Source organism: Electrophorus electricus, chromosome 6 (genome assembly GCF_013358815.1).
Source record: "Electrophorus electricus isolate fEleEle1 chromosome 6, fEleEle1.pri, whole genome shotgun sequence".
NCBI lineage: Eukaryota > Metazoa > Chordata > Actinopteri > Gymnotiformes > Gymnotidae > Electrophorus > Electrophorus electricus.
The window spans coordinates 24,058,829-24,175,767 of NC_049540.1; the positions used below are offsets into that span (position 1 = coordinate 24,058,829).

Sequence of the window (116,939 nt, forward strand, 5' to 3'; positions counted from 1 at the left end):
AGTGTGTGTGTGTTGGAGGGAGGGAGGGAGTTTGGGAGTGTGTGTGTGTTGGAGGGAGGGAGGGAGTTTGGGAGTGTGTGTGTGTGTGTGTGTGTTGGGAGGAGGGAGGGAGTTTGGGAGTGTGTGTGTGTGTGTGTGTGTTGGAGGGAGGGAGGGAGTTTGGGAGTGTGTGTGTGTGTTGGAGGGAGGGGGGAGTTTGGGAGTGTGTGTGTGTGTTGGAGGGAGGGAGGGAGTTTGGGAGTGTGTGTGTGTGTGTTGGAGGGAGGGAGGGAGTTTGGGAGTGTGTGTGTGTGTGTGTGTGTTGGAGGGAGGGAGGGAGTTTGGGAGTGTGTGTGTGTGTTGGAGGGAGGGAGGGAGTTTGGGAGTGTGTGTGTGTGTTGGAGGGAGGGAGGGAGTTTGGGAGTGTGTGTGTGTGTGTTGGAGGGAGGGAGGGAGTTTGGGAGTGTGTGTGTGTGTTGGAGGGAGGGAGGGAGTTTGGGAGTGTGTGTGTGTGTTGGAGGGAGGGAGGGAGTTTGGGAGTGTGTGTGTGTGTGTTGGAGGGAGGGAGGGAGTTTGGGAGTGTGTGTGTGTGTGTTGGAGGGAGGGAGGGAGTTTGGGAGTGTGTGTGTGTGTGTTGGAGGGAGGGAGGGAGTTTGGGAGTGTGTGTGTGTTGGAGGGAGGGAGTTTGGGAGTGTGTGTGTGTTGGAGGGAGGGAGTTTGGGAGTGTGTGTGTGTTGGAGGGAGGGAGTTTGGGAGTGTGTGTGTGTTGGAGGGAGGGAGTTTGGGAGTGTGTGTGTGTGTTGGAGGGAGGGAGGGAGTTTGGGAGTGTGTGTGTGTGTGTGTGTTGGAGGGAGGGAGGGAGTTTGGGAGTGTGTGTGTGTGTTGGAGGGAGGGAGGGAGTTTGGGAGTGTGTGTGTGTTGGAGGGAGGGAGTTTGGGAGTGTGTGTGTGTGTTGGAGGGAGGGAGGGAGTTTGGGAGTGTGTGTGTGTGTGTGTTGGAGGGAGGGAGGTAGGGAGTTTGGGAGTGTGTGTGTGTGTGTTTTGGAGGGAGGGAGGGAGTTTGGGAGTGTGTGTGTGTGTGTGCTGGAGGGAGGGAGGGAGGGAGTTTGGGAGTGTGTGTGTGTGTGTGTGTGTGTGTGTTGGAGGGAGGGAGGGAGTTTGGGAGTGTGTGTGTGTGTGTGTGTGTGTGTGGGTGTGTGTGTGTGTGTGTTGGAGGGAGGGAGGGAGTTTGGGAGTGTGTGTGTGTGTTGGAGGGAGGGAGGGAGTTTGGGAGTGTGTGTGTGTGTGTGTGTTGGAGGGAGGGAGGGAGTTTGGGATGTGTGTGTGTGTGTGTGTTGGAGGGAGGGAGGGAGTTTGGGAGTGTGTGTGTGTGTGTGTGTTGGAGGGAGGGAGGGAGTTTGGGAGTGTGTGTGTGTGTGTGTTGGAGGGAGGGAGGGAGTTTGGGAGTGTGGTGTGTGTGTGTTGGAGGGAGGGAGGGAGTTTGGGAGTGTGTGTGTGTGTGTGTGGGAGGGAGGGAGGGAGTTTGGGAGTGTGTGTGTGTTGGAGGGAGGGAGGGAGTTTGGGAGTGTGTGTGTGTGTTGGGGGGAGGGAGTTTGGGAGTGTGTGTGTGTGTGTGTGTTGGAGGGAGGGAGGGAGTTTGGGAGTGTGTGTGTGTGTGTGTGTGTGTTGGAGGGAGGGGGGAGTTGGGAGTGTGTGTGTGTGTGTGTTGGAGGGAGGGAGGGAGTTTGGGAGTGTGTGTGTGTGTGGAGGGAGGGAGGGAGTTTGGGAGTGTGTGTGTGTGTGTTGGAGGGAGGGAGGGAGTTTGGGAGTGTGTGTGTGTGTGTGTGGAGGGAGGGAGGGAGTTTGGGAGTGTGTGTGTGTTGGAGGGAGGGAGGGAGTTTGGGAGTGTGTGTGTGTGTGTGTTGGAGGGAGGGAGGGAGTTTGGGAGTGTGTGTGTGTGTGTGTGTGGAGGGAGGGAGGGAGTTTGGGAGTGTGTGTGTGTGTGTGTTGGAGGGAGGTAGGGAGTTGGTGTGTGTGTGTGTTGGGAGGGAGTTTGGGAGTGTGTGTGTGTGTGTTGGAGGGAGGGAGTTTGGGAGTGTGTGTGTGTGTGTGTTGGAGGGAGGGAGGGAGTTTGGGAGTGTGTGTGTGTGTGTGTGTTGGAGGGAGGGAGGGAGTTTGGGAGTGTGTGTGTGTGTGTGTTGGAGGGAGGGAGGGAGTTTGGGAGTGTGTGTGTGTGTGTTGGAGGGAGGGAGGGAGTTTGGGAGTGTGTGTGTGTGTTGGAGGGAGGGAGGGAGTTTGGGAGTGTGTGTGTGTGTGTGTGTGTTGGAGGGAGGGAGGGAGTTTGGGAGTGTGTGTGTGTGTTGGAGGGAGGGAGGGAGTTTGGGAGTGTGTGTGTGTGTTGGAGGGAGGGAGGGAGTTTGGGAGTGTGTGTGTGTGTGTGTTGGAGGGAGGGAGGGAGTTTGGGAGTGTGTGTGTGTGTGTGTTGGAGGGAGGGAGGGAGTTTGGGAGTGTGTGTGTGTGTGTGTGTTGGAGGGAGGGAGGGAGTTTGGGAGTGTGTGTGTGTGTGTGTTGGAGGGAGGGAGGGAGTTTGGGAGTGTGTGTGTGTGTGTTGGAGGGAGGGAGGGAGTTTGGGAGTGTGTGTGTGTGTGTTGGAGGGAGGGAGGGAGTTTGGGAGTGTGTGTGTGTGTTGGAGGGAGGGAGGGAGTTTGGGAGTGTGTGTGTGTGTGTTGGAGGGAGGGAGGGAGTTTGGGAGTGTGTGTGTGTGTGTTGGAGGGAGGGAGGGAGTTTGGCAGTGTGTGTGTGTGTGTGTGTGTGTTGGAGGGAGGGAGGGAGTTTGGGAGTGTGTGTGTGTGTGTTGGCGGGAGGGAGGGAGTTTGGGAGTGTGTGTGTGTGTGTTGGCGGGAGGGAGGGAGTTTGGGAGTGTGTTTGTTGGAGGGAGGGAGGGAGTTTGGGAGTGTGTGTGTGTGTGTGTGTGTTGGAGGGAGGGAGGGAGGGAGTTTGGGAGTGTGTGTGTGTGTGTGTGTGTTGGAGGGAGGGAGGGAGTTTGGGAGTGTGTGTGTGTGTGTGTTGGAGGGAGGGAGGGAGTTTGGGAGTGTGTGTGTGTGTTGGAGGGAGGGAGGGAGTTTGGGAGTGTGTGTGTGTGTGTTGGAGGGAGGGAGGGAGTTTGGGAGTGTGTGTGTGTGTGTGTGTGTGTGTTGGAGGGAGGGAGGGAGTTTGGGAGTGTGTGTGTTGGAGGGAGGGAGGGAGTTTGGGAGTGTGTGTGTGTGTGTGTTGGAGGGAGGGAGGGAGTTTGGGAGTGTGTGTGTGTGTGTGTTGGAGGGAGGGAGGGAGTTTGGGAGTGTGTGTGTGTGTGTGTGTGTTGGAGGGAGGGAGGGAGTTTGGGAGTGTGTGTGTGTGTTGGAGGGAGGGAGGGAGTTTGGGAGTGTGTGTGTGTGTTGGAGGGAGGGAGGGAGTTTGGGAGTGTGTGTGTGTGTGTGTTGGAGGGAGTTTGGGAGTGTGTGTGTTGGAGGGAGTTTGGGAGTGTGTGTGTGTTGGAGGGAGTTTGGGAGTGTGTGTGTGTTGGAGGGAGTTTGGGAGTGTGTGTGTGTTGGAGGGAGTTTGGGAGTGTGTGTGTGTTGGAGGGAGTTTGGGAGTGTGTGTGTGTTGGAGGGAGTTTGGGAGTGTGTGTGTTGGAGGGAGTTTGGGAGTGTGTGTGTTGGAGGGAGTTTGGGAGTGTGTGTGTTGGAGGGAGTTTGGGAGTGTGTGTGTTGGAGGGAGTTTGGGAGTGTGTGTGTTGGAGGGAGTTTGGGAGTGTGTGTGTTGGAGGGAGTTTGGGAGTGTGTGTGTTGGAGGGAGTTTGGGAGTGTGTGTGTTGGAGGGAGTGTGTGTTGGAGGGAGGGAGGGAGTGTGTGTGTGGGAGGGAGGGAGTGTGTGTGTTGGAGGGAGGGAGGGAGTGTGTGTGTTGGAGGGAGGGAGGGAGTGTGTGTGGGTGTGTTGGAGGGAGGGAGGGAGTGTGTGTGGGTGTTTTGGGGGGGGGAGGGAGTGTGTGTGGGTGTTTTGGAGGGGGGGAGGGAGTGTGTGTGGGTGTTGGAGGGGGGGAGGGAGTGGGTGTTTTGGAGGGAGGGAGGGGGGGAGGGAGTGTGTGTTGGAGGGAGGGAGGGGGGGAGGGAGTGTGTGTTGGAGGGAGGGAGGGGGGAGGGAGTGTGTGTTGGAGGGAGGGAGGGGGGAGGGAGTGTGTGTTGGAGGGAGGGAGGGAGGGAGGGAGTGTGTGTGTGTGTGTGTGTGTGTGTTGGAGGGAGGGAGGGAGGGAGTTTGGGAGTGTGTGTGTGTGTGTGTTGGAGGGAGGGAGGGAGGGAGTTTGGGAGTGTGTGTGTGTGTGTGTGTTGGAGGGAGGGAGGGAGGGAGGGAGTTTGGGAGTGTGTGTGTGTGTTGGAGGGAGGGAGGGAGTGTGTGTGTGTGTGTGTGTGTGTTGGAGGGAGGGAGGGAGGGAGTTTGGGAGTGTGTGTGTGTGTGTGTGTGTTGGAGGGAGGGAGGGAGGGAGTTTGGGAGTGTGTGTGTGTGTGTGTGTGTTGGAGGGAGGGAGGGAGTTTGGGAGTGTGTGTGTGTGTTGGAGGGAGGGAGGGAGTTTGGGAGTGTGTGTGTGTGTGTTGGAGGGAGGGAGGGAGGGAGTTTGGGAGTGTGTGTGTGTGTGTGTTGGAGGGAGGGAGGGAGTTTGGGAGTGTGTGTGTGTGTGTGTGTTGGAGGGAGGGAGGGAGTTTGGGAGTGTGTGTGTGTGTGTGTGTGTTGGAGGGAGGGAGGGAGTTTGGGAGTGTGTGTGTGTGTGTGTTGGAGGGAGTTTGGGAGTGTGTGTGTGTGTGTTGGAGGGAGGGAGGGAGTTTGGGAGTGTGTGTGTGTGTGTTGGAGGGAGGGAGGGAGTTTGGGAGTGTGTGTGTGTGTGTGTGTGTTGGAGGGAGGGAGGGAGTTTGGGAGTGTGTGTGTGTGTGTGTGTGTGTGTGTGTGTGTGTGTGTGTTGGAGGGAGGGAGGGAGTTTGGGAGTGTGTGTGTGTGTGTGTTGGAGGGAGGGAGGGAGTTTGGGAGTGTGTGTGTGTGTTGGAGGGAGGGAGGGAGTTTGGGAGTGTGTGTGTGTGTTGGAGGGAGGGAGGGAGTGTGTGTGTTGGAGGGAGGGAGTTTGGGAGTGTGTGTGTGTGTTGGAGGGAGGGAGGGAGTTTGGGAGTGTGTGTGTGTGTTGGAGGGAGGGAGGGAGTTTGGGAGTGTGTGTGTGTGTTGGAGGGAGTTTGGGAGTGTGTGTGTTGGAGGGAGTTTGGGAGTGTGTGTGTTGGAGGGAGTTTGGGAGTGTGTGTGTTGGAGGGAGTTTGGGAGTGTGTGTGTTGGAGGGAGTTTGGGAGTGTGTGTGTTGGAGGGAGTTTGGGAGTGTGTGTGTTGGAGGGAGGGAGGGAGTGTGTGTGTTGGAGGGAGGGAGGGAGTGTGTGTGTTGGAGGGAGGGAGGGAGTGTGTGTGTTGGAGGGAGGGAGGGAGTGTGTGTGTTGGAGGGAGGGAGGGAGTGTGTGTGTGGGAGGGAGGGAGTGTGTGTGTGGGAGGGAGGGAGGGAGTGTGTGTGTGGGAGGGAGGGAGGGAGTGTGTGTGTTGGAGGGAGGGAGGGAGTGTGTGTGGGTGTTTTGGAGGGAGGGAGGGAGTGTGTGTGGGTGTTTTGGAGGGAGGGAGGGAGTGTGTGTGGGTGTTTTGGATGGAGGGAGGGAGTGTGTGTGGGTGTTTTGGAGGGGGGGAGGGAGTGTGTGTGGGTGTTTTGGAGGGGGGGAGGGAGTGGGTGTTTTGGAGGGAGGGGGGGGGAGGGAGTGGGTGTTTTGGAGGGAGGGAGGGGGGGAGGGAGTGTGTGTTGGAGGGAGGGAGGGGGGGAGGGAGTGTGTGTTGGAGGGAGGGAGGGGGGGAGGGAGTGTGTGTTGGAGGGAGGGAGGGAGGGAGGGAGTGTGTGTTGGAGGGAGGGAGGGGGGGAGGGAGTGTGTGTTGGAGGGGGGGAGGGAGTGTGTGTTGGAGGGAGGGAGGGAGGGAGGGAGTGTGTGTGTTGGAGGGAGGGTGGGAGTGTTGGAGGGAGGGAGGGAGGGAGGGAAGGAAGGAGTGTGTGTGTTGGAGGGAGGGAGGGAGTGTGTGTGTTGGAGGGAGGGAGGGAGGGAGTGTGTGTTTTGGAGGGAGGGAGGGAGGGAGTGTGTGTGTGTGTGTTGGAGGGAGGGAGGGAGGGAGTGTGTGTTGGAGGGAGGGAGGGAGTGTGTGTGTGTGGGAGGGAGGGTGTGTGTGGGAGGGAGGGAGGGAGGGAGGGAGTGTGTGGGAGGGAGGGAGTGTGTGTGTGTGTGTGTGTGTGTGTGCGCGTGTGTGTGTGTGTGTTGGAGGGAGGGAGACAGACAGGCAGACAGGAGTATTGCGTGCTCTGCACAGTTGGTCTATTTGCGCTTGTCTATGTTATGGATCACTGCTACTCTAATTTTGGACGTCGTTATCTTGTCTGTTATTGATGTTTTTGTTAATATTTTCATTTCTACTCAGAATTTATAATGCAATACCATTTGAATGTAATCTATTGCAACACTACATTCTGTGCTGAAATATAACAGCTATAACTACGGAGCCCATTAACAACAGCTTCAGTACAGACCGTGTAGTAGGAACATGTCTCTTGCAAGTACACTATTGAATCTGTGATGTAGATGTTCTTGACGAACATGCCAGTCGGTCTAGCGTGGCTTGGGCAGATGTATGTGGCATGTGACTTGTGATTTTTGCTCACTTTCATCTCTGCTTGGGTCTTGTTTTTTTTGCTCTTGGAAGGCCTTCTGCTATTTCTATGTACGCTTGTTTAGTTCATCCTTTTCAAGTTGAGTGTTCTGCGGCAGTGTCACGTAATGCTGTAAACAAGGTTAATGGCAAACCCTGCAGTACCTTATATGAGACTCCTAGTATGATGGCACAACTGCAAATTGTATACATCAGATAATTTCGTATTGCTGCAGATTTATGTGATTTTTAGTACCTGTACCAGGACACTGAAATTCCTCTGTATCTGTTCTTTTGTGTTTTTACTTTTCTCACTTTTACTTTTCTATGTAAATCTGAAAGCTCTGACTTTGTAGGTTGGTTTATTGTTGATGATGTCCATGAACTGCCATTGTTCTTTACATTAGAACCTGAAGGAATGCAGTCTGTGTGTGTTTCTGGGTCTCTCTCTGTGTTCACCTGTGTGTGGGAAAGTCGACTCTGAATTTAGCTGGCTGATAACAGCAGGACTGGTACTATTTTCTCACTATCCACTCTAGAGAAGCATACTGACCATTTTCCACTTTTCACCCAATCAAATGTCTTTAAAATTACTGACAAGACTTGATTGTCAAACATGGCAAAGCTTGCAGGATTTAACATGTGTGGTATGAAAATGGGTGCATATACAGCTGAATATGCCATCTGTATTCTGTAGTGATGTTGGCTTACATGTTTGAACATGCCAAGGAAATTCATACTCAAATGAGTGTCCTCTGTATGATGTGCAGTGAAACATGACAGAAATGACACCCTAAAGGCAAATGTTTCTTGCATGTACTCTTCAGAGTTTCTGAGAAAAGGGTGACCTTTTGCATTCGTCAAATACAAAATACCCCTGCATAAACCATAACTTTGGCTGTTGTAAAGAAAACTTCAAGACTGATTCCAGATATGTTAATATCAAATTGCTAAACTCTGCAGGCACCCGGATTATCTATGACCGAAAATTCCTGTTGGATTGTCGCAGCTCTCCGCTGGCTCACACCCCTCCATGCTGTCTCCCTGACATTCCAGGGGTGACCAGCCCTTCCACTACCAGCAATGAAAAGGCTCGTCCAAAAGATATCCTCAACATCATCAGCTCTCCAGTGGACAAGGGTGCAGGTATTACTCTTTTGTTGGACATGACCAAAAGTCTTTATGACCTTTCCAGCATTTCTTATGATATCAAGCAATATGTGATATTGGCCAAATACCAAATAATTGTCACAGATACTCAACAACTGCATGGTTCACTCAATTGTGCACATATTTGCCCCTTGTGAAACTGAAGTGAAGGCAAGTGTGTCATTGGAAGGTTACCAGAACAACTATCTATCTAATCTATCTAGGGATATATGAGATTGACCAGGCTTTGCAGGGTATAGTGGAGCCATGAAATCACTTGCTATAAGTAGATAAATAAAACTACATTAGAAAATTGGGGCTGGCATTTACTTTGCTGCATATAGTTTTGCTCTGCTTATCTTGTGTGTGAATGTTGTTGTGTCTTTATGTCCAGGGGAGGATGCCCAGTTTGAAATGGACATCTAGCTGCAAGGAGTGTCCATTATAGCAAAGACATATATTACTGTGATGTTGACTGTATCCTAAAAGGACAAATGGAACGTGAGATTTCTCTATCCTTGTCATCTTACGTTTTTCATTTTCAACTGCTTTTTTCCTGTATTAATGCTGTCATTCAAGACAAGCACAAGCCATTACATATCAGTCATAATATCAACATACACTGATGTGCCTAGAAGTGCCACTGTCTGAGTTGTCTGATAGTGCCACACAAGCACACTGCTGCAGGTATTCCTGTCTATTTATGTTTATGCTCAAAGGTTTGGCTAAATCTAGTACATGACTTTTATTTGATCCACCTTGTGTAGTTTGCTAAATGACCACTGGGGGGAGTAGGAGTTCGTTTGGATTGATTTAGTTTGAATCGTGCTGGAAGCCATCCAAACTGCTCTTGCGGACTAAGACCACGCTACATTCGCACTTGTTCGCAGTGTTACCTTTTGTACTGATAAAATTCAAGAATGTTTTTCTTCTGAAAAGTATTTTCACTTGGTGTGATTCAAATGAATGTAAATTGCCTTTTTATTTTGTTTATGCAGTGTAATTCTCTTCAATTTAAAAGGAATATATTATACCCCATTGTTCCTTAAGAGACATTAAAGCATGTCAAAAATGCTGCAAATGAGCAAATAAAAAGCATCTGAGAATTCATTTAGCTTTTGACACGTGTGTCTGACTGTCCAAAGAGGGTTAAATAAGATTCAGGGTTTACTAGATATAAATAAAATATACTTCGTTACATTTGTAAATTCACATTTGCTATCTACAAATTTTAAAACGTTCAAAATGTGGAAAGTGATGCACTGGGAGGGGGGGACTCAAGGAGTCCACAAAATTCAAATGAAAGCAGTTATATTGAACAGTTATTCAAGCAATGCAAAAATAATAGCGTAGGAAAGGGCTATTTCTCAAGTTTTGGTCCAGAGCTGCCATTTTGCATCTCTAAACAGAAGTCCCCTTGCTTGTAGTGCTGGGTCTGTCTGGCATTGTGGGACAGGCTTGTGTAGAGAAGCTGTAAGTGCTGAGGTTGTGTTGGCTCAGTGCTGGCGGGTTAACGGCAGCCGCACGCCTCTGCCACCATGCCCTCATGGTTCCGCATCACCATCTTGCCATTCTCGTAGTAGAGCATGGAGACAGGAGCCAGGAGTGTGGGTACGCAGGACGGGCAGGGGATACGGTCAGCATGGTGCAGCAGCAGAAGACTCTGATACACAGAGGGAAGCAGAGAAATGTTAATATCTCACATGGTAATTAGCGATGTATGAAAATGAATACACATTCATTTACAGTTCGACAACAGAGGTGTTCTCACCTGCATGTAGGCATGGTTTGTTGGGGAGAAGGACTCATTCAAAGGTGTTGGACAGCTACCCTCACAGCGATAAGCATTGTACCTCTTCGGATAAATGATCCACTTGCTCCAGCCAATCTGCTCGAAGTCCACCCACATGTCCACCTTTCTGCACAAAGGTTTTGTTGCACCCTCTGCATGTGAGGGACTTGGCAGCCTGCCAACCCCAGATCCTTCATGCAATCTCTTATGAGCTCTGTGGTTCCGCTTTTGCCGCCGGGCCACGGGCCCCTGACCTCCACTGCCCCGATCCACAGCTACATACTTTGAGTGTTCAGCTGTGTGGATGAGGGTTGATGTGTCTGCCTGGCTTTGCTTGGAGTAGACTACTATCATGACACTGTTTGCTGTGGTATGCTGAATAGTTTTAAGCCCATGACTGGTTCCTGTGTTGCTCTGGTCTTCCTGAATTGTTCCCTGGTGTGGTGGTGGTCCGCCCTGGTGCAACCAATACTTGAGCAAGACTGTGATATTGAGGACCCTCCAGGAGGAGTGTGATGCAGAGCTGCTTGGTGTTGCTCTCAGGCTGCCCAAGTGAAGACGTTCTTCAGTGCAGAAATTCTGATTACACTTGTCTTTCGGAGCATGGTAAATGTCCACCTTTGCGTTATCGGAGGTGGAAAACTCAGGCAGACCAATGCGTAGCTCTGCTCGCTGGACGTTATCAGTCGCTGAGATTGAGGACATATCAAATGTAATCACCCACTTGTCACCAACCTGGTAGCAGCCTAAAAACACAACATATAGTATAAGAACATGCAGCATTATATTTCTTAAACAGTCACTAAATGCAACCTCAGATAAGCAAAATATTTATCTTTGTGTAATTAAGGTTTGCATAATGACCTAGAAGTGTTCACACATTGGCAATCAAGCGATTAATAAAGCAAAAGGATTATATTGTCAGATTGTGTATTTCTGGCTACTTTTAGGCAGACATCTTGAAGCTAATACATAATCTAAAAAATAAATGACAAGCATACTGTGAAATTAATGTCAATCATTATTAAAATTGTTCCTTAATAATAGGAGTAAAAAGTGTACTTTAAAAATCTAAATCAAAGGAAAGACTACAATTTATGTCCCATAAACAATATAACCACAGATTCAATTAAATAAACTCACTTTTTGCGACCAAGCTTAGGACTGAATTGGAATTATGAAGAGACGGATTTTCATGACTGAGCCTGAAAGAGTTGACAGTTGATTTGCTGTCTCCAGATAGTAAAGTCCGGTAGAGATGCATCATGTACAGCGGATACTTGTTCGGATCGCGAGCACGAGAGCTTTGTCCTCTGCCGTTTTGGGGGGATCCGCCGATCCTGTTAATATATTTCTCGTGGAATCCAGTCAAAGCACCCGCGTATTCTGAATGGATCCAGCGCACGAAAATCGTGCAGAAGATCCCGCAGATCAATGGTCTCATAATCGAATTGAGAGGGGAACAGGCAGGTCCGCAGGTCTTTCTATCAGGTCGTCCCTTGCAGAATGACTTTGGTGTGATTATGTCGGACTCTGTAAGACTTATAGAAATATACAGCCCTTTGATGGCTTATGTCATCTGAAAGGTCTTTGAAGTTCTTCCGTGATTCCCAGATGCGCAGAGGGTGGGTAAATGGTTACATATGCCAAGATCATTGTGTATCGAAACCAACCGTCTTTAGTGTGCCAGAGGTGTGAAAACATTAATTCTTCTGCATTGATAACGCGCACTGAAGACCCTTTTCATAGTTGTCTCGAACAATAACATTAGTGGACCAGATTAGTTTATACACGTTACTTTGATTAATGGGAGAAAACCACTCCTGTGGCTGAATGAAATTGTCGTTTGAAAGAAAATAAATTAGAAGTTTTACAGTAATTATGATTCTGAGCGTCACATTAAGTCTACGTTGTTCATAGGCCTATTGCAGCTGTGGCGGTTAGGTCACATTTTCAACTACAGTTTTCCCAACTCGAACGATTCAAATATTTAAAGAACTAATTTTCTTCAGTCATTAACAAGACTAATAAGCACAATAAATCTTATTACCCCTTAGACTAATAACCTATCCAATAACAACCAAGTTTCAGCGCACGTCAAACTAATATACTTACAATCTAAGATATTTACAACCTATTAAGATAGTATTTAATATAATTGATTCTAGGATTAAATTAAGAGACGCTTACAGATGTAGAAAGCATGAATGGTCATTATAGTATGTATAGCAACAGATAAGAAAAAGGAAAGAAAAAGGGGAAAAAAGACTGCAGAAATGCAAAGTATACAACGGGTCCTGGATATATATATATATATATATATATATATATATATATATATATATATATATACACATACACTCACACACACACACACACCCCCCACAGTATCGCTTTCCGTGCGCAAGAGCACAAACTACTTTGGTATTTTAATTTTCGCAGTCGTATTTTGCCGTGTTCTGTTACTGTGACTGTTGTCCCATTTCTAACTCGAAGTTAAATCGTAGTCCGTGTAACTGTCATAAAGCAATTTTGCAGAAAATAAATTTAAGGATTTAAATATTGCCGTATACCTCTGTAGAGATGAGCTACATACGTGGCTTTGGCATGTCTTCTTATGCAACATATAAAGTAAGCCCATGACAAGGCAATCTGTTTTTACACAAATGACCAACAGGGGGCACGGCATCACAGTGCATGACGATTGTTTGCTGCATAAGTATTAGAGGAAGAATTCGGAATGTTTTTCATGCTCTTAGGAAGTACAATATCATTATACTTAAGGGGAAGTTGCTGGCTACATCACAACTCTGCAATGTTTTCTTACTGTTTTATGATATTCTGCTTTAATTTATTTTTGCAGGGCTTCAGAATGCTCAGCCAAAGCATTGTAATCTAAGACATTACAGCTCCAATCATTTAAATTGAGATGTTAGTTTCGCCCTAACTTTTGAAGATTAGGTGGTCTAATGGTATGTATGAGGCACCTTGATCTTATCTGAATCGACATAACGAGAGCTTGGCCAAGTCGAGTAGAACCTGGCAAATCTTACTGATGTAAATGAACAATGAGCTTGATTGATACATTAACTGATACAATGAGCTTGCCTGATACAAAACATGATGTAGTTTGATTTCATGTTTGAGAGATTGGAGACCTCCAGTATAAGATGACTCAAGGCCACAGTATGGAACAGCTTTCCACACCAAAGCAGTTTATTGTTGATGTTCAGGGAGTTGCTTCTACACATTCACTGGTGCCATATCGAAAGCATTCCCCTTCCTCTGGCTCCTAAAATCCATGCCTGCCGTAAAGTAGATTAGAATTAGTAATTATTTGACAGTTCAACTGGTAAAAGTAAAGAAAAAACCATTTTAATATGCTCAGCTATTTCCGATTTAATGAGAAGTCCATGCAAGCTGTGGGTACACTGAAGCTGACTTGCTATGAAATCTCAGACTTTATTAACCAGCAAAGATGCTGATTGCCATAAATCTGTTCGCAACACCATAGCCCGTAGGGCGGCTCCAGGAAAAAAATGAACAGTGGCAAAAGGAAAACAGAATTGGGCCTTTGTGTAGTGTTGGTAGAACCATTCGCTTGGGCTCCATGTGGCTGGAAAACAAAAAGGCCATGAAATATGAAAGGGCCGCTCAACCGCCTTTGCGTCATTTGAATAATGGGGATAATTACCCCTGCTGCAGAGAAGCACCTGCATTAAAAATAAGCCTTTGATACCACCTTAAATTCAGTGCCATTAAGATTCAGAACAGAGGCCCTTGCTTTTCTAAGGCCAGAGAGATTCGCTCAGTCAACATCTGATGTCCTGCCCACTTTTACAAACAGCTAAATTGTAGCACACTCAAGAAATGCAGACTTTGTTGTGCAGATTGTATGATCTACATAACATATTCATGCAACATCAGTAGGAAACGGTGAATATCTTCATTATTTAAACTGCATCTTGAGGAAGATCATAAATCATACCAAGGATACTTTTGTTCAATGCAGACAGAAGAGATCCTTTTTTTTCCCCCTCAGTTTTTTTATTCCATTTTCACAGTTAGTTGAAGGTGTGAGGCAAGATTTCAGTTAAAACCTAAGGTTTAAATTTCAGTTGTTTGACATATATACATATATATATGTGCTGATGAATCCAAGTGTTTGTTTTAAAATGTATGCATTTTTTATGAACCATCTTAAAACCTTTTTCTGTTACCTGCAACAAACCTACTGTTTTACTTTGTAGTTTAATGGCTGTGCTTTGTCTACCTTCTACATTTTAATTTTATTTTTTTGGTCCTTAACTCATGTAATCTGTGCAGTCTGCCAAGAAACACTATATACACGCACTTCATACAAAGCAGAAGTATGTCATGTAGTTTAAATCTAACTCTAGTGCTTCCAATTTTCCTTGGAGTGTATGCCAGCTTTTTAGTTAAGATAAATCACTTAAAATAATTATTTATATTTATAAGCCTTTGGGAAAACCATGGTATTAATCAGAGGAAAAGGCTGTTGTTTATTTGGCCAAAATCCACTAATGATATCATGCCATGAAGACCTTCAGTGCAAGTGCAGTGAAAAGCAATATTGAACTCTGGATAAATTACATAATTTAAAACAGTTTATTCATTCAGTATTACAATATATCTTTTTCCCCTTTGTGATCTTATGAAAATAGAAACCCGCAGTGTCATCTGTCATTGAAGTGCTATTTATATTACAGTGGCTAGCGCCATTATTGTTCTCTCACATCATCTCTGTTCAGTGATATAGGTCTTACTCCCAGTCCTGTGCTTCATCCAGTGTTGGATATTTATTTATTTATTTCACAGTGGTGTATTGTTAAAAAAAAAAAAAAGTCTACCTTGTGCCTTGGGTTTGTTCGGCTCGCTGGGTGAGAAATGATCTTGCTAGGAGACCATTTCGCGACTGAACAGTTTGCAATGTCTCATTTGAAGCAGCTTCACCAGGGCACTCATGTTGGTCTCAGTTATAAAAGATGGATTGTTTTGTCTACGTTGTGGGAGCACACTGACATACAGGAGACACCAACGCATTTTAGAAATTCACTAATTACTATGTTAAATCTGAGTATTTTTGCAACATTTTTCCAACCACTGTCCAAGTTTTAGTGATTGTGGTTGGTAGCATAACTGTTTGAAAATTGAAGATTGGAGTCCATTTTTCATAATTATTAATTAAATAGGTATAAAAGGATATTGTTGTATAGTAAGACTAAAAGTAATATTTAAAAACATGTTTAGTATCTTTGTATCTTTGACTACACTTATACAGTACAAACCAGAAAAAAGTTAAAAAGTTAAAAATATCTCATAAAACATGTTAGGAGTGGTTATGAAATATCTCAATTATTGGAACACTAACTTGTACCAGAATCTGGTCAGGTAACAGACTCCAGGCACTGAAACCACTGCTCTGAAAACAATAAATTGTTGAATTCAAATGTCGGGAGGCCATACAGAGCAGTGTTTGGTTTGTTGTAGCTCAGTGATTTCTAAACACTGAATGGTTAGATCATCTGCATTGAGCGCAGCAGCTGTTGTGGGCTTTGTGCCTCAGCTCTGGGTGATCTTTTAGACAATACCAAGGCTTCATTTTTAATTTGGTCTACCTTGGTGAAATCCACAGAGATACCAGGATTTCTAATTAAAACTCCACCTGCCTCAATACTGATGCAATATCTTTTTTTTTTTTCCATCAGTAAGAAAGAGGAGGTTCCATGACTTTGGGTATTAGTTTGGCTTCATCAGCAATGGCAGCAAAGGTGTATATATTTGGTAAAGCATTTTGGATGAAAGGACATGCTGCAAGACAATGTTAGACTTATTTAATTTCAGCATATATAATATCTTGCATGTATCCATGAACTCTACATATGCTTATACATGTTTGACATGATTTGGATTTACAACATTAAAATATTTTACTGCTTTACTGACTTATTCTGCAATGCCACATGTAATTCTCTCACCAGCTATCAGAGGTGGGTTGGCTTACCTAAATTAAATTTGAAACTATTTAAATGTCCATCCATATCCTACCTATTACACTGAAAACAATAAACACAAATCCATGATTACAGTGAGTATAGCTTATATTTTTACTGGTTACCATCTTAATGTAGTGAGTATGTGAAACACAGAAATGACTTTCTGTTTCCCACATTTGAATAAAAAGAATGTATAATGATTTCAGCATGTCATTAACTGACGTTATGTTTTGAAATGAAAGCGGGAAGTGATATTGAGAGATGTAATTTGTTCTACCAGGCGTTGATAATTGCACCTGCTGGTTTACTAGGAGGAATGGCAAAGTTTGTCTGAATGCCTTTTCATATATTTGCATCTCTTATTCGCTCCTTGTAATGATGATTGCATGATGGATGATCAATCTCTATTTTCAGGCCCTCAGCAACAACAGCAGTGAGTCAGTCATAGTAAAATGGCTTCATGTAGGGCAGTGAGTATTGACAAAATTGGAGAAGATTTGTTTAACATAGGATAAATGTTTTGCCACACCGATTCAACACTTTTGAGAAATGTATGTTTCATTTTTAATATTCATGTTTTGTCTTTTTGTTTGTGTTCATTTCTAATTATGCAGTGTCTCAAGCTTCAAATAATTACAATGAGTATATCCATTGTAATTAATGAACAGTTATGAATTATGGAATTTATCATTTATATAAGGTTGAATAACTATCAAAACCCAATAGAGGATTTTAAATGTAGTCCTTGACAGAATTAATCATTTCTAACTACACGCTGCATTAAATGTTCAGCTACATTAATTTTAGTACAAATTAAGACAAAAGAGTGTAGATCTGTGTTTAAACCTGGAACTAGTAGACATGAGTTTGACTGAGTGCCAAGATGTCAGATGCACAATACACTGACCTGGATAATTGATGTTTATTGTAAAAGCGTATCCTTTTGAAAGTTTCTACAAAAGAAAATATCTGCAGTATTTGCCTAAATTGTGCATCCCAGGGCAATAGCATTATTTTCATGATAGTATAAGCTTCATGACTAGAGGTAAGGAGTAAAAGAATACTCAACTACCATGAGTATTCACCCTCACCATTATTGAGAATTTATACTTTACTTGGTTATTTAGACTTTTGAAGATGTTTACTAGAATTACAAGGGATGCATTGTATTTCTAACTCTCTACTATATTTGTCAACATTGTATTTCTCTGGTGAGTATATTTTAAGTTTGAGTGAACTAAGGGAGATTATCTTGTAGGTTACATATAGCATTTTATATTTTACTTCTGATATTTAAGAAAGTGTTGGTCTTAGTGGGCCTACTTTTAATCTGTGTTTTCTCCTTTTGCTCAAGTAAATAATTTGGTTTGGCTGTCAAAGTGTGCTAAGCACATCTTAATAAATGTGTAATAAATGTTTTCCAGCAGCTCATCACTACAGATTAAAATATGTACTGATATATAATTTGTCCCAGTAACCAAACTAAATCAGTATGAGGTAAAAATGATTAGCATATTAATGATTAGGCATTTTATATTAATATATTAATTGAGAATCTGGTATTATGTACAGTTTGTATTTCAACAGGAAGCTAAGTAGATGGGGAAAATCAACAGCACTAATAGTTTAGCTGTGAAGCCTGCTAAACCAACATATAAAATACAAAGTTTTGGTTTGCTATCAGGGTCCAAAAATGAAATGACCTGGGTTATTCTTAAGATTGAAGGCACTTTCTTTCATTTAAAGGGCATACCTTTCCACAAATGTAAATGTCACACTTTTCACACATGCATGATAACAGTTTATTTGTTTTGATCTTCTGCAGGAGTGTGTTTTTCATGTAATGGAGAACATTATGTAATGCTGACTGTAGAGTAATTCTTAGATTCACAATCAAGAAATACAAAATAACACAGTCTTGTAAATAAAGTTCTAGTATTACTGATATATATGCAAAGTTTTCCTTTCCACTTTAAAGGAAAGAAAATATTGTTTACACAATCCTCCAGCTGAAATACTATGGTTTAAAAAGTCAAATAACAGAAAAAGCTGAATGCAACTGTTACTTGTATACTACTTGTACAGTCTGAAAGGTGAAGATGAGTGCAAATAGACTATGCGGTTTGCATTTTTACACTCCACATATCTGCCATTTTCAATTGCAATTGCACAGAAAATGGTACCGGTGTGCTGGGAAGTAGATTTTCTATTGATTTAAAGAAACGATTGCTTTGGGGTAAAAAAGAGCATCAAAGTGGATTTATTTTCCTTTTGCTATATTATATATTTGAGATCTTATCTGACTTCATCATCAGCCATCATCATGTTTTTTTAGATGACATCAATCAGCTGAGGGTCGTGGTAAGAGTATCTTCAGCTGCCTAAAATGACAGGTTTCCTCTCGCTGTGATTGCAGTCATTTCAGACAGACACAATAACAGCTGTGCATCTTATAGCCTTCATCATCACGTCTGATCCTTTGATAAAATAGTGTGTATTCAGTGCATGCAACTCCTGTCCTTCCCACATTATAGTCACTTTAAATGATTTAAATGAGCAAAATGTGCGAGGTTCATTTTCCACTTGAGAAGAATGGGCAGAGGATTTTCAATAGATTTATACTACACATTTTGAATTAAGAGAGTTATGGAAAGTTACGCATTATATGAAATACATCACTGTTTGAATGAAGCACTTAAAATATGATGCAGCATATTGGTACTCTCACACAAAGCATTCAAGAAGGGAATCAAGACTCCACACATGGCTGACTATTTTCATTTGGACTATATTTTATTTGTATATATATATATATATAGAGTGAGTGACAAACAAAGAGTGCCCTTTAAATAATTGGGAATCATGTGATATTGTGTTTGTTTCTTAGACCTTTTGACTCCCTGTGGACGATTCCGTACGGGAGAAAAGCAAGGAGGAAGAATAACATGGGTTATTCATCACGCCAAGACACATCAAACAAATAGCTGATGTGATGCCACAGAGGATTGCTGGAGGAAATAGGAGGCACTACAAAAGTGAGTTCAAAATGTGTGGAACAGGCTTTCTGACCAGAGGATATCATCTAGTTGAGCTGTTTGTCTAAAGCCTAGCTTTTTGATAAAAATGTACTACTGGAAAATTGGATTTCATGTAAATGTAATTAGAATTCATGTAATTTCATTGATAGTAACTTATGACAAAGCCTCTTCAACATTCAGTTTAATCAAAGTGTTATATGGTTTAAACTCAAATCATTTATCAATATTCTTTGTTCATTTTGTATAAACCCTGCAAGCTCATTATTTTAACTTGTTCTTTGCTGGTGATTATGTCTTTGATATGATTTAGACCCACACAGACCAAGGGTGAGCTTGTGAAAACACTGAGTTTTGCTGGAATATTTGTTATCTTATAGAGGACCTGACTTCTGCAGGGATGCAGACCTGTTGGATTTAAATATCTCTGCTTAGTTCCTGGCTATGCTGTTAACCAAATCAGTCAGTAAGGCTGGGAAAAAATATATGACAGGCCTAGTGGGGAGAGACACTTAGTCAAATCAGTCCTCACTGTGAAGGCAGGTCTAGTGCTTGGTTTCACTAGATGCCTATGACATACTATAGGTATCTCTCATGAATTTGTGTTTTATGATCATTTGAACATTTCTTAGTTCACTAATCAACAGATGTGTATTTTAAGTGTATATGTGTATGAGTGGATATATGTTTAGAGGCGCTTTGAAGAAGTAAGCTACGCTTGTTCTTTGAACTTCAATACTGACAACTTCATTATTTACTTGGATGACGTTACTGTTATAGTGGAAGAAAAATTATCTGACTTGACCTTACTGTTGTAGAGGAAGAAGACCTCTGATTAAGGCAAGTGGCACAGTAATCAATCATCAGTAAACAGGATAGATAGAGAGGAAAAGCACAGTGTCAGAGACTGTACAATATGTGACAGCTTTTCCAAGTAATAATTAAGCTCAGTGAAACTTCAAGGCTGAGGGTTGGGTGAGCTCAAAAACCACACCCCTGCACATCCTTGCATTTAAAATGACTTTCAATACTTTCAGTTTTATTCAGCTGGCAGTTTGTCAGCAAAACGACATACGTTTTTTAGCAATGTTCTAATTCCCACTTATGTTTCGCCAAATTAGAAGACTTCATTTCATTATTCAAGATGTGGGATTGTTGTTTCAGTGCAGCCGATTCTAACATTGGGTATGTTTCATGTCTATAATATGTGCTTCACTTCCCTGTGCACTCTTGAAGGCAGAAAGAATGAGTAAATTCTGTTACCTTTTTCCATGATGGAGTTGCAGACATCACGTCTCTCTGAGCTCACGGGGATTTAAATGTGTTTTTAGACTAGATGAACTCAGTGGTATTAGCCCAGGCACAGACTCAAATTAAAACATACTTAAAGTTGTGCAAGCTTGTTTCAGTTTTCTAGCTGTAAAAAATGTGGAACTATATGATAAGAAATGCTCCTGTGCTTTAAACACTTTGTGATTTTGTGATTTGTGAGGATGGCCATTGCGGTGATTGTTGATTTACTGGTATTTCCTAAAATAAGAATTACATATTGAAAAACAAATCTTGCATGAATTTTAAGATTTTTCAGTTATTCAGAATTACAAGAAGAAATGTGATTTGTGGCTGGTCAACAATACACTGACACTCTACAAAGTGCAAATATACTGCAAATTCGAAAATGTGATGTTAAAGGCTCTTATCATTAATATATTTCTAGCCTGTAAGAGAAACATTACCTGTTCTCATATGAGAGCACATGTTTTCTGTATTTGCAGCCTCTCCTGGGTAGGACCCTTTTCAGAGTCTCTGGGTCCCTTCTTTAATAAATTCTTCTGCTCACCCCTGGCTAGAGTAATGCCACACTTACTGGGCTCCTGCTACTTCAGACGTGTTTACAGAGAGACACTAGTCAAGAGGATAGAGGATACAGTGGAACTGTTGTAATGAGATTGTCACCCTCCTTAAAGCTATACTAAGCAATATTTTCACATTTTGGTCACATACTATTAATATTAATTAGGTATTAATTAATAATATTAATTAACTATTAATATTAGGCCAGTACAGATAGGTGCTAGGGGATTTGTAGTTGAATCTTTGCTTACAGAATTTGGTTTTAGAGATCGCAAGGTAAGGGCAGCTGAGTTGTCAGAAGTAGTTGACTGGATTGCCATGTCACTGTCATGTTAAGAATGAACATGCATTAACGGTGCCAATGGTGCTATGTACAACCAGAGTCACTGGGGAGGCCAGTAGTATGGATCTGTTAGGTTAGGAAGTGTTTGGTGGTATAGCAGGTAAAATCCATATGGAACTGGCAGCATTGAGTAGTCATTAAAGTTGCCAGTGGGGCTGGCTATGCCCTTAGGACAGTATGGATTTTATAGTTTAGGGAGTGGTTGGCTGTGTTCGTTTAAAAGTGAGCTTGGATGGGGGTGGGTCTGGGACAGCAGACCTCACTGATGAGCCTTCCAGAGTTGTTGTGGGCTGAATTCAGTGAAACCCAGATGAAGAGAGGTGTCTACCTGATGAGTCCTGCTACACTATCGAGTGCAAGCATGAGCAGTTCATCCTGTGTTTCTCATTTCTGCTTCAACACCAGTATGGGTTTTTGAATATTGGGTGCTTCCGTCACCTCATTAAGAAACTGCTCTTGCATCCACCTTCCTCACTCTTTGTTACATCAGTACCTTTAGTGCCCTTGTACTGCATAATATTATACATTGGTATGGATGTTTGACATAAAGCATGATGGGTAGATGTTTTGTCCTTGTTGTGAACATGTTTCATGTGATCCCATAGGTCAGGTTACTGTCACCTCCTTTTTAAAGCTCACACCTTTCATCTTCTCCTTTAGTGTCACTTTGTAGCTGTTGACTGACAGTTGATTAATCTGAAACTCACCAACCCCTATTATTAGCCAATCAGTGCAGCTAATTGCCTAGAAACTCTAGACAGCTGGAGTTATTTGTTGAACTTCAGCATATTGTGATTGAGTTTCCCTGTCCTAGACTGAATGCAACAGTAGAGAATGATTATGTATTAGATATAATCCTTTCTGTGACCACAGGCCAGGGTCGTTTGTAAAATCATGCCAGTGTATCAAAACCTGTTGTAGAGCTCTGAACGCGGACGCAATGTCTGCTGATCTTCCCTGTTTATATTTCTAATAAATTGTTTCCTTATTGAAATAGCAGATAATAATATAATTATTGTATTTTAAAAACATTTAGTTTATCACTCTGTAATGACAGTTAAAGCTATGTTAAATCTATTAATCAATGAACTTACTCAAGCATTTAGTTTGCCAATCACTGAGGTTATATTTTACACTCAAACTTTGAAGAGCCAATTAGTTTAGTTGCAAATTAGGTGCATAATAATCATCCAATCAAAATTTTGATGAATTTTAATGAGTTAAATCATTTCAAGCTCATCACCATTTTAAACTGATACCAAGAGTTTCTATTCTTTAAAACTGATCTTTTGCCCTGTATTGCCAGATTGACCAAACATTATTTTTTTGCATTATGAAAGTTGTACAGTAAAATAAAAAAGGATAGATCTTAAACATTAAAGGCAAACACTGGGTCAGTTTAGACAGTTTTCTTAGATAGTGGACACAAGTCAAAGACCTTTTAGAAAAGTTCTCCAGAGGAAGCAGCTTTCATTGGCTTTCCAAACACATGACACCAGCATTTCACTGGGTGTCAAGAAGGTGTGATTGTGTGTCTACGGTAAATAGAAAACGTTAGCCTGTCAGTTACATTCTCCATATATAGTAGATGTTTGTACTGTTATTATGGTGTGAATGCCAAGAATCATCATATAATAATGTCATAATGGTTTTCATTCCTTGGTTTGAACTATAACACCTGGGTTCAGACAGCTGTTATTCAAGGACATGCAGATCAATTTTTATGTTGACCTTGAGAGTTTTTGAATATGGAAATTGACTTCTTTTAAAGGAGATTATTAAATGGCCTTGCACACAGCATTCTATGCCTATTAGATATTTAATATTTGACTAATGAATAGCTCTTATTAAATGCCACTGATGGCTTCTCCACATCCGTAATAAATTGATATGACAGCCATAAGGCCAGGCTTAAATAATTTTTTTTCTTGGCTGAAATCCTGATGTTCTCTGTCAATTATATAATTTACTGTGTGCAGCTAAATTACCCTATACTAAAGCCAATGGCTCCTCATATTTTGATTTTTAGTGTTTCTTTCATAATTACTCTTTCAATCAGTTTATCTATACCCCTCTTTCACCACATGAAAAAAAAACAACAACTCACACATTCATCCTCCTCACACTCTTTTCCCTTTTGACTCACAAAGAACATAACTGTGGGGAGCATGGCCTTTTGTGTCTGATGAGATAAATATTTATGAGCAGTGGGCATGGAGGTGATTGAGCTGCTTCTGTGTGGATAGAGAGGGGCTTCATTATGCACCCAGTCAAATCACCGGGGTCAAGCAACACAGCAAGAGATACGGCCGCTCTGTGCCGACTGGGGTCTTTCAAGTGGCTATCGGCAGGCTGCCAGGCCAAAATGCAATACCCTTCCTCTATGCCCTTCCCCTTTCGTTCATATCAAAGACAACTTATTGCCACCAAATATTTCATATTACATTCTCTTCTGCTCCTCTTCACTGTCAAGAACCCTTTCACTCATCACTAATCCTTCTGAGCCTCCTTACTAAGCATGTCAGCCAAGGAGCTGGTATAGTGGCTCCGAAATGGTTTGTGTTGTGCTACACTGGAAAAAGGAGTTGTCAGTTCAACGTTGCATCTCTCTTAAATAGTTTTAGAGATATCTTGGAGACTGAATTTGAGACACTTGGTGAGGGATGTCTCTTGAAGTGTTCTTCAATGTCTAAAGCTTGTAAAGGTGTCTGGTCTTGTGTTGCAGAGACTGCAGTTGGTGGTGCAGACTGGGTGAGGATTCTTCTAGATAGCTGAGCCCTGTGGGTCATCCAATGAACAGAGGTGATGGCTGCATGACCTATGCAGCTCTCAGTGGAAAGCCAGTCTGACAGATGCCTCCCTTGGGCTTTATACCATGGGCTTCTTCAGACAACTGCAGCACAATCAGCATCCTATAACGCTGAGAACAGCCACATATTCTCCCAGAAGCAAGGAAGAGATTTTCGGACAACTGAACATTAAAAAATGCTTCATCTTAAATTATGTGTGATATAACATCTCAGCAGGGCAGATGCTACTACCAATTAGGCTAATTCTTTCTTCCTTAATTAAGATTTTTCATGTTCCATTTTTACTGTTTTTTTTTTTCCTCTGTCATTAATTAAAATGGAGAGAGACATAAAGCAATTTAGTGCTGAAAATAAACATACTTGAAAGTTAAAGAACATCACAATACATATCTGGGATTACCACTCATTATGTTTTGGGTAATGAGATAATTTGTTTTGCCTTTAATGTCAATCAGAGTAGATTTAATTTTGTCCCTCCATCCCCCAACAAATGATGTGCATTGGAATACTGATCTTATTTTTAAGTTTATTATTTCTGATAATAGTCAGTCTAATGGTAAACTTAAACACACACACACGTTAAATTTTGGTAACCGGAATCTATGACGAAAAATATTCATTGACGCCACTTTTTTCCACGGTGAAAACGAGACGAGAATTAAATAAAACAATAACTATGAAATATGGTACACTTTACATCAGAGAATATAAACTAAACGAGAACGTGAGATTATTTGTAATCAATTAATCTTTTTCCAATTATATTAACTTTTCAAACTAGCATCGAGGCACACAAGTGACATGGGTTTTTTGTTGGTATGACTAAGCACACGTCACAAAAATAACTGGAAAAAAAACACAGCAAACATCAAGCAACATTTGAGTACCCACCATACAGAAAGTTTTTTTTTTTTTTTTTTAATGTAAGTTAATATTACCTTAAGATCCGTGATCGCTTTTGAAAATATTCTATGTGGGGCTGTTTGTGACATTGTCAGTTTCAGTAAGCATCCCAATACAACCTAAAACAAACTACTAGTGCTCTGTGAATTAGCCAGTGATTATTTAACTGCCACTAAAATAAAAAATAATCATGAGTTATCATTAGTTGCAACTCTAACCTGCTCAGAAGGTACAGTATGCATAATTAAAAGTCTTGTTCATAAACATAACTACAATAAGATCACACCAACACAGCAATTAGGAAATTCTAGAGATGCAAATATTGCTGGAGGACGTTTTATTCTACAAAGAAAATGTATTACTATGCGACTTTATGTATGATGCGTGAATTAGTTTATGTGGCTTCCACACCTTTGCAAGAGCAACTTCTAAAAATCTGATTAAGATTTTAGCTTGTTTATTTAAAAACATCTGTATATTTGTAAAACATTTTAAAACAAATAGATAGCTTGCATTCTTAAAGTTAAGGCAGTGGTCTTATACAATCTAGCTATAAATCAGGTATGAAAATGAAAGCTCATATTCTCAACCTAAACGTCTAAGTCGTAAAACGAGCTGATTTTAGCTGTTCGCCAGAATCACCACTAAAACACAAAGATAGCTAACGTTAGCAATTCGCGAGAACCACTAAATTAGCTACACAACAAGCTGTTAGTTTAGCTAACGCTAGCTAGCGAAATAAGTTAAGACTAGCTAACAGTTAACACTGGTGCAAAAATATGTTTCTCTAGTTCACTGGTACTACAAATAAAAACTACCACAAAATACGCAATATACAGCTTGACTAGCTAGCTAACCTTCCATTTTAGCAAGCTACTCAGCAACGTGTACTTTTTCCATCAAAATTGTCTCAAATGGATTTTGGAGAAGAGATCTTAATGAATTTAGAGGCGCCTAAAATGCCGTACATTGAGTAACCGCGTTCATTATTATCAATAACGTTGGCTACATTTATGTAGTTATGTGCCTATTTTGCTACTGTCAGCTGCTCTGACTGGGCGATCGCACAATAAGAAAGGGAATAAACAAAAAAACTAATTTCCCCCAGTATATTTTATATATTACACATTATTGTGCATTGGTTGCACATCGATACTTAAATTAAGTAGTGATTATTTTAAATTATTTTTTAAATGTTTATTTAAAAAATAAAAATAACTTCCACCAGGGAGGGCGACGCTAGACGCCAGATTAAGATTTGTCAAAGCAGGTCGTGCACACAACGTACGTTAACAATGTTAACTTTGACTTTAGTTTAGCGGTTTGATGTCAATAAGGGGTATATGTAGCCTTTATCAGATGTTCATATTAAATTGGTTGTGTTTACATGCAAATATTTTCTCCCATCCTACTGAATTCATTCAATTACAGATTAGGAATGACCTGTTTATATGCATACTCTACCTAAAAATATGTTGGTACAGGCGCTACAAATGATAAAGTTCAAAATTACGCGCGTGCGTAGCGTGCAACTTGGTTTATAGGTTATGGAAAACCAAAGTGGTCAAAATTCGCCCCGAAAGAAACGCGTTTTATTTGTAAAGCGTTTTGGACGCTTTTACGCCGCAAAAACCATCAAAAACGCAGTATTTTACGCCGTTTATATCTCAGTTGAAACGGCCTAAGTACTCCAAAACTCCGTTTTACGACGTTTTGGCATTCTTACAACGGTGTTTTAAACGCCGTTTTATAGTATGATAAGCTCCACCTATTTGGTTTGACAGCCAATAGACTTGAATTTTCTTCACCCAATCACCCACGAACAAGGTCAGACCAGACCAGTTCACTACAGATCTTAATCGGCTGATGAACCAGTTCTCAAGTTTGTTTGTTTTTGGGTACAAAATAGGGATACTCCAAGACCAATAGCGCTGTTATCCATATTCGCTGTTTGACATCCCTCTTGAGTTTGTTGCGATAACCCCTTCCACTTTCATTGTTTTAACCAGAACAAAAGTCTGAAGTCAGCAGTTGCTATAATGACACTACCAACCCACACCTCTGACAGCTAGCTAGGCAACAAACTTGGCACAAACGTGCATTTGTTCCTGCAAGATAAACTTGCTTTCAGTCTAGCGCTAGAAACAACTAATAACTGGCCAACTACAGCTACCCTTGGGGGAGCTCTGTTTTGCAGCCAATTATCAGTTAGCTAGTTGTCTCTGGTTAGTATTTTACCAGTTTAACTCGTTTAAAATGGCCCTTACCTCGTTATTTTTTATTGTATTACATTGGGTCCTGGATTGTCGAGTGCTGTCATTCTGGGTCTGTGTAGAGGCAAAATGAAGTTCCTCCTCGCCATCTTCCAGCTGTAGGAAATGTTGCTAGCTAGTTAGCTAACTAGTTAGACAAGTGCCTATTTAAAGTACGATGTATCTAACCATGGTCACTACTGCGAGGTCTACTAAACTTCTAGCCAGCTAGCTAATAAGTGTATGAATAAATACATTTTTGAGTGAATTAACACATATGTAAATCCCAAAAACAAACGAACTTGAGCACTGGTTCATCAGCCGATTATGATCTGTAGTGAACTGGTCTGGTCTGACCTTGTTCGTGGGTGATTGGGTGAAGAAAATTCAAGTCTATTGGCTGTCAAACCAAATAGGTGGAAACGGCGTTTCCAAAATGGCGTAAAAACGTCGTTTTGGAGTACTTAAAGCCATGCTTTTTATGGAGTTTCAAGTGACATTTTATGGTTTTGCGGCGTTTTCAAATAAAACGCGTTTCGTTTGAGGCGAAATTTGACCACTTTGGCTTTCCATACACGTCAGCCCAGTCAGCGTGAGACGAGCAGCAGTATTTATCAAGAGTTTTTAGTTGGAGCACTAATGTTATTAATTACTTTAAAATTATGGCAGTCACAGGAAAATGTACTTCAGGTGTACTTATTAAAGAAGGGGTGAGACTGGATTTAGGAGTAAATACTGCTACAATTGACTGAAACTAGACTAAAATGTTTATTTTCCGTTTACTAAAACTAACAATATTTAAATGACTAAAATGTGACTAAAACATGTAGGCTAATATAGCTTAGATTTTAGTAAAATACTAAGACTAAAAGTAAATCAAACTCAGTTTCCAGAATTAACACTGAAACAAACACACACACACACACACACACCTACCTACCTGCGGTTGAAGCATCAGTTGGTAGAAAAAGACTGAAGGAGCTCTTCTTCAGTACTGAGACTGTTGATGAGAGAAGTGATGCAAGTTAATCAGGAAATAGAACCGTTAGTTCAAGCACCAGTTGCACCATAACAACTTCACAACAGTACAAATTCATCTGAATATCTTAAATTGAAAAACTCAAAGATAAGATATTTAATCTCCAATTGTCATTTACTTGTCAAAAGCTAGGAAATATGTGCTACTACACTTTAGATATAAATGTATTTATTTATATTGGATGTTTAACGCTTTCATACCTCTATATAATTATATTCTCATCAAAACACCAGATAACCACTTTACTGTCATTCTAAACAAACAAAGAGATTCATAGCAGCATCTTGAAGTAAAACAAAGATGTTCAAACACTTTTTACAAAATGATTTATATGCATTAAAGTCAGATACAAATAGAAATGGCAACCTTTTTTAGGGGAACCAGAAGTATCAAATGTTTTGTACTTTGTTAAAATCTTTTTTCTTTGTTAACCACATCCTATGTGCTAGAGTACAGATCCAAAACAACAAAAATTGTGTCACAGTCTATTTCCAGTAAATACATTTCATGGCATCAAATACTGAGTTACTTTGCCAGTTTCCTGTACCCTTAGGGTTGGACCGTTTGACCAATCACCAAGCTAGATTCTGTGAAAGGAAATACTGTGTTTCCTGAATTTCCTCTACTTACAAGAGTTCTCTGCCTCAGGACTGGAGTTTTGCATACTTTGTCTTTTTCTAAGAGGTGGGTGTATAGCAGTAACTTAGGTAAGTCTCAAATTGAGTTATTTATTTGGTAATTCATCCTAAAGGTTTAACAAAACAAAATCTACAGACTTTGCATGTGGACAGGTGAATCTCCAAGTGTTTGAGGACTGGGTTGAAAATCAGCAGGATGAGCAATATGCTGCATTGAATCCGATTCATATGAAGTTTCAACAGATTAACCTCTTAAATTCCAGGGTTATTGTTTTGCTATTAATCTTATAGTATACTGGATAGTTATTACTGAAACTACACTGAAACTGTTTGGAGTTTGGACTCTTGGCTCCTTGAAGTGTAAAGTGTTTTAACAGTTTTCATATTTTCTTCATTTTCCTAATGATTTTGCTCTGATGGTTGTGCTTTAATCATTGTTAGGACCCGACCATTGCCTTGATTCCTGGAATCATGACTATATCTACTGAAGTCCGACCGTGGTAACCTGTGTTGGCCTCTGCCTAGATGCATTTGAAAAATGGATTTGGAGAAGTCCATTTAAAAGTGGAAACAGCTATGCCAAATGAGTCCCTCACTGCAGAATCCCTCACACCCTTCAGAGAGGCATGAAAACCTGACAGGCTTGTGGACAGATGCGATCACATAACGAACCCTGGACGTCTACCACCTCAGAGCTGTAAGACCTCGGCTATGTCCCATTGCTGCTGGAATATGGAGGTGAACATAACTATACTGCTTCTTGTTCTGGCTGGGCTCCTAATCCTGGTCCTGTTCTACCGTGTCCTGCTTCTGCGCCACAAGTTGCGTGTGGTTCAGGCCAGGAACGCTCTGGAGTACTGCAGCTTCTACCACATGGCACACTATAGCCTCAAACACCCAGACCTGCCACCTACCTTACCTGTGGCGACTCATTTGGTTACACAGCCCCATCCTGCCCCACCTCCACCCACTGGTGTTCTTTCCCCAGCTCCACCTGTTGTTCCAGCTCCTCCTGTTGTTCTCAACCTGCCTCCTCCTCCACCCCCCCCACTGCTGTCTCTGGCTCCTCCCACTATCTACACCACCCCACCTAGCCCTCGCTCAGACATGGAAGTGTACTCCCATATTGGGGTGCTGCGGACATCCAGACTCTCATGTGTGAGTCAGACCCAAGTGGTTCTTTTTGAACACTCATCCCTGTGACCCTGTGGAGAAAAACACCATCACTTTTATCATGCATTTTGCTGAAAGGCTTGCTTACTTATTCTAGCGTATTATGCATTTTTGTCATGGTCACATTTCTTTCCATAACCTGTGTCTTCAGAGACAGATTGTGCAAACATTCTGAAACCAAATAATGGTTCAGTCTGTTGGTATTCATTGCAGAGGTTTTCAATGTATTTCAGATGTTTATAATCATATGTTGACCTCTTTTTTTTCTCTTTCAAATGTCAAGATGCCCGACCCATACCACATTTTGCAGTTTATTTTTGCATAAATTGTACTATTGTATATCATATCAAGCTGTGTTGTAGAGGTGTAGGGTTATAGTCTGGACTATTCTATGTATCTGTGTATTCTCTGTATAGTGTCTGTATTTGTGACTGAGAGAGGCTAGTTCCTCCGATTTCCTGAATAACACTGACTTCATTATTTCCTGAATAGGGTGGGTTTTCCTGAACAGCTCTGTAATGCAATTTTTTTTCCCATTTCCTTTGGTGAGTATTGGTCAGTGTCCTTTTTTTCTCTGCTCATTTTTTAATTTTAGTCTATGTTTGTGTTCAAATTATTGGCAAATTACTAATTTACTGAACCCTGGGCATTTTCAGCATATCCACTTACTATAAACTGAAACAAAAACAATTGTTTTTGTTAGTGCTGCAGCTTAAAGTAAGCAAGTGAAAAGGGGCTAAAAAATCAAAGAAATCTTGGACAAAAATGTAATTAAATACTTTTAGATGAAAAATAAGATCATTGTTTAGCACAAAGCTGCAGCAAGCAATAGATTATAAGAAGCATTTAGAGGAAGTTACTTAATTAAGTTCTAGTTAACTGGTTCTTGGGTACCAACCATATTTTCCCAGTCTCTCCATGTCCAGGTCACTGTCTACATAAAATAATCTACAAATAACAATGAAAATTAAACCTATACAATGCAACTTGTCTTTATTTACATATAGCAGTATGCAAAATTATTTCATAATCAAAGAATTATAGATTTGAGAGAGCAACTTTACACTCTCTTTTTAATTACTTATTTGCAAAGACTCTTTCAGGCTGCATGTTGTATCTGTCCAAGTTCATAAGCTTCTTCATCTCTTCTGCATAATGATTCTGTATTCACCTCTTTCATGGCCAAAAATATAGTCCATATAAATATTTCACTATTCTCCATCCTGTTCTCTATCTGATTATATATAACTCAACATTATTGTTAAAATGGCTGCCGTAAATATTTCGTAAATATTAGTGTTTGGATCAAAGATGATGCAGGCTTTAGTTTGGCTGGCAGGTTAATGCAAAGCACTGTGGGAGGAAACCTGGGAATTTATAAACCCTGGTGAGACTGGGGACAGGCATGTGTTATCAGTACTCAGGTGAAGTATTGCTGACGTGTGAAGGGAAAGAGGTGTGTTGCAAACAGGTGTGTTACTGTGATTGGTGCTCATGGGGTGTATGTGTACACTGCCTTGTGTGTGGCTGGATATCAGTTAGAACGTGACATCTAAAAGCATATTAGTGATTCTTGAATTGGTAAGTAATTCAGCTAATTATAAAAAATTGAATGGGGTGTATCTTTTCTTTATGTGAAATAATTAGACAATTTGAATTGTCTGTTGTTATTGCATGGCATGTTCAATTCTCCTAAATCTTTCACAAAGATGTAACAACATGTTAACGGAATAAATCAACTCTTTACAGCAGTTTGTTCATTAACTTATCAAAGTTGTAAAAGTGTTATTCCCCATGATTTTATATTGGTTAAATAAATGTAGCTGGTGTATAAACTGGTGGGGAGAAAAGTAACCTTACACATTCACAGTAAGTTTCAGTTTGTTTTACACTATCTAGGGCCTGCAAACTTTTTGTAAAATAGAGGCTACTCTAAAATAGCATTCTGCTCTATATGTGTTATGATGTGTAGCTCTCAATTTATCCTTAGATTATGAATTATATCGATACTGAGAAATTGCAAAATCTCAGAGAACACAATTCAACCTGTTCATGGATCATGGACACCTAAACTCTCCCATTAAGTGCCAGTTCTACTCTAAGTAACATTCAGCACTGAGTTGTTTGTCTTGGCTGATATGACAGCAATTAGGATTCTGTCAAATTAAAGCTGTTCCAGTTGGAGAAATTCTGAAGTGACAAGTGTAATTCCTGTTGACAGAGTAAGCCAAGAACCATCTGGATACTATCCAAAGAAGTGGTTTGCATGAGTGATATGTTGTGTGGAGTCATTGTGTGCAAGCATACAAAGCTTTTTTTATGGATAGAGTTTTGGATGTAGTTTTGGTCTTCAGATGTCTGGAATCTGCATTTTATTTTTTTTATTTATTTAAACAGAGCATAATGTTTTCTTTTTTCATGTAATTCAAGTTGGACCACGTTGCACTTCTGCCAGGGTCTCTATGTAACTCAGCAGAACATCTCTGTTTAGCATTACATGAGCGCTGTTTGCTTTGTATTGTTTTATGTATTTTGGTTGTGAACAGTTCTCTTTCATACCCTAGGAACAGAAGCTGTTTAGTCCTCACCTCCCACCCAGGAATCACTTTCATATCTTCTCTGGCATAATGACAGAATACATCAGAGTCCAAGAAAAAGTACATTTTTGAATTGAAAAACAGAAAAGTCTTGTGATTTTTAAATATGTGCTACAAACATGAAACACATAAAGCTAACTTATGTAGATTTGTTCTTGTTGATGATAATGTTTTTATGTTATTGTGTACACATGGTGCCATTGTTGTGAAAAGAACCTGCGTGGCAGGCATTTGGCTATGTTGGCCATCATCTGGCCAAACATTTCAGTAGATTATCAAATGTTGGTGTGGGCTAAATTCTATTCTTGGTGTAAACCCTGATGAGAGAACATAGCCTCACAAATTAACCAGTCCAGACAGTGTGATTAGATCAGGCCTTCCCAAATCCACTGTCTTTGCCTGCTCCCCAAGCACACTGCTGGATTCTAGATCTGTTGGCACGGTCTGTCTGCCTCGCATAATGCTGTATTTAAGTGGCTGAAGACTGTTCCATTTGATGACTGATGAGGTTTTTATTTTTTACTGAACAGCAGAGAAAAAGATTCCATCAGAATTTCCCTTTATCCTGCTGAATGCCTGCAAGTAACAATTTTGTCTCAGTTGTTTAAGTTGTGGGGATTTTGTGATGCGTTGTGACATTTTGGAGCAAAGGAGCGAGGCACGAGTGATAGAAAAAGGATTTTAATGAAGAAACAAAAGCAAGCCACAGTAAAAAATGTAACAGAAACAAGAAAGTGAATAGTTTGAAGTTCATAAGCTTGCAAGACATGTTTCCATACAGGAAACAGTCAAGACAAAGCACTGAAAGATGATCCAGTAGTCTTAAATAGGGAAGATGGAATGAGTTGCAGGTGTATGTGATAATTAATAAATAGGTGATTGTGAACGTGGAAATGGTTGTGTCGTGATTGGTGGGGGGACTGGCGTTTGAAAGGCTGAAGGTGTCTGATTGACCAGAGGTGGGTGAATGGGGCTGTGTGGATGATAGGATGTATATGTATGTTTGGTTACGTATGGGCCTGGACATTGCACGCGTGATATCTGCAGGTCCTGTGAAACACTGCTGTGAACTACTACAATTTAAACTCAATCTTACTTTACAATCTCAAGACTGAAATTGAGCTTCATACCATGCAATATAATCATAAATTCACCCTAGACTTATGTATGTTATGTAATGATATCATTAGAAGGTAGCACACAGGTTTAATAAAAAGATGAGAGGAAATTATATATTAATACTCTTTTGATGTTACAAAGATCTGAATATACTTATATCTGGATATGAGCTGAAGGATTATAGCAAGTGATTCTCCCCCTGAGCACAACTGTTCCTTCAGTGTTTAAGTTTAGTGATGAAAAGGATGTTTCAAGCCTCTTATCACCATCTCACCATCTGCAGGTCCTGAAAGTAATCACATGCTCCTCATTTTGGCTTATCTTGACAGCTCAAAGTCAACAGCGGCATTGAAATGCAGCATGTTACATAACTTGAGGTGAAAGAGCTGAGCTCTGATTGTCACTGCCTCCAGCATGGCACGCTTGCATCAGCTCCTACCAAGTCTGCCACCCAATGGCTCTTCATCTGTCTTCTGCTTGAGCAAGAGACAGGCATGTTTGGTGATAGGGCTGAGGCAAGGCTGGGACAAGCATCACACTAAAAACCAAACAGATTTTAGATCTCAGTTGATGAAAAATGGTTCCTGAAGGTTTTCTGTCTCATATCATTCAATAACTCGTTTTGCATAAATGTTTTCCTAATTAAAAAAAAAAAATGCAGTTAATGCTTTCTAAAAGCACAGGGACCAAATGTATAATTTTCCTGCAGTCCAAACTCGTGGTATTAGTAAAAAAAAATGTATAATTGATTGTTGGTCACACAAAAAGCAGTTGGGATATTCGATATTCTATTTAAGCAAAGTTCATAATTTGAGCAGGGCACAGTTTTGAGGCTGGGTCTTTACTATAGGCTGCCCGGTCTATCTAACTGCACATGGCCACTCTGTATTGTCCTAGGTCTTTGATCAGATAATTGCCCCTCAGACCTAGACTTTGCAACCCGTGAGTGTCACTATGGAGACCAGTGGTGTCAGTGGTGTGGGGTGGCTTTTAGTGGTTTCAGCTTGATTGGATTTTTTGACAGCTGAAGTGACTAGAGAATATAAAGTGTCCTGACCAACAAGAAGTCTTGTAAAAATGCAATTAACAAGATAATCATATAAATATAATGCAATTCAATACAATACAGTACATATGCGCAGTAGTAGTTTTATTTGCTAAGGTGATTAATTGGTTCTGGAAGTCACCACCAAATCATCTTTTTTGGAGTGCTACCATATTTATCTGTATTCATCTGCATTTCAATCTCTTATTAAGTAACAGAATCAAAAGTCTATAAAGTATTTCTATTCATTTTGAAAACATATCCCTTCTATGCATTCAGTGTTCTCACTTTTTTACATTGCTGAAAGGTGAAAAGGGGCTTTTTATTTTTACAAACTACAAAAGCAATACTAACCAACAGTGAAAATAAACAAACACCATCATTATTATTCTTGTGACACCCTATGTTCTAAAAACAATGATAATAGGGTTGAGATTTGAAAATACCACTCACTATGTACAGACTTAACAATAAATGATTGGGTCAGCTGTTTTTATATTACTATGTGATTTCAAATAAAGAAAATAAAAATATCCATGAATTAATTTTTCTTTATCAGGATACCTTTCTGCTTAAATTATCATGAATCTATCAAAGAGGCCACAAAAATCAATAACAAAAAGACATAAAGGCCCTTAAATATATTTACATCATATATTTTTCAAGATGTCCTGTAAAAAAAACTATAGACGAAACTGGTGTGGAGCTATTTTTTTTTCATCATTTCAAAAAATAAAAAATAAAAAGAATCTCAGGTGATAATGTCAGGTAAGAGAAATTATAGGTATAGTATGTACCTTTTCATGAAATCTGTATTCATTATTTTTGAGACTTGATTTATCTGGAAGTAGTTCGTTTGGAACATATTGGATATTTGCCTTCTAAACCATTAAGTATAAAGAACCAGAGCACAGAGTGGAGTCAGTGTAGAATCAGTTTATTTCACAGCATGAACACGTTCATGTTTAAATGGACATGAGTATTACACGTTCTTCCTCTGCATACACAGTATTATACACCTTTTCTGAAAATAGAAACAATGGGATTTATGCAATGACCCCGTCCAAAACCTGCCAAGCGTGATCATTCTTCCACTGAAGGAATGTTTTATACTGGATGTCTGTCACATCATTATCTCAATCCATCAAGGTCTATCTGAACAAACTGTTCGTAGCAAGTAAATGACGAAATTCTGTAATAACCGATTTACAAAGAAAACCCTGTATTCACGGTCTGCAAAAATGACATTTTATAATTTTTTTAAATGCACTCTGGAAGTCTTTGTTGAAGTAAGCGTATATGATGGGATTCAAAAGGGAGTTTGAGTACCCAAGCCAATTAATCACGTCTCTGAGCCACACGGGCATTTCACAAGATGAGCAAAAAGGCATTACCAGCGCTTTGATAAAGAAAGGTAGCCAGCAAAGAATGAAGGTGCCCATTATGATGCCCAATGTCTTCACTGTTTTGCGCTCCCGTGCCAGAGCAAGCTTTCTCTTGGCTTCGGAATTTTTTTCATGTCTGTTCTCGAAGAGAGGGAGAGTGTTTGTTGTGTTTGGGAGAGGAATATTGTTTTTCGAATTACCATGAACTTCAATAATCTCCAATGACTCGCCGTCGTCCGCATGCTTGATCGAGCCATTTATGCATGAAGCTGGTTGGGGTTCGACGGTGCTCTTCCAGTTTTTGCCAACCTCCACGTTTGTTTTCTTAGACAGAGCGGGTGATACAGTCAAGCATTTTACTTTCTTTTTCTCTGTTTTTCGCACCGTTTTGCGAATTCGGAATCGTGCGGCTTTGAATATACGTCCATACAGGACAAGCATAAGAATCAGTGGTATATAAAACGCACAAAAGGTTGAGTAAATCGTATACCATGGATCATGACTGATAGTGCACGCTTCGGGATTAGCCATATCTTCTGCTTTACTCTTGGGCTGTGACTTCATGATCAGCATGGGTGGAACTGATATTGAGAAGCCTACCAGCCACGTAACGCTGATTAAAACCGCGGCACGTTTGAGCGTTCTTTTTTTCATGTAATCTATAGGATCGGTTATAGCCCAGTATCTGTCCAAAGCTATTGCGCACAGATGCAGAATTGAAGATGTGCAGCACAGAACATCCAATGAGATAAAAATGTCACAAGTTACCTGTCCAAGTGTCCACTTGTCTAAAACTTGGTAAAGACATGCCATTGGCAGAACAAGCACAGATACCATAAGATCCGTAACAGCAAGTGATCCGATCAGATAGTTTGCCACATTCTGAAGAGACCTCTCCAAAGCTATAGCTGCAACGACGCACGCGTTCCCAAAAATGGAACAAAGAATAAGTGCACCAATTAGCAAAGATGTAGATATCTGATAACTCAACGGAACCTTCACAGGCAGCGTTACTTTGTTGTTTTGGTAATATAAATTACTATCATTGTGAAATAGTGAAGACAGGTTGGTTATTTCTTCCATGTCGTGATAACGTAGAGCGCAAAATTCGAAAAAAGCTTCAGTCACTTATATTACTCCTTTCATTGGAGTGCAGGCGAACGAGGCATGAACATTTTCACTGTCGGTTTGTGACGAGGCGAGACCATTTATACCAGCACTAGATAATACGTCAGTTACCTACGCAGGTGGATCAGAGTTCGTACTCGGTTCTTCCACTTAGCATTGTGATTCTGCAGGAAGACATGTTTTTCGCAAGACATTGTTTAAGCCACATTTCACCTGTACTCTTTGTTACACAAATTACTGTGAAGCCATGAATGCTAGTAATACGCATAGCGTACTGATAACTTTTGCATCCCTGTACTTTTCATGCTCAGGACCGCAGTCAGTGACATTTGTACAGCTGAACGTGCTGCTGCTGCCACCTGGTGTATCTACTTTCAGAATCATAACGAATAAGAAACATTTACATTTTGTGAAAAGTAGTTCGCTACCTAGCCAGAAGAAGAATAAGAATGGCATAGTATGGCATATATTTAAATGTACCCCAAGCATATGGTCTTCCACAGTAAGATTTCCTTCTATTCGTGGTGAGTGACGATCTCGCAGTCAAAAATAGTGGTGGCAGTCTGAGAAAAGAATGCGTGTGGCGATTTTAGAATCGCGTTTGGGGTCATGACGGACCCTGTAGCTTCACTCGCAGTAAACAAAAACGACTCAGCGTGGTGTTTGTTTTTAGCTAGTTAGCTAAGTTAGCTAAGTTAGCTGATCTGCCTATTTACGGTTTCGTCAAAGACCTTTAGCAACGAAATAATGTCCTGCTTTGATACGGTAACCAGCAGCTAGATAGCTGGCGTTACATATGTTATTATTTATTATATATTATTATACAAGTTCATATGTCTCTAGCTAACTAGGTAGCAAGTTAACAATAACTTTATCGAACATTTTAAATTAACCGGATAGACATTGTACGCAAATGTTCGCTTAACTTAATGTGAAACAGGAATATGGTAACGTTAGTTTGCTAGCTAGCACTTTATCTTAGCTAGGTTATGAAATTAGCCAAGTAGCTAGGTTGCTTGTTAGATTCTAGAATTGCGTAGTGTTAGATTGACTACTTGGCTAGTGAACTAGACATATTTCGAAGCATAGTGATCAGTGATAGATTATAAAATCGCCACACGCATTCCTTTTTCAGACTGCCACCACTAAATATTTTTGACTGCGTAATGGCAGGGGAAATGGCTAACTGAAAAGCAGGAACATGATTGTTAGCTAGCTGGCTGATTAAACCTTCATTACGGCTATGTGCAAAACTTGGCTGCAAATCCTGATTCAAAATATATAGCTACAATATAGTTCTAGAGGGTTCATAAGGGAGGATTTTCAGTTAGTTGGGTAAATTCTAAATAAATCGGACGAAACCACACTGGGCTTGCTCAGTAGGCCATAGGTCGGCAGATGGTTTTTGTAAAAGTGCTTCGTGACAATGTCAGACCTCAAAGAAATAAAACAGAATTTAGACAATGTAGCCTATATCCATTGCTTCTAATTCTGTGGGGTAATTTTAGGCTTAAGTCGTTTGGCTAACTGGGAAGTCTCAAGATCTAAAATATTCTGTCATTGTTTTATAACGGGATTCTGTCCTTTTGCTTGTGCTTGTTGGCAGCTAACCAGTCATTCATATTTTTCAATACAGGACAGAGTATCAAACATTCTAGGGATTGCAGAGGAACCCTTAATTCTTCGATGTAGAAAATGCAGAAGATGTGTTGCAGATTCAACATGCCTTTCAGTGGGTAACTTCTAATACCTAAAAGCCTATAGGACAACCATTATTATAGATAAATTATAGCTCATAATGCTAAAAAATGACACAAATGTTAGCCAGTGTCAGAATAGCTGTAACAACCTGATTACTGTTGAGTTAGATCAGCTGAGCTCCAGATTCCCTGTAAGTTCAGTTGGCAGTGGTAGCCTAGTGGTTAAGGTGCTTAACCAGTAATTGGAAGGTTGCCAGTTCAAGCCCCACCAAGTTGCCACTGTTGGATCCTTGAGCAAGGCCCTTAACCCTCAATTGCTCAAATTGTGTTCAGTCATAATCGTAAGTCACTTTGGATAAAAGTGTCAGCGAAATGTCATAAATGTAAGTTTGAACACCCAGTGTAAACTAGGTCTAGCATGAAATGGCATGATTAACAGACCATTAGTAGCTAACCTTATGCTCTGCATAAGGTTATGAATCTGTGTTGAAGAGTGTGGATTTTCAGAAATTCAGAAGATCCTGATTTTGCTTTTTTGCAGGCATCAAAAGAGCTCAAGATTACATGCAATGTGTGGCATGTAGATGTGAACACCTTGCCAGAGTGGATTCTGACAGTTGTTAATAAGGTACAATACATCCATACTACTGAAGTATTTTTTTTTTGTAGTTTTTATTAACTTATATATGATTATACATTCACATATATGTTGAACTGGTTGATTTATTATTGTGCCTAAATATGTATTTGAATTGCAGAGCTGTTATTGAAATAAATGAAATTAGATAGCACCTCAGGGGTAGGCTTCTGTTGCAGAACAGACAGCAGTTTGAAAATATATGTGGTACTTGGGTGTCTTAGAGGAAGCATATGCACACTGCACCCTGTACAGTTGGTAGTTGTTATATGCTAGAGGAGGGGCTAGGTAGTTGGAGGATGAAAATTGTCATAACCGCTGGATATACTGGGAGAAAAGATGGATAAAATTGGAGGAATATGTAAAAACAATAACATTTGTTAGGAAATTTTCATTGGCATCTTTATCTTTTTACAGGCTCAATGGACTGTTGGAAAACTGAACTGTCAATACTGCGGCGCTCGGTTGGGAGCTTTCAATTTCTTGAACTGTCCAAAATGTCCTTGTGGACACGATACAAGTGTTCACTTTAGCAAAAGCCGTGTCGATGAGGGCATTAAGCGTTTTGTCTACTTAAGCAGAGCAGGCAGAGCTGGAGGACAGGCAGAGGGATTAGCGTGTCTGGGAAGGTGTTTAGGTAACCAGAAAAGGCTGGAAGGGTTAGAACTCAGAGGTGGCTTTAATTCAAACCCAAACCCAAATGATGGTCTACATCTAGTCACCCAGACACTGAACTCAGAGATTGATCCTGCAACTATGCAGATACAAGCAGCCTGTTTTGGTCATGACCCCTCTGTCATCTCACCCGAGAGCATCCTTTCTTTGACCCACACCTCCCCTACAGATGAGTGCATAAATGAGCCAGTGGCTGCTTTAGAGTTAAATGAAGAACCTCAAAACCACAGGTCTGTTGATACAAATAATGAAGGTCACAGAGACATAGAGACATTTGGTTATCTGGAGGACACAGACAGTAGTGTCACTTTCGTCCCATCACTGGAAACACATACTCTAGACACAGTAGCACAGCATGAGCAAGAGGGTCTTGAAGTGACAGAGGAGGTTTTGTCCCATGCTACCTCCAGAACTGTGCAGTTGACCAAGAGGAAGAAGAATTGCTTTAAAAGCCTAAGGAGAAAACAGAGAAAGAGAGAGCGCTGGCTTCAGAGTCAACTAGAGGACAAGGAACTGGTGAGATATCCTCATAAGAGTTATTGTGTTTGTAAAATCACCACTACTCAAGGTCACCTGCTATTGATGTGGGAGTCTCTAGCATGAGATGTGATAAATCTTTTTATTTGTGAAAACTTTCATTGTTGAGTTGTTGAATCATCAAAATGACAACAATCAAAGGCAGAGGATGGCTACATTTAAAAGAACCAATATTTTAATAAGTTGTTTTTTTAACATTTGGACTTGACAGGCCAAGTAAGAGCAGTATTTAATAGGTATTATTAATAGTTTAATAAGAGATGAAAGAGCCTCTGCAGACTGTTGCAGACTCAGAAGTGTCATTTATTGTTTTTTAGATCAAATCTGTCTCAATATCTGTGGCAATATACAGTTTGATATAAATACCTTATTAACATCAGCAATTAACAAATATAAATCATATAAGAATAGGTACATTAAATACAGTTTGTGTATATCTGCTGTGTTGAAGTGTGTGAAGAACAATTTGATGAGCAGCGATGAAGAGAAAGAGGGCTACACTTGTGCTGTGTGTCTGGATGTGTACTACAACCCTTACATGTGCCAGCCCTGTAGTCATGTGTTCTGTGAGCCCTGCCTGAGGATGCTGGCAAGGAACCGACCCAGCAACACCCCTTGCCCCCTCTGTAGAACTCTCATATCCCAGGTGCTTTTCCAAACAGGTCAGTTCAACAAATGAATGCCATAGTGTCTCTTGGTACAATAGGATTTGGACTGAATATGCAACAGGGGCCAGTTTTACCAATATGGGTTAAGGCTGGTCTTGGGCTCAATTGCAGTCTCCTTTGTAATAAAACACACGAAACAGTCATGTAACCATTTGTTTTTATGCACCATTGATTTGGTACTTACTAACATTTCACATTTGATTAATCCAGGGACTGTTTAAAATGTTTTTAAAAAGCAAATTTTTCTTTTTAGCACATAGTATATTTTATATATAATACATATATAAAAAAATAAATAAATATATATATATATATATATATATATATATATATATATATATATATATATATATATATATATATAAAGTATATTACTAATTAGCATTTACTAAATACTAATTATTTACTAATTATTACCTTGATTTTAATGTTTCAGTTTTACAGGTAAATCATAACACATGAATGTCCTTGTGTTTTAGAGCTCCATCAGTCCATTAGGTCAAACTTCCAGAAAGAATACCTGTCAAGAAAAGAGGTTTTCCAAAAGAACAACTATTCCAAATGGCCTCTGCCCAACTGCCCAAAGCGGTTCCACATGTTATGGGGTTTGTCGTTTTGAACATGTGTTGATTCTTTTTAAAATAACATTCACAAGATTCTCACTCTGTTAGATTGTTTGGCACTTAGTTATTTCCATTTTGTTTCCAAAGGATTCCACAGACAAGGTGCCTCTCGGAGGCACAGGGCATTTGGACTTGATGGGCTGGATCTGGGAGAAATGCAGGGCTGGCCTTTTAACTCTGATGTGATGGTCATCATCATGTATTCATTTCATTGGGTGTTGGCTTTAATCACCTTTTGTGGCCTTTGCTATTTCTTTCTGTTCTGATGTTTTGTGATTTGTTGTATTCAAGGTAGACAATCTAGAGCTTTTGACAGCAGTCATCTTTTTGAAAGAGAGAGAGAGAGAGAGAGAGAGAGAGAGAATGAGAATGAGAATGTGGGTTTGTGCTAGTACATGGCACACTTTAACCTGACAAACAAATATACCTTCACCAGAGAAAATGACAACAATCAAAGGCAGAGGATGGCTACATTTCAAGGAACTAATATTTTAATAAGGTTATTTAAGTTTATTTGTCATGTCATTTGTATCTTGTCCTTTATGGCATTTAAAGCTGTTCGCCTGAAATTGGTTTTGTGTTTGCTATTGGTTCCAAGTTTGGCAATTTTCTTTGAAAAAGTAAATGATGTTTTAATGAAACACTTGTCCTCCCATAAAAAATCTTCAAGCTTTTGAAGTTGCATCTGTTTTTTAATATCACCCACTGCCTTGACACAATTGACACAAAGTTCTTTTGTTGTGAACTCTACAAGAACAAAAAATTTTTCAACCACTCTACCCAACAGCAGTGTAATTCTGAGATGCTGACTGAACACAGAAGCTTCCTGTGAATCATTTGTCCTGGGAATATCTACATTGAGAGATGGTTCTATCTGCCTGTCACTGGAGCTGGAGCTGCAGAGCTCTTAGCAGCACTTGGCCTGTGACGGGGAAGGGGAGGGGGGAGTGGGGTGTGTGTGTGTGTGTGTGAAGGTGACTTGTTTAGCCGAGAAGATGCAGAGGAATCAAGGATGTCTGTGCGGCTCCCTCTTACGCTGAAACGTCGACAGCCTAGAGAAACCAGGAGTCGACCTCTGCGTTGCTTGCAGTGAAACATCAAGGCGAACACAGTATATTTTCTTTTTGAGAGGGTTAAATTTGTGGATGCGTATGCATGTGTTCTGCACCGAATGGGCGAAAGAACCGCCCCAGGTCCACAGCCAACATATTCCAGATAGGCAAGCCAGCACAGAGAGACTCGGAGCGACGGGAGAGCACCGAAAGCACGCGCAAAGCCCAGCGCGCAGTGGATGACTGCAGAATGGTGGGTAGCCCATGGTGCTGTTCGTAACAACAAAGTGAGTTTACCGCATCGCGGGTCCTCTTGCTGTTTAAAGTCTGCAGTGTTTCACAAGAGACAGGTGATCTAATTTTACAGCGACAACATTTATAGAGACGCTGTTTTTAGGTTGACCGGAGACTGTCCTTTATATATGTAACGGAGCATTCATTGATAATAGCGTAGCCCTCTACATTACAGTATCATTGAGATATTTTATTAGTTAGGATAGCTGCTTTGAGTGTAATTACAACTGTAATAGCCTAGCTACTATGTATCGTGACTTCGATCACCGTATGCAGATATTTTCCCAGTTTCCTGCTAGGACAGTCATCTGTCTCATTATATATATATATATATATATATATATAAAGATTATTATCCTGCAAATTTGAAAGAGTAACATTTTTTAGACGGTCCAAGAGTTCAACACACTGGTGGCGCTCCACCGTGAGCAGGTCATTTCCATTGGAGAGATCACGGTGGACTGTCCTTCTCTAAGAGCACAGATGCATAAGACGCGCACTAAAGGATGCAGCGTGGCTCAGACTGCCTATCAGAACCTTACTGTCATCTCCGGGTAAGAATCTGCGTTTGAATAGTTGTACGAATAAATTATTTGTTGTAAAAACAATGCGGACCTCCCTAACAGCACAATTTAGTGTGAAAACGAGTTACTAATAGGCCTACAGGCTTATCACACATAACTGATGCACACTTTCTTTGTGTTTGCATGTTCATAGGCCAGAGGATGGGGAAATTCACCCAGAGATCTGTAGGCTCTTTATACAGTTGCAATGTTGTTTGGAGATGTACATCACTGAGATGCTTAAGTCAGTTTGTTTGCTGGGTGTGCTGCAGCTTCACAGGAAAGGTAATACAGCTTGTATCCATTAGAGGGCAACAAAGCCCTCAAATAAATTTGCTGGACTAAGTTTGTCTGTGTAGCTATGATGAAATGCTCAATTCTACGCATGTCAGGCAGGTGGCAATATATAAGACATCCTGCAGAAGGCATAACTGATTTTTTTAAAAATGACAACAGTAATCCTAGTTTAATTATGCTGCACTAATAAAACACATTATCGTCTCTGCATTGATATCCTGCAGGAAATGAACCCTGCCCTGAGCCAAACATAGATGGCAGAGTTGAAGAAAGCTCTGATGTCCCAATATTGGAGGACAGATCATCATCACCTGTTGACTTCCCCCAGGAATCCTGGCTGGTGTGCACAGACATTGAAAACATAGAGAGGTATGAACAGCTTTTACAAACTTATACCAACCACTTAAGAACTTTGATATCATTACAAAAAGTTCTCCTGAGCTTGTATTTGTCCTGCAATGTACTATGGCTTCTAGTGACATGAGAGACATGAGAAATCTGCTAAGCAAACTCAGGGAGACCATGCCATTGCCACTGAAGAACCAAGGTCTGTCATAAAAACTATTATAAATTCTAAATGTATTCATGCATTTATAATGAGAATGTAAATTCTTTGAGTATGCCCCAGTAATTTGGCTCTTTTTCCTCTTTTCCCTGTATAGATGACAGTAGTCTGCTGAACCTGACCTCCTACCCGCCAGTGAGGCAGAGAAAGAGGCGCTTCTCCGGCCTCTGCTGTCTCGTGTCAGGCTGAAGCATGCTGGCTCTGTGCTCCTCTCCAGCCAGTTAGAGTTCCCCTTGTACCTTTCATCCACTCACAGTGTGGAACAGCAACTCAGTAATCTAACTCTTTCATGACTATTTTATACAGACTTCATTAATCAATGCTGACTCCGAACTGATCTTCAGCACTCCCATCTCAGAATCAGTAGAGAGACTAAAATGTTACCCATGATTGTGTCTCTTTGTATGGCTTTTGCCAAAATATCCAACATGATGTGGGGATTTTGTTTTGGTAATTGTAAATTTTTAAAATAATTTCTTGCAGTGAATATATGATTCAATGTTAAAAAAAACAGCAAGAAGTTCACATACAAACACTACTGTTTCTTTCTTGTTTGGTTGCTTTTCCTTATCCTATTCAGTGATTGAAAAGTCTGTTTCCACAGAGAATGAACGCAAGGCATAAGAATTGGTTTTCAAAAGGTTCCATCATTTCTGTTTTGGTGGGTCACTGTGCAAAGCTCATTATTCAGTCTTCCATAAATGGGGAGGAACATGTGGGAAACTGTATTATTCATTTTGGGACACAAGAATACTCTGCACTAAAGCCATTACTTCTTCATTGTTAACATGAAGACAGTCAAAAATAGATTTGGTACATAATTCAGTTTAATGTAAACAGGTGCTCATGTTTCATGTTTCTGAATGTTTTACTCCAATTGTTTTCAGATCTGTGTGTGTTTTTTGGAGAGTCTACAGCATGGGTATTGCTTCTAGTGTCCAGTATCTTAGGTATGCCTAGTGTTCAAATCTTATTATGTAAAAGCCATTTTATAATAATAATAAACTTTTTTAAATTAGAATGTATGTCCATTTTTAATTGTTAGCTTAACAGCAAATGTTTTGTACATAATGTAGTCTTTTCTACACAATATAGTCTCAGTTTTTTCCAAAGTTATATTTAGAATGTCTTGACAGCCACCATAAGCTATCCTTTCCCCTTCTTTAGTTGATCTACTGTCTTTGGATAGTGTTATAGCTGTGAGCTTTTGCACCATTTTAGTTTAGTGCTTTTCTGTGCTTCCCCTTTACTTCTTTCCAAAATGATGTCAAAGAGTGTCAGATGTCAGAGGTCAGCCAGAGAACAGATGTGAGGAGGAATCCCAGCTGTTAGATTTACTGGAAGCTGGTTGGTGGTCTGATGGGTGAGGGGAAGGAAAAGAGAGGGGAGGGAGGGTTGGAAAACAAAGGAGATAAAGAGGGTGCAAAATTTCTCTCTGTAACTTGACTGCTTCTGAGTGGTGTTTAAGTATGCCTACATAGCCCAGACAAAAACAATTCACTTATCTTTCTGCACAGGAAGACAGGAATAAGGAGCATAAAAACAGTGTAAATAAACATTGCCCATCTGTTTATTTGGAAAACAGAAAGGCACATAACATTTCAATCCACAGTCCACTTTGGGTTAAAAAAACGACAAATCTACCGACCTTTTCTCTGGATTTCCCGAGGTCAAGAACAAGAGTTTTGTTGAGATCTGTACTATTTGGTGAGTGACTTATTTTGTGATTTGCATAGCTTTTAGTTGGCTTGTCTAGATCGTAGTTTGGCAGGTAGTTATTAGTTATAAGTGCTAAACTAATTGCTATTAGGATTTTAGAAGTGGTGATGTGTCTATTTGATGTCATAAGTGAAAGAAGCTCAAGACAATGTGCTTGTGGTACAGTGTTTTGGTTTTATAGACTATATTGCTTATATTTGACCAAAGATCACATCATAACTCATATAACTGTAATGAATTATGTATATATTGCTCCTTAACACTGATAATTATTTTACTGTATATTAAATATATGCACATCATGTTGCGATATTACATATGAGTATCAGAACAAGCACAGATTTACACAATATCAGTTAAGAGCAGTAAGAATGTCAGAGATGTGTAAATGATTAGTCTCTTGGTGTTTAATGTTACCTACTCAATTATAGTTTGGGGCTTCCTTACTAGAGTGCTATGAAAAGAAAATTAATAAATAGAAATGGAATAAGAAATACAAGTGTGCAAGTATCCTCTCCAAGATATAAAATTGTAATATTATAGAGTACAATATTTTAAAATATAAAGTGTCTGGCAGTGTATGGTAGTACAATGTTGTTGAAGTATAATGTTGTAAGTATTATACACTACAAAATTATAAATAAAGTGTTGGCAGTATTAAGTAGTCCAACTGCTTAATGTACAAAGTAGCAGCAAAAACAGAACAGTACAGAATGTGGACAGACCCATACTAAATAAGTAACATGGTGACATGAATGATGCCAATCCCTAGAAATGAGGAGGCGAGAATTAAATTGTAAGGTACATTGTCAAGGTTCTGTAGGCAGTGTAGATTACAGCAGTGTGTCTGTGTAAAAGTCAGTTGTGGCAGGCAGATAGTTTATACGGGACTCTTGGTTGGTTCAGGGCCATTATGGCTCTTGGAAGAAGCTATGCCCTTGTCTGGAGGTGCGATCGTAAATGGCGTTCTATCTGCCAGATGGAAGAAGTTCAAATAGATAATGGCATGCATGTATGGCCATTATATGGACCATTTTAGATCATCTGAGATGTGAATGCCCAGGAATCTGAAGCTAAGCACTCTCACCACTCTCTCACCATTGATGGAGATTAGAGCATATTCATCTTTTTGTGAGTTCCTAAAGTAGATGATTATCTCCTTGGTCTTTGCAGTATTGAGTGGCAGGTTGTTCTCTGAGCACCAGCTCATTAGGTTCTGCACCTCTGCTCTGTAGGTTGATTCATCAATTTTGGAGATCAAGCCAATCATGACTGTGTCATCTGCAAATTGATGATGGTGGTGGAGAATGGGGCACAATATATATTCTTGCGGTGTGCCAGTGCTCAGTGTAATGGTGGTGGACAGGTGGGGGCCCAGTCTCAGAGCTTGGGGTGCTCTGACAGAAAGTTCAAGATCCAGTTACATAGTTATGAGCTGAGGCCCAGCTGGTGGAGCTTAGAGATGAGCTTGTTGGGGATGACTATATTGAAAGCAAAACTATAGTCTATGAATAGCATTCTCAGGTATGTGCCCCGTTTTCTCAGGTGAGTCAGGACAGTGTGAAAGCCAGAGAGATTCCATACTCTGTGGATCTGTTAGTTCTATAGACAAACTGGCATGAGTCTAGACAGCCAGGGATAATGGCTTTGATGTGTTGGAGGAACAGTCTTTCAAAGCACTTCATTACGATTGGTGCGAGGGCAACTGGATGATAGCCATTCAGATTGCCAATGTTTGTTTTCTTTGGTACTGGCACTAAGGTGGTAGACTTCATGGACTTGGTGACCATTGCAAGAGACATGTTGAAGATTCCTGTATATACCTTTGCTAGCAGTTCCACACAGTCCTTAAATACCAGTCCTGGAACTCTGTCAGGGCCTGCAGCTTTCTGTGGATTGAAAACACTTGGCAGCATGCACTGTCTGTACTTCATGTGTGCTCAGTTTAAGTACCTCATAATTTCCTGTGTTTGAAATTCTTCTGTGCACCTTTTTCCTGTTTTAGCAACAGAAGAAAGAGTTGGGGTCGTGGGCTAGGGTGACATCATTGTGGGGGCAGTCAGGGCTGCTCTTAGTCACCAATACACTTGATGGCTTGGCACATGCTCCTAGTGTCAGCGCTGCAGAACAGGTCTTCAACACGTTGTCTATAAATGCCTGGGGCCTGTTTTATACCTTTTTTTCAGGTATTCCTAGGGTTCCCAGATTTAAAAGCATTATTGATTGCTTATAAAGGTTTTTGTTCCTCTTTGGTTACCCATGGTTTCTGGTTAGGAAACATCTTTTTCTTGTCCACTGTATCATTATCTACACAGCTGTTCATGTAGAAGAGCACGAAAGCTATATACTCCTCCAGGTCCATCTGCATACCGTAGATAGCCTGTTGTGCAAACATATCATAGTTTGTATGGCCATGCAGTCTTGTAGTTGTGAAGTGGTTCTATCAGGGTATATCTTGACCGTCTTTATTGCAGGTTTGATCTTTTGGATGAGATGTCTGTAAAATGGTGTCAGGAACAGACAGATGATCAGACAGTCCTACGCAGAAAACTTTGTATGAACCCCTGACTTTTATGTACACTTGTTCCAGAGTGTTTGAACCTCGGGTATACTGTATACTGTACTTGCTGATGAAATTTATGTATCACAGATCTTAAATCAACCTGGTTAAAATATCTTGCTACAACGGAAGCACCATCATGATGGACATCGTTTTGTTTACTGTTGGCCAAGTGCAGCTGTGCTAGTGCTATCTTAGCATTAGCTGTCAGAGGAATGTACATAGCCATGATGATAACAACAAAAATTTCCTAAGGCAGATATAATAATATAATAATTTAAACAGTAGATATTCCAAGTCTGATGAACAATAGCTCTCTACTGTTGACATAGATACAGAGCCCCCTGCCCCTGCTCTTACTGGAATCCATTGTTGGGTCTGTATGGTGTAGCGAACAGTGTAGTGACCAAGAGCTTTGAAAATCAGTGTGCAGCAATCCCCCAGAGATCTCTGTGTATTGAGTCTTACTTGATACATCTTGTTATTAAGCGACTAGACATTTGTGGAAAAAAAATGATCTCATGACATGGTAAGTGCCACAGATTTGTTGGTTGTAGGTCTGGTGTTACAATGGAAACACACTCTTCTCTTCTTCAGAATTTTGCCCCAGCAAGTATAGCCTCTCAATGGGTCACAGAAGGTTCCTTCTCATCTCAATCCTCATCTTGGCTTCTGTCACTGCCACCATGTGCTGTTTCTGTGACCACTACCCATGGAGCCCATGGTCTTATTGCACTAGGACCTGTGGTCAGGGGATTCAAGAACGTGCAAGGTAAACTTGATATAAAATAATGGCCATGTACACATCAGTGGGACATGCAGCTGTCTTTAGTTTGTTTGGGACTCCAGGGAGGAGGGAGATGCACTGCTAATTGGCTGATTCCCATGCCACAGAGTTTAGTTACATCAAGACACCAAGTAAAATATAATAAATGAGCATAAGCTAAATAACCTGAAAAAGCAGATTTGCTATTTTGCAGATATGTACAGTATGATGAGCACTGGAACAAGAATAACTGTGGCCAGCTGTGTGAAATTCATGAAAACAGAATGTGTCATGTTGAGGCTTGTCCTATACATTGCCAACTAACTGAGTTTGGACCCTGGTCAGACTGCTCACCATGTGTCAAAAAAATGGTGAGTAAAATGAACTGTGCATGCTTTCCCCCTCTCTCTCTCTCTCTCTCTCTCTCTCTCTCTCTCTCTCACACACACACACACACACAAACACACACACACACACTTTTTTCTAAATGCGTTATTCTCAGTTCCTAACACATTGTTTATGTTATAGTTCAGGACCCGGTCTGTCCTAAGGCCATCTCAGTTTGGAGGACAAGATTGTAGTGAATCTCTAACGGAAGAAAGGTCTTGTCATCCATCAAAAGAATGTAAAATAGAACCAGTCAACTGCAAGGATAAGTTCACCTGTGACAATGGTACTTCTCTCTCTCCTCTCTTCTCTTTCTGTCTCTTCCTCGATTTCACATTCTTAATGAGTGATATCCTACTTTCGTGTTTTTACAGGCAGATGTATAAAAGCAGTTCTTGAGTGCAATGGCCAGAATGACTGCTTGGACAACTCTGATGAGAAAAACTGTGGAACAGTCAAGCAGGTGTGTGCAACAAGCAGGTTTCATGTCCCTCCTGGCACAGATCTCATCGGTAATGGGTAAGGATCAGTTATTCACATGTTGCAAAACAATATCATGGAGCCGTAATAAGCAACATTATGTGATTAATTAGTCATTCATGAAACTTGTATGGTGAACCAGTCTTACTCACTTCAAATCATGTGAAAGATGATTAAATCTGTCTTTGGATGCAGTTTCGATGCTGTTGCGGAGCAGATGAGGGGGGCAGTTCTGGACAACACCTTCATGGGGGATGAATGTGTTGTAAACCGCAGCAGAGTGAACAGAAAGGTCTACCGAATACCAGCTAACATTGAAAACTATGAGATCAAAGTGAGAAGTTATTTTCTATGCTTGGTGGTACTTGACACACATCTTGTTGAAGCAGAGAGTGGGATTGTTTGAGTTAAATTTATTGTTTTGTTGTTTTTATATTCTGGGCTTTATGTTTATGTAATTTGGTCTTTTGGTTTTGAATGAAGTTTGATTCTCTTCTGGCAGGTGGAACACCTTGAGGATATTACCGAGAATCCGCCAGTAAAAAGTGAAGTGGTCTCCTTGGACAGCCAAAGGTCAGAATCAGGATTCGGTTACGCAGGAAACTTTCAACTTAACATTCCCATTCTGTTGAACATTTTCCGTCACGCTCATCAGTCCAGATCCTTCAAGGAAGAGATCAAATCATTTCAACAAAAGGCAAGTAAATCTATTTATAAAGGCTAGGTTAACCCCCAGACTCTTTCTCATTATGTCATTTTATTATTGATATATTTATGTTAAGATTTGTAAATGTTTTAGCATATTTTAATATTTGAATATTTCACCAAGACACAACTTACATATATATTAACATATGAATAATATAGCTGATTTTTACAATTCTGATACTTGATGTGAAATAAAATTAAGTGGATGCAGTTTACAAAGAATTGTTTTTCCTAATCTGTTTTCCAGGACTCCAGGTTTTTTAGGGTACATCAGGTTATAGCCACATCAACTTTCAGAACAAAACCTTCTGACCTGTATTTATCAGATCCTTTCCTGAAGTTCCTCAACAGTTTACCTCTGGAGTACAACTATGCCCTCTACAGGCAGATCTTTCAGTTGTTTGGGACCCATTATTTTGGCTCTGGTACACTAGGAGGGCAGTATGACCTGCTTTTCCTGTATGATCGTGAAGAGCTCAGAACTCATGGTATCGAAAAGATTTGCAAGTCTCGGAAATTATTATTTGGTTATTATACCTCTCAGTGGGATGATTGTGTACTTACTGTTAATATCTTCCATTTCAGGTTTAACTGAGGAGAAGACTCAAAATTGCATCAAAAAAGAATTTTCCATGTTTTTTTTTGTGTATTTCACAAGATCACATAGCAATAGGTGTGGTACCAACAAGATGACCTCCACATATGAGGGTGATGTTATGTTATATAATTATTAACTATAATCCTATAATCATATAACTATTATCATATCCACTCTCCATTTCAGCCTCTGAATGCATGTTCTGGGCTTCCTCACGTAATAATACAGCAGCATTTAGAACATAACGCATGACACATAACAGAAGTTGTCTTTGTTCCGCATTACTGAACCTCTTTCACGCTGCCGTTCCATAGGCTCATTCCTGCAAACGTCGGAAAAGTCCCTCTCTGTGGTGAAGGGAGGAAGAGCAGAGTATGCTGCAGCTCTGGCTTGGGAACGCAAGGGTGTTCCTCCTGATAACACCACATACAAAGAGTGGATAAAATCCACTATAGACAACCCTACTGTCATAGAATATGAGGTCAGAAGTGTTAGGGTGGATTAACCTTTGCAGAGTAGCCTATACTACTGATTTAAGCAGAGTATTTCATGTTTTCTTGTACAAGTTATGTACAAACTACAGCACAAGTAGGCATGATTATGTTCTGACATACTAAAGGTTCTTTTTGCACTACATAGCTGATGCCCCTGGTGAACCTTGTGCGGGGCTTTCCCTGTGCTGTGACTAAGAGGCGTCACATGCAGAGAGCATTGGCTGAATATTTGACAACCTACGACTCCTGTAAATGTGCCCCTTGCCCAAACAACGCCCGGGCTGCTTTTTCAGGGACAGAGTGTGTGTGTATCTGCCAAACAGGAACCTATGGGTCCAACTGTGAGAAACGAGCAAAGGACTACACTTCAGGTTCCTCATTCATGGCTCCCCTAAACACCATCACAGGAAAATTCTTGTCCTGATACTATGCCACTGATGCATGTTGTCTCTTCTCTTCCTCCAGAGGCCATTGACGGCTACTGGAACTGCTGGAGCCCATGGACCACATGCGACTCCTCCCTAAGGAGACACCGCACGCGTGTCTGCAACAACCCTGCTCCTCAGAGGGGAGGCAAGCCCTGCAAGGGCCCTGAGCACCAGGAGGAAAAGTGTACCATCTCAATTTTCCAAGAGTAGGTGTTCAGTGTCTCTCTGAATCACAGAGGCATGCAGTTCTGGAATATAGAGCTGGGCTTTGTGAAGCAGCAGCAACAGCTTCACACAGGTCCAGGGACCCACAGGTCTTTTCACTTGTTTTTTGTGCTTTTCACTGCAGGCAGAACGTTTGCATTAATGATGATGACTTTGTGACAGAGGGTGAGAGTGAGAGTGTATTGCCTCCAGGAGAGTCTGGCTGTCCCAAACCCAAGCCTCCTCTCAACAGCTATCTGAGGGTCAGAGGGTCATCCAGGAGTCTCCCCACACCACTGCCTCTAACTGCTGCTCTGTTGTAATTTCTTCATTCTGAAGTTCAGATACCCAGGCGAATGCCTACGTAGTCTCTCTAATGTTCAAATACTTTTCTCCAATTTTTCCTACCACCCACTTTCCCTTTGCATATCTGTGACAGTAAGCATTCACCCGAACTTACTCAGTGTTTACTCACTCTCCTGTTTTAGATGAATAAGAGGCAATATAGTTACGGAGACCATGAGGAGTTTGTGTGCTTCACTGGTTTCGAGCTGGATGGGTACGGGCTTATACATTGTCTGTCAGATGGCACCTGGGAGGTGGCTAAGGGCCGCTGTGTCAGTACGTCCATGATAGTCAACCTGAGATAACTACTGGTGGGGTTGTCAAAATTATTGAATTTGACACAGATCATTCCTGATATGTGCCAAACTATAAATGCTACTCCTGAATATATATAAATATTAATGCTTAACAAGAAATACACTGACTATTACAATATAGAGTTTATTATAAGATGACATGCTTTCTTTTTTGTATTTTATTCCAGAGAGGATGTGTTCCAGGCCTGCAGTGTCAAATGACATGAATATAAACCCGAGCAAAGAGGAGTACCGGGTCGGATCCCATATCATGCTGAGCTGCTCCAGCAGTGACATGAGCCTGTCAGGGCCACGGTTCTACACCTGCACCACCACACTCACCTGGGCACCACCCATTCCTTCTAACATACAGTGCAAAGATGGTGCTTTCACTTTTCCAGCCTGACACAGTGTTACTATACTGGCTATTCTTTTTTCTGGGAGCATGCAAAAAAAAAGTAGTTATTTTGTTTTGTTTGTTTGTTTGTTTGTTTACCATAGATAATCCTTTTGTACCTGATAGCAGATGTGGGAAAGGAGAGCACCACGATGGTTTCAGGTGTGTCTGTATACCTCAAGAAGACTGCAGGTAAGAGCCTCACTATAGTTCACATGTAATGCTCATGGTTGCTGGCCCCTCCTGAGTTTTCTGAGGTAGTGCAAAAGTTTGAGTTGGCCAGCCAATTATTAGCTATTTTCATTTCAGATGAGCAGCCACTGTGTCACATTAAATGGCCTTGAATATTTTGGTTGTAATATAATATAATAAATAATACTATAATTACTTTATTTAGCATTGTTTTCCTTATCTTCTTTTTTAGGCTTGAACATGAATAACCCTAAAATGCTCAAATTGGTCTACAGTTATTTAAGAAAAACACAAAATGCATCTTTCGCCTTGTGTGTGTTTGTGTTTGTCTTCTCTAGGAGGTATAACGAAGACTTTTGTGTTTGGGATGCAGCGAAAGGCCGTGCCATTATGATGTCCTTCTGTGCTTTTCATGCTGGGCGTTGCCATGGAGATAAGATATACTTCATGAACAATGGGCCCTGCAAAAGTGACGTGGCTAGTCTGGACTGGGCCAGATTCAGGGCCAGTGTGTCTGAGAAGAGCTCCGTTCAGGAACCCTGTGGATCGGACACCTGTTATGAGTGGGAGACCTGTTCAGGTACACCTGTTCTTATGTTTAACACACTGAATGTTCTTAATCAGGCAATTGGGTAATTTTAGCCTGGAGTGTATCCTTTAATATGTAGTGTTGCTTAGATTTATTGACACGCCAGCAAATATCACTATAGTCACCTAATCTGAAATTGGCTGAAACAATCAAAAACATTTTGGTGCTCATTGTTTTATTGACTTGATTTGCACAGAAAGATGGATTCACTCTTCAGTCACAAGAAGGAAAATGTTTTGTTCCAGTCTTTAAAAATGTTTTAATGTTCTAAACAAAAAGAAATTGCTTTTTTGTTGTTGTTGTTGTTGCTGTTGTGAGTAAAGCTAACAAACACTTGAAGAAACAGCTGTTTATTTTAAAAACTGGGAAACTCTGGTCTCTTGTTGCAGGCAGTAACTACATCCTGCCACTTAACCTAACTTGATACACTCTGCCTCCTTCTTCTCCTCAGCATCAAGTACATGTGCATGCAAGCTTCCCAGAAACTGCTCAAGGAACCAGGAGCAAGCATACTGTTTGAATTTTCTGAGGCTTCAGCGCAAGAAGACCATGAATTTGTGTAACATGGCTGCCATGAAATGCAGTGGTATTGAGTTTGAACTTCTTAATGAAGGTGAATGTAAAAGCTCCTAATTCCTTTCATACTGTGTGGTTACATGGTCAATATTAACTGACCATGAATGTGTATAATGCTGTACACTGATTTAAGATACTGTACTGATGTTATAAATCATATTGGATTTTATATATATATATATATATATATATATATATATATATATATATATAATTTGTACATTTAATTGCTTTGAACTAAATGTGTAACACTGGTCAAATGCATTTCACCAGTTTTTCTGCATTTAATAATTGAAATAGAAAATACAAAACAAAATGTTTATGTACACTCATTACAGCACAATATTTATACACAATTACACATTTTTTATCAACATCAGGAAATAAAATCTATACTTATTAATATAATCATCATCATCATCATGTAATTATAATCATCTTATAATTACACTGAAATACCTATGGCCGGACAGTTTCCAATGTGAATGATTTTGAGCTCGTTCCCTGAGCATCTCCAGGCCCCTGCCTCACATTCCGTCATAGGTTTGGGTACACCATTCTCCACAGAGACACAGAGATGGGCGGAGCCTTCTAAACATTCCTTTGGGTCTTTACATTTACATTCCGAACCTGGAAACACAGGACAGCCTTCAGCTCTCAGAGGCACAGTAATACCTTTTCTGCATAGTTCACTGGCTGTAGTGTACATATTTAGTACAATTCACCTGAATTAATATTATTTAATATAATAAAATGGATAACATAATTTATATTCAGAGTCAGTTTTATCATATTTTAAATGGTAATAGAATAAGCAAGACTTGGCAAGACAAAAACAAAAGCTCTTACCATCGCATTCCTCCCATGGCTGGCAGTCTTGACAGGATGTGAATTTAGTCTCTGGCCAATTACATGCATTGTACTGGAGCAGAGAGAATGTCTTCCCCAGACACTGCAGGGCTCCTAGTTGACAAAGGCCCATTCTGTTTGCCTGGCCAGGACGCACGGAGGCACATACCTCCAGAGAGGGTCTGAAAAGCAAGACAATAGGCAAGAACTTTATGTACTTTGTTTATATGCTCTGTTTTGGGCATACAGTGTTCACTGGATCCACACTTACTGGCATTCATATGGCATTTTGCACACACACTGCCCCATGCCAGGTTTTTCCCATGACTTGCACACCAGACTTGGCTGAGTGTGGACCACTGTAACACACATTTAATTAGGGTGAGAGGAAATGGGAAAAGATTGTATTTCCTATGGTTATTAGATCACAAAGAACAATCCAAAATCACAACAAAACAGGATAATTGACAATTGAATAAACTTTAGCAGGACACTAGCAGCAGCAGTGTTATCTGAGTGCCAATTATTTAGGATCAGTTTGGTAGAGACAGATGGGCCTCATCCTTGCATTAAAAAACATTTTCAGCAGAGTTTAGTCCAAGCAGAGGCTTTGTGGCCACAGACACCCAGCCCAGAGTCTTTACCTGCACTGCATTTAAAATTGTTGGGTGCTGGAGACCAGGTGAGGCTGGCACGGCAGGTGATCTCTGGCTCTCCTTCCTGCTGCATCCCATTGGGGCACGACAGGGACATGCTTTCTCCTATCAGGTAGGTCTGCTTCAGGGGTGTGGCAATGACTTGACTCAGGAGAAGTGGAGCATCACATGAAGCCCCTGGCAAACATCACACCTATTATATCTCAATTTATACTCATTGACTTACACACTGAAGTGCACCATTAATGTTCAGTTGATGTTGAAGTAAATTGGGTACTGATAGATGTCAGAGTGAAAAACATCCAGTCACCCACTTTATTGCTGTTCTGATGACTTACTCCTACACTCTACTGCTCCTCTCCTCCAGTTTAGGATCTCTGTACATTCTGCAATAGGGTCTCCAACATGGTAATATCCATCAATGCAGGAGTATTCAATTTTACTGCCCACTGGATACACATTTTGGGGGTTCTGAACAAACAATAAAAAGGTATGTGAGAAGAGGTTTAGTAATTAGTAAAAATAGTTAAAAGATTTGTGTGTTTGAGTGTTTGTACAAAAATCAGTTTCAGAGCCACACTATTAACCTGATATGCCACATGCAAAGGAGAAACTCACCAGAACAAATCCATTTATCAAGGGAGGTGGAAACTTGCATGACTTCACTGGGGTCAAAGTGGGGTCAAAGCAGTGTGGCTCCATAAATCTAAAATGTCAGTGACAGTAATTAGTCTAAGGGCAAAGTGCTATGATTATACATATGAATGGACATGCTAAGAATGCTCATTGTCACACCTTAAGTGGTCAAGATCTGGGTCCTCACAGGCTTTCTGCTCAACAGAAGGACCAATACAATGCTTGCCTCCATTTCTTGGTTCGGGATTATTACATGTGCGAGTCCTTGACTTCTGACCATGAGAACAAGCCCCCCAGGCTGACCAGCAACCCCAACCTCCATGAACCACTCCTACAAGAGCACAACCATTTTCACATCAGCCCTCAAAAACATTAACGGATAAGATTAATACACAACTAATAAACTGAAAACATTTTTTTCTGAACTTTCGCAGGAAGGAAAAAAACTCGCCATGCTGCAGGTTTATAAGCCTGTTTGTAAGGAATCCTACCGGGCTGTTCCCCGAGTACATGGCCAGTCTGGCAGGCAGTGCCGCTGGTGTCAGGTCGGCATGCACAGGTACACACTCCATTACTCAGCACAGGCGTGCCGTTGTTCTGACATGGCCTGCAGTGACAGGGGCTCTGCTCTTCTAGGAAAGACTCCAGTGCCCTCTTTAGGTGGAACTTCTTCAGGCTTGCACATGGTACCTCCTTTACCAGCTCATATATAGGTCTCAACTGAGAATATTCAAACAAAACAAAGTACTATAAATATAAGTTGTGTTGGTAAGATTAAAAACGTTCCAAGCAAAACAGCAGTCACAAATTCACTCTCCTGACTATGATGAGGAAGTAATCTGGTATTTTAGATTAAATTAATTTAGACCCACCTTCTGTTTGATAATTTGAGGATAGTCCTTCACCGAGCCAGCCCACTTGGAGTACATTGCTTGGTTATGGTCAGGGTGTTCCAGATCCAGATGGCTCAAACCAGCCACGTAAGCAGCATAGCCTCCAATTATATGGGTCTTCACAGGCATTGTCTGACTACCTTGTTCTGTGAAACAATATCAATACTGCTCAAGGAAATATGCAGAAAATTATTATTTTTTTAGATTCTTTGTGTTCTTTGTAAACAGTAAAATGTAGCAATGTCAATGGCAAACTTACCAGTGGAGCTCTTAATCGACTGAATGAGTTTTTCACATTTTGTTGTGGTCTTTTTTCGGAACAGACGTCTCTTTACACGTGTAATACACTGGTGGAAATCAGTGTCTGTTTGACCTATATTTCAAATAAAGAAAAAAATTGTAGCTGTTGTAGACACATTCCCACAGGTTATGCCATATTCCACAGAAACAGGTTTAAATTGCACATACTCATCTTTCTTAAAAAATTTGAGTCAAACTCCAGCAGTGCCTGGTACTGTCCACCCAGGGAGCCCTCAGCTATGTAGTGAGTACCATAGAGTTGCAGCAGGGAGTGGTAAGCCACAGGCTCATAGGTGCTGGGCAGAGCTGACAGAGCCTTCCAGAACTCTTCAGAGAGGGTGAGGTACTCAGGGACATTATTTTGGAACTGCGCTACCTCCACTTCATTTTTAATGATCAACAAATGGTAGCCCTGAGGAAACAATGTTAGAATTTACCTTAAACAATGTTAGAATTCAACTTAACAGATAGGTAGTCATGTCAATGTTTCTAAAATTTATGTGAGCATAGTAGGACCATTGTTCAGTTTCATAGCTGTTATGATTAACAGTGAAAGATAGCTGAGTTGGAACATTTCCACCTCCAAAGACAGAAGCATTACAACCTTCAGTCTTCCTGTACTATGTCAATAACTCCTACACAGCAATGAGCAACTCTTTGGTGTTACACTCGTTCTATGCTGGATTTTAAAAAATAATAAAATAAAAATCGCCAGTGGTAATATTTGCTTACCTTGTCCTTCTTCAGTTCACTGTGAAAGGTTTTGTGGTCATGACCTCCTCTGATTCTATATCTCTCCTCCACATGCTTGATATAGGACCAGGAGCTGTTGTAGAACTCTTCACTAAAGTCTTCCTGAACACCAACCTAAGGAAAAAAAAAAACAACCTTTGATGAAGATACACTGTAGATGCTACTTATTCAAAGAACCTCTTGTCTATACTTGCTTACCTGAAAGCTGTATCTGAGGATACTCTGTGGGAGTCTGTAAAAGTCTCTGTGGTCCCCACTAAACACTTTCCTGCACTGGCCGCCAAAGCTCATTGTGTTAATAACACCAGCTTTCAGCTTGCCTCTTATTATGTCAACCCTGTGAAAGACAACAAACATCATACACTAGTTTTTCATATATGTCCAATCCCTTGGGTTATAATAACTTGGGTGTCTTACCCTTTTCCAGTGAGATCAGAATTAGGTGGAGTCTTGTGCACATTACACACTATAGTGCTGGATTGGGTACATCGCTGCTCATCAAGGCCATCCTCCTCACAGTCCTGATCTCCATTACACACCAGAGAAGGATTGATGCACTGACCTACACATACACCCTGAGGTTATATAGGAGCTAATATTAACTAACCTAGCAACTTACTGATTTCTCTCTTATCAAAAAAAATATTTTGTCATAAAGTTAATGATATATCAAGTACCAGAAGTACAGCGGAACCGATCTCCACAGCCTACTTCAAGGGGACAGCTCTTCTTAGGCACACAGGCTTGTCTTTGAAAGGCTTCTCCCACACAAGCACTCCCTCCAAACTGAGGGAACACTTCTATTGAACGCGTTCGAACCTGAAACAACAATAAACAATAAACAATAAACGCGTTCGAACAATAAAACGCGTTCGAACAATAAAACAAGAAAATGCACATACTGGATTCGTGGCTTAATGTCAGTATTTACAACAGTGAAAGGTTCCGCTTGTTTCATTCCACCTGTGTTTTGGTGCAGCCATCACACTCCGACCAGTCTCCATAAGGTCCCCATCTGCAATTCAGTGGTGCATCACACCTATCCAAGTAAATGTGAAAAAAATGATCCACTCACCATGTATCCATTTCTGCCCACATTTTTATCAAGTGTTAGCTACAACCAGCAATACGGCGAAATACTGAACGTAAGACGTCATCATTTAATGTGATGCAAATTATGTTTTGTTTCATGCTAGTGTTAACATGGTTTGTAAATGCAAGTGACTAAACATGGTTATCACAGAGCACTTACCTAGCAAGCAACACAGAGGTGAGCAGGACTAACAGACTAGGCAATAAAAACTGGAAGTACATACGAGATATTAATAAATCGCTTTTCATTCTTTAGTCACTTACAAATATCTAATAACACTCTTTTACTGTTTCATGTACATGATTATTTTTGTGTATTTTAGCTAGAGCTATTTGTTCTTACCTTCATGCTGTAGGCCTGAAACTCTTTTCTCTGACTGGAACAGAGAGAGGCCAAGCTCATATAGCACAGATGAAGGGATTACTCAATTCAGACTCTGTGCTCTCTGAAACTCCCACATGACCTAATGTCTGCATGGTCTTGCCAGAGCAAGCCTACAGACAGGCAGTGTGTAGAAAACTAACACCAGCATAATGTTACACTTTGACCTTCTCTAAAAAGTGGTCATTTCCAGTACATAAGCCCAGCATTTGTTTGTTGAAAAAAAACAGCTGATGTGATATTTTGCCATATTAGGAGTATGATTAAATGATGTTTTGCCCAAAACTATTTGGAACACCCAGCCCCTTTGGCTAAGGAATGTTGTGCAATTGTGCAATAATATTTGAGTGAGTGAGTGAGTGAGAGAGAGAGAGAGAGAGAGAGAGAGAGAGAGAGAGAGAGAGAAAATTCTACTCGCCCTCGCGGTCTGTTTCCTTTGAGGTAGGGTCTTCTACCAGAGGTCTGAGAGCTTGAGGGTGCTGCATAGTATATTAGCTGTTCCCAGGACTGCATTCTTCTGGACAGAGATCTCAGATGTTATTCCCAGGATCTGTTGGAGCTATTCTCCCGGTTTGTGGATCACAGCCCCTAGTGCTCCAATTACCATGGGAACCACAGTTGCCTTCATCCTTCACCTTTTTTTTAAATCTCTTCTGTCAGCCCTTGGTATTTCGCTAACTTTTTGTTCCTTGTTCCTGATGTTTCTATGGTTCAGGGTAAATTTATTTATATATATATATATATATATATATATATATATATATATATATATATATATATATATATATATATATATATATATATACACATACACAGAGAGAGAGAGAGAGAGAGAGAGAGAGAGAGAGAGAGAGCAAATAGCACTGCAATTTACATAGGTAAATAAAAGTACTATACATTGTCTACACGTTTAAGCACATTATAATTTTTTTATTGACCAAAAGCACATTAGCCAACAATCCCAGGAAACTGAAATAGTTAACATGCCAAGAGGATCGGTGTATTAAACTACAATCAAACATGTCTTAATATCATATTATTGACAGTGGTTACTGAGATTATTACAGATGAGGTAGATGATAGCTCATAAGTTTGTCTGGCAGTTTATCATTGCACTGTGAAGATAATCATTGTATACAGGTTCTTGGACCTCTGGGCATGTTTGAATTAGCGCACCTAAGTGGCTCCAATTCCAGGACTGATATTCATATGTGATATGTGAGAGATATATATACATATATATATATATATATATATATATATATATATATATATATATATATATATATATATATATATAATATTTGCTGCATTGGCCTTAAGGTTTGGGATATCTGAAAATAATTCAAAAAGACATTTCAAAATGGATGTGTTCCTAGGTCAAGTAGTTCCACAAATGCTTTAAAAAACAATAAACAACAATTAAAACACAATAAGAGAGACAGAGAAGAGGAAATTACTAATAGGACGTGCTTTTCCAATGCCACAATTGCTGAAAGAGTGTTCTTTCTTTATTATGTGAGTCATGCTTAATTGACTAATAATAAGATATTTTTGGGAACTATGAAGCACAGATTAAACAGATCTTACTTTAGGCAATCTATCTTCTGTACAGCAAATACAATAATGCATGCACAGCATGTAGCAAGCACTTCAGTGTGATCACTCAGGCTTACCTCAAAATCCACCCCAGTATAGGCAATGATATCATCTGGACTTAGCCGCTCGCAAATTTCAATGAGAGCGAGTCCTTTGGTCTTGTCTACATCAAATACTGCCTGTCTCAAAATAATTAATTTTTATTCAGCTTCCTTTTAAATATCTAAGATATATTCATAGAGCAGCATTCCCCTGAAAGGGTTTCACCTTTTCAGTGATGATGCAATCAACACACTGCTTTCCGGTCAGGGGCAGTGTGCACTTCTCTAGGATTTTGTGCTTCCCACCCTGTAAATTTACAAATGGGATGAGGCTCAAGCATGACTTCATAATGCTGCATATCTCAAGGCAATAGAGGAAGACTCTTCAGTGAAAGAGCAAGATACACAGTGCAGAGTACCTTGGTTGAGTGCTCCATGGTAATGACTACTTTGGTCCCAGCACTAGAGACCAGGTCCATAGCCCTGCCCATGCCCTTCACCATCTTGCCCTGTGAGAAGAGCACAGGAGTACCAGCCAATCACCCGCCTACTGCAAGGCGTGAATCAGAGCTGAGCAATTCATAAGAGCCAAAACAGAAGCTCATACTGGGATCATCCAGTTACCCAGGTCCCCATACTTAGACACCTGCATTGCCCCAAGCATAGTTAGGTCAATGTGACCGCTGGAAAGCAAGAGGGTAGAAAACAGAACAAATCCCATTTTCTGATCTGATTTTCATTAAAATTTCAAGTTGCAGCCTAACATGGTGTACTACACATGCAATTTGGATGCAGGCAAAAATAAGGCTCTAACTCACCCCCTGATCATTCCAAAAGATTCATCACTGGAAAAATAGGAAGCCCCTGGAAGAACAGTGACTGTCTCCTTACCTGTGGTAAAGATTGAGGGGTTGCATGTTACAACAGAACCACCAAAAAGAAAAGAAAAAGAAATGCAACTTTGAAGAAACTAAATAAAAGTAACAAAGGCAGCTACACCAGTGATTCATTTAGGTTGAATGCCAATTAAGAACATATTGTAACTAAATTATTTAATATGTTAAGAGGAACATTCCTGAAAATCAAAATATACCAAACACAGACAGAAAACACTGCCCAAAACAAACCCTCAGATGAAAACAGACACTTAACAAGATTTATTAAACACCACAATACTATGGCTTCAGTTATTACCATAGATTAGAATCAGCCATTCTGTAATCTGAAAACAGTAGCACCAAACAAAGCCTCAACATTGTATAATATTGCATAATGTGGTCATCTTTCACCTTTTTTCCTTCATTCAGGCACATTTGGAGATGGCCAAAACATGCGTTCAACCCATAATGTGTGCTGCTAGCTGTTAAAAATGGTACTGGATACATAACGATATGAATAGTCTTCCTGTGGGTCTCAATAGGTCTGATGACTCCAATGCATGGTCATATAAAGGCCAAGGAATAGGAAGTTATTTTACAAAACCAGCTGCATATACCATGATGATCCCGTATTCCAAGATAACTTCTAAACAAAACTCAAGAATGGTTTCATGAAGATCAGAATGAAGTCAAATGGTTTCCGTTGCTTCATCGAGTCATTGGTGATCCAGGGTGGGAAGTTCTGGAGTGCAGAGTGGAAAGTACAGTTCCTTCACCCCTCAAAGAGAAGGAGATTTTTCTTTCTAAAGGAATGGTCCAGTACTTCACACCACATAGCTGGCTTCCATGATAGCATTACAAGGTGAGCTGGAGCTTTTCTGAAGGCAAGCGTTGGGCCTACTCCTAATATTAGGGATTTGATTTTACTGTCATATTTTGTTATTTATTAACATTATTAGTTAATAAATTCATAAAAGGTTATGGCAGAGACTGAAAAACACAAAACAAATATTTAGAAAAGAGAAGTCAAGAATAATACTATATGGTTACTGAATGCAGTGAGTAATTAACCTTAAAGAAAATTAATACCTGCATTGATGATCTTGGGATCCACCTCAATCTCTGTGGGATAAGGACCCTACAGTAAAGGTTCCAAAATATTATACTACAGCAAAATGGAGGGAATGTTCTTGTAACCTTTCGTTCCTTCACTGTAGGTTCTGTTTATGGGGATGAAGCTCACCAGTCCTAAAATGCCATTTTCACTTTGTAGATGGACAGTGATTTCAGGGCTAATATAATTGCTGGCCAACATGGGAATCCCAATCCCCAGGTTAGCTTCACAAGCAAGCAGTCAAGGGAATAGGCATTTGGAAGTAGGTGAAAAAAATACTTGCCACACTTCAAATTTATAGAGTAATTTTCAAGCTTACAGCCTAAGATCAAAGGGTTCCTTATTGTTTAACTTGTTTTCTGCATCTGAAGGATACCATACATCCCATCACAAAACTCCAGGGCTGCACGACGGATGATCCTCTCTCTTGTTCTGTCTGAGTCCTTGCTATTGGGATTCACTGTCTGTGATGACCAAAATATCATTTTCTGCATATATACAAACCAAAGAAATCCTTAAATATAACTCCTGTTTGTGAGCATTTAAACACAAATGGAGAAATACAGCTTTAGAAATGTAGGTATGTTCTTTTACACTTCAGTAATCTTAATATTTCTTGCCTCTATTCTCTGCTCATAACTTGCCGCTTTCACCACCCGATCTATGTAGATACTAGGTATATGAATGTCCTCTGCAGCAAAACTCCCAACATCAACAATCTCCTCCACCTGTGGACCAAAAGACCTCATCTGAGCATATGCTTATAAACGAGAGACTAGAAAACAAAAGTGAAATACAACACAAACCTCCACTATTGTTACTTTAGCCGCCTTACACATGGGCTGACTGAAGTTCCGGGCTGTTTTCCTGCAATTGCAGTATTCACCAAAACCTGAGGTCAGTGATGTCACTTATGAAAAAAGTAGCAATGCCGCTTATTACTGGTGTGCATAAATATACTGACCTCTTGTGGACATTAAAGACAATTACCATTAAGGGGAAATTACTGTTTAGAAACTACTTCAACAATGTGCTATAAAGATGTTTTGTAATCTGGGGTCCTTTGGGACTTAAGCTTTTAACACATCTTAAAAATGTGATTTCTATAACCTCCCAAATGCAGTTCATTATAACAAATTACCTAAACACAAGATTTCCTGCCTTGTCACATTTCCAGGCCTTTACAAGGGCAAAGTCACCAGTAATTGCTTTTTCCATGACAAAGTGCCTCCCATTGAACTCCCGAACCTGTACCCAAAAATGACACAACAAGGTCAAGGAGCTCGCTACGATTGATTCCAAACAATAGGAAAATGAACAATACTCTGGTTCTGTATCTCACACTTATTGTTCCATTTGACTCTATACAGTATATTCTATTATTACTACAAATCAAAGTTTAGAAATGTTAGTTAGTTACAACTTTATAAACTGGCACTGCACCTCTCTCTTCTCACTGGCAATAGCCACGCTGCCATCTCTGTAATATTTGATGGGCGAGCCCCCCTCCTGGATCAGTGTACCATACCCTGTGGCAGTGAAGAATGCTGGAATACCTGCACCACCTGCCCATATCCTCTCTGCCAATGTGCCCTATAAGACAGTTAAGGATATGAGTTAAATAAAACAGGTGAGCGTAAAAAGTAGATGAGGACAAAAAGACAGTTCTGTCACAGGTCCCCTACCTGAGGAATGAGCTCCACTTCCAGGTCTCCAGATAGGTACTGCCTTTCAAACTCTAAATTCTCTCCAACATAAGAAGAAATCATCCGCTTAATCTGTTTGGTCTTTAGGAGCAGACCCAGGCCAAAATTATCCACCCTGATTTCACATAACAATAGAGAGGGATTTAACAAAAACAGCAAAAATCATACTTACTATACTCAAATGCTGGGAGCATTGCTACAAAAACAGGCAACTCTGTAAGTCTTAATATAGAACAAGCTTTAAAACTTTATAATTACTGTAATTTTTACACCACTGGATAACTTTTTTCCCTGTAACATTTTTATAGATCTGCACACGTTGCTCTCTCTCTCTCTCTCTCTCTCTCTCTCTCTCCTGCAGATCCCTGTTTCCTGTCTTCAGTCTGGTCCAAGCTATTTCCCTTTCATATTGTGTAACCTACTTGTACAAGAACCCACTTTAAAGAGCAAACTAAAGACATATTGTAATAACACAGTGTTCTTGTACTAAGACAATACAGATTAATTACTTGTACCCAGCATTATTGCTAACAGCTGTGAGGTGTTTCACTCCTGTTTTCAAAAGACTGCTGATGAGGTTCTCTGGTATGCCACACAAACCAAAGCCTGGAAAGGTCAAAATAGGAACAATCTGTGTCCATGTGTGTACATCCTTGTTAAACCTAATACATTGTTCTTTTTCCCATAGATCCTGGGTTCTCAATCATAAGCAGTTTAAGAATTCCATCCTTTCAAAACATATGCCTTTGAGGGACATAACAAAACTTTCCCTCACACCTCTCACACTGTTGTCTTCTGACCACAGGAATAATTTCAGTGCATTTAAGCATTTAAGGTTGGAATGTAATGTAAAAAACAAACAAACAAAAACCCAGAAACCCACAAAAATTCAGGAAAGTATCTAATCCAATCTCTATTCATTCTCTTTAAAGGTCAACATAATAATGTTACCACCAGATCAAGCGAGTTCAGGTTTATTAGTACAGTCAGTAAAATAAGCCCATCTTTGTTGTGATTAATAATGAAAGAAACACTTCTGACAAACAATAGGACACACACACAAAAAAAAAAAAAATCACATATGATGTTTTCAGTGTGCAAAGAGGTGTACAGAGTTCAGTTAATTAATTGAAGCTTTTGATGTTTCAAAAGCCACTGAGTTTGTACACAGACCTCCAACCAACAGAGTGGAGCCATCTGGAATGTCCTGGACTGCTTCTGTTGGGCTGCTGTAAAAGCACACACTTCTGGAGTGGGAGGTGGTAAACAAGGAGCCAGAGCATTCCTATGGTGCAACACGATACACAGGGCCTTCAGAGATATCAGGGTGAAAAAGAAGCTTGTTTCTATATTACTGTGTAAAGCAAAAATATCCAAGTTGAAAGCTTTTTAATGGTAACATGTTTCTTGTCGATAATCAGCTTCATGTGGCTTTATTCTGAAAGTAGATAACTAAAAGTAGAAATGTTTTATTTACAAAGGGATGGTGGATAAAATGCGGAAAAGTAACAGGTGCCTTGGGTCTTTGATAAAATAGAAAGACACGGTTTCATGATTGGCAGAACTCCAAAAGCCCAATGTGGCAATGTGGACATAATGTGTGCTCCTGCAAACAAAATGGCTGTTTGAGCAGTGAATCAATACTCTGACATTAGTACAGCAAATCCCTCAGAATACAGACAATTTAAATCTAAACCATCACTTTTAAGGTTTACCTCTATTAAAATGTTTCTAGTAAAATTCATTTACAGAAGACACTATATGGTCCAAATAATTACCAACACTCACTTTATTAGTAACATTTATTAGAGATACAGTATCTTCCTTGTAGGCGTTCAGTTAGAGTTCATAGCTCACCTATTGCCATGTGTTGCCAATTCCCCAATTCCAGCACATTGAAACTTGCCTTGCACAGTTACACCAGTGCTCATTAAACCTATTATCATGCCACTACCGTGTTATTGCCACTGGTTGAGAACAGTACATCACCTAAATAATATACAGTAAGAAGTGGTCCTAAGGTCGCCAGAGAGTATGTGCTTAGGTGGATTGTGAGTTTACATTTGTATATAAATTGACAGTTTTATAGACTACTGTTTCTTACAGATCATGTAAATAATTAACTCAGTCAATTTCCAATTAATTATGTTTGTCTATGTGTCTGAGTGTTTCTAAAAATATGTAAGATTATATTTTGGTTAACAACAACAACAACAAAAAATTTGAGCTGTGATATTGCCAGATGGTAGCACTAAGGAGCTCATAAATGAAAAAGCAAGTGAAAATAGACTACACGACTTACCTTGTTATACTGAAAATGCTTCCATGTGCTCTAAATGCTAACAGTGTGTTTCTAAGAAATGTCTCTGACCTGAATGCCACTCTTTGAAAGGCCATATCCAGAACAACTGACGCTAACCTTTACATGAACTCACTTTTTGCGAAAAGCTTAGGCTTGACCATGCTGTGAGCAAAAGCCAAGAGGCGTGGAAGGGCAGCCTGGACAAATAGCTTGCTTCCCTATTCTCTACACACATTAAGAACACTGTTCAGTTGAGAACAATTTATTTGCCACCACTAATAATTTCAGCAGAAGAGACTTTGTGACATTTTATCTGTGCACAAGTACGGTAAACCCACCCCCCCCCCCCCCCCCCCCCCCGTTTTGTATAATTTGATATATTAAAGTAGGGACTGAGTTAGAACTAGGTTTGAACTTAAACGTTAAATAGCTATAACTAGTATATAATTGACTGCAGTATGAGTGACAGTCCATTACTACCCATTACAAATGAAATAAAGATAACCTAGAAGCAAATGAATGTACACCCCCCCCCCCCCCAAACACACACACACACACACACACACACACACACGGCTGCAGAACATGCCGTACACATCCCCTCCCGCATGCGCACTATTCTACATCAGCGTAATGCCTGTGAAATTGAATGGTTATAAAGAACACAACGGGTCACACGTTTCAGAGTTTGTTAGAGGCCAAAGATCACACCTTCTGTTACAAATAACTGTAGATAAGTCTACAGATAAACAGCTGCAGATAAGTCTGGGCTACGGTATATATATTCATCTGTGCATATATCTGACCAAAATAATCTAATTTCTTAAAATAAATTCAACTTTTACTCACTCCGTTTGCATATCGACTTGCACGTGCCTAGGTTCCGTCACGTGTAATAACTACTAGAGCTATTCAAATAACATGGCTAAAAGAACTCTGAAAAGGCAGACGCCAAAACTGGCTAGTTCAATCAAATCTTCAGCTGTCGAAATGTACGCAAGTTTTAGAAAAACGGACATAGACCTGAAATACAATGGCTTTGTTTAGCTTCATGCCAAAACAGCTTTTAGTGAATTCTTTATCGATATTTTCGAAAGGTCCTCGCCCCGAAGATAAACAAACAATTAATTTCCCCAACATCAATGTGATTACTTATTCGCTCAAATAGAAATATTATTTGAGCATATATATCTAAGAACATAATGTGACTTTACAAGACTACTTGGAATAGGATACTAGAAAACAGGCAACCATGACTGCAAGGGCGGAGTCCTTAATAGTAGACGAATGCGAAAATGCCGTGTGTTTGCAACGCCGCTACTGTTTAGACAACTTCCTACGTCGCCTGTTGAAGGGTTTTCCCAAAATGTGATCTAGCAGGAAACGAACGATATGGATGCTGGATTCATAACTGACTGTTAGTGAGCGCAAATCGGAATCTCGTGCGATCTGTAGAAGAATCGAAGACCGACTCTTATGCATTGAGAGTTAGGTGCAGATTTTTACCGAGGACTGAATTGATTGCACAAATAATAAACACGTCCAAGTTCAGGACCTGCAAACCTGCTTCAGTAGAATACGTAGAACGTCAGTTTTTTTGGAGCCTGTCTTTAAAATGTAAGTATTGTAATGGGATTTGAGACATGAGTCCATGACATAGTTTTGGTAAACGGGATTTCACCTTTTTCCCAGTGTTTATTAAAACTTGCTGTGAATATTCACTACTTCGTATTAAACCCAGTTAACCTAATTAATTCTTATTAAACCTAATTTAGGCAAAAGTTAGCAGTAACTAGTTCCAAAATACGCCTTATGTACCAGTGCACATGTACAATTTTGTGAGCTGTGCGAATGGAGCTCAAGTAGATGAATTGCTGAATGACAGGGTTGCACGACATTGACCCAGGATAGCGTTTGTGCTGACTGACCCAAAATTAAGAAGACAAAACCAGAAAACGCACATATTATGACAACAAAGTATCTGAAAAAATCATTGATAGGAATATCATCGATTGTTTCTTTCGTTTACTCTGTTTTTCCCGGTCAAAAAGCATATCCATGCACATCCAACAGCTATTTATTTTTTTTTTTACCTCTCAGAGCTGTTCAGGTTCTTAAAAACGTTTGCAGGTTTAAATTCCTTCATGGACTATGACAGATATATGCACACAGAGTAAGATGCCCATATAAGTATTGGTATTTGTCTTGCATTATAGTTTACCTGCATTTTGAAATCCTGTACGCTGTACAAGAAAAAAAAAAAATAAATATATTATATATATATATATATATATATATATATATATATATATATATATATATATAAAAACATTCACAATAAAACGTAGTTTTCATAGAACAAGCTAACACAGTATTAGTGGTGCACAGTTGATGGTTATTTTCATGTTTTGGTAATACCAAGACATGACTCCATCAAATCATTGTTAAGAAAAAAAGGGGGAAAGCCACCTATCATCTCCATACACACCTCTTCCAGTTACGGGTTAAAAGATGTGTTATTGTATTGAAGCTTTTGCACTTATGAAGGTCATTAGAATGCAATGTTTGCAATTTCTTTGCTTTGTGTTGGTCATTGGCATTCATATAGATACAGTTAAATTGTGAGATCTTGTAAGGTAAGGTGAACAATGTGTGTCTTTCTTTTGCTAGATTTGTAATATCATGTTTTGAAATTATTCTGCAGCTATTTGGAACATGTCAGTTCATGTTTGGCTATCAAAACCTAGAATCATGTTAACTGAAGGCATCAGCTAAACTGTAGTCTAACATCTTATGTTGAATGTTCAATTGTTTTCTTATTATAAATTAGAATGATAAAATTATATGTGATAAAAAATTATTTCCTTTCACCATATTATTATATGAATAATATGTCATTAATTAAAGAATGCTAGGATATTGTTAGGATATACCAGTAACCTATATTTGTAAAGTGAGGCTGGACATTTTCAACTTTGCACCCACAGAGCAAGTCAAGATGAATTTGAATTTGAATTTGAATTTGAATTTGAATTATTATCAAAAATAAATATCATTACATATTTTCATTAGTGTAAACCTTAGTGTAGATGAAAAGCTGACCCATGCCTTGCCAATGCAAAGGGAGTATGTGCAATTTTGAGTTGCTCTTTCTTAGAATACAGATTCCAGAAGCAGTAACCTGGAGCATAGCCAGGGTACAGAAGGGGTATATTTCACAAGCACTGGAAAGGGCTCAGTTATTTTGTTTAAAATGAATGTGATATTCTGCAGTGGCCTGTTTACACTTGATTTCATTATACCACCAGTGTCAGAGATTGCGGTCCCTCTCATGTCATCATTCTGAATATAAATATAATTGACTAATACAATAGACTGTAAAGGAAAATGTTACATCATTTTTATATTGTTAAAGTTGTACAAGTAATGTTAAGTAAAGCAATGGTTTAATAAAGGCCTGCTTTGTAGAGTATCGACTGTTTGGTGATTAATGTTTCTTGATAATGGTATAAATATGATCAGAGTTTAAAAAAATACTTTATTGGATATGCCCAGCAGCTAGTTATTAATCTGTTAATCCTGTCTTTTTAGGGACTATGCCATGAGGACCCATCAATCCTTCTGCATTTTTCTCCTTATTGCTACTGTTACTACACAAGCTCTACAACCCACAATGCAAGGTACTGCAGTTTTTTTTTTAATTAGTATATGAATATTCTTTTATAAAAGGTGTGCTTGAAGGTATCTGGTATCTTTGTTTAGGATCAAGTGCTATATTATGACAATTATACATATATGCTACAACAAATGCCATATGGGATAAGCTGTGCTATTGGGCAATAGCCCCCAGAAATCAAAACAGGATGTTTTCATGCAAAAAAAAATTCTTCAGATGCATGGTCTGTTCAGATGTCATACCACACTCACTTATGTTACACAACAATGCAATGTTTGGGTTTGTGTGGTGAAGATAGCTTGCTTTAAACAACAGTAAATGAGTCTGCATACATTTACATATATCAAGGAAGGAGCTATCCAGGATAAAAAGCTCTCCCAGGCTCAAAACAGGACCATGCAGACACCTCTGTATGGTAGCAGCCAAGGAAATGTGGGCAGGGACCCTTCTGAAGCACAGACTCAGTGTCTGTGAGTTTGAGCATTCGTTTTTGTTTTGTTTTTTAATCTTTTTAAAAAATCTTTTGACTGAATGATGCTGTGGATAATTAGTTATAATTACTCAGGAGCTTTGATCTTTAAAGTCTAAAATCATATATAGTGGCTCTCTGATCATTCCATTTAACATTGCTTGGAGATTTTGTAAAATGCTTCATGCTGAGTGACCAGTACATATATCCCCCTTACATGAGAAATTATCCTTGAATACAGGTAAATGTTCCTGAACCTTTTTTGAACATGGATGGGCATTGTGAATTCACTCAGAGAGAAATCATTGTACTGTAAAACCTTGGAAAGTTGAATCTTACTGCAAAATGTAACGTGTAATTTACTATTTCCTCCTTAACCATGTATTAAATATTCATACACGTCTGTAGAAACATCACACAACCTGATTGTTGTACGTTACCAGAATAAACTGTAACCAATGTAAATGGAAGTTTCAAAAACCTACATATTTTTGGGGATGCGTGACAAAATATGTAAATATTATCACTGATAAATTTATTGACACAGTCATCTCCAGCTGATATTTAATGTGTTTATTATTCAAATAGTGTGTTTTTGACTGACTTTTTATTTACCTTTATAGTGCACAACATGCAGTCTTGCAGTACTTGTTAATAGTGTCATTGTTTATGAAGCTTGTATATATACCTTGTATATGAAACATGTATATATAGCTTGTCAGCCCTATATGTTGATTGTTGCCACTTAGCAGAATCACAAGCTTGGCTGCAAGAAAAAAGAAAAAATGCAACAAAGAATAGAACAGTATAATCCTAGACTGGTATTTTATTACCATTCTGAAAATCAACAAGAACTGTTTGCAAAAGAAAGAAAAAATGCAGAACATGGTTTTACTGACACTCATATGTGAGGCAAGTTGTTTACACTTCAGTAGAGCAGCATTCCTTCTTGCTATATTGGTTCAATCTGTCCCCTATTGGTCTAACAGAGGAACTTCAACCATGGGAGACTGATAAACCAGATATTAATATTTTGGCTTCAAGCCAAAATGAAAATCACTGCAGTGTACATTCAGACTACTCTGCATAACTCTCGTTTCTCATAAAGTGGCTGTAATCTGAAATTCATTTGAGCTCAAATTTAAGTTATGTCTGTTGTCTTCTGGTTTTCAAAATTCTAAGCATTAGGATCATGTTCTTGAATAACAGATATCAGCTAGAGAAATAAACTCAAAAGATTTGTTTAGTCTAGTATAGATAGTGTAGAAACAGAACAAGAAGACAAATTCTGATAAGCCCTGAAAGTTTATGAGGAAGTTATCCATATTTGATAGCCTGAGAGTCATAACAAAATGTAGCAAGACAAATTAAGATTAATTTGACATGTCTGTGTTTTTACTGAATTGTCTGCTTGAGAAAATATAAAACAAAAATCTTTATTTTACATTATTTTTAGGCAGTTAAGGGGAAGGTTTCTGTCAGAAAGCTCTGGCCCAGCCCTGTGCTGCCATTCCAGTGCCCTTGTATGTGAAAAATGTCAGTAAGGCCTTCCAGGAAAACCCAGCCGATGGCCTCTCAGGCTACGGTACAGCTGGGCTTTATGTTACATCCTGTTAGTCCTTCAGTGCAAGAGTGAAGGACATCTTCTGCCTTCTGAAAACTTGGCACTGATCAACCATGTCTACAAATAGCATAACACACCGTTTACCTCAGGGTCTTCTTGTGAAGAAATTTTATAACCTCTTACAGTTGAGAAGTCTCAGTACTGCTGAATATTTGCTCAAAACATTAATTAGTCCCAATCCTGCTTATGTTTATTATAATTAAATATCTCATACATAAATTACTTAACATAATAATTACATTAAAAAGGAAGCATCCAAGTAACATAAACCTACTGAAAAAGTAACCAAGAAAAATATAATCAGTATCAGTGATATTATCAACTATTAAAATGTAAAATGTCAAGGGCAGAAGTCTCTTTTGTTCCATAACTGACGCCTGACAGTCAACTATAGTAACGCATGCTTCTCTTACAGATAAGAGCACCACGTGGCCTCATCTGACTGGTTGCGTTTCCCGGGAATTAACGACTTTTTGTTGCTACTGGGATGCTGGATCTTTCCATAACCTCACAGAGCCAGAGGATCTGAGACTTTTCTACCTGTTGAAGATGTAATGACTGTCCTGTGCTAACTGCTTTATTTGCATTGTCATCGTTTAATGCCATTTTTACTGCACTAAACACAGTAGTCATGCATACAGCTAAAATGAAGTACTGCAGTTTAAAGTAATATCTTTTCCAAAGGAAAATCACATTAACCCTTTACGTACCCAATTAGCATTATTCTGCGGGTAGCATTATTTGTCTTCAGTGTATGTAATTTTTTGCATCTCTCTGTTCCATGTAGAGACTCTAAGAAAGGTGAAGGGGAATGGAAGGAGTGTCCAAGTTACAGTATCACAAGGCAAAATGAGTGCTTCTTTAATGCCAGTCATACTTTTATTTGGTCCTATTATACAATTCAGCTGCGCTCACGGACACAAGATTTTGTTTATGATGAAATGTTCTTCAGTGTGGAAGAAATTGGTAAGCTAAGCTTCAAGAAAGCTACTTATATCAATAGCTCTTTTGATCTGATCAATATCTCTTTTGATCTGATCAATTGCGGCTTTGATCTTTGGTCTCATAACTAGTAGTCAAACATCTTTATTATTTTAAAATCTCATTCATAGCAGTCATTAATTATTATGCTGTGTAATAAGGTTAGATTAATGTGTGCAGCCTGGGGCCTGGCAAAGGTATAGCTGAAGTTCTTCTCACTGTTAATAATTGCTGTACTTGTGTGTTTTGGGGTGCATCATGACCTTGCTTTTTCATCACAATATTTTTTTTGAGTTTTTAGTTTGCACACAGCTAGTCATTTATATTTAAACCGCTCAACTAATTGTGTTGTCCAGCAGATGTCCTGTAGCTGCCTATTTTATTCAAAGAGTAAATTTTTCAGAAGTTATTGTACAAGGGAGCTACATGCTCACAGGATGCTAAATATTTTATCCAGTATTTCCAGACCCACCTGAAGGGCTGAACTGGTCTTTGTTGAGCATGAGCTCAACTGGCATAATCTGTGATGTGGTAGTCAGATGGGAGCCACCACCTTCAGCAGCAGAAAATGTGAAGTTAGGATGGATGTTGCTTTTGTATGAGACGCAATACAGAGAGAATGGCTCAGAGCAGTGGAAATCTGTAAGTCTTTCAATAGTGTTTGTTATGCTAAATCAAAATAAATCCTCAAACATGTAATTTATAGGTAGTATATCCAATTGGGTAAAAACAACTTGCTCATAAGTCCCAATTTATTTACATATATATCTATGATGTTGCATAGAAAAAAAAACTGTACATCTTCTAATAACTAATTTAAATAGATCCATAAATAAGCTTAAACAACTGAAGATGATCTGTCCTTAAAGTTCTGTCAGTACTGTTGATAAGCCAGAGTCAAATTAATCTTTGAGCCTGCATGATCTTATGACATTTGTAATACATATGTTGATAACTGTGGAATGGAAAAAATTATTTTTAAGTAGTGATGTGAGCTAACTGACATTTTAAATTATTCAAGTCATTTTAACTATATAAAGAAAGATGTTTCTCCACTAATACAGAGGCATGAATTGTATTTCATTGTAAAGCAGATGTGAATTTCTCAGAAAAGACATTAAATCTTGGGTGGAAGGACATGTGATGCAGGCATGTTAACACTAACGCTTTCCATAATTTACTTTTTTTTTATAGATATGATTATGGTTAATGAAAAGCTTTAGCCATACTCCTTTAGTAGGTCCAATCAATATAAATTTGTATTTCCTTTGTCATTACTCTGGCATTTGTCTGCTTATCCAGCTGGACAATGGAAAGAACACTCAGGCATACATCTATGGCCTTAACAGCAATACTTATTATGAGGTCAGAGTGAGGTGCAAGATGCGAGGCTACAACTTTGGAGAATTTAGTGACTCCATCTTCATACTTGTTCCTGGCAAAGGTCCAAACTTAGATCAAATGTATTATTCAGAATTATGTAAAATGTTTTGTGTTTTGAATCAACTTGGAAACCTTTCTTTCTTTTACATGTAGAATCACGAATGCCCTTAACTGCACTGTTCATCTTTGGTGCTGTCAGTATCGGATTCATCCTGATTATGATTGTGGTTTCGCATCAAAAGAAGTAAGAGACTACCTCATCAATGTCAGATCATTCATCCATGCATGGTCAAAAAAAGGTGATGGGCAGGGGTGTCACATATACATAACCATGTTTAACAAATGTATTTATTACACTTATTTATAGGACCAATAATTGTATTCCGCTCCACTCAGCTGTTTCTGTCAAAAACAATTTTTAAATGTGTAACATCAAAAATGTTTTCCTGGTCATAGAATATGTGAAAATCAGTTGCCATAAAAATCTACTTCACTAGACATTTTTCAGTAGTTCTGATGTAACCATGTGTACTTTCCTGTAGACCAAACTGTTTTAGATATGAAAATGCCATTTTAACAAGGCAGATGTGCAATCCACATGTAGGAATCTATTTTAATATAGGCTCCACACAAACTCTGGCAACTCAGCATCTATAAGTCTGCCAGATCGGTATTTAATTTCTTTTTTATTAGATTACATCCATAAAAGTCATTTAATTAGTGTAGGAGGTGGAGTGTGAGCATAAGGAGACTGATTTATGTTCGGTTATTTTGTAACATGCATGCTGTACATGGACAAAACAGACATTGCAAACAAATGAGCCCAACCCTCAGAGCATCACTATCAGCTCTGTGTTTGGGCATTTTAGGCCTTGTTAAGGCACCATACAAAAGATCATATAGAAGAGAAACGTCATGTATCATGTTGATAGTGACGCGTGATAAGGGGGGACCTATGATGATTGCAAAGCAATGCAAAAACAGCTGCACAGTGTATAGCGACTCTAGAATGCAAATTTCAACATGAAAGGAAAGCCATATCCCAGACATTTTTAGACATTTTAGAAATCCTGGCCAGACATATCCTGGACACATTTTTAGCTTCCAAAAAGGACATATGGTTACGTTAATACCATACCCTAACATATGATATGGTCCCTCTTGTTCAACAGCACAATTGCACTAGGTACAAAAAGAGTTATAAATCTGTTACAGCATATCTTTGGGAATCTGTAGCAAGTGCCTCATGAAAGAAGATTAAACTTTTTCCTTTAAAGGGTGCCCTTCTGATACAATAATTAACTTGACCTTTTTTAAGGTATACTTCTGAAATTACTGTAATAAGGACACTCGCCAATGTCCCATAATCTTACTGCTAGCTTTAACAATACTGCTGAGAAGAGGTAGATTACAGTTTCTCTGATCATTATTTCAGATTGATGGTGATTTTCTTGCCTCCTGTTCCTGGACCAAAAATGAAAGGAATTGACCCAGTTCTTCTACAGGTATTAATTCCATGTTGTTTATTATGCTTGTTTTCAACAACTTTTTAAAAAGTTTTTACTCATAAAGTCAACATTGAACTCATTGAAGAAAAGTTTTCTCTTTCAAAATAAGGGCCATCTTACTGAGATTACATCAATCCTGGGTACTCACCCAGGCCTGCGACCAGAGTTATACAGTAATGACCCATGGGTGGAGTTTATAGAGGTAGACATCGAGGAACCCACCGAGACCATGGAAGGCTATGACACTTCGCTCCATATTGGCAACTCCCCCCCGGTGTCCGGTGGTTTCCGGGATGATGACTCGGGTCGTGCAAGCTGCTGTGACCCGGATCTGTCAGATCACGATCACACCAACATTCATCACTCTTCAACCAGTGGCCATGAGGGGTTTCAAACTCTGTCTCCAGCTCAGCCAGGAACTTTGCGACCAGTGATTATTCATGCTGCTGGAAGACCTGCTTGGCCAAGCAGCCTGTATTCTCAAGTGACTGAAGTCACACCACATGGTGTGGTGATACTGTCTCCAGAGAAACAGAATATGACCGATGACTGCAGCAACCAATATGAAGCTCCAAAGAATGAGAAGACCGAGGAGGAGAGGAAACCCAGGCTGATGGCAGCTCCCAATGAAAGAGGTTACACCTCAGAGCTGGATACGAGCAAAATCAATGTGCCTCATACAGAAGGAGAGCATGGTGAGCCCAGTTTGCCTTCAACAGAATCATCCTCTTCTGCTGAGCAAAGGCATGGTGCTTTGCAGGAGCATCTTAGCCTTACTGTGGAACCATTTGCCTTTCCTATCCTTGCCATGCCAAATCCTCCAGAATACACCATGGTTGATGGAGTTGACTGGAAAAACAGTATTTTTTTGAAACCAAACAAGCCAGCAGCCCCTCCCCTTGCTGTTGTGAAAGATCCTGAGGGATATCTTACTCCTGACCTACTACATAGAATTACTCCACAGTAATTAAAGGTGCCTCTGCCAGGAATGGTTCCAGATGGGTTTTGATCAAGAATGTATTTGTTAAGGGGCATAAGACAGTGTTAGCCAGCTCCAAACACATTCGGTTCCAAGAGACTAGGCCAAAAAGTGCTCATGTGGGAGCCAAGCAGATTTATCTTATGGAACGTTCCTAATTACTCAGACAATCTTAAATGTGATGTATGTGACTATTTGGAATTTCACTTAAGCATTTTAAGAGTTTTATGATGTAGATGTTTTGATGTGAACACATAAGATTCTTTGTTTAATTCTGTATTTAATTCTTAACTCCATTACTTAGACTAATTAACTATTACAGCACTTTTGATCCTGTATCTGACCTGTGGCTATTTAAGTAAGTACTATTTGTTTCTAGTAATCTTAACTTCATTTCCATTAAAATGGAATTGAATTCCTAAGGGACATTTTTATTTCACCTAGGCCGCCTTGTTTCTGGTATACTTATTATAGAATATATTTTGGTCATAAATGCAAGTAGACCAATGCAGCCTTTTTTTTTTTGTGTGTGTGTGTGTGTGTGTGTGTGTGTGTGTGTGTGTGTGTGTGTGTGTATCCCCACGCTAGCCCACGTTAGTAGGCAAGTTTGTACAAAACTGGAAAAGTTTTAATTTGTGTGACTCCAAACGTGGTCTGTGGAAATGTACATAATATTTTTAATAATAAAACATCAAAATGTATGTGATACATGGATATGTTTATGCCTTCTGTCTAGTAACATCGGTACTAGGATACTATTAGACAAGTAGAACGCTATTACTAATGGTCGTTAACTTTGTGAGTTGCACTGCCACAGTCAAAAATGAAGAAAACAGCCGTGGATTTGGATAAACTCATTCGAGATTTTGTCATACTTGAGCAAGTACATCAATCACATTACCAGTTTATAGATAACTAAAAGGAACAAACGAGTACCTCAGTATAACCTTATGACCTGCAGTTAAAATTGTTTGCTAGCCAACTAGTCTAGTCAATCTATTTACCTGAAGTTAGCTGTTAGCTACTTGGCTAGCTAGCTTGCCAACGTACTAGCTAAGTTAACTTAGCTAGCTAGCCGCTATCTTGCCAACGTACTAGCTAATTTGCTACTTAGCTAGCTAGCGTTAGCTAATGTTTTTCTCTTATTGTTAAGAGAATAACAGAGCTGAGGGGGAAGAACAGCACCCTTGAATTAAGATTAGATGAAACCAACAGAATTCTAAAGTTTTCACAGAACAAGGAGAAACATTTAATTGAAGGTGAGAATATTTTAGTAGCTATTTATGCTGACGTCTGCTCATATATATTGTTGGCTGCAGTCTGTAGGATAGGAATTATCAGGACGAATGCATGGTCATTTCACAAATACAGAGATCTTATAAGACGGGAAGCTGTTTATACTTTTAATAACTGAACAGATTAACATTTACTATCTATTAATTAGCTAATGTTCGCCTAGGCTTAATCAAAGGACGTGATCTCTATCTCCTTCTAGTGGCAAGTTGTGGTGAAGTGTCCGCGTGTTATTATAATTACAGTAACAGTTAACTTATGTCTGTAGAGAGAAATGGGATGCTGGGGACCATCAGTTCTCTCCAAAACAATTTACAGCAACACACTGACACTCGAGGTAGGTTATCTGCCAAAAAAACTAAATATCAAATACACTCTTTGTGAACATCAGCTTTGCGAAAAAGACAGCCACACCTCGTGATCTGGACATGGTCTGGGACTCATCTTGTTTCCTTCATCTAGTTGAAAATGAGAAGCTGAAAAATATTATTCTTGACTTGAAGAAACAAAATGAAGCACAAGTAAAGGTAAGGGTAAATGGCCCTAATTTAAGCAGTCATGTGTCTATATTATGAAGAAAATCATGTTTTTAATTTGGATGATACTTGGTTCATTGTACATATAGGAGAGCTGTACTTGTATTCAGAGGCTGGAGGCAGAGATGAAAGCTCTACAAGAGCAACACCAGAGGGAGCTGGATGGCTTTACTAAGGAAACACACAGGAAATGTGGGTACAGGCACCTGATTTATTATCTTTAGCTTTTGTAAAATTGGACCATATTTGGCACATATGTTTTTAAGAACTAAATAAAATATAAACAAAAACAAGTCAAAGATGAATGTTACAAAGAATGTTACTTTTGTCTGAAAGTGGAATCTAAAGCTGTTGAAATGAAAGAGGCGCTGGAGAGAAAGGAGAGTACTTTGGAGGAGATCAGAAGGAAAATAAAGGACCAGGAGAAAGAAAAGCAAAGTGAAATCATAAAGCTACAAATGGAGGTACATCAAGAATAGTTAAATAACATCAGTGTCTGAATATTTTTAATCAGTACTCTTTTCCTTTTCATATTTATAGTTGGTGATTCCATTAGACTGCATTTAACACAGTGGTGTTCAGTTACATGTCTGTGGGCCCATGCAATTGCATAGTTAATGTTATTCTAACATGAATAATCTCTCATGATAATTACCTATCCCAGTGGAGTCTTTAACCTTGTATGTTCATGGGTTAGTGACAAAGAAAATAGCCATAGTTCCTACTTTCAAAATTAGCTTGGCAATGCAAGGATGGCTTATGGTACACATCTATGGTGTTTAGAAGAGGAAAAACTCTTAATAATAAACTTGTTTAAATGTATTTGTCTTTTGTGCCTTTGAAGCACTGGTAACTAGAGACTTTACAGATTTAAATGAGTTGTTACACAATACAGTACTGATTCCTCTTTTTTGTAGTTCAGTGCTAGGCTTGCAAGGGCCCAGAGTATGTCAGTTAAGACCCAACAGCAACCACAAGGTTCTGGACTCCTTGCTCAGAACATCTTTAAAAGAGTAAGTTGTGTAGTACTGTTCTGGAATTATGACATACCATTTTTACAATTAATATGAAAGTGGTATTTTTGATGTTAGAGATTATATGTCACTGTGCTGGTCTTTAGAAGTTGCAGGCCCTGCAGGAGGAGAAGAACAGAGAAATTGAGGCTCTACGTCAGAGAGTGAAAGCGATGGAACAGCAAAGTCTGCTTGGTTTCTCTGAGTCGTGTCTGAAGAAGAAGAGAATTTAAATAGCCTGTGCTAGCTATTGTAGCATTGTACCCCGATTTATTCCACAAATGTGGTACAGTGTTGATTTGTTAATTTGTTACACATCGCATAATACATTTAATTGTTATCTTGATTTGAATTTTGAATAATGCGTATATAAAATATTTTGTATTTTTATTAATTGTCCAGGAGAATGAGCATTGCAAGGGTCAAAAAGTGAGTCGGCATTGGAGCATGTTCAGCTGTGTTTATCATGAATAAACACAGCCACTGCACTATTGAAAACCTACTATCTATTAGAAACACCTTATTAAATCCTTAAACACCTCCTTAAACACCTCATTTCAGTGCAACCTATGTCTGTATTCACTTTTGATCTAGTTCAATAAATGTATCAATAAAGGACAGTATGGGGTGGGGCTTTTTTAGTACACAAAAAGTGCTTCCTGTTCCTTCTCCACATATGTGCCCAGGAATTATTAAGTACACATTATGGAAACATGGAAAACGCTGCCTCCTTCAAAGAAAGGAGCAATCACTCATTTATATCTAGTATATATTGCATATACACCTGCTTATAATCTTAAAACAGTGTTAAAACACAGACTCAAATTAAGACTTTAGGTGTCTTACTGATGCAAATTTAAACACTGTCAAAGCAGAAGCATGGCATGTTGAAATAAAACCTTTTGATGGATATCATGCATATGCATTTTCAGTGTATGTATTAGGAGTGCATTTATATTGTTCATATTAGAAGAGAAGCTCATACCTAAATGTGAAGAAGAATAAATGCCCGAGAGGCATTTATTAGTTACTTAGGGTTTACCAACATAATGGTTTAATGTTTAAGGGTATTCTGATGTCAGTAGCATGCCAGAACATATCCAATAAAAAAGAGTGATGTCAGCTTGGATCTGTCACCTCCTGTCTCCTTATTTCTGTTTTTCATGCTCCAGAGGTCTAATTCTGGAAATAGGGAGGATTAGGGAGCAATAAATCTTAGAGATTAAGATACATTACACCACTGTAATTTAGAGCCTAATAGTTAAACTGAAATGTAGACTTTAGTTGTTAGTCACTTTGGAGTCATTTGCAGATATTGAATGACAGTCATCAGAGGCTTTGTGTGATATGTTCACACCGTAATGCAATTATATATTTAAACCTGTATTCTCACTGTGATTTTAATCTTAAAGGGCAACACAATGCCTGGGAGCTCTGGTCAGGTGTCTTCACCACAGCATAGTCTATATACTATGGGTTAGAGAAGGATGGTCCACCCAGGCACTTCACACCCTTGGAGAAGTTAATGGAGGATGTGTCATTATGAGAAGCTCATCAAGGGGCTGTCCATGGGGAGAAAAGTGGACTTCTGCAAAGTCTGTGGTGAAATTGGATGTGGGAATTTCTCCAAAGTTAAAATGGCCTTCCATGCTCTCACCAAAGGTGAAATCATAACACATAGATCAAATAACACATGGAAATGTATGACTGTGGTGATTAAGATATTTTCACAAAATATAGTTTATTTGGCTGGAGGTTTCCACATGAGAACTTATTTAGATATCTGAGGCTACATGGATTAAGGATGTGTTCTACTTAGATCCACCAGTGGATGTGTGGGCTATGGGCATTTTCCTTTTCTTTATGATGACTGGCACCGTGCTTTTCTGAGCTGACACTGTTCTTAAGTTTCGAAACTGTGTACTAGAAGGAGTTTACATTTTGCCTGGGTGTCAGCAGCTGTTTCAGGGCCTCTTGTCCATGTCTTTTCAGTGCTACACCCTGGACCAGATGCTGGGATGTGAATGGCTTCTACCTGTGAAGCTTTTCCTTCCTGTTCCACCAGCTCAGCTCCATCTGCCTGCACAAGGCTGGCTGAGGAAGGCTGGGCAAGGTCGAGGAGAAAGTGCTCACTGCCCTGCAGAAGCTGGGGGACACGGAGCAACATATCTGCATGTCAAAGTATTCTATTTGTAAAAAGGTTATTGGAAAATGAAAAGTGTATTAATAATAATCAAATGTTTTTAGTGATATTAATAAAATGTATTTGATTTTGAGTGGAATTTTAAGACACATATTATAGTTACACCCTAATCTTAGAATAGAAAAGTGATGACCCTGTCATCTAATATGCTGTAAGAGATAAAAATAATTGCGCACCTTCAAAGTCAAAAACAAAGTCCTTGCACTGATTTCTGGTAACCTGATAAAACATTAACAATCTCCACATGTTTCAGAAACAGCCTAAATATTAGTTAAATGCTATTAGTGTAAACAACAACTTGTATACATAAAGTCACTTTAAGTCACAGAAGGTAGCTTCCTTCTAGGGACAGGCTTTTCTTATCATACTAAAACCACGGTCAGATTGCAGCCATATTATGTATTCATAAGTTTTCTTTTGCAAGCCTGATCTCAAGGAGTGCTGCAACATCACATGTTGGAGCCACAGGCAGTTTGTAAACAATACAGCAGCTGCCAGTGAGACATACGAGTGCCAGCCCAGCACGCCACACACACCCTTCCCCCTGGCCTCCTTTTCACCTCCCATCTGCTTGCTGTGGCAGATGGAGTTGCTTGGCAGATCGGACATCTGCTGACCCAACAATGGGTCCCTTGTGCAGGCCCAAGTTGATGGTATGGCATGCTGCTATTGTATATTGGCTATACACATGCAGATCAGTGGCCACTGCACCAGGCAGCTGACAGTATTTACCACCTCTAATGTAAATTTGCTCAAGAATGAGAACTTAAGCAATATGATCTGACAACAGAAACAGTAACAGTGAAAACTAGAGAAGTGCAAGGGGGACTTTAAAAAACACATTACACAATATTTTATTTAAGTATTTTATTAATTTGTTTTTCGTTGACATTATTTTCTAAATTCGTTTTTCCTGGTCATATCAAATTATATTTCTAAAGTTAAACCTTTAGAGAATAAGACAATTCTGGAAAGTGGAAAGCACATTGCCGACAATAAAGTACGTTATATTGTGCAGCAATTTCATTTTTAAAAATGTTCATGATGTTAAGTCCATTTTTAAAAACTTTGCTTCGACGCACCGCCGCGTCCTCTGCGTGTCCAACGCATGCGAAATTTGCTCTGTGGCACAGACGCAAAACTCGCTTCTCCTTCCTCTCCAAACCTCATCCGCACAAAGAATGAGGGCCATTTTGTCGCTCTCGTCGCATACCTGACCTCGTTCACATAAAGAATGAGGGTCATCTTGGCATGGACGAGACGAGAAGCGACGTAACCGCGAGGGCCACTCGGGTCTGCCTCGCGCTGCCTGGAGTAATAAGCCTCCTCAGGAGCATCCAGGGATGTGGAAACATCATCATCCTTGAATCAAAGGATGAGCAGAGTATTCCTTAAGCTTTACAGCATCTCAGGAGAGACGGGTAAAGTCCCAGATCAACGTGCAGGGAGAGTGATCTCTGGAACCCACTCGTTATAGCTGCGACTTTCTTCACAGAACATGTGCAGCTTCTCCAGAGCAGGGTCTTCACACGAGCTTTCGCTTGGGTTCTGTTAGAATAAATAGGCAAATGATAAATACCTTTGAAATTCCACATGGAAATATAAACTAGATCGTTTAGATCGTATGACGTAAGCGTAGAAAATGGAATCTCGCACATACCGTGATAAGAACGCAATGAGCATCCTCGTGTTCGCCTGGCTTGTCACCGATTAGGTCAGTGAGACGCTGCATGTCATTTACTCTCACGATGCTGATATCGTTGTCAAAACAAAAGGCTTGGATGAGAGTGAAATGAATTTGGAGGGCGATGTCACACTCAAACTCCTCATCCATCGCCAGGACGCAGAAGGACACGCTGTCTGGGTCTCTGTAATAAAATAAATAAACTTACTACATATCACATTTATAACATATATTGAAACTGAATGATTAGTGGCATGTTTTCATTTTTAAAACATTTACGCACAGGTTAAGATTCTATACTTACACATTCATCACTTTAGCAGATTCGTAAACCCCGAGTGTAAGGCATTCGTTAGACTTTGCAGACACTAAAACTTCCTCCAAGGATTTGCCGATGCTCTCAGGTCTCTCGCTTGGCTTCTGGATGAGAACCTCCTCGAGAGTCATGATGCTGCTTGTAATCGTTTCAATTGAGACACTGAGATAGTCCGGAAGAACTGGTGAACAACGAGGGGCAGTGTTCAGCTTTTATATGCTTGGGCTTGTGGCGCCCATGAAAGCGGCATCTCTTGATTGGCTGAACGGTGAACGGTGTATTGGTATGCTAATGTTATTGTCACACTCCGGCTCGTGGCAGATTGATGGAGATCATAAGGCTTTTTTTCTTTCGTGGCATGGCTTGCAGAATTTAGACGAAATATTTAACGTTAATTTCGTATAAACCTAGGAAATATTTAACGTTAATTTCGCATAAACCTACGGCAAAATTAAGCATCGTCACTTTCCAATATAATCTGTGCTTTTCTTGAGTGCTGTGCAGTGGTTTAAGGGAATTAGAGCGCCATTTAGTAGCTATAAAATGTCGTAAATCATATTCAAAAGCATAACTTTTCTGAGACTTTTTAGCTGCAGCAAGCAAACTAATAAATATATTCCAGTAAGGACACGGAGATTTCAGGAGGAATAAACAGATAAGAGAAAGTTTCTATTGGCCCTGATTAAATATTATTGGTGAAAAGGGGCTACATAACCACCCCACCGAAAGGACAGGTGGAGTGTGACCATCTGTAGACAGGCTGAAACGGCCCATTGTGGCTTCAGAAAGTTCTATTATTAGACGCCTATACAAATGCAAATGAGCCGCGCGTGCCATGACGCCCTGCTACACAATTCGCCCTGCTCTAGCTACGAATCACGTGATACGCATCAGCTTTCCAATTAGTTGGGCACTATATCTATGATTCTGTTTATTTTACCCACTAGTGTAAGTTTCCTACAGTAAAAAGCCATTAAAGAGATGGAAGATTTAACATATAAGTTGTGTAAGCTTTGTTGTGGCACACCAAGAATCTGCCCCTAAACTAGTGCAGTGCCTACGTGACCATTAATCAGTACAGACTAGGCAAACAAGTAAATGTAAACATTGCAAATACATGACACAGGACTACACATAGAAATGTAGTGTTAGTTGAAAGACGAGATGACAGACTGACGCTGACAGATTCAAGCCTATTGTTACCATGCAGTATAGCAGCAGATGGAGAGGCCACAGAAAAATACCCCCACACACCCCTCCTAACGATTCCATAGTGCACATCACAATTGCTCATCTATCTATCTATCTATCTATCTATCTATCTATCTATCTATCTATCTATCTATCTATCTATCTATCTATCTATCCATCCATCATCCATCCATCCATCCATCCATCCATCCATCCACCCACCCACCACACACACACACACACACACACACACACACACACACAAAATTGAAATCTGTTCCCAAGACACCGATAATTACGCCTCCTGTTCAAAGTACAGTTGTGCACCCGGACTTAAACAGAGTATTGGAAAACATCTTTCAAAACTCGACAAAAACATGCGACGTTCCGCACCGATTTGCATTATGCTCAGACTGCAAACTTCAACTCAGCAGAGACGCCCGAAGCTCGTAAGAATGTATAGTGACCGCATCACATCTGCAGTCCGTTTGCCCCTCCCTGTTGCGTGCACACGAGTGACAGGTGTTCCGAAGCAGACTCGCTCCGGCGTGTGCAGTCAAACTGAACAATTACTTTTAGTCCCCCACCACCCTCCCCGCAGCTGTAGATTAGCCAAGTCACCCTCGTAAATCCAGCTCCGGTTCCATTTAATGAATGCTACGAGTCTTATTGTTCTCAAAGCATCAGTAGCCGCATGCTGTTATAAGGACGTAAGTTGAGGTTCACATCTGAAAATGACTGAAAAGTGTTATCAAATAAATTCAATAGCTGTTACTGTCACGAGCTTCAGAATATGAGTTAACTTACTTCTGGTAAATATTAGTGCATTGAACTGAAAACACCTAACAATATATACAAAATGTCAATAAAGTAAAAGATTACATTTAACTTCTCCGGAGCAGATTTAGGTTTAAGCTTTTTTTATGAATTGGTAGCTATTAGAGAAGTTTGCTTTTTTACCCTTTACCTTCCCCCCACAAAAATACCGTTGTCATGGCTCTCGCTCGAGCGAGGCATCTCTAAACGCCACGCGTCGTACGTCTGGCCACCTTTGCGCATGCAAAAGATCCACGCGTGCCCTGTATTATGAATTGCAGATAAACCAGCACTGTGTTCTCTGTTTGAATTAGTTACAAGTGCAGCTGGCAGCTGTATCTAGGAAATATGTAAACCAAGTACATTTTGGCGGTATGGATGTCATTCAAAAATAACTGTAATATAAAAATGATTTCTTCTTTCTGCAAAACCCTCTTTAGAACTTTATTCTGAAACTCCATTCTATTTAGTGTAGTGTTTATCCTAGTTAGCAGGTGCAATACGTAGTTACAGTGCCCTGTATACATAGATTGATATCAGTTACTAGCTCACATCCTTGCAAGAAGCTTTTTATTTCAAGAATGAAAATGGAAGCAATGAAAGGTAGTCAGGGATTAAAACCTGATTCATTCATAAAAAGTCCTATTAGATATCAAGCATATCTAAAGGCACGCGTCTCTGATGGCTAATTCCTTTATTGCCTCGCAACAGCCAATCAAATTACTTGTTACAAACGCGTGCCAGTTTCTGACTATAAATACGGGTCGTGTGCCAACAAAAACTCATTCAAAACTCACGTCGTTGATCTCCATCAAAACCCTTTGTTGACTAACGTAACGTTACCAACTAACGTGGAATAACTTACTTTACTCCTACAAAACGCAAGATGATGAATGAAGGCAAGTCTCTAGCTGAAGCTCTGCATTCTGCCAAGACCGAGAGTCGTGTCACTGTTGGTGTCTATGAGTGCGCAAAGATAATGAACGAGTAAGTAACTGTTGCCCGTAAGTTGAAGTGATTCCTCACTTCACTTACAATGCTGTACATGCCAAGTCACTTCGAAATAATTAACTTTATTTGTTTGTGTATTTACTCCCTTACTTATTGCAGTGATCCGGACAGCGTGTCTTTCTGCGTTCTGGCTACTGATGACTTCGATTGTGACATCGCTCTCCAAATTCACTTTACTCTAATTCAAGCGTTTTGCTTTGAAAACGACATCAGCATTGTAAGAGTGAACGACATCAAAACGCTTGCTGAAATTGTCGGAGAAAAGGGTCAATCTGAGGATTTTCACTGCGTTCTTATTACGGTATGTACGTAGCCTGTGACATAATGCTGATTTTGCATTTACTAAACACATAGTAATACTTTTAAAAGAGGCTCAAGATTTTTTTTTATTTCGACAGAACTCAAGCGACGGCTCGTGGGAAGACCCTGCTCTGGAGAAGCTGCACATGTTCTGTGAAGAAAGTCGCAGCTATAACGAGTGGGTTCCAGAGATCACTCTCCCTGCACGTTGATCTGGGACTTTACCCGTCTCTCCTGAGATGCTGTAAAGCTTAAGGAATACTCTGCTCATCCTTTGATTCAAGGATGATGATGTTTCCACATCCCTGGATGCTCCTGAGGAGGCTTATTACTCCAGGCAGCGCGAGGCAGACCCGAGTGGCCCTCGCGGTTACGTCGCTTCTCGTCTCGTCCATGCCAAGATGACCCTCATTCTTTATGTGAACGAGGTCAGGTATGCGACGAGAGCGACAAAATGGCCCTCATTCTTTGTGCGGATGAGGTTTGGAGAGGAAGGAGAAGCGAGTTTTGCGTCTGTGCCACAGAGCAAATTTCGCATGCGTTGGACACGCAGAGGACGCGGCGGTGCGTCGAAGCAAAGTTTTTAAAAATGGACTTAACATCATGAACATTTTTAAAAATGAAATTGCTGCACAATATAACGTACTTTATTGTCGGCAATGTGCGTTCCACTTTCCAGAATTGTCTTATTCTCTAAAGGTTTAACTTTAGAAATATAATTTGATATGGCAAACAAGCAAAAAAAAAAACAAAAAAAAAACCAAAAAAAACTAAAGGTTTCACTTTAGAAATAAAAACATATAACCTAACAAAAATTGCCAGGAAAAACACTTTGTAAGACTTTTTGTAACTTTTACTTACTTTAGAAATGTGATTAAAATAACAAAAAAAATAAATATCTAATTGAAATGTTCTTTCTTTTGATTTTCAAGTTTTCACCTCATATAGCCTACAGCAGTGAGAACTTCTGCTTACTGAAGGGAAAATGAAAAACACCATGCTCTCAGTTCATCAGCCTGAATTCTTATATTTGAGATCAACATGCCTGCATTTGAATATTACACAGTACAGAATACTAGAATGGTACAGAATACTAGAATACTAGAACAGAATACTAGCCCTTTTTTTGTCACTACAATTTCTTTTACATTAAATACCCATATCTTTAATATGTCCTGTTTCAGTCCAAGCATGTCCATCACATCTTTCACTAGTCAGTTCTTAATAGTCTTGACAGTTTAGTCTGCTGAATCTTGATAATCTGGATATTGTGGAAACAACTAGGCCACGTTTGCAGAGGTAGAGATCATAAAGTTAATTTAGCAAGTCATTGGTTTTATTCATCTTATTCAATAAAAGTTACACTTTTGAAGGGATGGGACATTTACTTTAAGATAATATGAACTACATTAGTTAAATTACATGAATAGGGATTATTTATTTTTGATACCAAGTAGCAGTCTTTTTATATTTAGAAACAAATAGCCTAATGAGTCTGAAAAATGACATATGAAGTAAAAAAAAAAAAAGATTTACAAGATTAGTTTCACTAGAATAGGACAGTAAACAAGTTTTATCATTGAGAAAAGCATGAATCACAGCAGCATGAACAGAGCATTTATCATAGATCACAACAGTTCCATTATTCTTCTCCAGGAAGAGTTGGGACTTGCAGCCCTTACTGTACACTACTACTAACCAGTGAACCTGATACTGACAAAAAAGACAACGTATAGAACAAAGCAGTTGATACCCAAAAATTGGTTGCTGATCGGTCATATCAAAAGATATTATGACAATTTGTTAAAACAAAATTTGGATTGGAAATGTTTAAAAGTCTCAAAACATTATACATTTTAATAATGCTTTAAGACCTTTATGTGTAGAATATTTACTTTGACAAAAAATTGTAGAAGAAATACTTTTTTAGTTAACAGTGCTCAAGAGATTCTGTATTGCATCTGTAAGGCAATTCAAATTAAATCAAATTAATTATGAGTCGGTATGAACACTAATTCAAATTTCATGTTTTAAAGATCTGTATAAAAAGATCACTCCCTGTTATTGGACCCTTATGGTGGAAGGGTTTTCTCTTAAGCCTCAGATAGCAATAGCTTCTGATTGGCTGAGAAAGTGCCATCTGGATAATGAACAGTAAATCCCATACGATCTTGTTCAGGATAGGGTAAAGAGAAAGAACCTAGAACTTGTAAGTCAAGAAAACTTCAATACATATGTCAAAGCACTAAACAGTTTTTATTCAATTATGTCTTTAAGTATAACATCAAAAAACAAAGCACCTAATTACTCTAATATTAATTAATATCTTTTTCAGTTAAAACATAACAATATTAGCTTTCATTTGTTCTGTTCATCCATGTATGATGTACTGAAATCCCTTGTTGTGAAAGTAAATAGCTGAACTTTACAGCTCTGTCCAAACTTCCAGAAAGGCAAAGAAGTGATCAAATAAGACCCTGCAGAACAATGCACCAGCATGCATGCTGTTCCATTGTCCTCTCGCACCCATAAAGACTGCCAGACCTCAAACTCTGAACTCTCCAGTCTACCCAGCAACTGAGCCACAAACCCTGCTCCATCTGCTACTGTGCGTAATGATCTTGAGTTTAGGTGCAGCAGAGGAGGGGCCAGGGGGAGGAGAGGAAGAGGGCAACCCTGTGCCTGGCACAAGCCAACTCCTTTTCAGCCACACTCCCTCAGGGGACCTGCTGCTCCCCCACCACACATCAGCCTCCACAAAGCCCTCCTGTAGGGCTGATCACGTGCACTGTGGGGGCGTGCTCAGATTAGGACTCAGGGATTGAAGGAGGGTCTGCACATAAAGTGGAGATGAGGCCTGCTGTCACTTTTGCACTGACTGATATAAGAGCATTCAGCCCTCAGGGAGAGACCTTGATGGGTGTGGGGAGTTACTTTGAGCTAGTCCTTTCAGCTGTCTCAGTGCATGAAGGGTGCTTTAACTGCACTGTCACAGTATTTCATCATCTGCACGCATCAACCCCTTCTGTCTCCTGTTTTACAAGGGCTCTTCCTACCACATGGCTTTCTCCTGAGTGGCTCTTCCAACCCCTTCTTACCCCCCGGCAGAGTAAAACATCATTGCTCTGAATGTGCCCCTGGAGCAACAGCAGATGGTTGGGAAGGGTGACTGGAACAGGAGCGGCCCTGTTGCCACGGACACGGCCACTGGCATTCCCGTTGCCTCAACAGATATCTTATCTGGAACAAGCTTTGACTTGTGTTACGGTGCAGAGAAAGTGAAGTAGCCAGGACCTGGCTATCTTTGCTTAAGTTGTGATGCAAACAAACCAAATTGCCACTTTAATGTTCTGTGCAATATTTGGTGCATTTGTAAACATGCGTGTGTTTACATGCACCAACAATTCAGGTCAAGTGGTGGGGGTTGGGGACTGTGGGAGTGGGGGGTAGTGGCAGTGGGGGAACACAGTTGGAAAATTCCCTAAACACCATTTCACTTATCAGTTTAGGAAACCAGAGTGGAATGCAACATTTTTCTCCAGCAATACACCCAATGGCAAAGAATCAGTGACAAGCCTGCAGTGTACATTCTCAAAGGTCCCTTTTCCTCCCTGCTAACTTTTATGTGCAGGTCCTGCAACTCTCTGCAGCTCTGCTTTCTCAGTGCTAAGATGTACAGCTACTTAATTGGCCAGTTGCTGCCCCCCATCCCACCATGGTGGCCTGGCAGGCAGTTCAGCAGATTATGGGCTAGAGAGTGAGGGTCTGTGGTCTATGGTAATCACTCATTATGTGAGCCAGCTGTCTCTTTGCATGCGGTCAGAGGGGTCAGGCCTCCTGCCTAATGCTGGCTGTCCCTGCACCAGTGTGGGCCTCTTCTCCTCTATGTCACCTGCTCAAACATCCATCTGCATGTATAGATTAGCCTGATAGAGCCTTCTTGGCAGCAAAGAGATTATTGAATTAAAATGATTACAAGTACAGATTGAGGCATAATACAGTGATACACAGAACAATGGTGTAGCATGCAAATACAATAGCTATTCATCATCTATGAAAGAGCCTTCATCAATCAATATGGATTCTGTCTAGCCACTTATAATTCATCAAACCTGAAGAACTGATGTTCATGATGTTTGGATGTATAAGTGTCACTGGACAAGAAAATGTTTGCAGGCGACATGTGTGAAGCGTACAGTTGTGCATTGTGAGTGTACGCATTCATCTCATCTCCTGGCTGCGTGCACATGCATGCAGAGGAGAGATAAGATTTCAGGCTGAGGCGTCAGCACTGTCATGTCGGCTGCACAGATCAAGGGTGTGCGGAGCTGACACATGCTGCCAACTGTTGCCAAAACACGGCTCTGTCTCCTACATAGTGCTGTGGCTCTGGGGATATTCTGTCCCTGCACAGCCTCAGCTGTCCATTTAAGCAGCGGGCTGGCTCGAGATGGACTGTGAGGCTAGGTCTGGGGGGGGGGCAGGGCCAGTGAGTCAGTCTGTAGTGGCCAGCTGTGCTATGGCTGCATGCCCCAAGGCTTTTGCATAGGAGCCATATCAGATGCTTTAAGGGGTGATTCAGAGGGGTGCAGCCCCTCCTCCCCAGTACACACACAAAAGCCACAGCCTCCTGTCCTGCTCCAGTAGAGCACCGAGGGGGGGGCAGGCCCAAGGCTGGTCTACAAACGTGCACTGAGCTCCCCTCTGTCAAAAGGAGAGAAGGGGAAAAAAACTGCACTCTTTTGTTGGACGTCTGAAAGAATGGCGTGGGGCAGTGGCAGCTGCTGCGCCCGGCCGAGACATTTGAGATGCTTCTTTTCACAAACACAAAGTCTGGAGTGGAGTGGAGCATGCAGGGAGGTGGGGTAGAGTTGGGGTGGGGGGTTTGTGTACAAAGCGAAAGGCACACTTTGCAGATGCGAATGGCTCGTGGTAGTATAGGCAGGGAGGCCAGGGGGGTTTAAAGATTGGGGGAAGGCTGCCTGCAGAACCCTTTCAGAGATGACAGCCATTAATGTGAGTATATCCATCACCTTACAAAAGAGCCCCACAGGGTAGCCATATGGACAGGACACTTTGCCAATTGTCTTAAGATCACTGGCATGTTTAACCAATCACCCTGAAAGTAACAGCAAACAGAAGGCTTCATATTTAGCTTTTGGATAGAACTTTTGCACTTTCAGCCAGGACAGAGTAGCAGTATAAGGGAGCATGGTCGAATGCAGTGGAGTATAGTAATCATACTTAATGCATTAAGACTACTTTAATTTTTTTTTCACAAGTGCAATCTATAGAATTCTTCATGCCTTACTCGGCTCAACGCTGGTATGAAATCTGAAATCCCTTTTCTACTTTTGGCACTGCAAAAGGTTGTTTCACAGAGTGCATGAATTGAGCAATCCAGAATTCATTTACATTTGCATGAGAAGGTTTGATGCAAAGGAGATTTAACAGGCCATAAAACAGCCAATTACTCTGAAAGAACTTGATGGATCCAGTCTGATTACCACTGTATACCGCATGAAGGTTTTCTTTGGGAACCTGGAGCTGGTTTATTGCCCTCTACTGGACAATCTGTAGTATGACCATTAGATTTTGCCCATTCTACATGATTTAGTATAATGTGCTACAGTAAGTGATTTAAAAGTAAAGTAACATTTTATGTTGTAACCCCATTCTTGGCAGATATTCAAGTGAAGTTTAATATTTCAAAAGGATGCAGCAAGATTGGAGCACATTTTTCAAATAAGGTCATACTGACCTCTAGAAACCGACCACGTGTTTTAATCTGATGTGCATTTTAATATACATTTATTTTAGCTAATCCAATTATAGAAATGTAATTATTTGCATTTAAGTAGTGATATTCTTTTATTTTAAAGTGACTAAAAGTAAAAAGTAACATATTTGTCAAAATATTATAATGCCTCCCTTTTCAGCATAATTTATAAGCATCCACAGATGATTAATAAACAGTTTGCTCCTATTCTTCAAATAACAGCTGATCTTCTCACAGTTTAACACTCAGCACTCAGTGGAATCAAGTTGTAAGAGCTGTGACATTAATGTCATTTACCTCAGCGCTCCCTTGTCATATTGAAAGTTTTACCTGCTTTGCCCATTTAGTTTTAATACTCAATATCAGATAATTTAGCAATCCATATGACCGCCTTTAGCACCGTTTCCACAAGCTTCTGCAATGTCACAACATTTATTTCTGTCCAGAGTTGCATTAATTTTTCCCCAAGATCTTGTATTGATGATGGCAGATTTGGACTACTGCATAACGTCTTCTACAGCACATCCCAAAGATTCTCAATAGGGTTCAGGTCTGGACTCTGTGATGGCCAATCCATGTGTGAAAATTATGTCTCATGCTCCCTGAACCACTCTTTCACAATTTGAGCCCGATGAATCCTGGCATTGTCATCTTGGAATCTGCCCGTGCCATCAGGGAAGAAAAAAATCCATTGATGGAATAACCTGGTCATTCAGTATATTCAGGTAGTCAGCTGACCTCATTCTTTGGGCACATAACTTTGCTGAACCTAGATCTGACCAACTGCAGCAACCCCAGATCATAGCACTGCCCCCACAGGCTTGTACGGTAGGCACTAGGCATGATGAGTGCATCATTTCAGCCACCTCTTTCTTACCCTGATGCGCCCATCACTCTAGAACAGGGTAAATCTGGACTCATCAGACCACATGACCTTCTTCCATTGCTCCAGAGTCCAATCTTTATGCTCCCTAGCAAATTGAAGCCGTTTTTGCTGGTTAGCCTCACTGAGAAGTGGTTTTCTTAAGGCTACACAGCTGTTTAGTCCCAATCCCTTGAGTTCCCTTCACATTGTGCATGTGGAAATGCTCTTATTTTCACTATTAAACATATCCCTGAGTTCTACTGTTGTTTTTCTATGATTTGATTTCACCACACATTTAAGTGATCGCTGATTATGATCATTCAGGATATTTTCCTGACTACATTCCTTCCTCAAAGATGATGTTTCCACACTGTCCTTTTACTTTTTAATAATGCGTTGGACAGTTCTTATCCGGATTTTAGTAGTTTCAGCAATCTCCTTAGATGTTTTCACTGCTTGATGCATGCCAATAATTTGATCCTTCTGAAACAGATGAACATCTTTTCCACGACCACAGGATATGTCTTTCGACATGGTTGTTTAACAAATGAGAAGCTACTCACTGCATCAGTTAGGGGTAAATAACTTGTTGCCAGCTGAAACATAATCACCCATGCAGTAATTATCCAATGAGAGGCTCACACACACACACACACACACACACACACACACACACACACACACACACACACACATACACACACACACACACACACATATATATATATATATATATATATATATATATATATATATGCAATTCCAATAGTCAACACACAGGGGTGCTGTACATCTGAAGACAAGTCTGTCTAAAATCTAAAGACTATGGGAACGTATTGTTATTCCTAATTATTCATCAGTGAAAAGATACTTTGGAACCAACACATTTTAAGGCCTTTTCAGTTGGAGTTCCCATGATAGCCCCTTAGACTACACTGCGATCTGATGGGTGAGGCTGACCCAACACAATCAGCCAACACAGAAACCCTAATGATAACTGCTTCAGCAAAATTGTTGGTGTTTTGTATAATCCTAGTTTTTCGGAATGAAATGATCAATGACTAATGAGAGTGCGGTATATTATTAATACATTGTTACAATCACACAGTTTATGTCCTATTATTCACTGTTGGAAAAAATGTGATTTTCCTGTTACTGTATTATCACCTTCACGCTTGATTAAAGTCCATGCCAGAATCCACTACATCTGTAAGCCGTTTTGCACATCTCAAAACAGAGAGAGCTGTATGTGGAAATGAAGAGAAGGATCTGAAGAGAAAGAAATGAAAAAAAGTGCGGTTTACATGAAAAAACATCTAGTAACCCAACAGATACTGTTGATATTATTTATTTATTATTTAGCTGACTATATATAGTATGTATTGTGATAATTCAGTGACAAAACTACAAGTACTATTAAAACTATGTAATTTATAGTTTGATCCAAAATTGTGTAAGTACATTGTCAGAGAGTCAGTGCTCATTCAAATACTACATAAATCAATGAACAAAAATATGTGTCACTTAGACATGGCAAATGCCTTATTTTGCCAAACACATACACGTCTGGGGAAAATCGTCAAACGCAAAATTTTATTTAATGGTCCTAACAACAAATCATTGATCAGAAAATGAACAAGAACTAAATCATTTGCCACCATTTGCAGGAAACAGGTAAATTCACTTCCATAGTAGTATAAGATAAAATCATGAAAAGATTTAAATGTTTTGATATAAACATCAAACTAACACATGTCTGGGTGTTCAGAATTTTCCAATTATTTTCTGCTGAGACCATTAAAAAAGCTCTATGTCATGCAATTTGGGGTTTGTCCCACTTTTCTTTTTGCTCAGGAGTGTTTTGGTGCAGATGTAATGTGCATGTATAAATTTCCTTACAGATTATGCAGCATTAGAAAAATGAAAGTGTTCTGTCTGTAAATTGCGGCAAGCTGACACTGAGTGGGTGAATAAACTTTGATGCGCTCCGCCTGATGCTATCTCCCTATGCTCTGGCACACGTGTGACATCACAGAGGTCATCCTGACTAACGAGGCAGGGGAAGAGCCTGCAGCGACAGCGGCCTTCATTAGAAACACTCAGGGGAGGGAGGACAGGAACACGCTGGAGACGTGTGAACTCTCTCTGACGAATGCCACTCTGATTCCCCCAAGGATGTCTGACAAAAAATTCACATACTGATAAAGAACAAAAAGCTTTTGACCTTTATGTTTAAGTCATTTTTATGTAATTTCTAAAAATAAATAAAAAGCAAGGTAGATTGAGAAATGTTTAGAATTTCCATATATATGCTATAATCTAGTAAATGATGTGCTGTAATCTAGTGACTGATAAAACTTTCATACTGATAAAAAATTTATTTGCGTACTGCTTTAAAAAGCATGTAGAATAGGGATACTTACTAAACTGTAATTATAATAACTGATATTGCATCAGTGCTTCTTTGTATTATTTTTTATTATTCAGTTATGTAAACTGCTTCAGGAGCCACATGAACTCAAACAATAAAAATGTATTACCCTTAGATTGCCAGCATTTTGTTAATATATTTTGTTACTCTAGGCACTGCATTGATATCAGTGATTAATGGATGCAAAACAAATCTAAACATGTTGCATATTTTATGCACAGATAAATGACATGCTGGTCCTTTATTGTAATGTTAAAACACAGGCCTTCATTTGTACTGAGAAATGTTTCTACACATGGTATTTCCAGAGCTGCAAAAAATGAGCTGCCTACCTACCCCCCCCCCCCCCCCCCCCTCCACACACACACACACACACAAACGTTATGATTCTCATTAAGGCCCAGAAATGTTAGATCAAATCAAAAGTCTATAAGAACTAAAATACTTCACATCCATACATTAACCTTTCCCTTCAGGACCTCAGAGGCGTATGTAACAGCAAGGCATACACAGAGATGTGCATGGCATGAAATCTCAAAGAGGGTTGTGATTAAGAACAAGTTTATTAGGAGTGATGATCTGTGCTTAACCACAGAAAGTAAGGTTCTTTCTACAAAATACTCTACAAAATACTTTGCATAATATGCAAAGTGATATTACTTAACATTAGTAATATTATTAAACATTAAACAACATATTAACACTACAAATAAAAGCTCAGATAAACTAAAATAATATTACTCTCTCCAGCATCTGCAGTAAAATATCCAAGAATCCATTTTATTTTTGATACTGTATCAATACAAATATTTAGGTATGTCCACATATATACTGTATATAATAATTAGATATTAAAAGTAAAAGTGAATATTATATAGATGCCAAAAGAAATCAAATGTTTGCATACCTTTGATTAAGAAATTATTTGTAGCAGTACATAAGGAATGAGTAATTCTTCTGCCCAATTACACTTAAATGCAATCATATCTATAAAAGTATCAAATCTAAAGTGAGCTGATACTTTTGCTTTTGAGTTTAAATTGACAAAGTTCATGAACAATTTATAGAGACTTCAAAAGTATGTTCAAAAGTGTAAGTCTTTTAAAGTAGTCATGTGTAATCATATATAGTATAAATACTTGGAAGTGGCCCTTAGGTATATTAGCAGAGAACTGCTACTCTGTTTCTCTACCTTCAGTGATGAATGGACAAGGGCTAAAAGTGAATTTTTGTGGCATGTGAATGGTCCAAAGAACACCACAGTAATAGTTCAATTTCCCCTAATGTTACTCCCTATTCCTCTTAGAATGCAGCAACACATTTCAAACTAAAATGGTACTACAGCATATGAGCAGTTTCTAGGCTTTCCAGAAGTATGCTTTCCTTATGTGGCTTCAGGATGAAATATCCCCTGACTAGGTGGATTTGCACATAATAGATGAAGTGTGACAGGCTTTGACTTAAGGCAGTTTATTGCTTTGGCCCCGATATTTCTCTCCATGCCACGTGTGCCTCTGTGAAGGGGGTGAAGCATGAGCTCTTACTGACTGTATGCCTCTGTGGATGTGGGCTCCATAAAAAGGGCTCCATGACAGATAAATGAGGAACTTGGGCATGTGGGCTAGGTGTGAAGTAAATACATTAAAAGATTTAAGCCAAAACAGACATGGGGTGTTGGGTTAAATGACAGGAGTGTTTGGAAGGTCCTAATGCCTGCAAATCCAAGGGTTTTGCTCTTTTTTGAATGGACGCAGCAGGCTGGCATGTCTCTCGGGCAAAAAAACAACAGTGAGAAGGCAGAAAGCACATTCCCAAAGTCAGCACAGAGACGCACATGGTGGTCAGGCCTGATCTTAGCTTTAAATGGCAGGACATACTAGGACACCTGTTCAGCAGCACTTCTTTCTGGGTTTAGAAAGGACCTGATTCTGCTATGTCAGTCAGGAATGACTATAATAATACCTACAGAGAAATTATGCCCCAAAGCAGAGCTTGGCATCTAATGCAGGATGGATATTTGTTGAATCGAAGGCATTCTCAAATAAATAAATAAATAAACTGAATTAAATCAGAATTTTCTTCTCTCTCTCTCTCTCTCTCTCTCTCTCTCTCTCTCTCTCTCTCTCTTTCTCTCTCTCTCTCTCTCTCTCTCTCTCTCTCTCTCTCTCTCACACACATACACACACACACTTTAAGACATGCAAATGAAGCAAACTTTTAAATGTGATAAACATCCCTTTCCTCTTCAGATCAACAGAGGAGGTTAAATGCATGAGCTAGAGTTATGCTGTTTACACAAGGGTTACAGATTTGTTATGTCCAAAAATAACAGTGCTCTGCATCACTTCAGAGTTACTAACATTGTGAGTGCTATCTAATATCTGAGCTGATGTACTTAGTGGGATTCAAGTATAATCTGTCATGATATATCTTTGAAGGTCAAAGCAACTCTAGAATCAAACAGAAAATGTACTGTCTTTGAATGGCTCTGAGTGTTCCACATTGCAAGATCTGCCCAAAATCTGTAGAAATTTCAAAGTGACCTGCATGGTTATTTAATTAAATGCATCATCTTTCAGTAATCCAGTAAGGCATCAAAAGCACTCACGCCTGCACACAGTGGCTCTTAATCTTGGAGTTGGTTAATATGCTGTAGTGCTCAAGGCCTGCCCAAGTTAGATATCGATGGTGGTGGAAATTGAAAAGCAAATATAATATCCATTATTCATTGGGCTTTAGTGGGTAAAGGCCGTAAGATGAAGTTAAAGCTGCTATAAGCCTCACCCCCACTGCTCAACCTATCAGCACAGGCTTAGTCTGCTACAATAGACTGGATAAGATGAAATAACTTTCTAGAACTATCCACTGTATTTCTGGATGTAATAAAGGATAAACTCTCACATACAACACCTGCAGCAGGCTGGGCCATTCCAAAAGCATAATAACAGAGGAAGGTTAAGTTCAGGTTCACCACTCTGTCCAAGAATAAATGTTACTCTAAATTACATACATCACCCATCGACCAGCACCCCCCAACTGAGTTCACACATATGAAAGGAATACACTGTAGGAACACATGGATGACAGCTAAGCTGGTTCCTAGCCTGCATCATTTACACACTCACTGTTCCAGAAGATCACTAACCTCGTCAAGGCATGAATAATGGAAAGAGGTAGCAGATTATTTCTAACTATGATGCAGTGATGCAGTGCTTAGAGGCCATATTTAGCTCCATGAAAGGCAGTCGTTCAAGGCCATGTCTGACTTGTAGAAGAAAAGATGAGCAGCACAAATCACAGACAGCAGCCTCTATGTAAATATGCACAATGACAGACAGCAGACTCTATGTACATATGCAAAATGAAGATCACTTTAAAGAATCTTCATGAAACATGAAACATTCCTGATATTTAGAATGAAGGGAAACATACTGTTTAGGAATCTAGCAGTAGTACATGATACATTTACACTGTACTGCCTTAGATGAAAAATGTTACATAAACATAAACAGAGAAACAGTTTAAACCAATTTATTAGCCAAATGACTTGCAGAATAAGTTTTTGAGTGGCAAAAAGTACTGTTACATGTATAGTGGATATAATTCAAATATAAGCTAAGTTCCAAAAGTATCTCTTAGCTCCTCAGGCTGGTGGCACTAGTGAGGGCAGGTGAAGTCTGGGCAGACCAGTGAAAGCATTCCCAGGGCTATGGAAGCACATTTAGCCCCCCAGCACATCCCCAGAGCCCTCCCAGCCAAGAAGACCACAGAAAGCTGCCCTCTGACTATCAGCTAAAGGGGCCTGGCAGTCATGCCTGAAGCTCCCCACTCCAGGCCTTCCATTTAGAGCTGCACTGACCTCTTTGGTGGTGTATTGGCTTCAGCTTGGGGGGCCCAGCTCGGAGCAGAGGCAGACTGAGATTTTGATGTGAATGCCTGAGATCTCCCTCCCTTTGAGAGCCTGGCTGATGCGAGTGTGGAGAGAACAGGGGGAAAAGAAGCACAAAGCTGAGGCTGCGCAGTCTTGGACGCCTTCTCACATTCTTCCATGGGTGGCTCCTTTTTCTGACTGGTGGTGTTTCTCAAAGTCTGACTGAAAGTGAGACATGAAGGAGGATGACAGTTGAACTAGGCTTGGGTTACCAGTCTGGTGGATGCAGCAATTTGGATCCATCATCTTATGAACTGAGTCACTTCATCCTTCTGCCCACCAGAGGAACCTGCTGCCAGTAGATGTTCTGACATTGCTATTGCTAGAAAGGACAAAGTGCTGCATAATTTAATTACAAGTGATGACCAAAGAGAGTGTATTTTAAGGTCATAGGGAGAAATTCAAGACCAGTGGAAAAGGCTGTCAGGATGGAATGCACATTTCCATGAAACCTAAAACTCCTAAGTGGGTGAGTAGATGGTCCAAAATCTCTTCACCGTGATGTTTAAGGGTTGCCTACAGACCATTATACAAAAGGGTGCAATTTTGTTAAGTTTCAGAATGCCTTTCAAATAAAAGAGTCTATTTAACAATCATAATCCAATGTCATTGATTCTTAAATGTGCTAAAAATGCAGTTATAGTTTCATTTGGGCCAGTTGTTTAAAGAAAATTTCCTGTAAAGAAGCTGGAATTCCTGCTTTTGTTGATTATCATCAAGGACCAGAGGACTCAGCACTCTAGATTGTACCGCATACTCACATATCAAAATTCTCCTATTTCTCTTTATGTAGCTCCTAGTAAGGCATTCCTAGCCATTTCATCTTGACATATTATGTCTAAGCCTTAACTCAAAACATGTCTAGGAAGCAATGTCTGTCTGGTTTGGGCAGATCTGTAGCAAGACAGTGTTATTCTTTTTGATTCCTAGTCAGTGTATACCTGGAGTTGCTTCCATTATAGTCATTGGCAAGCAGCAAACAGGCCAGCTCCAAGCACACCATTATCGCCATGTCTCTGACCAAGGGTGAAATAGGGCCTTATTGAAATCCCACAACCAGACCCACCTTGTACCATCACACAAAGCATGGTTTGAATTAATCCACCACAGGGAGGGATATAAACAAGGGAAAGGAACATGATAAGAACTGGGGAAGTGTTTACAGGGCAAGGTAATCATCTCTGGCATGTAAAAATTGAGCATGTGAATCAACTGAAACAAAATTAAGGACATCCATAATGCACATTTCCCACAACGCTAAAGCAGATGCTAGAAGTAAGGTTATCTACCATATTGAGATTTCCAGCTGAGAAGAATATGAGCAAGCTAAACGGAGTTTACTTGGAAGACTTCAGACACAAACAAAATCCAGACACAAGCTCTGTTAGTGACTATAAGATTTTTAGAAGAAAGATGGATGTTTTTGAATACTATAATTTATTAAAGTTTGTGTAAAGACATCTGTAAGAACTGGAACTCAAACTTCTTAACAAGAGTTTGTCGCCATTTCCATGAAATCCAATTCTATTTTGCATTCATGTATCACTCTCCACTTGTAGAAAATTCAGCAGATTAAATATTTTTAAGCTCAGAATGGAAGTCAGGCACCCATTGCGGTCATGTGGGTCAAGTTCCAAGGCGAATAAAACCATGGCATGCGAGGACATGAACTGCATGTGTGTGCTACTTTCACTGGGTTCTCAGCGATGTACGGCCTGCATCAGCAGACTTAGTGCCTTACATCTCACTGAACCATCATCATGATTGAACAGCTAACTTTCATGAGACCATGCAAATAAATGGTGGATGAGAGGACTGATGTATTCTGCTTTTGTACATACTGAAGGTCATTGCAAATGCTATAATCAAGCAACCATGGCTGTATCTGGGATTGTTCTGTTGCAGTTGGCATGGGAAACTCTGTTTTAACAGACCTTAGATTATACTTAGAAAATAGCTCAGTGTCGATGGAATGATAAATGGACTGCAGTGAAATATAGTTTTATTGGACAGGAAATCACAGAAGAAAGGCTTAGACATTCTCTGCAATTTTCATTGGGGAGAGATCACTCACAGCTTTCAACACAGGAAATGGTCAAAGTATGATTCAAGTATAACATGCTTTATTATTAACCACCACCTAATGTTAACTGAAAGTTAATTTCACCACAAACATATCTTTTTTTAAAGTTGTATGCAACTTCAAATAGTAAATAGCTGCTATAGGTATTAGTGTTATGATTGTGGGAAACTATGGGAGAGATATGCTAGTCAGAAAAGAGTTGCACAGTGACGACTAAGGACCTACACTGGCATAGTATTTCTCAACCAGTAGAGGGCGACATTTGCAGGTTTGCCATTACCCCTAGAGAGACAGCAAGCCCGAGCAGTAAAGATGCTTATTTAGTTTAATCTTTAATTAACTTTAGCTAGCATTGCTCATAGTTGAGCACAGTGTTTGTAGTAGTAAAAACATTTCACTGTACTACCACTTAATGTTTAATTAAATCATATAACAATGCTTCGCCAATTAATCCAGAACAAGAGTATTTAGTCAGTGCAACGATTATATAAAATATACCAGGAAATATCTCCACAATCTTGGCTCTGTACATTGCAGCTAGAGTCTTGACAACATAAGGTGGGTAAAAGGGCAAAACAATAACTGGTGTCTATATTAGACTTACTGAACCAATGAAAACTTTGATGGTCTCCCTCATCTCTTGGGGCCATTTGCCAGTGAATGAAGCATGTTACATTATAAGCATTAAGCCAATCAAAAAGCAATCAGGCCTATTTGCTTAGTAATTATGATCTGTTTGTATGCATGGCTCATGAGGGTGGGGGGTTGGGTGGCAAGGACTTGGCCTCTGTCACTCTAGTAAATATGAAAATAAACTGCCTCACAGGAAAGACCTAATTAGTCTTTCGCTCTCATCCCCTCGTTTTTTTGGCCCTGACAGTTGCAGTCAGAGCGGTCTGGGCAGCAGGGTCGCACAAGCCCTGCGGCGCTGGCATGAGATCCATCACTCTGCAGGGAGCAGCACCCTTGAACGCTCGATAATGCTCCCGCTGTCTCTACTATCTGTGCTGATGGATGGCTTTAACAACTCATTAAAATGCCCCCATTGTTTACCGACATCTCCATATGACAGAAAAAAAAATCCTTAATTCAATGTGTCATTGCGTGTGTGTTTAATTTTAGACCGATGGAATGTGCGATCATCAGTCTTGGCCCTGAGACATGATGTGAGAATGGGCATCACAGTTGACCTGACATGGTTTTCAGTGACAGTGGACTCTGAGAGTGGCTTCTCTATTACAGCGGTGGACAAGGGATGCATCAGCATTTTAAGTACTCAAAACCTGAGCCTCTGATCCTTTTCATCTTTGGAATATGAACTTCCTAAAACTGTCGATGATCTATGTGGACAGTTTGGTCATATTTTAAAGATGGTAGTGGACCATAAAGAGATTCAGGTAAAGATATGTTCATACAAAGTAAATGTGAAGCTTTTTACAAGTTTAACAAATAATTATATTAACAGAATAAATACTATGGGCCTTAAGAGTAACAGATGTGGGTTATCATTTCATTCAGTGAGGTGCAAATGGGTTATTCAGGCTGCCCTTCAGGGGCAGGGGTTAAGTAGGAGCAGTGGGAGAATGATACTTCACTAGCCCTTGAGGGTGAAAGTGTCACACAGCACCAAGTCTAGTCGACCTTCCAGTTCAGAGGTCACAACCAGCTCCTCGAATCACTGCTCAGAAATTCAGCTGAACCTTCCACCAAAATCTGTCAGTCTTGTTTAATTTGTCAAACTGTCATTTACCATAATAGTTAATTCATTTGTTGTTGCTCTTTGTTTATTTGATTATTGCTTCTCTGATCAAGTTAGATACAGTGTGAGTACTTTAATGCAAAATTCTCTGAGTGATATTTAAAATGCTCTCATAAATTGTGTGTTGATTTTGTGTGTGTCCTTTGGGGAGATGTAATTATGTAGTATCACTTCAAAATAATGAACCATATGATATCTTTATAATAACACATGATATTTTGGCACTTTACATTCCAAAAAAAGGAGTTTCTAATCAGATATTCATCTATTTATTTACAATATGCTTCTACATTTTACACTAAGGCATAAGACTACTATGATCTAACAATGCTTTGCAATTTGCTGACATACACTTACCAGTCCCAAGTTTTTAACAGAGGTGCCTATCCCTTTCCAATTTCTGGAGTTTACCATTATTCCTCAAAAAGACACTGGGATGAACTCCAAAAAAAAAAAAGAAAATGAAAAGGCCTATTTCAATTTGTCAGGCACTTATAATGTAATATGCAGCTAGAGCCATGCACAGAGAAATGTGTAACCACTGTCTTTCTGCTTTGGTTAAATGTATCAAACTGATCTAGCATTCTGGACATCTCTGATCACATACATTTTCTTACAATTATAATTTTGCCTTCAGTAAAATAGTACATTACTGTTAATCTGTCTCATTGTATTTCTTCCCCTAGCACAAGAACAAACAAGGCATTATATAGTGTATTATATTGTGTATGCCATGGACTCAAGAGTGTGGAGCAGAGGAGCATGGCAAGGACTCCCACAATGCCACGTTACCTCTTCACAGACTTGATATAGTTTAAAACTGTATATTATAAACAGTTATTGGACAGTTGAATTGCATGTATGCGTTGATTTAGTTTGTCATGTTCTTTTTAATATATTAGTGTGTAGAAATGTTTGTGCCATGTTCATATAGTACATGTCTTTTGGTTACCCTCTCCCCATTCTCTCTGCTAAGTCATCCTGTTTCTGCTTGTTGGTATGTGTGAGTCTTTCTAATAACTATACATACAGTTTAACAAAGAACATATTTCTTGAATAAAAATGTTGCCTTCTGACTCTTCTGTGCTGATGTTACAATACAATAGAATGTGCACATGAGGACATTAAGCCTCCCCACTGAGAGCCCAGGGAACTGGAGGGACTATTAATGTCATCAGATTTCTCCTTATGACTCTGTTGCTGACCACAGATGCAGACTATAGCATCTGAGTATAAGCACAAACATTTCATATTTCAGTGAGAAGTCTGATAACTTTCCACTGTGGAAACAAAAGTCAGATTCATCATATTGTTTCTGTGTGTGTGTGTGTGTGTGTGTGTGTGTGTGAGAGAGAGAGAGAGAGAGAGAGAGAGAGATAGAGAGAGAGAGAGAGAGAGAGAGAGAGAGAGAGAGAGAGAGAGAGAGAGAGAGAGAGAGAGAGAGAGAAATTCAACTCTAGGGCCTCAGGGATAAATGACCTGATGGTGAACTTTGCCATACTCTCTGCAGGTGGTTGAAGCTGAAACTGAAACAGCAGCATGTAATCTGACAGCTTCCATGGTAAAATGAAGAGGAAACAGGGAAGCTAAAACTTTTAGAATTTTAAGCCTGAATCCATTTTGGCTCATCAGACAGTTTGCAGTTCAGAAAACTTGGAGGAAGTGGGTTTCACTTCTGGCGCTACAGTATACATCTTATGATTTCATTGCCAACAAACTCATTAAAAAGTAATGGAAATAGAAAGTAGAAAATATAACTGAAATGGTACCTCAGTACAGCTTCATGTCAGAACCTCATGTCAGTTCAACAGAAAGAGCTACAGTATTCAATTCAATTATTATTTATTTTAGTCAAAACCTGAGAGAATTGTGCTGCAAGAGAGAATAAGATAGAATTACAGAAAAATGTGCTTTATGTCTACATCCCGTAGCATGTGTGTGTGGAGAGAATACAGGATGACAGTAGCAGCTTACTATAGTAGCAGCTGGTAGTTAGTATATTATCTTATAATTATATCCGTGCTTGGTAGGATATCAATTTTGCACTAATATTAGTGCTTGGTAGATAATATATCGTTGAGTGTATTTAGGGTTAATCTTTAAGTAGAACTTAATTTGTCTTCGCCTAACTTAGTAAAGTAACAACATTCAGTGTTGACAAACTGATGTGTTTTATTATGTGCATAAAGTACCATGAGGATCAAATCTTAATTGCTTAAACAATTCCATAATTCATAGCTTTCATTTATTTCAAAATGTGTTTTGCATACTGAGGTTTCTCTCTGCTGAAACCTAAGATAAAGGAGTGTATGAGTCACTGTGAGATAGGACCACAAACCGTTTCCCAGGAAAGCTACATCGGCCTTGCGCTTCCCCCTTCATCATTAATGTACTCAGCCAGGAGAGGAAAACCTTGACAATCCCTGGCTGGACTTCTATGATGATTTTCATTTTTAATCAAGCCCTCATGAGTCAAATCCATTTATCCCTAAAATAACCATCAGGATAAATAAAGAAGTGAATAAGTGAATGAATGAATGAATGAATGAATTTCTGCATTCCAAAAAAGGACCTTACCACTTTTCTCTACATGAATTATGCTTCCAAGGAACTTGTTGAAAAATGAAGCCCAGCCTGTCCTCTGCGTCCTCGGAGCAGGCATGTGCCAGCAGCCTGGCAGGTGCTGCTCCAGCACCACGCAGGGATGCCAGGTGTGGGTAGGGGGGTGACATAGAGATGCCTTCATGCTGCCATGCCAAATAGGGTCAAAAAATAAATTAAAAAAATAAGGTTTTATTGTGCTGTATATACTGTTCACAGGAAAACACAACTGTAAAGAAAGCATTTCATCAGACATGTTGGCAGAGCTGGGTAGATACATAAAATTTCTGTTTCTATAGGTAGAGTACTTAAAATGTTTTTGGATAAAACATTACTTTTGCTTGTCTAGGTTAAACTAAAGCAGAACAGAACTGTGTCAGTCTTAGCTAGCTGTCTTAAAACCATTCATGAAGGAAAATAAAACTGGTATTTTAGAGAAAACAGAACAAGAATTAGAGAGAAACAGATTACAATAAAAAGTCATTTGTACTGTAACTAGAAGCAAATTTTATTACAAAAGTCAAAAGTAGCCTGTCACGTTGTGAGGAGGCAGAGTCAGGATACCGAGGCGACCGTCGACACACCAACACTGACGTTTATTAAACACGCAACAAAATTGGAATCAAAACACAACCAAACGCCAGTGTGTTAGCCAGACAAAGCGACAACAGGACGGACAAATGAAAACATGTAGGATTCAACAGGACAGCTAAAGAAGAGCGTACATAAGGTCAAACACAGGAATAAACACAGGGGGTTTAAATACACAAGATAACAGGGCGTGACTAGGGACAGGTGCAACAAATGACTGGCTAATGGAGGGTGTGGCAAACTAAGCGGGAAACACGCGCGCGCGCACACATAAAAACACACACACACGCACGCACGCGCCCGCGCACGCACGCACGCGCCCGCGCACGCACGCACACACACACACACACACACACGCACACACACACACAGACGCTACACAGAGTTGGTGTAAGGAGTCGAGGAGGATGGGGCCGTTGCATAGCCTACTTTCATCTAAAAACTCGCTGCATTGTCGTCAGAAATTTGCAAATGTAATGTAAAATCTTGCATGACTACATGTAATTGAGTAATCACAACGCATAACTACCACTTCAGTGTGACTGTCAGAATTTAGCCTATCCTTGTTTTTCTAGGTATTAGGCTAGGTAGTGTTTAACATTAGTGTCAGTGCGATTATGTGAGGATTTTGTACTTATCTCTGAGCTGTCACTGATAGTCCTAATGTACATCCTTACGTCTTAAAATGTTTCCAGTCACTAAATAAATCATTCTGTTATTTACTATTTAGAGACTATGAGTAGACTTTACTGAATAGATTTAAAGAGCTCCTTTGTTTTTTCTAATTAAATTGCAATTCAACTGAATTAAGGATGATTGTAACATCAGACATTGTCTTGTTGCATCTTTAGATAAATTCAGATCTATTTAAAAGTGTGAATTGATTACGGGCTTTAATTGACTGACTCTACAACCATATGTATCCCTGGCTGTATAGCATTTATAGTTTGACATTTACACAAGTCTGACCAAACCACTGTATCATGACCAGAGTAAGTCATAGTTAATTTAACATGTCTGTCTACAAGGGAGCAAGTCACTATTGACACACTTCTAATAATAGATCTGAAATCTTAATCTTGCTGAAATTCCAGCCTTTGAACCAATGGTTAACTATACATGTTCTGTGGAAGTAATAAGCCTAATGAAATGTATATTTACAGAAGCTTTTGGGATCAGACTCTAAAATGAATTCCAGTGGAAAAGAAAATGCAGATAAACATTTGCATTATTCTAGAGGGGATTGAGAAATATTGTGTGTGCCTCAGAATTTACATTAGTCTGGTGAGGGAATAAAATTTGTAGTAATTTCCTGTCTTAATCGTATTTTGTAGTATAGTGGATTCAATGGCTAGTTTTGTTCATTTAAAGGGGACCTTATGGTATAAACTAGGGAATTTATACTGTGATGCATGTCTGTGATTCATATTTGACAAAGCTGCACATCCTCCCTTTTACGAGCAACATTTAGTCCAGGATTAATAAAATCTGTTATTTGTTGCTTAGCAACATGTCACCATGACAGTATGCCATTTCTTCTCTCTTAAGGCTATTGAAATGCCTGCCGCTGTAGACCTCTTTGTATTCTGCCACCTCTTTGCTCTCTGACACTGGCTGAGCATATTCTACCTGTGCGGGGGCGGGAGCTGGGGCTGCACCTAGCTAAGCTCTCTGTGAGAAATGCAGTTTTATCAAAAAAGGACTGGCCTGCGCTGTGTTCTGCTAAACCCTGGGCCATTTGCTCAGGGCTGAGTGGTCTGCGCATCAGCATCACCATTGCTCAACACAATTTTGCTCTCACGGCATCACAAACAGCACAAATCACCATAATTTCCCTGTGGTTCAATGTTGATCATATTTTTCAAACCAAACAAAATAACAAACAAATAAATCTATGCTACCATTTTTAAATATCTCATTGGCAAAGAGCTAAAACAACAGATCTTAATAGATGAGGATATTTTAGTTCTTGTATTACACTCTCACAGTTTGCTCATGCTGTATCTACAGGTCCAACCATATGTACTGCAAGTGCACTGACTGATGAAATCAGACTAATATGCCTGATTATTCTGCACAAGTGGATCATTTTGAACGAATCCATGGGCCCAGAAGCATCTCACTACTCTTGATTAAGCCACTAATGACATGTCAGTGACACCAGCCTGCCTCTTGGCCCTAATTGATTTTCCAATCTTCCTCTGCTTGCTACACTCATACCTGCAGTGTGGGACAGGCTATTTCAAGAAATGATATATTACTCTCCTCAAAGTCACTGGCAGAGATGCCAAAAAGGAAGAGAAACCTTTGGCCCTGCAACCAAGATGGCATTTTGAGCCTTGCCTGTGACTAAGCTGTGATATCCGCCCATTAAAAAGAAAACCCAGGTTTGTGGTCGCTCGAAAAAGCAGCTGCATTTGTGCGGGTCATGACAGATAGAGGACTTGTGGGTTCTGAGTGCTCCAATACAGGGATAAGCTAATTGTTGAAATGCTCATTAAATCAAATAAAGTAGCTCATAAATCTGGCTGACGGTCTGAACTGTGGTCAGTCGATACTGTTTGGCGAGAGTAAATCTCGGTGGGACTTTTATTTAATGCTTTAGATCTCATTACATCTTTTTTCCTGACAAAGTTTCAGTGCCTGTGATACTGTGTTAAGCTTGCCCCTGTGCACAGCTGCTTTCCGTGGCCTAGGATGAAAAGAAAATGATATTCTGACATAATGTTACAAATGGGAGCATGATATCAGGGTCCCTCCATTGTTTTGAGTTAGGGTTTTACAGCCTTGCTGGTTAACCTAAGAATGAGCATGTTTTCAGCACAGAGACATTCTTTAGCCTATTAAGTCACCATATTATCGTCCATTACACCCCTTGTGAATTTAACTAACCCACTAATTAAGTGATATTGACATGGTTTAAAATCACATTCTTAAAAAATGCCTTATTTATGGTGTAATTACAAAAAGATTCCCAAGAATCTGTAGCATGACTGAAACCAAATGTGCTTCCAAACTTAGGTGAGCCATGATGAATTGGGCATGTTGTTAGATATGAAAGATTGGCTGTGTTTGCTGTCCCCTGACTCTTGTACATGAGCCATTGCCCATGTGAAGGTTATGCTCCATCAGAACCTGCACAGCTCTTGGAAAATAAGGGAAACACATTAGAGGTCTCATCTGGAGTGCATGTTTCAAAAAGGAAGCCAAAGTTTGACCCACAGCACAGTATAAGGCTGGCTGGTTGAATCTGCACTGCGATTAATAACTCATATTTCCTAACCACATGTAAATGGTCAGTATTGTCTTTTTACTGCCTGGCTTTACTACTGACTAACTGATATTTTATTGCTATGTATAACCCAGCTTTGAATCTATCCACAAGACCCTAATTGAATTTGAAACATCATTTGCGTATCATACAGCTCAAGGTTGACCGATCTTGTCATAGATGTGCAAACTGTACATACAACATGAATGTCTTGGTGTACACCAGCTGGGCCTCTGTTAAGACCCGGGTGAATGAAAGAATTGTGTGCACTGCATGGATGTGTGTGATGTCAACTGGCTGAGGGTGTGAGAGATCTGCTCCTTGTCTGGAGCTCAGAAATGAGAAACAGCTTGGTCACTCCCCTTTTCCACACCTTCTGTCAGCAGGGCAGTCAGTAGATTCCTGAGACAGTCTACAATTTGACATGAGCTGCTCTTTAAGTGCATGCTTAATTTCAAGCTGACAAGTCTGGAGCCAAGAGAAATATTAATTTTTAGGCATCTCTATGAGTTTAGATAATCAGGAGCATTGAGGCAGGATATGGAAAATTTGAGCTTGAGGAGCTATGTGGGCCCTGTGTTTAAATCAAGGTCCCCGGAGAAGATGATAAAATATCTCAACAGAAATGTTTACATTTGCACTGTTTCTGAACACTGTGACTGTGCAAGCCTTTATGAAGCCTATCTCCCAGTGGCAATAAGGCTAAAGTAATCACCTTGGCTTAAAAACTCTGAAGACCATAAGGCTTACTTTACACTCACAAGCAAAATAATGATGGCCTTCACAGAGAGTGACATTAAATAAAGCTTTCTGGGAAGCAAAGGTGAAATCTTTTAATATCTTTGCATTAAACTAGAGGCAAGTGTTTTTTTTCTCTCCCCACAGTATAACAGAGTACAGAGTACAGCATGTTCACGAGGGACATAATCTGTCTTGGTACATCTATGGCAAGGAACCTTCGGTCTGTTGTAAATCAGGCTGATCAAAAAGAAGAATATGGTCTTCCCATAATGATATGAGGTGTATAGTTCATGTCTGAAAAACCCACATCCCTTTCGTTGCATGCGGCTGCCTGGTCATCACCAAACCATAAACTTCACTGGAAACTCAACACCCATCAGCTTCCCCATCTGCACATAATTATATGTTCATGCATATAGCTTGGCAATGCAGACTTGCTAACTACTTTAAATCATCCTCAAAATTGGCAGCAGTTGCACGCTTGGTTTGAATGCACAGGGCCAGGTTGTTGCATATTATATTACAAACTACAGTACAAGTGTGTTTCCATGTTTTATTCCTTAACTAAACAAGATACAAAGCAGAAAACATTGACATTACTGCAGTCCCCGTGACTCCTAATTTACATAAAAAAAAACATCTGAAGTTGAGATTTAAAAGCAAAAAAATTATGTTCAGCTATGTTTTAGCATTTTTTAGCAAACACTGACTTGTGGAATTTTTTTATTTTTTATGGTCTTGCTTACCACAAGAATCAAAATTCTTACCACAAATAGGTGCTTTAGATAGTCTGTGGTTATTCATTGTGAAAGCCTGTCATCCAGACCACATATAAATTCAGTACCAGACTGAAAACTAAAAAAACAAGCAAAAAAAAAAAAAAAACCTCTGGGAAGCCATGTCCTAATTAATTGACAGTACACAAGCCCAGAGTCACACAGAAAGCTTTGCGTAGGTGAGAGGTTGCATAGGCTGGTCCAGGAGGAGCAGAAATCGTTCTTAGCTTAGTCCTCCTCACTAGCTAGTAAAGGTCTGGTCTTAACTTGGCTCCGAGTCCATGTGACCCAAATACAGTTGAAATAGCATGCAAGCTTCAGCAGGGTACAGTGAATGGCCAGAAGTGCTGGCTTTAAAGCAACTGATACAGATTTTAAATTACTCAAAACAGCACTTTGTAGCACTAATTAAATCTCCCCTGTGCTATTTTCTGCTAAAAGTGAGTAGTGTGGCTAATTCCATTAAGATACCAGTCCACTAAGATACCAGTGTGAACAAGGCCCCAAAATAGACTATTGAGTGATAGTTTTCTTGTCTCAAAACAAAACCAAACACGAGCTTGACCTGATTCTGTGCCAGGCACACACCCAGGCATTTCCTCCCTGTGGTGCTGCTCCCTCATCACACAGCATGGTTGGTGCTAAGGGTAGGAGGTGAGCTGTTTTGTGGGTGAAGTAGTCCACTGAGATGTGTGGAATCACTCAGGTGCTCCCAGGAGGGTCACTGGGACTGGAACACCTGCTAGAGACCCAGAGCTCTCCCCTACAAGCCCCTTGTCTTCTCTTGATCCATTCACAACAATTCAGGTTTTAAGAAATTTCTGCTGATATTTTTGTGGATAATAATGAGGTATTACACATAAAAGGAATAATCATGATTGAAAATTCGAAACAGGGTAAAAGTAAAGCTACAAGAATACTCTTTTTTATCATAAAAGTATTATGCAAACAACTGCACTGGAAAAACAATGTTGTTTTTTACTATTGATTTAGTGTTTTAACTGATGTTTCCTTTGTGTACATAGGTCAAAGACATGGACAGCCTGCTCTCTGGCCTTGGAAATATCAACCAGACTGAGGCTTTCCCTCTGAGAAACGAGAAATGACTCCTCTCCACTGCAGTTCTAGGGTATTTTTAGAGCATTGAATGGAGTTGCAGATGGGCTGCATAAAGCTGAATAGTGCTCCATTTCTGAAACAAGAAATGATGTAGGCCTTCTGAGACATTCGGCAGGCTTTAACAGCAGTGGAGCTAATTCTTCTAATCATTCAATTTTATGTTTTATGTTCTTATGGTTATTATTTATTTATTTATTTATTTACTATTTTACATCAGGCTAAATAACCAGAAGTGATTTTCAGGGATATATGATCAGCCATTACACCTAATACACTCTAGGCTTATAATAAATCAAATATATAATGAATAATTACCTATTCTGTTTATACGATGATGTCCAACTTTAGGAATATTAGATCAGTTAGGTAACAGTGACTACAAAGGGGCCCTCTTATATGTGAACAGCACTAGACTGTCTTAAATTATAGTCAGTAACAGACCCATTCCGTTAAGAACATTATATATTTAGGTCTGTAAATCAAAAAGCAGTTATTCACCACCATATAATTCGATTGTTTATTCAACTGTTTATTCTGTAAGCATTTGTTTGAAATTTTATGATACTTAATGGTACAACTCTTCTGCCACTGAAAAAATGGCATTCTGTGCATATGACAGTGTGTACAAACCTCTGGAAGAGAGAGTTGTGCTTTAAAGCATGTTTGGCTCCTGAACCTTCTCAAGTAAAGCTATTGCATGTAAAACAACACCTATACTTACAAGACAAGGTACTGAAATTTAAACTTCATGTTATTCGACTATACTATTATTAGATGTCTTTGTGTATTTATCTGTTCTATTTCTATTTATCTCAGTTTCTGTGTTATTTCATAATTACTGTTTCATTGTGTATTTCTATTTTTTTGCTCTTGCCCTATTTCTGTAAGCACAGTAAATATATTTTAGACCATTGTTAATTTTGGACCAAAAATCCTTTGTTCACTGCTTATTAAACACTGGAAATTAAAATAACAAACTCTGTGAACACAGGCCCAAGTCTATGAAAACACTGCAGGCAGGTATCTATTTAAAAGAGTGTATGTGCTTGAAATTGAAGTGAGTCTAAGTGCTTGTTTGAAACATTAACATTCACTGACACTACCAAGCATTGAGTGTACCACACAGCACTGCAATAATGCAGTGTTGTGCCAGAGCTGAAGTAATCTGCATCCTCTCTCACTCACTGAAAATGTAATCTGATATTGAATTTGGTATGCATCATCATATAATGGCATGATTAATAACCTTCCTAACTGAGCTAAGGAAACTGTGCTCACATCATTCAGCCTAGTCACTGAGCAGATTGTTCCCAAAACAACTGATGCACTCAAATTTGTGAAGCACCTGTTCCTGCTGGGATACTTCTTTGTTCTTGACACCCATCATCATTACACTGTAGTAATAGCCAAAAAAAAAACCTCACAGTGCACACTGGCTTCAATGCTCAATGAGAATGTCACAGAGGTTAACAAACAGCACC

General features: G+C 39.7%; 11 protein-coding genes and 1 long non-coding RNA gene across 19 annotated transcripts in view; 7 read left to right on the top strand and 5 right to left on the bottom strand.

Moving 5' to 3' along the window:
* Window positions 1-8,957, top strand: part of eif4ebp1 (eukaryotic translation initiation factor 4E binding protein 1) — a 17,743-nt gene extending 8,786 nt beyond the window's left edge. Inside the window, exons 3-4 of the mRNA XM_035526751.1 lie at window positions 7,662-7,844; window positions 8,242-8,957. Of these exons, the coding sequence (XP_035382644.1) occupies window positions 7,662-7,844; window positions 8,242-8,273 (215 nt within the window). The 3' untranslated portion in view covers window positions 8,274-8,957. The remainder of the gene's footprint in view (window positions 1-7,661; window positions 7,845-8,241) is intronic.
* Window positions 8,958-9,357: 400 nt separating this feature from the next.
* Window positions 9,358-11,179, bottom strand: ndr1 (nodal-related 1). Its single transcript, XM_026996086.2, has 3 exons — window positions 10,783-11,179; window positions 9,619-10,385; window positions 9,358-9,510 (listed from the first exon to the last, which is right to left on the bottom strand). The coding sequence occupies exons 1-3, from the start codon at window positions 11,081-11,083 to the stop codon at window positions 9,358-9,360; spliced, it is 1,221 nt and encodes a 406-aa protein (XP_026851887.2). The 5' UTR covers window positions 11,084-11,179.
* A 16,922-nt stretch (window positions 11,180-28,101) lies between these two features.
* On the top strand, window positions 28,102-32,448 carry LOC113567940. Its single transcript, XR_003409517.2, has 2 exons — window positions 28,102-28,599; window positions 28,972-32,448. It is a non-coding gene; the product is annotated as an uncharacterized LOC113567940 (long non-coding RNA).
* Window positions 32,449-35,462: 3,014 nt separating this feature from the next.
* htr1ab (5-hydroxytryptamine (serotonin) receptor 1A b) lies at window positions 35,463-36,932 on the bottom strand. Its single transcript, XM_026996085.2, has one exon. The coding sequence runs from the start codon at window positions 36,930-36,932 to the stop codon at window positions 35,691-35,693; it is 1,242 nt and encodes a 413-aa protein (XP_026851886.1). The 3' UTR covers window positions 35,463-35,690.
* A 649-nt stretch (window positions 36,933-37,581) lies between these two features.
* On the top strand, window positions 37,582-42,491 carry rnf180 (ring finger protein 180). Its single transcript, XM_026996087.2, has 7 exons — window positions 37,582-37,742; window positions 38,614-38,709; window positions 39,219-39,305; window positions 39,732-40,505; window positions 40,978-41,188; window positions 41,674-41,799; window positions 41,905-42,491. Exons 1-7 carry the CDS (start codon window positions 37,725-37,727, stop codon window positions 42,081-42,083), a joined length of 1,491 nt encoding a protein of 496 aa, XP_026851888.2. The 5' UTR covers window positions 37,582-37,724; the 3' UTR covers window positions 42,084-42,491.
* Window positions 42,492-42,784: 293 nt separating this feature from the next.
* c6 (complement component 6) lies at window positions 42,785-55,506 on the top strand. Its single transcript, XM_035527133.1, has 25 exons — window positions 42,785-43,122; window positions 43,551-43,717; window positions 43,881-44,011; window positions 44,248-44,392; window positions 44,500-44,570; window positions 44,686-44,772; window positions 45,476-45,510; window positions 46,070-46,295; window positions 49,465-49,639; window positions 49,848-50,004; window positions 50,162-50,306; window positions 50,395-50,539; window positions 50,696-50,834; window positions 51,003-51,197; window positions 51,456-51,696; window positions 51,794-51,916; window positions 52,121-52,287; window positions 52,446-52,671; window positions 52,766-52,934; window positions 53,078-53,195; window positions 53,421-53,553; window positions 53,762-53,956; window positions 54,075-54,162; window positions 54,501-54,742; window positions 55,203-55,506. Exons 1-25 carry the CDS (start codon window positions 42,973-42,975, stop codon window positions 55,382-55,384), a joined length of 3,852 nt encoding a protein of 1,283 aa, XP_035383026.1. The 5' UTR covers window positions 42,785-42,972; the 3' UTR covers window positions 55,385-55,506.
* An 11-nt stretch (window positions 55,507-55,517) lies between these two features.
* c7b (complement component 7b) lies at window positions 55,518-61,238 on the bottom strand. Its single transcript, XM_027012400.2, has 18 exons — window positions 60,850-61,238; window positions 60,667-60,716; window positions 60,378-60,453; window positions 60,092-60,233; window positions 59,832-59,976; window positions 59,613-59,751; window positions 59,394-59,528; window positions 58,830-59,073; window positions 58,621-58,734; window positions 58,341-58,507; window positions 57,960-58,188; window positions 57,628-57,799; window positions 57,451-57,538; window positions 57,171-57,303; window positions 56,821-57,009; window positions 56,448-56,535; window positions 56,177-56,358; window positions 55,518-55,957 (listed from the first exon to the last, which is right to left on the bottom strand). The coding sequence occupies exons 1-18, from the start codon at window positions 60,907-60,909 to the stop codon at window positions 55,773-55,775; spliced, it is 2,538 nt and encodes an 845-aa protein (XP_026868201.1). The 5' UTR covers window positions 60,910-61,238; the 3' UTR covers window positions 55,518-55,772.
* A 940-nt stretch (window positions 61,239-62,178) lies between these two features.
* LOC113578885 (succinyl-CoA:3-ketoacid coenzyme A transferase 1, mitochondrial) lies at window positions 62,179-69,779 on the bottom strand. Of its 7 annotated transcripts, XM_027012407.2 has the most exons (16): window positions 69,378-69,779; window positions 67,400-67,511; window positions 66,206-66,341; window positions 65,964-66,113; window positions 65,662-65,768; window positions 65,327-65,387; window positions 65,141-65,248; window positions 64,897-65,008; window positions 64,650-64,744; window positions 64,496-64,544; window positions 63,347-63,419; window positions 63,136-63,211; window positions 62,948-63,037; window positions 62,755-62,835; window positions 62,565-62,666; window positions 62,187-62,287 (listed from the first exon to the last, which is right to left on the bottom strand). In XM_027012407.2, the coding sequence occupies exons 2-16, from the start codon at window positions 67,507-67,509 to the stop codon at window positions 62,264-62,266; spliced, it is 1,374 nt and encodes a 457-aa protein (XP_026868208.2). In that variant the 5' UTR covers window positions 67,510-67,511; window positions 69,378-69,779; the 3' UTR covers window positions 62,187-62,263. The 7 variants fall into 7 exon arrangements, with proteins under 7 accessions (XP_026868206.2, XP_026868202.2, XP_026868203.2 ...); XM_027012405.2 differs by having other exon boundaries at window positions 62,179-62,666; window positions 64,897-64,984; XM_027012401.2 differs by having other exon boundaries at window positions 62,179-62,666.
* A 44-nt stretch (window positions 69,780-69,823) lies between these two features.
* Window positions 69,824-79,854, top strand: ghrb (growth hormone receptor b). 2 transcript variants are annotated; one of them, XM_027012414.2, is made up of 9 exons: window positions 69,824-70,145; window positions 72,120-72,208; window positions 74,713-74,848; window positions 75,085-75,263; window positions 75,736-75,920; window positions 76,581-76,722; window positions 76,815-76,905; window positions 78,097-78,166; window positions 78,279-79,854. In XM_027012414.2, coding segments are annotated over exons 1-9 (1,752 nt in total). In that variant the 5' UTR covers window positions 69,824-70,143; the 3' UTR covers window positions 79,137-79,854. The 2 variants fall into 2 exon arrangements, with proteins under 2 accessions (XP_026868215.2, XP_026868216.2); XM_027012415.2 differs by lacking the exons at window positions 75,736-75,920; window positions 76,581-76,722.
* A 491-nt stretch (window positions 79,855-80,345) lies between these two features.
* On the top strand, window positions 80,346-83,096 carry LOC113578889 (coiled-coil domain-containing protein 152). Its single transcript, XM_027012419.2, has 7 exons — window positions 80,346-80,407; window positions 80,710-80,778; window positions 80,904-80,968; window positions 81,067-81,169; window positions 81,314-81,441; window positions 81,895-81,990; window positions 82,098-83,096. Exons 2-7 carry the CDS (start codon window positions 80,721-80,723, stop codon window positions 82,221-82,223), a joined length of 576 nt encoding a protein of 191 aa, XP_026868220.1. The 5' UTR covers window positions 80,346-80,407; window positions 80,710-80,720; the 3' UTR covers window positions 82,224-83,096.
* Window positions 83,097-83,994: 898 nt separating this feature from the next.
* LOC113578873 (growth arrest and DNA damage-inducible protein GADD45 gamma-like) lies at window positions 83,995-90,165 on the top strand. The gene is made up of 4 exons (XM_027012381.2): window positions 83,995-84,014; window positions 89,071-89,187; window positions 89,311-89,512; window positions 89,610-90,165. The coding sequence occupies exons 1-4, from the start codon at window positions 84,001-84,003 to the stop codon at window positions 89,721-89,723; spliced, it is 447 nt and encodes a 148-aa protein (XP_026868182.1). The 5' UTR covers window positions 83,995-84,000; the 3' UTR covers window positions 89,724-90,165.
* On the bottom strand, window positions 85,080-86,361 carry gadd45gb.1 (growth arrest and DNA-damage-inducible, gamma b, tandem duplicate 1). The gene is made up of 3 exons (XM_027012380.1): window positions 86,182-86,361; window positions 85,854-86,061; window positions 85,080-85,741 (listed from the first exon to the last, which is right to left on the bottom strand). The coding sequence occupies exons 1-3, from the start codon at window positions 86,322-86,324 to the stop codon at window positions 85,628-85,630; spliced, it is 465 nt and encodes a 154-aa protein (XP_026868181.1). The 5' UTR covers window positions 86,325-86,361; the 3' UTR covers window positions 85,080-85,627.
* Window positions 90,166-116,939: the final 26,774 nt, after the last annotated feature.

Excerpts from the sequence above, each read along its gene's own strand:
- c6 (XM_035527133.1), top strand. The coding sequence starts at position 42,973 with ATGTGTTCTGCACCGAATGGGCGAAAGAACCGCCCCAGGTCCACAGCC. Across the intron at positions 44,012-44,247 it reads GCTGCAGCTTCACAGGAAAG|GAAATGAACCCTGCCCTGAG; the intron begins GTAATACAGCTT and ends GATATCCTGCAG. Across the intron at positions 45,511-46,069 it reads TTGGAGAGTCTACAGCATGG|CCCAGACAAAAACAATTCAC; the intron begins GTATTGCTTCTA and ends ATGCCTACATAG.
- LOC113578885 (XM_027012401.2), bottom strand. The coding sequence starts at position 67,509 with ATGCTCTGGCTCCTTGTTTACCACCTCCCACTCCAGAAGTGTGTGCTT. Across the intron at positions 66,342-67,399 it reads CTCCACTCTGTTGGTTGGAG|GGTGGATAATTTTGGCCTGG; the intron begins GTCTGTGTACAA and ends ATGTGAAATCAG. Across the intron at positions 64,545-64,649 it reads AAAATGGCATTTTAGGACTG|GGTCCTTATCCCACAGAGAT; the intron begins GTGAGCTTCATC and ends CCTTTACTGTAG.
- LOC113578889 (XM_027012419.2), top strand. The coding sequence starts at position 80,721 with ATGCTGGGGACCATCAGTTCTCTCCAAAACAATTTACAGCAACACACT. Across the intron at positions 80,969-81,066 it reads AAAATGAAGCACAAGTAAAG|GAGAGCTGTACTTGTATTCA; the intron begins GTAAGGGTAAAT and ends TTGTACATATAG. Across the intron at positions 81,442-81,894 it reads TCATAAAGCTACAAATGGAG|TTCAGTGCTAGGCTTGCAAG; the intron begins GTACATCAAGAA and ends TCTTTTTTGTAG.
- gadd45gb.1 (XM_027012380.1), bottom strand. The coding sequence starts at position 86,324 with ATGACTCTCGAGGAGGTTCTCATCCAGAAGCCAAGCGAGAGACCTGAG. Across the intron at positions 86,062-86,181 it reads TCTGCTAAAGTGATGAATGT|AGACCCAGACAGCGTGTCCT; the intron begins GTAAGTATAGAA and ends ATTTTATTACAG. Across the intron at positions 85,742-85,853 it reads CTCATTGCGTTCTTATCACG|AACCCAAGCGAAAGCTCGTG; the intron begins GTATGTGCGAGA and ends TTATTCTAACAG.
- ghrb (XM_027012414.2), top strand. Across the intron at positions 74,849-75,084 it reads CTTTTCTACCTGTTGAAGAT|AGACTCTAAGAAAGGTGAAG; the intron begins GTAATGACTGTC and ends TGTTCCATGTAG. Across the intron at positions 75,264-75,735 it reads CTTCAGTGTGGAAGAAATTG|TATTTCCAGACCCACCTGAA; the intron begins GTAAGCTAAGCT and ends TATTTTATCCAG.
- htr1ab (XM_026996085.2), bottom strand. The coding sequence starts at position 36,932 with ATGGAAGAAATAACCAACCTGTCTTCACTATTTCACAATGATAGTAAT.
- ndr1 (XM_026996086.2), bottom strand. The coding sequence starts at position 11,083 with ATGAGACCATTGATCTGCGGGATCTTCTGCACGATTTTCGTGCGCTGG. Across the intron at positions 10,386-10,782 it reads CCTAAGCTTGGTCGCAAAAA|GCTGCTACCAGGTTGGTGAC; the intron begins GTGAGTTTATTT and ends TTGTGTTTTTAG. Across the intron at positions 9,511-9,618 it reads CAAACCATGCCTACATGCAG|AGTCTTCTGCTGCTGCACCA; the intron begins GTGAGAACACCT and ends TCTGTGTATCAG.
- LOC113578873 (XM_027012381.2), top strand. Across the intron at positions 89,188-89,310 it reads TGCGCAAAGATAATGAACGA|TGATCCGGACAGCGTGTCTT; the intron begins GTAAGTAACTGT and ends TACTTATTGCAG. Across the intron at positions 89,513-89,609 it reads TTCACTGCGTTCTTATTACG|AACTCAAGCGACGGCTCGTG; the intron begins GTATGTACGTAG and ends TTATTTCGACAG.
- rnf180 (XM_026996087.2), top strand. Across the intron at positions 38,710-39,218 it reads CAGATTCAACATGCCTTTCA|GCATCAAAAGAGCTCAAGAT; the intron begins GTGGGTAACTTC and ends GCTTTTTTGCAG. Across the intron at positions 41,800-41,904 it reads GCGGTTCCACATGTTATGGG|GATTCCACAGACAAGGTGCC; the intron begins GTTTGTCGTTTT and ends TTGTTTCCAAAG.
- c7b (XM_027012400.2), bottom strand. The coding sequence starts at position 60,909 with ATGAGCTTGGCCTCTCTCTGTTCCAGTCAGAGAAAAGAGTTTCAGGCC. Across the intron at positions 59,074-59,393 it reads GTGAACTGAAGAAGGACAAG|GGCTACCATTTGTTGATCAT; the intron begins GTAAGCAAATAT and ends TTGTTTCCTCAG. Across the intron at positions 57,304-57,450 it reads TGATAAATGGATTTGTTCTG|AACCCCCAAAATGTGTATCC; the intron begins GTGAGTTTCTCC and ends TTGTTTGTTCAG.